General features: G+C 42.6%; 1 protein-coding gene across 1 annotated transcript; it reads right to left on the bottom strand.

Annotated features, from left to right (window-relative positions):
• Window positions 1–20,570: 20,570 nt before the first annotated feature.
• ube4b (ubiquitination factor E4B, UFD2 homolog (S. cerevisiae)) lies at window positions 20,571–101,954 on the bottom strand. The gene is made up of 29 exons (XM_078238684.1): window positions 101,688–101,954; window positions 85,894–86,074; window positions 76,277–76,412; window positions 75,678–75,765; window positions 73,033–73,177; window positions 70,060–70,285; window positions 67,380–67,796; window positions 62,034–62,159; window positions 58,948–59,083; window positions 55,874–55,974; window positions 52,940–53,054; window positions 49,410–49,493; window positions 48,148–48,204; window positions 47,242–47,358; window positions 45,161–45,259; window positions 43,284–43,397; window positions 42,190–42,388; window positions 41,782–41,917; window positions 41,102–41,201; window positions 38,203–38,330; window positions 36,338–36,436; window positions 34,823–35,058; window positions 32,830–32,956; window positions 32,443–32,587; window positions 31,264–31,398; window positions 28,666–28,857; window positions 26,739–26,913; window positions 23,672–23,818; window positions 20,571–22,481 (listed from the first exon to the last, which is right to left on the bottom strand). The coding sequence occupies exons 1-29, from the start codon at window positions 101,709–101,711 to the stop codon at window positions 22,411–22,413; spliced, it is 4,056 nt and encodes a 1,351-aa protein (XP_078094810.1). The 5' UTR covers window positions 101,712–101,954; the 3' UTR covers window positions 20,571–22,410.
• Between the last annotated feature and the right edge of the window lie 23,652 nt (window positions 101,955–125,606).

Raw genomic sequence — 125,606 nt, forward strand, 5'->3', positions numbered from 1 at the left:
TATATACAGGGTCATAGTTGTTAGTTTAGTGGCCAACTCATGCTCAACTTCTTCCGACGAAACCCAGTGTGGTCTGGATGGGTGTGAATCATGTGGGGATGGAACACTACTTAACTGTGACTCATTTTCAAACACACTCATTTATCAACTGCTGCTAAATTTCCCCTACCTTTCAAACACAGAGTCAAATCAGTCACCATCTGCAATGAATGGTAGAGAACTAAGGAAAGGTCTACATCTGAAATATTATCTGTCCTCTCTCCCTAGGAGACCTGATGAGTGCCACCAGCACTTTCTGTATTTGCTTCAATTCACAAAGCATCCTCAACATTAAACATAAAAAACTTGAAAATTTCCATATTACTTTCAAAAGAATATTTCAGTACTTCACGGAAAGTCACTATAAAATAGAAATAGTCCATCATAGAATAGAAATTCCCTCAATGTCAACAGAACGAAGGAGATTGTCACCGACTTCAGGAAGCGTAGTGGAGAACATACCCCGTCTACATCAACGGGGACGAAGTAGAAATGGTCGAGAGCTTCAAGCTTTTAGGTGTCCAAATCACCAACAACCTGTTCTGGTTTGCTCCACGCTGACGCTATAGTTAAGAAAGCCCACCAACGCCTCTACTTTCTCAGGAGGCTAAGGAAGTTTGGCATGTCAGCTACGACTCTCACCAACATTTACAGATGCACCATAGAAAGCATTCTTTCTGGTTGTATCACAGCTTGGTATGGCTCCTGCTCTGCCCAAGATCGCAAGAAACTACAAACGGTCATGAATGTAGCCCAATCCATCAGGCAAACCAGCCTCCCATCCATTGACTCTATCTACACTTCCCGCTGCCTCGGCAAAGCAGCCAGCATAATTAAGGACCCCCACGCACCCCGATGTTCTCTCTGCCACCTTCTTCCGTCGGTAAAGATACAAAAGTCTGAGGTCACGTACCAACCGACTCAAGAACAGCTTCTCCCCTGCTGCTGTCAGACTTTTGAATGGACCTACCTTGCATTAAGTTGATCTTTCTCTACACCCTAGCTATGACTGTAACACTACATTCTGCACTCTCTCCTTTCCTTCTCTATGAAAGGTATCCTTTGTCTGTATAGCGCGCAAGAAACAATACTTTTCACTGTATGTTAATACATGTGACAATAATAAATCAAATCAAATCAAATCAAATAGTCCCATAAGGACCTTTCTCACCGCACCCATGTTTAAGTTTGTATTTATTACAGAATCTGCACACTGGAATTTCAAGGCTCTTATGAATAAATAAAAATATTTGTTGTTTGATGTTTTAGCAACTTGGAAAGAATTGTGGAAGAGCAGGATTTCATCCATTACAAAAAGTGTTACAAACAGAACAACTGTTAATCTTAGAAACAAAGAAAGATTTACAGCACTGAAGGTCAGTCAGCCCTTTGATTTGATTTATTATTGTCACATGTATTTACAGTGAAAAGTATTGTTTCTTGCGCGCTATACGGACAAAGCATACCGTTCATAGAGAAGGAAAGGAGAGAGTGCAGAATGTAGTGTTACAGTCATAACTAGGGTGCAGAGAAAAATCAGCTTAATGCGAGGTAGGTCCATTCAAAAGTTTGGTGGCAGCAGGGAAGAAGCTGTTCTCGAATCAGTTGCTGCTTGATCTCAGACTTTCGTATCTTTTTCCCGAAGGAAGAAGGTGGAAGAGAGAATGTCCGGGGTGCATGGGGTCCTTGATTATGCTGGCTGCTTTTCCGAGGCAGCGGGGCGGCACGGCGGCACAGTGGTTAGCACTGCTGCCTCACAGCACCAGAGACCTGAGTTCGATTCCCAGCTTGGGTCACTGTCTGTGTGCAGTTTGCACGTTCTCCCCATGTCTGCATGGGTTTCCTCCCACAGTCCAAAAGATGTGCTGGTTAGGCGCATTGGCTATGCTAAATTCTCCCTCAGTGTACCCGAACAGGCACCGGAGTGTGGCGACTCAGGGGATTTTCACAGTAACTTCATTGCAGTGTTAATGTAAGCCTACTTGTAACACTAATAAATAAACTTTCATTGTAGACAGAGTCAATGGATGGGAGGCTGGTTTGAGTGATGGACTGGGCTTCGTTCACACAACCCTTCGTAGTTTCTTGCGGTCTTGGACAGAGCAGGAGCCGTACCAAGCTGTGATAGAACCAGAACAAATGCTTTCTATGGTACATCTGTAAATGTTGGTGAGAGTCGTAGCTGACATGCCAAATTTCCTTAGTCTTCTGCGAAAGTAGAGGCATTGGTGGGCTTTCTTTGTGTTTGCTAAGTAAAGCTGTACGCCACCTTCCAGCAGCCTATCATCCTGCAATCTATGAAACCTCGAGTGCATGTCCAAGTGTTTTTTTTAAATGGGATCAGGGGTTTCTATCTCATTTGTCCTTTAAGAAAGGAAGCTCCAGCTTCCCACCATCTCAAGTCATTGAACTCTGCAAAGTTGAATCATCAAAAAAAATATACCTTCCCAAAGGTGTTGGGTCAACTGGTGGAAGCAACCGTGAGATGGTTAGAGATGATGAACAACATTTTAACAACACATATCATTACAGCAGTACTCACTCACTAGCTCTGAAAAATCAGGTATGTCTTCAAAATTATAGAATTCCTTTGGTTGCAAACTTAAATCAACACTTGATAGCAATGTCATTGTTGTTGTTTCTCTTCCCGCACCTTGTGGTGTGCAAGGCATACTCTCACCTGTTCCCATAGTAAGGTTTTCCCAGATCAGGTCACTGGCCTGTTGGAAGAGGGTGTCAGCTTGAGGAGCGCCACTCCTCAATTAAGCATGGCATCAGGAATCGCTCCCACTTTCACCGTCTACCATTGGCGTATGTTGGAAGGATTTTTTAAGATTTCCTCTAGTCAATGATAATGGATAACAATGATAATACATCATAGGAGCAGAAATAGGCCCATAGGCATCTTGAGCCTACTCCACTATTCTATTGCCTTTCTTATTCATTCCTGGGACATGGGCATCGCTGGCTGGCCAGCATTTATTGCCCATCCCTAGTTACCCGAGGGCAGTTTAGAGTCAACCACATTGCTGTGGTTCTGGAGTCACATGTAGGCCAGACCAGGTAAGGACGGCAGATTTCCTTCACTAATGGACATTAGTGACCCAGATGGGTTTTTCCAACAATCGACAATGGTTTCAAATATTCCAGATATTTTTTATTAAATTCAAATTCCACCATCTGCCGTGGCGGGATTCGAATCCAGGTCCCCAGAACATTAGCTGAGTTTCTGGATTAATAGTCTAGCAGTAATACCACTATTAATTAGATGATGTTAGGTCTGTACGTCCACTCCATTTACCTGCAGTCACCAATTTGACATGTCGCTAAACACATGAAGTAAATTTATCTCTGAAATATGGACCAGCATGGTGGTTAGCACTGCTACGTCACAGCGCCAGGGACCTGGGTTGGATTCCAGTCTTGACTGTGTGCAGTTTGCACGCTCTTCCCTTGTCTACGTGGGTTTCCTCCGAGTGCTCCAGTTTCCTCACACAATCCAAAAATGTGCAGGTTAGGTGGATTGGCCATGCTAAATTGCCCCTTGGTGTCTAAAGATGTGTAGGTTAGTTGGATTGGCCATGGGAAATGCATGGGATTATAGGGATAGAGCAGAGGGGAGAGGGCCTGGGTGGGATGCTCTTTTGGAGAGTCGGTGCAGATTTCCTGGGCTGGATGGCCTCTTTCTGCACTGTCGGGATTTTATGATTTGTCTAAGTGTGCTAAACCTTCCTCCAGATGCATCTTATGTTATTTAAGACTTTGCAATAAACTGGAGGAAGTCTCTCATCGTCAGTCCTATTTCTTGGTGATTTCACTGTTTTAGATCACGGTTTAACAATACATGTGGGTCGTGATCAGCAAGTATTACTGCAGGTATATTTGTGCTAATACCTGTATAAGTGTGGCTTATTGCAGTTAAAAAAATGTTTTTGCTTCTTTCATCTATAGAGAACGTCATTGCAACTCTCGCAAACTCGACTATAACATTATGACCTAAACTGTCACCAGAATAACCAACACTCAGCATGAAGGACCCGGTGTAAAATTCTCAGTCTATAGTCTCATTGAACTGTGACACTTGTAGAATCCTGAGAATTTCAAATATGGACACATGGCATCTCGCAGTGGCAGGTGGAATGTAGAATTTCCGTCTGCGATATTATTATGAGATGGATTGACTTTTGCCCACAGATTTCTGGATGTCACACAGCAGAATCAAAAATGCATCTCGCAGAAGGGATTAAAACACAATTCTCTCGACATAAGAGAATGGACAGGTAGCAAGTTTAAAAATTCTGCCATTTCCACTCCCTCACATTACTGGCTCTAAGTATTATAGTATGTTGTAGATTTTTTGTAAAGGAATAAAGCGTGTGGAAAAATATTTTAAATATAGATACTTTTAAAATTTATTCTTTCACAAGATGTGGGCATAGCTGGTATTTTAAAGTTAAAGTTTATTTATTAGACACCAGTAAGCCTCACATTAACTATGCAATGAAGTTACTGTGAAATTCCCCTAGTCGCCACAGTCCGACGCCTGTTCGGGTCAATGCACCTCACCCGCATGTTTTTCAGAATGTGGGAGGAAACCAGAGCACCCGGAGGAAACCCACACAGACACAGGGAGAATGTGCAAATTCCACACAGACAGTGACCCGAGCCGGGAATTGAACCCGGGTCCCTGGCGCTGTGAAGCAGCAGTGCTAACCACTGTGCTACCGTGCCACCCCATTTGTTGCCCATCTCTCAGTGTCCTTGAACCGAGTGGCACATTGGGCTATTTCAGAGGGGCGGTTAAGAGTCAACCACATTGCTGTGGCTCTGGAGTCACATGTAAGCCAGACCGGGTAAGGATGGCAGATTTATTTCCCGAAAGGACATTCGTGAACCAGATGGGTTTTTACAACAATGGCTTCCTGGTCACCATCACAGAAATTAGCTTTTAAATTCCAGATTATTGATTAAATTGAAATTCCACCAGCTGCCGTGGTGGGATTTGAACCCGTGTCCCCAGAGCAACAGCCCAGGTCTCTGGAGTACTCGTTCCGTGACATTACCATGATGTCATCTTCCTCCCCACTGCATTGCATACAGCGATCCGATAGTTTAAAATTCCTATTTGGGTTGGATGCAGAAGATCAAGACCACTGCACCAAATAAAGAAATTAATATCAAGTGTATCACAGTGAGAAAACTAAATTCTCCATGTTAAATATGAAAAAATGCACTTTCCTGGAATTCAGTGTCACATTTCCAAGAGTTGAACCTACACTCCAGTTCAAACCTTCCTTTTAACTTTAACCAGCCTTTCAAACCGCAAGTGATGCCAGGCCTCACCTCTCACCCACATTTTTCTGTCATCTAAATATTTTCCTGGCAAAGCTCAGGGGCTGAAATGGACTAGATATCATGTTTAACCCTGAGACTAGCTTTCAATCACGTCTGTGCTATCACCGAGACTTTCCATTTCCACTTCCATAACATTGCCCGACACTGCCCCCGCCTCAGCTCATCCGCTGCTGAAACCCTCATCCATGGCTTTGATACCCCAAAATCAGACTTTCTCATGGTCAGGCTCCCACCTTCTATCCCCCCCATAAACTTGGTGTCATCCATGACACAGCTGCCCGTATGAAGCTCCATTAACCTATCACAAAAGAGTCATAAACCGGAATTGGAGCAGGCGAGGGGCGGATCATGGAAAGGTCCATTGACCTCGGGTGGGATTTTACGGTTTCGGGACGAGCGAGGCAGTAAAGTCCCGCCCATAGAGTCGTACAGAGCAGAAAAGGCCATTCGGCCCATCGAACCTGCACCAACAATAACTACCATTTGAGTCATGCTAATCCCATTACTGTACGTGCTAACCTACAATGGCTTTCAGCTAAGCAACATCTCCATTGTGAAATTTGCACCCACCACAGCCTTGGCCCTCCCAATTTCTAATTTCCTCTTGCACCACAACCCTCCAGAGTATCTGTGTTCCTGCATTTCTGGCCTCTTGAGCTGTTTAGAGCTCCGAAAGCTTGTGTGGCTTTTGCTACCAAATAAACCTGTTGGACTTTAACCTGGTGTTGTTAAACTTCTTACTGTGTTTACCCCAGTCCAACGCCGGCATCTCCACCTCTTGAGCATACTCAGTCTTAACCACGGTGGCTGCCCTTCAGCTCCCTAAGTTCCAAACTCTGTTTTTTCCTCCTTAAACCACTCAACCTTTCCTTCAAACTTACCCCTTTGACTTGATTTGATTTGATTTATTATTGTCCTATGTATTAATATACAGTGAAAAGTATTGTTTCTTGCGCACTATACAGACAAAGCATACCATACATAGAGAAGGAAAGGAGAGGGTGCAGAATGCAGTGTTACAGTCATAGCTAGGGTGTAGAAAAAGATCAACTTAATGTGAGGTAGGTCCATTCAAAAAATTTTCCTTCTCCTTGGAGAGACGTAGGATGAGAGGAGACCTAATAGAGGTACATAAGATGTTGAGAGGCATAGATCGGGTGGACTCTCAGAGGCTTTTTCCCAGGATGGAAATGGCTGCTATGAGAGGACGCAGGTTTAATGTGCTGGGGGGTAGGTACAGGGGAAATGTTAAGGGGAAGTTTTTCACACAGAGGGTGGTGGGCGAGTGGAATCGGCTGCCGTCAGTGGTGGTGGAGGCAAATTCAATAGAGTCTTTTAAGAGAATCCTGGATGAGTACTTGGGACTTAATAGGATGGAGGGTTATAGGTAGGCCTAAAAGGTAGGGATATGTTCGGCACGACTTGTGGGGCCGAAGGGCCTGTTCTGTGCTGTAGTTTTTCTATGTTTCTAAAAAATCATTTTGAGGTGGTTCAGTATCAAATTTTGCTTCAGAATGCTCCCATGACGTGCGGGGAGGCATTTTATTACACAAAAGGTGCTCTGTAAACTCAATTTGTTGTAATTGTTCTATATATGTTTGGGTTGCAGAAATGCTTTAGATGTGTATATTTTCCTGAAATCTCACAACTAGGATTAAAGACAGCTCTGTTATTCTACAAGTCTTTTAGTGTTACAAAGCTGTTTCATTTATATACCAGCAAAATGCACCTCCAACTCCTGACACTTCTTCAGCTTTCAAATAACAAGCAGCAGGGAAGTTGCCTGAATAAAGATTGAAGAGCAACTGAGAATCGGAGACAGACTTGTTGATAGAGCAGGAAGACCATAGAATAGTACAGCACCCAACAGTGGCAACATCGATAGAAAATCGGCTGAGTGACGCATGGTGGCATAGTGGTTAGCACTGCTGCCTCACAGCGCCAGGGACCCGGGTTTAATTCCAGCCTCAGGTGACTGTCTGTGTGGAGTTTGCACATTCTCCCAGTGTCTACGTGGGTTTCCTCTGGGTGCTCTGGTTTCCTCCCACAGTCCAAAGATGTATAGGTTAGGTAGATTAGCCATGCTAAATTGCCCCTTAGTGTCCCAAGATGTGTAGATTGGGGCGGGGGGGAATGGATTAGCAGGGTAAATGCGTGGCATTACAGGGATAGGGCGGGGGATGGGCCTGGCTAAAATGCTCTGTCAGAGAGTCAGTGCAGGCTCGATAGGCTAAATGGCATCTTTCTGCACTCTAGGGGTTCAATGAAGTTGTTCTTCGCACTGGAGGAAGATTATGGTTGAGTTCCCCACAGGACAGTATTAGGACCCCTGCTTCTCTTGAGATATATTAATGACCTAGACCTTTGTAGACAGGGCACAATTTCAAAGTTTGCAGTTGATACCAAACTTAAAAGTATTCTGAAGAAGGGTCATCCAGACTCGAAGTTTTGGCTCCATTCTCTCCCCACAGATGCTGTCAGACCTGCTGAGAATTTCCAGCATTTTCTGTTTTTATTTCAGATTCTAGCATCCGCAGTAATTTGCTTTTATTTAAATGTTTTCAGCACGGAGGTTGGTGTAGAACTTCAAAAGGACACGGACAAGTTAATGGAGCAGGAAGTCAGGTGGAGATTGAAATTCAATGTGGAGAAATGTGAAGTGATTCATTTTTTTTAGGAAGAACATGGAGAGGCATGTTGTACCTGTTAATTCTCAGATACTTTCGACCAGTTTGCTTACTCCAAGGTTTTACCCCGGTGTCCTTATTTGCAAGATGGTCAAAGGACAAACACAAGTAAAGGTTCAGCAAGTTTATTAATAATAACACTATTAACCCTTAAATTACCCACATAAAACAAGAGGATACCCCAGCAGATTCAAGTATACTACCCGTAAAGATGGTTTGGTTAAACTGTAGGTCCGGTTCTCTGAGTCCCTCTGGTCCGTCGTCACGAAGGTGAGTCTCGATGGCCGCTTCTTCCTTCCTTCCTTCTCTGGTCAGTCTTCCGAATGGTCACGGCCATCTCCCCTGTCGAGTCTTCGCTCCTGTGTGTCTTGAAGTGTGTCCCTTTATCCCCCAGCCTGCTTGCCTTTCCAGAAACTTGTCTGGCTTCCGGCCAATGAGGTCCCAGGAGGGGGTTCCAATACCCAGTGGGTTTCTTGATGTCTGCCTGACAGGACACCAGGGTCCGTCCCCCAGGTGTCCATCACCATGTTGTTGAACTTGTTATCAGATAAGGTATCTACAGGATCTCTTGGTGATAGAAAGTCTGGCTCGATCTGCGCTTCTAGCAATAGGCCGATGAATTTCAATGAGGTGCCATGATCTCCTGCTAAGTCTCAAGTAGAGTGTAACGACCTTTGACGGGTGGTTGATGGGTCAGGCCCAGACACGTTTCTGTATTTGTATAATTGGCCTGAGGTTTGACTGTTCCCCCAGCCACGTTCTGGGGTTCGGGTAGGGCAGAACGGATGGCAGGGCTTAAACATAACAGAATAAGTTTAACCTCTTCTGCCTCGTCCTTGGGGATATATCGGGGTTCTGCGTGGGGCTGACTAGGTCACCCACGATATTGGGTGACCTAGTCAAAGAGAGCATGTGAATCCCCGGAGGGTTCAAATACTCCAATCACTTTAGCTATGTCAGTGAGCAGTGTCATGGTGTATGGAGTTACATAAGTCACATTGTGGTTCTGTCCGTCCTGTCGTTGGGTGGTGATCGGATTCATCGGTACAGGAATCGGATTAGTGACTGGGCTTATTGGGATGGTAAAAGGACTAGGAGCTGAGACTGAGTTTCCCCAGATGGGGGCTGGATTAGGTGGTGCCGTTGGTTCCACTACCGGGAAGGGAGGTGGGGGTCCCCAGTCAGCCGTGATGCTAGCTGTTGCATAATGGCAGGCACCCTCTTCTAAATCCCCCCATTCCATCCCTGGGTCACTATCCCCTGTTTCGGTTGTGTATGCACACATTACATCCCTTTTTATGGCTAGTTGTGCTTTTAAATCTTCAATCTCGCGCAGGCATTTGGAGTGGTCTGTTGCGCGGGCTGTATTTACTTTTACTGCAGCCTGTAGGTCGCTGCATTTACATTTAACTTCCTCTACCTGTCGGGCGAACTTAAATGTGAGGATGGTTAGGTACACTGCCATAAGTAGGATTCCTATTACGGCCAGTTGTGACAGAATTTGGACATTTGAACCTCAATCCCAGAGGTCCTCCCATTCAGCATGACGGGCCATAATTATTTCCTTTTAGGATTCGTCACTTGTGTATAGGTAAGGGATCAGGGTAGGGGTCCGGTTTTCACTAAATTCCCTCCCGTAGATTTTACCCAAATTCCCTGGACTTCTAGTTCTAACTACACAGTTTGTCCACCTTGTGTTACAGACACCGGGTTTATGGCCCAATTTACTGGTTGAATTTGTATTAGTCCTTCACTCACTTAAGACTGGCCGATACGTGGGGCAGCTGCCCTCCTAATTCAGGCTCAGACGGAGTGTTGGGAGAATACCGGGTTGAAGGTTCGACTTCGGAGCAACATATTACTTCTTATCGAAGTCCCACCTGGGGTGCCACTGTTGTACCTGTTAATTCTCAGATACTTTCAACCAGTTTACTTACTCCAAGGTTTTACCCCGGTGTCCTTATTTGCAAGATGGACAAAGGACAAACACAAGTAAAGTTTCAATAAGTTTATTAATAACACTATTAACCCTTAAATTACCCACATAAAACAAGAGGATACCCCAGCAGATTCAAGTATACTACCCGTAAAGGTGGTTTGGTTAAACTGCAGGCCCGATTCTCTGAGTCCCTCTGGTCTGTCGTCACGAAGGTGAGTCTCGATGGCCGCTTCTTCCTTCCTTCCTTCTCTGGTCAGTCTTCCGAATGGTCATGGCCATCTCCCCTGTCGAGTCTTCACTCCTGTGTGTCTTGAAGTGTGTCCCTTTATCTCCCAGCCTGCTTGCCTTTCCAGAAACTTCTCTGGCTTCTGGCCAATGAGGTCCCAGGAGGGGGTTCCAATACCCAGTGGGTTTCTTGATGTCTGCCTGACAGGACACCAGGGTCCGCCCCCCAGGTGTCCATCTCCATGTTGTTAAACTTGTTATCAGGTAAGGTATCTACAGGAACTCTTGGTGACAGGAAGTCTGGCTCGGTCTGCGCTTCTAACAATAGACCGATGCATTTCAATGAGGTGCCATGATCTCCTGCTAAGTCTCAAGTAGAGTGTAACGACCTTTGATAGGTGGTTGATGGGTCAGGCCCAGACACATTTGTGTATTTGTATAATTGGCCTGCCTGAGGTTTGACTGTGTTTGATTTTAATATGCCCAATTCTTTAATTTAGGATATCCAATTTTATCAGCCTTAAAACTAGACCCTGTTTTATATCATCACAAGCAATATGTTATTTATTAGTCTCACAAGTAAGCTTACATTAACACTGCAATGAAGTTACTGTGAAAATCCCCTAATCCCCACACTCCGGCGCCTGTTCGGGAGAATTTAGCACGGCCAACGCACCTAACCAGCATGTCTTTCAGACTGTGGGAGGAAACCAGAGCACCCGGAGGAAACCCACGCAGACACAGGGAGAATGTGCAAACTCCTCATAGACAGTGACCCAAGGCCAGAATTAAACCCAAGTCCCTGGCGCTGTGAGGCAGCAGTGCTAACCACTGTGCCACCCATGTATTTCCTCCTTTTGTACCCCGTATCTTTAGAAGTGTAACACAATCAAATACCTAAAGATGTGGCAGCTATATAAATGATGCACAAAATCCAGGCATGAATTTTTCAGTAAGACACCTTTACATCAGATGTATCAGCTTGGTCGTAAGCAGAAAGCTACACCCACCACACATGTTGCAGGAAGCAGCTGATTCATGCTTTGATTGTGTTTTGTTGTATTGCTGCTAACGTCTGCTGTGAGTCAGTGACTTTCTTCAGTCATCAGCGAGAGTGACGTCTTTCAGCCAGTAGCATTTTGAACACAAACAACAATCAGAAATTGCCTGTAACATGTAGACTGACTGAGGAATGCTAAGTGGCCACCAGTGGCTTAACTATTAATTGATGCAAGTCCTTAACAAAAAGAGCAAGATTTTCAGCATGAGAGAGTCTGCTGTGACCCATTGTACCAGCATTGATACTCGAATGCTTAATTTCAGCTTAACACTCTTTTCTGACCACTGAAAATCATATCAGCAGTGAGGTGGTGAGTAAGCAGGTACTGACAACATACTTGGGTCCATCTGCGGATGCCTCTCTTTTCCAATATCAGAATGATGCAAGCATTGGAAATGCAACCAATGACTTACTTATCTCAGAAATTTACAAAATCCTAACAGGATTAGACAGGGTAGATGTTCCCGATGGTGGGGGAGTCCAGAACTAGGACGTCATAATTTGAAGATAAGGGGTAAACCTTTTAGGACTGAGGTGAGGAGAAATTTCTTCACCCAGAGGCTGGTGAATCTGTGGAATTCACTACCACAGAATGTTGTCTGATTTTAAGAAGAAATTAGATATAGCTCTTAGGGCTAAAGGGATTATCAGGATATTGAATTCTATGATCAGTCATGATCAAAATGAATGCAGAGTAGGCTCAAAGGGCCTCCTCCTGCTTCTAGTTTCTCTACTACACCACTGTAGAACATAGTCTAAATGCTGCACACATCAGTGCAGTAAAAAGGATTATTTTTCTGCTTTTCATCATCTCTCATTGCAACAAATCAATTCTGAAAACTCATGGTCTAAAGCGGCTCTTCAGTGAAAGTTGTATCGAAGTCAATTTGCTACAAAATTCTTGGCATTGTTTATCAGTGGAATGTTACATTGCTTCCAGGTGTTGCTGGGAGCTTAGGGCAATAGTTGGCCATGAAAGGATTTGGGAAAAAAAAGTTGAGAAGAATTTGCCGGAAAAAGGAGGAATGGATTTAATTGTTGCTGTAAAAGAGTGTCAGTCAGGACATGTGTGACAACCATGTGCTTAGATGCAAGATCTCCTCTGACTGCATCTGAATGAAAGTTAAGAGTGAGGATGTGTTCTTCCGCACTCACTGAAGCTAGATAAATTCATTTAGTTATATCATGTGGGAGGAGGAATAAAAGTGTACGTAACACACCATCATTACATAAACAAATGGTAGGAAGGAAATGGTAATGCTTAAAAATGGAAAACCCAACATTCAATTACATGAAAGGCTCGAGAAAGAGGCTATCTGGCCTATCAAGTCTGCAGCAACTCCCCGAAAGGACATCCCCACCCAGGCCCTCCCCTTCCCTCCTCCCTATCCCCATAGTCTTAATTCACTGAACCCGAACATCTTTGGACCATGCACCATGACAGAGAGTAATCGGACAACCTCCTCGTAGTAATTGTGATGTTAAACAAGCATCTGAAGATGGACAAGAGTGGCTCAGGTGGATTCTTCTGCTGACATTTCTTCTTTACTGGTAGCGAGTGTCTAGCTTCCACCTGACTACCTGTGGACAATAGCACATGAAACTAACTCTTCACAATGCCATATCTTGCACTGCTGTGCCATTATACCACCTTGCTTGGAGAATTTTGAAAAAAAGTCTTCAGTTTTTGAAAATGTTGTGTGAAAATTTACATTGCTGTAAAAAATAAGATTCCCTCTTACATTTCCTCCTTTTAACTGGACTTCTGAGAATAATTATAAAATGTGGAATAGTCAATATTCCACAAGAAGATTCAGCAAAGTGTGTCTCATGAGAAGCTTTGGGTTCAGCATCACTCCAGTGCCTAATGAGTCAATGCTGAATCGGATTCCATCTAAAAGCAATGTCGAGTTTTCCAACAACAGAAAGTGATGACATTTCTTGTGAGTTTCAAATCAAGCCCATTTTCTTTGAAAGTTTACACACTTGCCCTGGCACATTCTCAGGAGGAACGACCATTAACCACTTGTCCAAATGGGAAGAACCATGCTTACTGAAAACCATTTGGTAAAAAGTGATAGGTGGTCAAAATTAGCACGGTGCAATGTTCTCCTTGCATATTGAACCTCAACTTTCATCATCGTTTACACTTGAATTATTTTCAGGGGAACAAAACTTGCAGACAAAAAGATGATATCATTCACTAAGATTTAACATTCAAGAATTACATAAATGATTTAATTTGTGACAAATTAACCAGGCCAAAGAAAATAGACCAGGAAAACTTTTCTGGAAATAGGCAGCAATTGTTGGGACTTTTGTCAAGGGCCCCTTGTTGGCAGAACTTGGAGGAAGGTACTTTCATTAATTTATGCAAGATAATGTACTTGAAATAGGAAATGTGGAACATCGCTGTACAATGAGCGAGTATTCAATGATGGTCACCGACTAGTGACTTACCATATCTTAAATTATTAACTTGACTCACTAAGCACCGGGGGTGGATTCTTTGCAGGGTCTAATCTCAGTGCACAATGGCTGGAGGGCACTAAAGGGAGACAATAGAGGCCCGTAGTTAATTGTTCATTGAAGGATCTCAATAGGCCCAAGGGGGGCAGACTGCCTGACATCTCCTGTGGCCTAGTCGTATAGGTCACTGAACTGGTAAACTGATGTTCTGGGGTTCCAGGCTCGAATCTCACCACAGTAGATGGTTGTATTTGAACTCAAATAAATCTGACATCTTATCGGCATCCCTCCCTGCTCCATCCCCCCATATGATGGGGGCACATAAAATAAAAGTAGGCACCACTGTGGGGTGAGTGTGGTACCTACTTTATTTTATGTGCCCACCATCTTCAAATACACGGGTCGTGGGTGGTAAGAGCTGCAAAATTCACACCTAGGATGTACCCAGATGGATTTCTACTTTGACAATGCAAATGTTATTGACACACTTGGGAACTATAACCACCATTCCTTCTCTGTAGCTGGATCAAGATCCTGGCACTCCCTTCCTAAACAGCAATGTGGGTACACCTACACCACATGGATCGCAGCAGCTCAAGGTGGCGGCAATTATAGATGGGCAATAAATGCTGATCTAGTCAGTGATGCCCACATCCCATAAAAACATAATAAAAAGTATTACATTAAGAACAGAGTGTAAACTTTGAACATGTCACCTCCAAAAAAGGCATGTACAACAGGAAAAGGTTTGATTGAGATTCAAAGTGTGCACATTCATAAATGAGGCCATTAAGATTAGAATAGACCATCAACCTTCCACACATTCATGCCATTGGCACAACTCTTCAGAAAGACATAGCCAATTCAGGAATCTGTCAAAAGATCCCTCACTCTTCAAAGATGAACAGCTGGATTCCAGGATGCCAAAGTAGAAACTTTTTGACAATCAAAACGCATTTGATCAACCTCAAAAGAAAAAACTTCCAACATGGATGTCGAATCTAATGATAAAAGTTAATCATAAAACAAAAGCACAAGAATAACCCTCAAAAGGATTTTAAAGTTTATTTATTTACTGTCACAAGTAGGCTTACATTAACACTGCAATGAAGTTACTGTGAAAATCCCCATGTCACCACACTCTGGCACCTGTTCGGGTACGCCGAGGGAGAATTTAGCATGGCCAATGCACCTAACCAGCACGTCTTTCAGACTGTGGGAAGAAACCCACGCAGACATGGGGAGAATGTGCAGACTCCACACAGATATAGTGACCCGAGGCTGGAATTGAACCCTGGCGCTGTGAGGCCGCAGTGCTAACCACTGTGCCACCGTGCTGCGTTGCCAATCCTCATTTCATTCTCCCAATGGCTACGTGGAGCAGATTCCTAACAAGAGGGCTTAATCCTGTTATGATAAATTCCTCTGTGGTGGAGATCTTCATTGTATGTCCATTTGCACTAATGTGTTGTGTATTACAAGAATAAATCTTACTGATAAATAAACAAAAAGTTCATGATCCGGGCGATGGGTGATGGCAATCAATTGGGAAACATTGTGTAGAACATTGATCTTTTCAAAAGATCACTCATTAAAAATAAACAACACTTCAAGGAAACCATGAATCAGTTAATTCTCCATCTGGTTTCAGTTAGGTAGAAAACTGAGTATTTTTTGCCATTTATGTAATCTGTTCCATTTTAAACCGATGAATCTCCATCCTGGGCCATTGATACAATTTACTGCTAAGGGAATCTTTAGGGCATGGGTCTAAATTACTTTATGCACAACCACACTATATAGTTAACTCTGGCATCAGTATTTCTCTTTTGTGAACTCAAATGTTATCTAAAAATTACACCTTGCCAAGAAGGGAAAATGTTTTCTCAAATATAGCTCAAGAATAAGCGGTCATTTGTTTTAAATTAGGGGAGACAAAAATAAGTTCAGAATTGAGACAAACGTTTTGGCAATAGGTTGATACACGTGTAAACGAGCAACGGAAAGCTGCAGCAGGGTGAAGACGTGATTCAGTTACCAGATTTACAAATGCATCAAGGCTGTTGTATAGGAAGTTGGATAGATAGGCAAGGTGAACTATTCCGGATTTGATCTGATTTATTGATTTGATTTATTGTCACATGCATTAGCATAGTGAAAAATATTGTTTCCTGCGTGCTATACAAAGCATACCATTCATAGAGAAGGAAACGAGAATCAGAATGTAGGGTCACAGTGATAGCTAGGGCGTAGAGAAAAAGCAACTTAATGGGAGGTAGGTCCATTCAAAAGTTTAACAGCAGCAGGGAAGAAGCTGTTCTTGAGTCAGTTGGTTCGTGACCTCAAACTTTTATGTATTTTTCCCGATGGAAGAAGGTGGAAGAGAGAAATGTCCGGGCTGTGTGGGGTCCTTAATTATGCTGGCTGCTTTGCTGAGGCAGCGGGAAGTGTAGACAGAGTCAATGGATGGGAGGCTGGTTTGCATGATGGATTAGGCTACATTCATGACCTTTTGTCGTTCCTTGCGGTCTTGGGCAGAGCAGGAGCCATACCAAGCTGTGATACAATCAGAAAGAATACTTTCTATTGTGCATCTGTAAATGTTGGAGAGAGTCGTAGCTGACATGCCAAATTCCTGCCTGAAATGGCTGTTTTTGCCATGATGTGGAGATGCCGGTGTTGGACTGGGGTGGGCACAGTAAGAAGTCTCACAACATCAGGTTAAAGTCCAACAGGTCTATTTGGTAGCACAAGCTTTTGGAGCGCTGCTCCTTCATCAGGTGAGTGTTTTTGCTATAATATTTTAGAACTTTTCTCCCCCCCCCCCCCCATAAAATCATAAACAAGTGACTGTTGGTCGTACCGTACCAGTATATTTATCGCAATTTAGAATTAAACTCCTTGTGGTGCAAAGTGCTTGTTCAACGTTCACTGTAGATCATTGCTTTCACAATGCCCTGTGAAGGTAATAGATGGAAACTTACTAGCATCTACAAACATCAAATTCCCTTGTGACAGTAAAAAAAAAGCAACTACCTTGTGTCTTCCATGACCTCGGGACTTCCCAAAGCATTTTGCTGCCCACAAGATATTTTTGAGTGTAGTCATCACTTTTATACTGTAGAGAAATGTGGCAGCCCGTTGGCACACAGCAAGGTCCCACACCAGGTTTTGGTTGACAGTACAGCACTCTCAGTACTGCAGGGGAGTGTCAACCTAGAATTTGTGTTTAAATCTTTAGAGTGGGACTTGCACCCACAACTTTCTGAATTGAAGAGATGTGAATTCAAGAGTGCTACCCACTGAGCCACTGCAGACATGTTGTGTCAAAGCTCGATTCACATCATCCAGGTAATTCTTAATGAACCATCTTGGACAAAACTACTTAAACAGCTAGAATACCATTAACAATATATAAAGGATCATTAATGCAGATAGGTAGGGATTGATCAGGTATAATTCCTAAAGATTCACAGATGATACAAAAAATTTCAAAAATTAGGATGAGACAGGATAATTGGGTCACCCGCAATCCTGTTCTTTATATTTTCCCCTTTGTCTTTTGAAGTTATACTAAACTTTTTTTTGCCAGGGTTTGGTCACTCAATCCCATGATTTAACTGGCTTAATGACGGTGGCACAGTGGTTAGCACTGCTGCCTCTCAGCACCAGGGACCCAGGTTCAATTCCCAGCCTGGGTCACTGTCTGTGTGGAGCTTGCACGTTTTCCCTGTGGGTTTCCTCCGGGTGCTCTGGTTTCCTCCCACACTCCAAAGATGTGCGGGTTAGGTTGATTGGCCATGTTAAATTGACCCTTACTGCCAGTGGGGACTAGCAGGGTAAATATGTGATGTTACGAGGATGGGGACTGGGTGGGATTGCAGTCAGTGCAGACTCGATGGGCTGAATAGCCTCCTTTGGCACTGTAGGGATTCTCTGAACTAGTTTTAGTTATTGATGGCTGAAACCTTGTGCACAGAAGTTCACCTGGCTACTTAACAGGTACTTTTCAAAGTAATATCTGGAATCTTTGGCTTCCAATGTGCACTACACACCATTTCTTTAATCCAAACGTTATGCGGCAAATATTCAGATACATCAACAGCTGCGTAATATCTGAATATGCTGCATGATTGAGCATCCTTTAAACAATCATGAATTATCATCTCTGCCAGGAAGGGAGTTGGGCAACAAGTATCACATCTCTTATGCAAGAACTGTTAAGTAACCATGCGTAAGAATCAGTTGTGGACATGTTTCATGAATAACTTAAGGCATCTTTTTCTGGCTTGAACTCAAATTTGATCAGGTCTGTGAAATGGAGGCAATTTTACAAAGCAAGATTAAAAACCCAAAGATTCAAATGAGCAGAACCCCAAAAATGAGGCATGTGACTTAAGCAGATTCTGGTAGCTTCGAGAGTGAAGATTCTGTCATGTGTCTCATTTTCGGGGTTCGGCATCATTGATCACAGTAAGAAGTCTCACAACACCAGTCCACTCACCCGGTGAAGAAGCAGTGCTCCGAAAGCTTGTGATATCAAATAAACCTGTTGGACTTTAACCTGGTGTTGAGAGACTTCTTACTGTGCCCCACCCCAGTCCAACGCCGGCATCTCCACATCATTGTTGATCACTGAGTGGAATCCAGCCTGGAGTAAAAGTCACTCAATTGTGTGTCACGTTTGGTGTTTAAAAAGCAAGCGGAGAACCTCCAACCCACTCAAATAGCAGAAGACAATGATACCATTTTGTTATTTGAGATGTGTACCACCATTTATTGGAATTCAAAGGTTGGGAGCAATCAGAACAGTCTGTAGGAATCACCATTCTGAGCATGTTTATCATTAAAAACAGTTCTCTGATTCTGACAGCATTTATTAGAAAAAAACAAAGAAAACAAAAATAATTTCCAGCTTTTCAAAAAAAAAAATTAGAAATTCAAGTACCTGTAGCAAGAGATAGTATAACATTACCAAAAATGCAAACTTTACTTGGACAATGTTGCTCTTCATTCCCTCCTTTATCTTGCTGCAGTGCTAGAATTTCCACTTCAACAATACTGGGGTAAGAAGGATACATCTGTATGATCACACTATCAAGGTGTCATTATAATTGTCTAAAGACTTTCAAATTACCTTACGCAACAGATTTGACAATCTTAAATTTAACAAAGTTTTCATCCTTTCTAGTCCAGGAAAGCCTCAATTGTCCTTTATGCAAGAAAGTACAGCATTAAAATAATTCAGGGTCTGAAAGGGGGGGCAGGCGGGGGGAAGACACCGAACGGTGTTGGTCTGGAGTCCGAGAGCCTCGGCATCTGGTCAAAATGCCAATACTGTGAAGTTAGACACTACGGGTGACTGTCAATTTGAATTGCTGTAGCTTTGTCTTGAGAAGGGTTCTGGATTAGATAGAGTCATCATCCATTTGCTCATCATATATATATATATATATTTTTTAAAAAAGTAACAAAAATGAACTTCAAAGGTTAGGTCAAATTATCAACAGATTGATGTGTGTGTGTGTTACATGTCTGTTTGAACTGGGAAGGGGTAGACTACGCCTCACATAATGCTCACAATTGCATTACAATCAGTGGCAGTTTTATTGACGATGTGACTGTACAAATTGCACACAGAGGCGCCTTAGGTGTTCTTTTTCTGCATAGCACCTTCCCTGTGCAGTAAAGAGAAAAAAAACCCAACAATATCCGACCATAGCAATTAACGTTGGCTCAAAAGATTAAACAGAAGGGATTCTGAGAAGGATAGAAATGAAGGAAAATGAAAACAAAATGCACAAGATTCACTTATTAAAATATTTAGTCTGAATTCTTTTATTTAATAATCTAGTCCTTATGTATATAACACTGTTGTAGAAAATTTACACACTCGAGCAATGGCATTTATTTTTAAATATTCTAGTTGTGGACACAACTCTAGCGGCTAATAAAAATTTTACCTTTTAAATTTTTGCCTGTTGGCTAACTCAGTTCTTTATGAAGTAAGACTTGTATACTGCGGGGATAGAGTCAAACTAAACCTAGGCATTCAACATTAAAAAACACAAATGGTTGGAAATACACAGGTCAGTCAGTACCTGTAAAATACAAAACAGGCTCAAGTCCCTGGAGTATTGTACACCTCAAACACTGGCTTGTCTTTTCTCTATACAGATATCCTTAGGGCTACTGTGTATTTCCACCATTTTCTGCTTTTAATTGCAGATTTCCAGTTTCTCTTTTTGTTTAAGTCTGGGTATTTGGTGGACTTTCAAACGTACAGGCTATTTAGTATACTTTTGCCCTCCCCGCTCCCCCCCCCCCCCCCCCCCCCCCCCATCTCCCCCATCAATTTTTATGGTGTATCATCAGCAGATATTAATTGTATAATGCTGAGTTGTCAATATCCAGCATTTAATGCAACAATAAAGTTATTTAATCTAGAATTCGGGCAGGGGTGCTGTAGATGTTAATACAGAAACGGGCTTTGGATCCTCGAATAGCTTGCAGAGGATTAGACAGACTGCTGAATGTTAGGAATTGGACAATGAAAACTACCTCTAATGCTTTTGAACACTTCCTCAATTATCCCTCTTGCTACCTTATTCTATGTTACTGGAGTACATTGCATAAAAAGAACACACAGCTATAGAGAGAGAGTTAAGGCTCAGTACAATTTGAAAAAAAAAAATTACGTAAAAACCAATTTTGAAACTAGGAACATTGTAAATTATGTTACTAACAATTTACGTTCGAAACACCTGATATGTGAATTTGAAGCAACGAGCTGCATGCATCCAAACCGAGATGGAGAGGAAAGATTTACTAGAATACAAGGGGTTAATTACACATAGAATTGTAGGGATAAGAGCTAGATCTTGACAATCCATGTAAAACTGGAATAAAAATTCCAAATGCCTTTGACACTTTCATACTGTGGATTCCACTTATTGCTGTTTCTGTAATGATTTTGTACAATTATATACTTTACTCCAAATAAAATACAATTTCAAGGTGGAGGCATTATGTAGCAATCTCATAATCTTAACAGTTATAGCAACAGCTTGCAATTGGTTTAACGCCAGCACGACACTGGTCACGGCATGACTGAGCAACATGTCCAAATACACAAACCTGGCAACTGGATTTGCTTTTCCTGTTACACAATTGTTGCTACACTGAAGGGTGACTAGGCCCCATTTCGTTACTGCAACGGGAATCACGCAGCAGAATTGCACAGGTCACAGCACTGCAGCCTACAAAACATCCAGATATTCCAGCCGATAGTGGATGATTTCTAATCTACGAGAAGCAGAGTGGCAGAGTCAGTTCTCCTCAAGTCGAAGTATTGTTGTGGAATCGAGAGCAATTCGTCTATCTGAAAATCACTAATTTGGGATTTTTTTCTTGCATACTTTATTTAACTTGCAAAGAAGATTTTCCATTACGCAAAATAACTTTCATTTACTTCAATTTGCTGCAATTCAGGACTGTTGAAATAACAAGCTCTGCAGCAAATTACAAAGAATGTAAATGTGCTAAAATGTACTCAAAAAATGTAGTCAACTTACAAGAATTAAAAGCTCAAATTAATGTAACAGGAGTGAATACAACAGGGCAGATAGAAAAACGCTTTGGATTTTTATTCACTTGTCAAGTACTCACTGAAGTGGCACCAACTATATAATATTTAAAACATCGGTATAAGGCTGAAGGAACTCCTGACAAACAAGAGTCGCCTCTAGTGTGCAGTAACAATAAAAAGGTCCTCTGGGAGAGGAAGACAATCCAACAGTTGCTGGAATGAAATCATTTCTTGGAGGAAATGTCGCTTTTTAAAAAAATCCTTATTGCAATCAAAATATTCCAATAATGCAGATCATACTGTGGAAAAACAACAATGGCCCTGGAACATGGTTCGGCAAAAAAATGGAGGAAATTCATAACCTCTCTTGCCAGCTATAGAGTTTGCTTGAAAGCCTATGCGTCGGTGTCAGTACCCGGGGCGGGGGTGGGAAACGGGAGAAGGATAAGCTAGAAACGAAATATAAATTAATGGTAAACAAATAGAATTCAATAGTCTCACCTTTAATCCTGTGAGCCAACTGTGTATGCCTCATAATTAAAACATCAGCTTTTAGGGAAAGGGCCTGTGCATTACTTTGGTTTTGAGGAACATTTAGTGCAGCAAACAAAACAGTCCCTTTAGCAGCGACTGGTCGCAAGATACAGTAATAACTTCAACCTAAAATACAGACCATCTTCTGTTAATACAGTCATTTAAAAAACATGGTTGCTCAGACCCTTTACGTTTTGAAATTGCTGCAAGGCCTTGAGTGCAGCGCCTTAAACTTGCACTGGTCACGTGTAGCTGTACTGAAAAGGTATTCTAAATTGTACCCAACACCTCTGAACCTTTCTCCTATTACTTGCTTTTGTTCTTTAAATTAGATCTATTTACAGAGACATTAACATTTTTCTAATCTGTTCAGTTCACCCTTTTTAATATCAGTGCAGCAAACGTAGCCTACAAAGCCTCACTGTCAAGCAGATTTGCTTTTGGGTCTTAATAATCTGGTGGTCTACGTTCAGAACTACAAACGTTTCTCATTGTATCCCTCTCATGTCACACTTCACTGCGATGAACGATTTGCATGTTGCTTCTCTTTCATCCAGGCGTGGATCTTTTCCTTCAGTTCGGGCACTGTAATAGAAATAAATTAGTACAGTCTGAGAATAGAATGGAACTGATCTAGCAAGCACCTTCCTTCATTGTCTTATAAGGCAGTCACATATCTAAATCTTAGTCTTTCAGCAGTTTTAGATTATCTTCCCCTTTATAAGGGAAAAGAGACAAAATAAATACTCCAGCAAAGTTAATCTAAAATAAATAGTACTTTGTTTTGTCCATCCTTGCAATGTGGGAAGGCCAGTATTTATTGGCCATCTTTAGCTGCCCTGGAGAAGGAGGTGGGCCATCTGCTTGAGCCATTGGAGTGCGTGTCTACAATGTTGTCCGGGTTGTGTATCCACGATTTTTATTCAGCAGTGAATGAATGACCAATGTTTTACATCAGGACGGCATGAGACTCAAAAGAGTAGAATTTCAGAGTGTTGGTGTTTCCGTTCACTGGCTGCCCTGAGTGTATCTAGGACCCCGTTTGGGAGGTACTAAAGCCTTGGCAACTTGTGCAGTGTATCTTGTAGATCAGATGCACTACAGCCATGGCACATTCGCGGTGAAGGGAGAGGATGTTTAAACGAGTGGATAGTGTGCCGGTCCAGCAGACTTATTTGCCCTAGAAAGTGTAAAGCTTCCACTGATGTTGCAGTTCCACCTACACAGTTAAAAGAAGAGTAATCCATCACACTCATGTGCCCTGTACGTAGTGGAAAAAAACTTTGTGGAGATACTGATTTTTCTTTCAGCTCTGATTTCTGCCAATTAAGGTGATAGCTAAGATCAGACAATTGGTACAGTGTAAGCTCTTGCCCCAAGAATTGCAGCAAAGTGCTGCACTTTTCCTGAAACAAACCTTAGAGGCAGTGACTTATGTTGATAGAATGTCAGTTGCCAGCCGCCCTCTGCTTGGTTGCCCAAATGGCTGATCCTCTGTGATGCTAAGCTTAAGAGTCCATTCCTGTCCTTATCGGACATCCTCAGACTCTTTTCCAATCAGGGTTATTGCTTGCTGTTTAAAAGTGGTAACTCTGGTTGATTTTGTACCCATTTGTAGTATGTAGTCAATCCTACTGGCCCATTGACATTCCTACAGATAACTGACCACAGATTAAACCTCAAACTTTCCTGGCCTGTAGCACTCAGCATTGACCCAGCTTGTCGTTGGAAGCAGCTACTAATTGGTGCAGTAGGTGTAAAGTAACATCCTTTACCTGGCTCCAGCATATTCTCTGTCAGGTGCTGGCGGTTAAATGGATCTGTTGGTGAATTCAATAGGTGTCTTAAAATAATGGAGCGGTCCATTATGGTCCCAGAGGGCAGCTTCACAGGATCATTCATCAGAGTGTCCATCAGTGGATCTGCAACAATGAGACTTTATAGTTCAACAAACTCTAATAGCTATTACAATGCTGTAATCAAAATTATATTATATACTTGGAACCCCACTGGTGGCATTTCTATTTGGGAGAATCTCGGTGTGCTATGGAATCCATGGTATTGGCAGCAGCAGGAAAAAAAAACGATGGGGAAGATTCACAAGGCAGATTTGGAGACCACCAGGTAGGTTGAGCTCGTAACCTATCCACGGACAGCGTGATTGCAACATCTGTCACAAGCAACATTAATACTTGAAGAGGCTGAGAAAATCACCTAGTGCTTGTTCACTTGGCAGGACTACAGCCACTGGCATTGTTCAAAGACCAGGCTAACAGCACCAGTAAAGCAGGCTTAAACTGAGCCATTTTTATACCATCACAGTTTGTTTAGATTGGTTTGGGACTGGATATCTAAAAATCAGTTCCCAGGATTTACAGCATTAAATCCAATTTCCTTATCTTGGCAGCAGTGTTGCAGTCTCAAATGTAGATTTTCCCTAGTTTTTCATTGGTTTTCTGGCTTCCATATATTTTAGTTCCACCTACTTAACCAAGTGCTGATGACATTAGAATACTGGCATGAAGGAATTACTTAGTAATTCAATCCCTACCATAGTTCGCAATGGACAAGTTGCTCCAGGGATAAGATGACCATTTCTTCAGTGCCAAAAATCATCTTTAAGCCTATACTCGGCATACAAGTAAATAGAAATCATAGAAACCCTACAGTACAGAAAGAGGCCATTCGGCCCATCGAGTCTGCACTGACCACAATCCCACCCAGGCCCTACCCCCATATTTACCCGCTAATCCCTCTAATCTACGCATCCCAGGACACTAAGGGGCAATTTTAGCATGGCCAATCAACCTAACCCGCACATCTTTGGACTGTGGGAGGAAACCCACGCAGACACGAGGAGAATGTGCAAACTCCACACAGACAGTGACCCAAGCCGGGAATCGAACCCGGGACCCTGGAGCTGTGAAGCAGCAGTGCTAACCACTGTGCTACCATGCCACCCTCTTCTGCTAAGAAATGCTATGCTCACGTTAGGAGTTGCCCTCAGTCTTACACCTCAGAAATGCACGTTTAGCTCACCTTATAAGCCAGCACATGGGATCAAGCAGGTGATAAGGGCTGTGTTGCCAAGTAGACGCGCACAAGTTTTAAGACATGTCCACAAGAAGGCAAATGAAGAACAGAGATGGGTTTGGCAAAAATAGAAGTGCAAAGCTGGTTTCAAGCTAGAAATCAGAACGTGCTAACTCGTCAAATCACTTGTGCTGCAGCAAGGGAACTTGGTGCTAGTGAAAAACTGGTACAAGGAATAGGAACCTGCCCAAGGTGAGGCACGAGAGCAGGGACCAGCCATTGGCCTAACCTTGAGCAGCATGCACCGGAATGGGTCCTCGAAAACCGTCAGAATGGTTGCATCATCACCAGGAATGCAACGCGTACATACACAGTTAATCCAAGATTTCAGAGCTAGCTGGGGTGGCCGTTTTATGGGACAAAAATGCCACAAGACCAAGATTTCTCAAAGCCTACCAATAGACCTCAGTTCCAAAATTACTTGGCGTCAGGTTAAGACGATGAATTTGCCTATTTCTAAAGTGTTTCGATTGTCATTAAGGGATCTTGCAGAATTAATTCACTCAATAAACATGGCACACTGATTTAATTTGAATTACCAGTGTTATGTTTTTCTCATTTCAAAGTGGCAGCCACCGACAGTTCATACTTGGAGCACAAGTCAATTCGTGTTTTTGGAAAGATTTTGAGGCTTCAAAAGTCAAATTATATGCCACAATCTACTGTAGTTAAAAGGAAGGTTTGAATTAATAAAGATTAAAGGGTGAATTACTATTGGTACTCATAGTCATCAACCCAGGAATCTTTCAACATTAACTGCTCATGTCAATACCATTCACACTCACTCGGTAATTAAAGTGCCACTTACAGCACAGGAAGCCATTCGGCTCATCAAGCCCATGCTCGCTCTCTGTAGAATAAACCAGTCAGTCCCACAGCCCACTCATTCCCTATAGCCCTTTAAGTGCCATCTAATTTCCTTTTGAAATCATTGATCACTCCCACACCCATCACCGTCTTGGGCAGCAAGTTTCAGGGCATTACCAGCCCTGCATGGAAACTTTCTTCCTCTCGTTCCCTTTGCATCTCTTGCCCAAATCAGTAATCAAGTGCTTCAGAACTCCTGTATTCATTTTAAAAAAAACAGAATAAAGGGGTCTGATTGTAAAAAGATTAATATCCAGCCAGTGTTCCTTCAGTTTAAAGTCCAATCAGACAACGCACCAGATTACTCCACTGGAATGTCGGGTGTAGTTTCTCTGCTCAGCTCCTGGTATATAACTGCATACAAGTTTCTCATGATGTGGACTGAAACGCCTAACCCTACCAACTGAGCTGCACTAACAACTCTTTGAAACTATGAAGAATAGCTCCCAAAGGAGACTATGGTAGTGAAGTTGTAAACAAACCAAAAAAAACCCATCATTTTAGAACATTGCAACGTGCCATAATTAGCATGGATGTGCCATTTAATTAGATTTGTAAATATTGGATCAGACACTAAAAGTATATGAATTAATTTGTAACAAGTGTTGCTCACGACTATGTATTGTGTTCAGTTATTGATGCTTTAAAGAAATCTCTCCATATTAGAGTAACTTTTCTAATATCTGCTAGCTTAAAGGACAAGATGTTTCAAATAAATATATTGCGTCAGCTTGAATAAATGCTTAAACCCTTTCCCAGTTTGCACTATACCAGATTTGGCACACGTACTGGCAAGAATTCCACAGCACAAGGTTCTGGAGTTAGTCGTTCTGAGTATTTTCCATTCTGATCCAGCATTAGAATTTTTCCAAACTCACTCACCTCGGAATTCATCTGGTGCGTCTCCGTAGTCAATTTCGGCACGGGCATTCTTTGTGACAATTTCTTCCACCTTTTCTGCCAGGAGTCTAAATTTTTCAATAGCTATTGTCGATTTAATTCCTGCCTTTCTCATTTTTGAAATGACTTCATCAAACAATTCTTTACTGTATGATCGCTGTTCCAAAAGAAAAACTATTAGGATATCGAAGATAAAAAAGGGCATGACTTGAGTTGATTATCTGGTAATTTATTACACAAAATATGTACACACTAGCAGGTGAAAATATGGATTTAGTTATGATCATATCCAAATACGAGTGATTTTATTACAAGGCAAAGTGATGGTTAATGGGAGGTTAGAATGGAAGTTTAAACTCGTTAATTTGAACACAGCATATTGTCAGGATGAACATAGGCCAGGTTTTAAAAAAGCAAGCACTCCCCAGGCTGCTTCAACATACTTTCTGGTGAATACCTTAGCTTTGGCAGAGCACAAAAGGATTTGGTTCCAAGTCACTCTCGAGTAAGCAGATCATGATGGATACAGCAATGGGGTGGATTAGGGCTGAAGGTGTGCAAGAAAGGGCAGGGAGGGTTTGAAAGAACTCATTCTATGCTCAAAATGCAAAATATAATTCTAGTGGTTTTGGCGGCGAGTTTGCCTCCTGTATAGCCCTCGATTTGCAAGACCCCAAAAATCTTCCTAACCCAGCCTTAAATATATTCACAAACAGAGCATCCACAACCCTTTTGGGGTAGATAATTTCAAATTCATAGCCCTTTGAACGAAGAAGCTTCGCCCCATCATAATCCTAAAAAATTGTCCCTTTTATCTCGAGTCCGTGCCCTCTGTGTTTCAGATTCCTCACCCTGGGGAAACAACCTCTTAGTGCCCACCCTGTCAAGCCCCTTCAGAATCTTGTACACTCGAATTAGGCTTTTAAATACAAATCTCTTTGCTACCATGATCAGCTAACGTCCAGAGAATTATAGACCCAATTTACATAGACCCTCATCATAGGACAACTCTCTCATCCCAGAGTATAATCTAGTGAACCACAGCTTCCAATGCAATCATTCCTTAAATATGGGGGTCCAAACAACACAGTATTCCAGGTGTGATCTCATCAAAACCCTATCCAAATGTAAAATTATTCTTGTACTCCAATCCCCTTGCAATGACATACTATTTTGCCTTCCTAATTGCTTGCTGCACCTACCTGCTAGTATTGAGTTTCTTGTCTAAGCACACCCAAGACTTTGAACGTCAACCTTGACACCTTTCATGTATTTTTCAAAAATACACTGCTTTCCTATTCTTATGACCAAGGTGACTAAACTCCACAATCCGCAAACCAGTTCTTGCCACAGAAATTATCAATCGTCTTTGGAAAGTTCCCATGGAATCGGATTCTACCACCTTTTCAGGTAGTGCACTCCAGATCCAAGCAGACCCTCTCTGTGACCCAGAAGGTGTGTGCTGGAAGACAGCAGGTTCTCTCTCCCTCTCTGAGGGGCTTTTTAAAATCAGTCACTGACCTGCCTGGTTTACCTGAAGTTGGAGCTGCAGATTCCCTCCCAGCTTGGGCCGAGACTCATTATTCACAGTGACACAAATACTTTCAAGAAGGTGTCACATTTAGAGATTCTCCCAGGTAACAGAGATAAATATTGTACCCACAATGTTAGCAACTTCAGTACGAGAAATAGCTACAGAATTCTACACACTGAAAGCTGCAGGTAGGACGTGAAACCATGTGCATTCATTCAATTATCCTTTAAAATTGCACTTTCATGCGACACACAATGCACTCGAAGGGAGAGTTACATGGTGAAAACACAAAATCAGTTACACAGTTTCATTTGGAGGCTTGCAGTCAGCGCGTGTTAGAAGCTACTCAATGGATGTAAAAAGTAAAGCACAAACCTGGTCATCAGCAATGGCTTTTGCAAACCGGGGACAGTCTAAATGCAGGTAAATATCAGTCAGCTGATCCAGGAGTTTCTTTGGTTCGAAACCATATTTCTCTGGGTTCTCTACCTTTAGGTCACGGCACTTGGGTCCACACAGTTGCTGTAGGTTGAAGTTTAACATGGCAGCTAAGCGGGGGCCAAGTTCCTGCAACAAACAAGGGAGAGATTAAATAGCACGTTACTGAAATGTTGCTTCTTAAAGCTTCATCAATAGGCTCCAATTAAAGTCTTGCGGAGATTTTCTGAATATATTCCAGTCAAGAGCAAGAGAAACAGCAGACATGAGAGAAAGAACTCACTGCTGAGAAAGACACGACAACAATTCTCTAAAGTACATTATAATCACCATGCACAGCAAATCAAATCTTGGTGAAGATTGCTGCTTCTTCTCACTCTTAAATACAAATCTCTTTGCTACCATGATTAGCTACTCTAATCTTTATAACTTTATCCTTCCAAAAGCAGATGGAGTAAACTGCTTTACAATGTTTAGTCAACCAGGAAAGCAGTTACTGTGGATGGAATTTTCCATTCTGGACAGGGGCAAGAACTGGGAATGTTTCCTGCTGCAGACAGGTCAGTGGGGATTGGTGCCAAATCACACGATACTGGCCTAATTAATGATGCAGTCAGGGGTTTTCCAATGTATTACATGGCAGGGCACGGCACGCACCATGCCATCGTATTCAGGTTCCATTATTAAAAGGCACCCGGACATAAATTTCTTCCATCCCCACCGATGGAGGAGACAGCCTGTTGATCCATCTAACCAACTCATCTTGGGATACCAAGGTCAATATAGCATGGCCAATCAACCTAATCTGCACATCTTTGGAGTGTGGGAGGAAACCAGAGCCCCTGGAGGAAACCCACGCAGACACGAGGAGAACGTGCAGACTCCACACAGACAGTGACCCGAGGCTGGAACTGAACCCGGGTCCCTGGCGCTGTGAGGCAGCAGTCCTCCAACTCATGCAGGTCAATGTGCACGTTTCCCATCTGCCCAAGGAGCGCCAGTCCCCATCCCCACCACATGCCCACCCCGAGAAACCGCTTTTACTTCTGTATCCCATCCAATAACCCTCAGCGCTCCTTCAATTGTCTTCTTTATTCCTTTCCTCCTCTCAAATCTCCCCCCCCCCCCACAAACAGACCTTCATGCACCCACCCACCTGCAGCCAGATGATCCATCTTCTGGAAGTTTCTGTGGTGAGAAGGTACCCCCACCCACTGCAACATGTGGGGAGCTATTCTCCCATCCCATTGCACTAAAAAATCAGCACAACAGGCCAGGAGATTCAAACAGTGCCTGATTCGCACAATCCACGCTGGGCGTCCAGGCCTGAGCATGTCTGCCAGTGCCGGATATCTGTCACCATCAGTTCCGTGCCGGAAGTCGGTGTGGAGCTACATAATGAATGCAGCCACTAATTTGCATATCTCACGCCATTAGCAGGCCAGCGACTGAATTCTCCAGGCTACCCCCCCTCCCACCAGGGGTGTTTCATTCCAGCAGGGTTTACAGTAGCTCTCCACCTCCGGGGAGCTGGCGGCCCAAACCCACTGGAGTGAAGGGGGAACAATTGAGGCCCCCCCAGAGGGTCGGATGCCCCCTAGGCATTGGCACCTTGGCAGAACCAGACTGGCCTCCTGGCACTGCCCAAGGGGCAAAGTGCCAATGCCCAGGGGGCAGCTTGGCACTGCCTCCCAGCAGCCGCCCTGCTGCCACTCTTCAGTTGGGATCGATGGGGGAGGGAGGGGGGAGGAGTGCTGATGCGCAGGACCGGCGTTGCGTGGCTGGCCAGCAAACGAGGGAGGCCGGATCTCCATGCTGACAGATTGGCGCATGCGCAGTGGCGCACTCAGCACTATGCTGTCGGCTTCTCCAGCAGGGGATAGGCCCCACCCACTGATTTTTCACGTGATTCGCGCTAGGGCGCTCTGCAGTGCACAGAGTGTGGGAGATTCTTTTTTTTAGAACTTCCGCTGAAAAAAAAAATGCAGCGTGATTTACTCCAGTATTTAAACGCAAATTCGACACTCAAGTTTTTGGGAGAATCGTCCCCGTGGTGTTCCGGGGGTAGGGAGGGCACAAATCTGGTTCGGCCCCTCATCTGCATCACCCTAGGCTCCAGCGGGAATGTCAGTCTGCGATGACAGGAGCAAGCGGATGCTCCCGCCATCATTTCACACTGGCAGGAAATTGAATTTTCATCTCCCGCTGCCTTGTCTTCCCTCCGCCCCTGACTGTACCATTAAAGCCCACTGCTCTTGGAACTGGAAAATCCCACCCTACGGAACCATGAGTAATTCCAAGCCAATTGTTCTATTTCACTCCACAGCCTCTCCCACATTAGGGTGACCGGGTTTGGCATCTAGTAACACGCGCACACTAAAACAGAGCTTCACACACTGGCCAATCATTTGCCTCAAGCAAAATAAATCTTCACTACCATACACAGTGAGATACAATAAGTATATTGAACTACTATGTTTATGGACAATCAATGATAAGGTCAAGGGGAAAAGAATTAGTCAATCATTTACTCACAGGTCTAAGGAAAGGTTTTTGCACTTGTTTGGTGAGGTAATGGAACATGTCCACTGTTTCCGCACCGAGAGCTAGGTATGAGCGGGAGACACGCTCGTCCTGGGTCAGCTGCGATTGCCGACTCTGCTGTTGATCCTTTTAAAATAAAAGACAACAATGTCTGAGAGATCTGCTGAACGTGGGCTGCAAAATTGTTTTATATCAAGCACAGAATCTGTATTTCAAAAGTCTCAAGTTGAAGGGGGAAGACAAGAATGGGCCGTTATTAGCTCCTGGGGAAATAAGCCATGCAAATGGTGGGGAGACACAATCTTACTGCCCAAATATTTAGCCTATTATAGAATCATAGAATCCTACAGTGCAGAAGGAAGCCATTCGGCCCATCGAGTCTGCACCGACTACAATCCCATCCAGACCCTATCCCCATAACCCCATGCATTTACCCTAGCTAGTTCCCCTGACACTAAGGGGCAATTTAGCATGGCCAATCCAACGAACCCGCACATCTTTGGACAGGAGGAAACCGGAGCACCTGGAAGAAACCCATGCAGACACGGGGAGAACAGTCACTCAAGCCGAGAATTGAATGTGGGTCCCTGGCGCTGTGAGGCAGCAGTGCTAACCACTGTGCCGCTCTGCATAGATGCCTCGTGCCAAGGCATAGCAATCTTACAGGATCAAAGATCTTGCATTACGTTGATCTTTCTCTACACCCTAGCTATGACTGTAATACTACATTCTGCACTCTCTCCTTTCCTTCTCTATGAATGGTATTGTTTTGTCTGTATAGCACACTTTTCACTGTATGTTAATACATGTGACAATAATAAATCAAATTAAATCCAATTTAGCTCCCAAAGGCATTTCAGAGTTAATAAATATTTAGAACCATATGTCTTATACACGCATGCTGGGACATTTTATCACCCAAGTATTTTTGGTTCTCTCCAAGTATCCAAAGAGAAAAAAAATGAATGGTTTTTTTTTAGAAATGGGTGACAAATTTCAATAGGCAACCAGATGTTTGAATGTAAAATGAAGAACAATATTCCCTCATTCCAAAATACTACTTTCGAGCAACCCAGAATTAAATACGGCTTTTATTTCATTTTTGTCTGGCCAGTCTCGATCTAATAACATTTATTCTATAAAAAGGCAAACCAAAAGGTACACACTTACCCTGGGCAATGAGTCCCAGCGTTCTTTGTTCTTCATTTCTTCTTGTACCTCATGGATGCGTTTGAGAGAATCCAGACTTTCATCCAACAGGTACGTGGTGTCATTTATTAACATATTGATGTAACGGACAAATTGCTTTCCCGAACTACGAAAATAAAACACACTCAGTGTAACTGTAGGATAAAGCAGACCGCCAGAGTTGCAAGCTGCCAAAGTAAATCCAATCTAACAAACAGGTTTTGTGAATGCAACCACAAATAATTGGCCATATGCTGTGACAGCTGGTGGTCACCATGAACCCATGGTTCTCATCTCTTCGCCCCCTCACTCTCCCACCTACCAACAAAACCAGGTTTTTTTTCTGTTAATTAAATTGCATCGACTTACTTAAACTCTTCCATAAAGGTGCCTTGATGAGCCACGTTCTGCCAAAGGCTTTTAAAGATTGTGCTGATGTGGTAACGGATGGTGAATTTATCGTAGAATTCACTGGTTGCTCCAGTATGTTCAACATCTGGGAAACAAATTAATAGCGCATTTTTGTTGCTGCTTCGAAAATGCTGAAACCCAGCATCAGACTTAATATCTTAAACAAAGATGTTGTCTGTCCCATTCATGTTATCAGAGCCCTAATGACCACCAATCGCTCCACTTTACTCAGGTTATGTTAAAACGGCATTAGCAGTTGTCCGAACTTCAAAGAAAATAATCAAGAATATTGGCTAAAATGTTGTGCTACTTTCCTGAGGGCAGCACTGAGATGGTACAACTGGCTTCCATTGGCTTCTCTACCCAGGGGAAATGCTGACATGTGGCTATTGTGTGGGGATAGATGTCCCTTTCAGCCAAAGAGACCCACAACACAGCACCAGAATTCACAAAAGGTGGTCATTTGGTTGAGGTACTAGCAGTTAGTCAACACCTGAGGAACTAGATCACAGTACAAGCCCATGTCTTCAGGAAAGGAATTGAGGGAGATATTAAAAAATCAAATTAACTTCCACAGTGGTTAGCACTGCCGCCTCACAGCGGCAGAGACCCGGGTTCAATTCCAGCCTTGGGCTGTGTGGAGTTTGCACGTTTTCCCCGTGTCTGTGTGGGTTTCCTGGTGGGTGCTCCCGTTTTCTCCCACAGTCCAAAGATGTGCAGCTTAGGTGAATTGGCCATGGGAAATGTTGGGGGGTACAGGGATTGGGCAGGAGGGGGGGCCTGGGTGAGATACTCTCTGTTGGAGTTGGTGCAGGCATGATGGGCCAAATGGCCCCTTCTGCACAGTAGGGATTCTATAATTCTAACTCCTTCACGATGGATCAGTCCTTGTGCTATCGAGTTGGGAGTTCTCCATTAATTTTCCAGTACACAGTTATTAAACCTTTGGCCTTGGCATCCAATTCCTCTTCACAAAGAAGCCTCAGGTCCTGCAATCTATTTTAGTAATTTGGGGGGAAAAAACCAATCTTCTGCTTGAAGTGAAATGCTGACCAACATGTTTATCTCCTGACCCAAGACTAATGAATCATAGAAATCATAGAAACCCTACAGTACAGAAAGAGGCCATTCGGCCCATCGAGTCTGCACCGACCACAATCCCACCCAGGCCCTACCCCCATATCCCTACATATTTTACCCACTAATCCCTCTAACCTACGCATCTCAGGACACTAAGGGGCAATTTTAGCATGGCCGGTCAACCTAACCCGCACATCTTTGGACTGTGGGAGGAAACCGGAGCACCCGGAGGAAACCCACGCAGACACGAGGAGAATGTGCAAACTCCACACAGACAGTGACCCGAGCCGGGATTCGAACCCAGGTCCCTGGAGCTGTGAAGCAGCAGTGCTAACCACTGTGCTACCGTGCCGCCCTAATGGTTCTACTTCCCCAATAAACAAAGCAATGAGCATTTACAGAACCACGAGGCTAAATATTTTTAAAAAGTATCTTAGAGCAGTCTCCCATGTAACTCGCAAGAGCCTTTTTCTTAGCTAATTTATCCAGATAAATGAGGCACGGCATGGTGGCACAGTGGTTAGCACTGCTGCCTCTCAGCACCAGGGACCTGGGTTCGATTCCCGGCTTGGGTCACTGTCTGTGTGGAGTTTGCACGTTCTCCCCGTGTCTGCGTGGGTTTCCTCTGGGTGCTCCAGATTCCTCCCACAGTCTGAAAGACATGCTGGTTAGGGCGTATTGATTCGAACAGACACCGGAGTGTGACAACTAGGGGAATTTCACAGTAGCTTCATTGCAGTGTTAATGTAAGCCTTACTTGTGACTAATAAATAAACTTTACAGGTCTATCCAAAGTAACCCCTTTGTACATCTACAAAATGATAAGATTGCCATCTTGATAAGTCAAGTTAAATGGGGGAAAGCAGCATACCTGTGTAAAATTTCATTAACGCAGGCACCAGTTGTTTAGTAGCCAGTGGGTGATTCTCCATTATTTCATAGAATTTCTGTGTTCGAGGCTGAACTGCTGGATTCGTCACAAACATGACTTCCACCAGCTTGGCAATCAAGTAAGGATTTCGGATATAGTTCTGACTACAGATAAATACAACAAGGAAGGTGACAACTTCCTGAGTACAAGGCTCATATAAAACCTGAGGGGAATATCTGCAGAAGAACAAATTGTAATTAATTAAAAGGAAAAGCTATCACTTGTATAAGCTGACTCTTATAAAATGAGACAAAATAGCTGTAATTTAATAGTATTCTACAAGAGGTTCAACTTTAAACGTGCTCTTAGTACATGCCAAGCGTTAAATTTTAAACAAAAAAAACTTCACCCTGCAGCACGAAGCAAGTATCCAAAGTGCAGAGAGTGGGACATGGATGTCACTGTTGTTCAGACACTCGTTTATTCACATACACAGTACACCAATAAAGCAGTTAAAGCACAGTGGTTCAATGGGCAAACGTCAGTGCTATGTTGTATAGCAGTTAACCATACAAGTAAAGATAGTTCCAGAAAGATCTTGCTGCCAGGGTGGCAGCAAGCACGACAAATTGCCCTGGGTTGTGAGTGGACTTGTAACCTGAAAGAATGTTGGCAGGTGGGTGCTCCGAATCTTGATTACTATCTAGTGTTACAATACACTGTCAGCACAACAAGTTACATTAAGACTTTATGATAAATTGATCACACTTGTGTCAGTGCTGGTTATCACAGCAAATATATATATATTTGCAAACTGTTTTCTGTACCATATACAGTGCAATCATCTAATTATGATAACGGTTATATGAAGCAGTATTTGGGGATGAATGCTCTTTCCTCACTAGCTTTGGGGTTTTAAAAAAAAGGGCAGCATGGACAAGTTGGGCCGAAGGCACTGTTTCCATGCTGTAAACCTCTATGGCTCATCACAGACTACTCTCAATGGATTATTCTGTAACAACATTTACTACCCATAGCTGAAATCAAGCAGCAATGTTCATGGGTAGGTGGGGGAAGCATGATTGAAATGCTTAGCTGCTAAAAATTGAACGGTGCATGAGCTGCGTTGTCCCTTTAAGATCACTGCTCTCGGACATCCTGTTGGCAAGTCGGGTTGATAGATAAGCCCCAGAGTCAATTAACAGACAATTCCACCTTGTGGTGAGGGAGCAGCCCGGACTATCAAGATCCGAAAAAACAGCAGGAAATAAGTGGCTTTCCTACCATCTTGTGACAACGATGTTTACTCGACCCAAGATTTTGACTTGTACAGTGACAACCATATGAACTCCAATTAAGTTCAGAAGCCAAATTCTCCTACAGCGATCGCGATTCTACTTTAAGTTGACAAATCTTGTTGGAAAGAGAACTTGTTTTGATGAATGCACTGGTGACTCAGTCTCCCCTACGTACTGACCCCATATTACATTCTCTGTCGAAATTATATTTACTTACTGTACAATAAACAGCAAAAATTCAGCAATATCTTCTAAATAGAATTCAGGGAGTGCTGCAAACACTTTGGGGATCTCTGGGTGAAGGGGCAGTGCCATGCTGCAAAGAGGAAAAGAAAAAGCATTCAGTACATCTGGTTATCAACACAGATTTGATTTATTGGAATAAGAGTTTCTGGAGTTTTCATGATTATTAAAAAGACTCAAGCAACGTTGGTCCGTTTGTTGAATTCATCGCTGATAATGGTGCAATTTTAGAGTATGTGAAACAGAGAGTTAGAACATGGCCTACCTAGATTTAAATTCAAAGAATGAAAGCCACTACCCCTAGTTCTAACCGGAAATAAAGCTGGCCGTCTCAATCAATTCTTTAATGGCCATGAATCTACTAGAACTCAATACAAATTTGACAATAAACAGCAAGGGAAAAAGAATAGCTGGGTGGCTAGTGTAGCAAAGCTCACTGTGATCTCCTGGACTCATTGTGATCTCCTGGACTCATTGTGATCTCCTGGACTCATTTCGATCGCCTCAGGGGGTCGGAGAGGAATTTCCCAGATTTTTTTTCCCCATATTGGCCCTGGGGCTTTTCACTCTGGGTTTTCGCCTCTCCCTGGAGATCACATGGTCTGGAATGGGGGGGTGGGGGTAAGTTAATAGGTTGTAATGAACAAAGCATCGTAGCTGTGAGGGACAGCTCGGTGGATAGGATATTGGTATGTAGATAGGCTGGAAAATTGGGCGGGGATCCTGGATTCAGGATTCAATCCTGGACCGGGGAGCGGCGCGGGCTTGGAGGGCCGAAGGGCCTGTTCCTGTGCTGTATTGTTCATTGTTCTTTGTTCAAACAGTTAACAAATTCCCACATCAATCTACTTAGAACTAAGAGTCTTGTGTTGCTACTTTGTGTAAACTGCTCTCCATATTTAGAGTTACTAGCGTATATATAATTTTAAACCATCTTGGAAGAAACCTTTAAATAACTGAACTAAGTAGTCTGCTGACACAACGGTTAGTGCACTTTAAAAGCAATTTGCTGGTTTGACAGGCTTTGCAATGCCTTAAAGTAAAGAGATACATATAAACGCACATTTCCTGCTACTACATAGAAAGACATAGAAACCCTACAGTGCAGAAGGAGGCCATTCAGCCCATCGAGTCTGCACCAACAACAATCCCACCCAGGCCCTACCCCCACATATTTTACCCGCTAACCTACGCATCTCAGGACTCTAAGGGGAAATTTTTAATCTGGCCAATCAACCTAATCCGCACATCTTTGGACTGTGGGAGGAAACCGGAGCACCCGGAGGAAACCCACGCAGACACGAGGAGAATGTGCAAACTCCACACAGACAGTGACCCGAGCCGGGAATCGAACCCGGGACCCTGGAGCTGTGAAGCAGCAGTGCTAACCGCTGTGCTACCGTGCCGCCCTTACACTTGCAACTAAAACGAGTAACTTCAGTCCGAGCGGGAAAGAAAATTCAGCGAGTCCTCCTGCTGAAGATCGCAATTCAGAAACCCCTATTTCTTTGTGTATTAGGCTGACTCAAAAGGTCCTTCACTTGTTTTCATCATTTAAACCCGTAAATGGGCACACTTGTATTCCAGCACAAGTCTACACCTTCGAAAAGTGATGGGAGAAAACTGGAAAAACGTTGGGAATAATATTGGAATCAGGAATGGATTATTGGTTTCTTCTTCTATTTGAAAACAACAAGCCTGTACGCAAGTTTTTGGGAAGAGGGTACACAGGAACAAATTACTGTATCTTTCGTGAATCGAAACCAAGGGAATCACTCAAGACAGAAAAATGATTGCAATTACTGTGAGGATCTTGTGCACAAAGAGCAGAACACTTACTCTGGGTAGCGTGGATCAACCAGACGAAAGATCAATTGAATTAATGTGCCGTAAAACTGGAGGCACCTCCTTAACAGATTCTCATCCAATAAGCCAGCATCAGCACATGCCTTGCTCCGCACCAATTTCTGAATGCAAAATACAAAGCACATCCATACAGTGAACAAATACAAAATCCTCAAATTAGATGTCTTTTACCAGAAAACAGACAATGTTTTTAAACACTGGAGTCAGCACATACCTTCTACACTATAGCTGCAGCTACATAACCTATTGCTACCAAATTGTTATTTGCATGGGACTGATAGTTAATTATTATGGTCTAGTAATTCACTGGGTGGAACAGTGTGGAAGAGCCACATAATCCTGACGGCCCAAAGAATGGAAACCAACATCTCTTAACAGAAGTCGTGCAATAAGAGTCAAAAGAATCTGGGTTTTGAATCTGGGTGTGCATTTAACCTTCTGGTACTGAACGCAGTTCACATTTCAGCAAAATACCAAGGCTATGATGTAAGACAGGACATGTTAACTTTGGCACAAGACCTGAAAATGAAGTCCCACATTCCTCCTCAGCTGGGGTATAAAGGATTCCAAAACACTGTTTGAAAAAGAGCTGGGGGATTCTCCTAGTGTGTTGGCAAACATTTGTCTGTCCATTAACATTAGCTTAAAGTCACAGGTTATCTGGTCATTTATCACATTGGGGCACAGCAAGATCCCACAAACAAAAGGCATTTCCCTTACATTATAACAGTGATTATACTTCAAATGTACCGATTTTACTGTGCAGCATTTTGGGAACCCTGAGATTGCAGAAGATCCTATATAAACTGCAAGTCTTTCCTTATTTGGAGATAATCAGTAACTGAAGATTTCAAGTTTATGAATACAGACCAATGATGGTTCAAAAATTCCTTTTACACCAAAAATTAATTAATCCAATGTTTTAAATGTTTTAAATTTATTCATTTTTACAGGACGTGGGCATCGCTGGCTGGGTCAGCATTTATTGCCCATCCCTAACTGCCCTCCATTTCAGAGGGCATTAGTGAGTCAACCACATTGCTGGGGGGTCTGAAGTCGCATGTAGGCCAGACCAGGTAAAGGCAGAAGATTTCCTTCCCTAAGGGACATTAGTGAACCAGATGAATTTTTACGACATAGTTTCATGGTCAAGATTTTTATTGAATTCAAATTTCACCATCTGCCATGGTGGGATTCGAACCGAGGTCCCCAGTGCATTATCCTGGGTCTCTGGAATACTAGTCCAGTGATAAATCCACTGCGTCACTGTCTCCCCAACAACACGAACAGTAAAATGGGAATCTACTATTAAACCACTGAACTGTCAAATAATTTGAACCATGTAACTTTGAATTTAAACGGGCATATTTTATTTTTGGAAGCAAAATGCAGAATCCCAGTATGTATTGGTTTCAGGTTTGACGCACGTTGCATTTATATGGTCGAAATGCTGTCCTCATTACTGCACTATGGACAGAGATGCTTACATAATCTTTATATGCAGATATCTATCAAAGAGTTTTCAAATCAATTTTAATGGCCCCCAACCCCAAGTTTGTTTCTAACATCAGACTGTAGGAGAAAATTATAATAAAAAGTTAGAGCCCAAGGAAACGGCATAAATGTATATTGCCTCTTGCTGAACTGCATTGCTATTCAGCATTCCGTAGCTCAACACCACTTACGCTCAAAGACAACCAATAATTACTTTCACAAGGCACCACTTAAGGATTTCTTCACTGGAAGTTCCAGAAATTAAAATAGGTTTTACGGTCATTAAAACGGTCAAAGCTATTTTAGCTTCCAAAATACAGTAGCTATGAATGGACTGAGCACCACAAAACGACAACTATCAACATGAAATGCTTCAACTATCAGACCATTGAATTTAACACCAAATGCCATCAATGGTACATTCTGTCAATAGCAAATTACGTGCAGTGTATCCTTTTTTTCAAAGCTGTAGTCAGTATTAATACCCTTCAAAGTGCCTCTCGACAGTGCGGGTGCAATGGACATGCACCTCACGAGCTGATTTTTGGAAAATAAATTAAAGTAGTTCAGGATTGGCGTTGGTTCATGGTTTCAAATTCTAGAAGATCAGTTTTTAATTAATTCATCACCAAAAAACTCCAGAAATGCATCACTGGAAGTTTGTAAAACTGTTTTTTTAAAAAAAGGTCTCTATCATAGAATCCCTACAGTGCAGAAGAGGCCATTCAGTCCATTGAGTCTGTACCAACTCTCTGACAGAGTATCTCACCCAGGCCCTCTCCCCTGTCCCATCCCCATAACCCCAAACATTTCCCATGCCTAACCCATCTAACCTACACATCTTGTGACACTAAGGGGCAATTTAGCATGACCAATCCACCTAATCTGTGCATCTTTGGAGTGTGGGAGGAAACTGGAGAAAACCCACGCAGACGTAGGGAAAACGTGCAAACTCCACACAGCCAACGCCGGAATCGAACTTGGCTCCCTGGAGCGTAAGGCAGAATTGCTAACCACTGTCACCATGCCTCTAGTTATAATCCTTGGCTTGTTGTCTGCTGATGCTTTGTGCTGAGCAGTTTCTGTCAGTGGGAGTTTGCCATTATCTTCTACTGTCAGGGCAGGGTGAGGAGGGATATCCCAAGTCTACTGCAGCTGGATCGGGCATCAAACATGCGCTGGTGGTGTTATTCAAAACCACCTAGTAGCCACGTAGACAACTAAGATAATCGGCCCCCATAGCGATGAGAATGGACAAAGGGTAGATGGATGGTATATCTCGGTCATCTCCTTCGGTGGAATCTAAAGAGGCTAAATAACACCACCATTTATGATAACTTTGAATCATTACCTGAAATAATATTTTTTTTATACACACCTTTAATTGAGTTTTGCATCGTTTTAACATCTCCCTGTGTCTGTTTGCCAATGGGGAATCCTTCCACTGACTTTCACTATTTTTCAGTTCCTCAACAGTCCTACAAAGTAGCAAAAAAAATATACAACTTAGAATCATACAGTGCATAAAAGGTCCTTCGGCCCATTGAGACTTCACCGACATGCGAGAAAGATCTGAACCCCACCTAATCCTAAGTGAAAGAAAGCTCCTTTAAGCTTTCTGGATCAAAATATGGATCCGTAAAACAGGTTATAAATGTACTTATCATATTTATGGTTTCGGTTGCCTGCTGCGGTCTCAGTACATGGGAACTACGCTATATGATGTACTTCTGCTGACCTCTTAAATCACTTACTAATAGACTGTATATTCCTCTACAAAGTTTTTTCGGAGGTCCATGAAAGGCACTGCATAAATGCGTATCTAAATTTACAATCATAGAATCATAGAGTGCAGAAGAGGCCCTTCAGCCCATCGAGTCTGCACCGACACACGAGAAGCACCCAAATTCCCATCTAATCCTATTTACCAGCACTGGGCCCATAGCCTTGAATGTTACCAAGTGTCAAGTGCTCATCCAGATACTTTTTAAAGGGCGAGAGGCAACCCGCTTCTACCACCCTCGCAGGCAGCACATCCCAGACCGAATTCCCTCCTACCTGTTGAGATCTCGAATAGCTCGTAGTCTCCTTATATATCGGCGGCAACTTGGCAAGATAGCAAGATGGTGCGCATGTAACGTCAGGAAAAAGCATTCTGTGGGGAACTTTGGCTCAGCAAACTTGGACTGATCATCTATTTAGATGGAAAAAACAGGATTAGGCTGTTGAGTTGGAAGATCAGCTATGATCACAATGAATGGCGGAGCAGGCTCGAAGGGCCAAACACCCTCCCCCTGCTCCTATCTTCTATGTTTCTAAAACAATAATATATAAATTTAATAAAACTGCTTAACTAAAAAGGAACACACTTCTACAGTTGGGTAACAATGCACACCTTCCTAAGGCAAGACAGCTGCAGGAAAAATAGATGCACATCGTTTCAGCAAATCTTTCTGTAATACTTACTGAGCTCAGAAAGCCAGCTTTTAATGTCCTCCATGGAAGCTTTCACGCGTGTCTCATCAGCGGGTATGTTGATGCGACACTTGGGGTGGAAAATGTACATTGGGTCAACCGTTTCCAGCTTGATCTTCGTGCTCAGTTGCTGCAGCACCCACAGAAAATTCAACATGAACCCATCTGTTGATACCAGTCGGTCATCTGTCTGTAAAAATGAATTTTCACATTAAAAAAAATGTCCTACACACTTGAGTTTTGATTTCCAGTTGTAGTTATGAAACCGGGCACTGTTCTTTGGCAAAACACTCCAAGGGTTGTGAATAAAGTCCAGTCCATCTCGCAAACCAGCCTCCCATCCAATGACTGTCTTCACTTCCCGCTGCCTCGGCAAAGCAGTCGGCATAATCAAGGACCCCACGCACCCTGGACATCCTCTCTTCCACCTTCTTCCGTCGGGAAAAAGATACAAAAGCAACCGACTCAAGAACAGCTTCTTCCCTGCTGCTGTCAGACTTTTGAATGGACCTACCTCGCACTAAGTTGATCTTTCTCTACACCCTAGCTATGACTGTAACACTACATTCTGCACCCTCTCCTTTCTTTCTCCATGAATGGTATGCTTCGTCTGTATCACGCGCAAGAAACAGTATTAGTGTACAGTGAAAAGTAAAACAAAATCAAAATCATTTCTAACATGGCTGCGCTGATGTGAGCATCGCTGGCAAGGTCAGCATTCATTGCTCATTCCCAATTACCATTCAGAAAACAATTTTTAAAATCTGCTTCAAATACTGCACTTCGACTTCCTAAAACTCTTGACATTCTGTTTGAGATGCAAACCACAATATAAAATTGTCCCAACAAAGCCAACTACAAAAAAAAAAATTGGGATTTGTAGACTCTCCTGCTACCACTTCAATGGGAAGGTCTGTGGAAATCCCAGGGAAACCACAATAGTCAGTCAAATCTCAGGCATCTAAAGAGAGAGAGACAGCATCACAGCAATAACACACTTACATCCACCGCCGAGAAAGAGTTCTCACGTCAACACGTCAATGAAGCAACAATGAGATAGCCTGACAGGCGTCATGTCCACTTACTTGCATTTGTGCCTTTTTCATGTTGCGGTTTACCACTGCCGCCATGTAATTTAAAGCTGACTCGCGGGTCTCACCGTTCAGTAAAATATTGTGCAAAACTTTGAAGAGATCAGTCTGTTAAAAAAAACCCAGAGGATCACAAGCTGGAAGGTGGTTATCCACTCCACTCGGTGGTTCAACAGAAAAAAAAATGCACGGGCAAAGGGCCTACTTACCATTAGTCTAAAACGTCAGCAGAAAACCTAGATTCAAAGCTGCAGGTATATATAGACTGCACACACTAAATGTTAGTTATGGGGCTACACCTGAAAGTATCCTTCTCACACCCAACAACAGCTCATGACAGACTGGATGATATTGATTTACGGAACTGAAACTGTAGCCCTGGAGACACCATTAATGTTAATGAGCGTCAAATAGTTGCCAGAATCAATCATCCTTTCTCTCCCAGTGCAACATTTAGAATAAGGTAAACTTAACCATAGAATCCTACAATGTAGAGAGAAGCCATCCAGCCCATCGAGTCTGCACCTACTCTCCGAAAGAACATCCCACCAAGACACATCCACTTCCCTATCCCCGTAACCCTGCGCATTTACCATGGCCAATCCACCTAACCTATATACCTTTGGAATGTGGGAGGAAACCCACGCAGACAAGGGGGGGAGAGAGAGAGAGAGAGAGAGAACGTGCAAACTCCACACAGACTGTGACCCAAGGCCAGAATTGAACCCAGGCCCCTGGTGCTGAGAGGCAACAGTGTTAACCGCTGTGCCACCATGCCACCCTAATAGACGTTATTAAACTGGTCATTCCAAACATTAGAAATTAAAACAGGAAATTCTGAAAACAGTGTGGTATATTGCAAGATAAATGTGAGCATTTGGTCACATTGCCCTCTTTGCTGCCATCTCTGATGGAGGCGTGTAAATACACTTTGCTTCCCCTTTCTCTCAATTTTACCTCTCCCCACACCCATTCCCCCTCTGATTTCAGCTTCTCTGCCCTTTGGCCATTCACACCTTCTATTCTCTCTATGGACTGCCATTAGCAGCCTTTCCCCTTGTTTTTCTGGCTATGACTCATCTTTCATTCCCTCCCCCTGCAGTATAAATATCTCCCACTTTCTGTGCCTTTTAGCTTTGACAAAGGGTCAGCTGGACTCGAAACGTCAGCTCTTTTCTCTCCTTACAGATGCTGCCAGACCTGCTGAGATTTTTCAGCATTATCTCTTTTGGTGTAAATACACTTAGTTCAATAATGGCTGCCTGCAGTTTAGTGGGTGCAGGCTGGTCTTACTCAGTGTGCAATACACAACATTCAGGAGATCAGGCAGCATCTGTGGACAGGTTAGACCAAGGTGGCTGCTCTCTAAGGCAAGTGCAAAAGATTCCAAGAAGAACAGGGGAGCTATCCCTAGTGACCTGACCAAGATTTATCCCTCAATCAACATCACAAAAGGTCATCATCACATTGCTGCGCAAAAACTAGCTACCGCATTTCCTACACTGCACTTAAAATACTTCATCAGCTACAAAGTACTTCGAGGCATCCAGTGGCCGTGAAAGATGTTATGTAAATGCAAGCTTTGTAAAATTATTTTGCAAACTTTAACAATTTCATGTTGAAGCCTTGTGAGGAGCAAATACACATCTCACTATGACTTCCCTGCTATTTTGTGGCCAAATAGCGATGCTTAAATCCATACTTTTAAGACCATAAAACTTGTTGTGATATTAATTACCAATGCAATTTAATGGTGACATCTTGTGGCAGCACAAGAAAACAACATGGGAAGATAAAACGCCCAAGCAGAGGGAGGAAATCAAGAATCGTTTGCAATTATTATTGAGCTGTGCTTTCAGTCCGTTACTTACCCTGGCTGATTCCAGGTGATGCTGCAAGGACTGACTGACAACTCTAGTATTTTCAAGTGTAAGCGTAGGTCCAGAGAAATATTTCTCGACAACCCTGGTCTAAAGCAAGACAGGCGTTTAATATAAACAAAATAGTACACTCTTAAAAGGGAACAAAGCTAAACATTTTTAATTTAAAATTAGATTACATCCTATGCTTCAAGAACTAATTTTTTCACATTTTCAAACTTCATTTGAACAAGACATCCATTATACAACTTCACGTTTATGAAAGCTGACAATTAAAAAGGTCAGTCACCTGTCTATCATAAATGATTTTTTTTTAGGACTCAAAGAGAAGGATGATTATTTATCATCATCATAGAAATCATAGAAACCCTACAGTACAGAAAGAGGCCATTTGGCCCATCGAGTCTGCACCGACCACAATCCCATAATTTACTCCATAATGTTTTAGACTAAAAATAAAGCAATAATATTTTGGGAAGGGAATGAATGGGATTTGGATCTACAAAGATTTAAAATGCATGTTTAACTTTTTCTCCCCAAACATTATTAAAATTTCAGACTGGGCTTTAGCTCCACAAGAAACAGCACTTCCACCACCCCAAAAGGCAGCTTCCTAAAGCTTGGGCTACAGCGTAATGAGGAAACAGGACAGCCAGTTCATCAAAATTAATCACCAGCACTTCAATGCTTCCTAACAGGGCACATTGAAAATATGTTCTGGTCACCCTATTATAGAAAAGATATTATTAAACTAGAAAGAGTACAGAAGAGATTTACTAAGATGCTACCGGGACTTGATGGTTTGAGTTATAAGGAGAGGCTGGATAGACTGGGACTTTTTTCTCTGGAGCGTAGAAGGCTGAGGGGTGATCTTATAGAGGTCTATAAAATAATGAGGGGCATAGATCAGCTAGATAGTCAATATCTTTTCCCAAAGGTAGGGGAGTCTAAAACTAGAGGGCATAGGTTTAAGGTGAGAAGGGAGATACACAAAAATGCCCAGAGGGGCAATTTTTTCACAGAGGGTGGTGAGCGTCTGAAACAAGCTGCCAGAGGCAGTATTAGAGGCAGGTACAATTTTGTCTTTTAAAAAGCATTTAGACAGTTACATGGGTAAGATGTGTATAGAGGGATATGGGCCAAATGCGGGCAATTGGGATTAGCTTAGGGGTTTAAAAAAAGAGTGGCATGGACAAGTTTGGCCGAAGGGCCTGTTTCCATGCTGTAAACCTCTATGACTATGTAAGTAGGCATTGCTTGTTGCTATGCCTCTCAGCACCATCCCAATTCATCCGTGCTTTCCACCTCACTGGCCAATGACCTAGACTGAAATAGTCACAAGACTTGCACTTTATTTTCCCTGAAAAGTTCTTTTTAATTGAGGCTTGGTGAAGTGAGCTAGGGAGGTGATAAATCATTCAATTATAGAAACACTCACTTCATGAAATATAAAGGAATGTTATACCATTCATCAGTGGGCAAAATTAACAGACAATATAAAAATAGGAGGTGCAGGCCCTTCGAGCCTGCCCTACCGTTCAACATGATCATGGCTAATCCTCTATCTCAACGCCACACTCCAGTGCTCTCCCCATATCCCTTGACAACCTTAAAGTCTAGAAATCTACTTCCTTCTTAAATATATTCAGTGATTTGGCCTCCGCAGTCTTCTGTGGTAGAGAATTCCACAGATTCACCACCGTGTGAAGAGATCTCTCTTCAGATCAGTCTTAAATGGCCTCCCCTGTATCCCGAGACTGAGATTCCTTGTTCTAGACCCCCCCAGTCAGAGGAAACAACATCCCTGCATCCAGTCTGTCCAGACTGTTCAAAGAGGGTAAATTCTTTTAGTGATGTAAATGGGACACAACGGTATTTATTTATTAATAAAAACCAGTTCCATGTGCAGTTTTTCAGACAGATACAAGACAGAAGTTATTACATCTGTTACTCTTCAATTCTCCCAGACAGCAGCTTCCTCTCACTGCAGCTATCATCACGGCCGGTCATGTTGGTCCTTCTGAATTACTTTAGAGACACAAATGGGTAATTAAATATTGGATGGTACTTACATCATCCTCTGCAAACACAGACAGACTGAAGAAAGAGCCAAGAACTGAAAGCCTTTGCAACTCTCTGCCTGTGCCTTGACTTAAAGGATCAGGCAAAAACAAAGGAAGTGAGATCACCTGGGAAGGCAAGGGAATGCACAGTTAAACAATGGATTCATTCTTCGAACATCAATAAATGCAGTTCCATCCCCACCATGCTCCAGTCTCCCCTTAATGAGTTGTTCCTATTTCTGTCTCTCCCAAAAGCATTGATTATTTGCTTCTTTACAGCTGCACAGTGACCGATTGCTACCTGCACCTTGCATAGGATATCGCAGCCAAGTCTAACCCTACCATATCTGAAATCCACACTTGCCAGCTTCTGGTGGGGTTGCTGGATAACCATCAGAATGAGAACCTTGGCTGAAGGCACTCCTGAGTTAGAATGGGAGCAAAGTAATATCCAAAACACTGCTCTAGCTAAAACCAGCTATGAAGTGGAGATGCTGGTGTTGGACTGGGATGGGCTCAGTAAGAAGTCTCAACACCAAGGAGAAATGCTCCGAAAGCTCGTGATTCCAAATAAACTGTTGGACTTTAACCTGGAGTTGAGACTTCTTACTAAGACCAACTAATTCAACCCAGATCAGGGATTGCACGGCAAGAGTTTATCATCAACATGAGAGTCAGCCACTCATTGTATAAACTCCTCAAGTCACCATGATAGCCAGCAAATAAACTTAAAGCTTCAAATGAATTTTATATATAAAAAATACAGATAACCCATTTGCTGGTCATCATAAAATTTTACACAGGAAAGAATATTATTCTGTCCTTTTTATTTTTGATCAATTGTTGTATCTTAAAGAAACTATTTAATGTCAAAAACTGTAGAGCAGTGTCAATACAAAAAGAAATTAACCTCACCAAAGTACACACAGGATGTGTCTTCCCAAACTTAATTTCACACAATTCTTGTAATGCCTGAAATAAAAGAAGTGTTTTATTCAGTTTAACTAAAAGAAACCGAACAAATTCGCAACACTGACTAAATTCAATTTGGTTTTGATAAGTTAAAATTTTTGTCAAACTATATTGCCACCTATTGTTGTGTAGGAAGATTCTTCAGAAGTTAAATAATCCTGATGATCCGCTGAATTTATCATCAAGACAGCTATATTTCAATATGGAGTAGCATACTAATAGAAGACATGTTGTGCTTTTTTTTCTGGTTTTACTTTACGAAGACAATCAGTACCATCTTTATACACCCACTTCCCAGCTCACATCCTCCACAGCAAAACATATTTTAGTTCGTGTCCAGCAGATTTTAGTTTTTTTTTTCCAGTATGGGGGCATATTCTGAATTCCTTCTATAAAGATAATAAAGCCCTTATAATGGAAAAGGCCCTTCTACCCTCACTGTCTTCCAATGCACATTTTTATTCAATCAAGTCCTGGCCCCAACCACACTTCTTGGCAAACTGATGAGAAAAAGGTGCACTCCCACAACCCAGGGCATGAAGACGGCTTATTGACGTTTAATCTAAAGTTCTCCTAGTGCAGTCATACAGTTAACTCACAGCTACTCAAAGCAAAGCAGTTTGTAAAAGCAAGTGACAGTGATGGCTTTGGCCCAGTATTAGCAAGAAAGCAAAAGGTCTCTTTCTAAAATATCCAATAAATGCCATTATTGGATGGCATCATTTGCTATGGCTAATACTCTGATTGTGCACAGAGCATTAGTTCCCTGAATCCATGTCTTGCGATTGCCCCTCTGGGCAACCTGCATGATGCAAATTAACTTAATTCTCAATTGGTTTGGTTTCATGATTTGCACTGACGGGTTTAAACCAAACAAGGTGCTCACCTTTTTAACATGAATATCCAAAATAATATTGCACACGAGAATGAGGTGCTTAAACAAGAACACTTGTTAAATATAAAGAATTCTAAAGGAAATACCATGTTCATTTGTATCTAGTATTTTTGCATAATCATAGGTCAGAATAACAGTAGTCACAACAGACCAGAGATTTTATACAACAAAAGAAAAGTTTAATTTGTAGCACATGAACCACACTCAACACCATCTTGAAAGAATTCATGCAATGAACTCTGCAAATAAATTAGAACCGTGAACATTCGGTCCAGAACATAGGAAACATTACGTTTCTCCCCCTCCTTACCACAAGTGGATACTTGAAGTTATCACCATCCAAAGAGCATTCTTTCACAGCCAATGCTAGACCTTGTACAATTGGAATAAAGATCTGTTGGACAGAGGATGAAAATTTCAAACTCAGAACCTTATCGCAATTAATTTTTCCAAGTACCCAAAAAAGTGAAATTTTATGGCAAAATTTCATCTCAGAACAGTCCAAGAAATATATGGGTATGAAAGTACATGACATGGGAGAGTGTATACTATTCCCAATTGTCCAGACTTTAGCTTAGCCAGCTGTGGTTAATGGTACTTTTGTTTACCTGTAAGGTGTAAATAAATATTCAAAATCTATGTGGCATTCCTAATCTTTTGTGTCCACATTTGCAATGGATTACCGAGGTAAATTTAATTAAACAGAAATTGCAATTTTTAAAATACTTTTCCAATTCAATCAAATCAAGTCCAATTCAGAGTCTCAACAAGTTGAGACATTTCCGATCCAGGCTGGCACGACAGGGCGAGGGACCAAATTACCCTGTCCTGGGCCTGATCTACATGAGCCAAGCTGATTGGAGGATGGAAAGCAATTCCACCTCCAAGACTTGAGCTCATTTGCATCTTAGCCAAAAGGCCGAGATACCGCTTTTAAAAATTACTTCATATGAAACTTCAATGTAACCTAATGACCTCAACCAAGTGCAGCATCCGCATAACTACACTTGATCTTAGCCAAAAGGCTGCCAAGCTCGAAGAATTAATTTTTAAAAAAAATATACTTTTCCAATTCAATCAAATCAAATCCAATTCAGAGTCTCAACAAGTTGAGACATTTCAGATCCAGGCTGACAAGACAGGGCGAGCGACCAAACCAACCTGTCCTGGGCCTGATCTACACGAGCCAAGCTGATTGGAGAAGGGGGAGGTTCCTCCTCCAAGACTTGAGCTCATTTGCATCTTAGCCAAAAGGCCGAGATGCCGCTTTTAAAAATTGCTTCATATGAAACATATGAAGCTTCAGTGTAACCTAATGACCTTGACCAAGTGCGGCCGACCATGGGCTGCCGACCATACTACACTTGATCTTAGCCAAAAGGCCGAGAAGCTGCCAAGCTCGAAGAATTAATTACAACAACTCAATGCATTGCCAACCCATCATTTACACTCTCCCCTTGAAATCACCAATGCTTTCACCTCCCAGTGTCATTTCATAGTCATCCTGCAGTCTGTTCACTTTCCAGAATAGTTGTGTTTGCACACAGCTAGAAACAGGCAGTCTGTTGTACAGGTTAAATAAAATTAAAATCTTGTACTAAAAAAAAAAAATCACCAAACAGTTCTAAGATGTAGTGAAACCCCACTGCACATTAATTTAAAATCCATAGCAAGTAGAAACATCAACTAAACAACCAATCCAATTTAGTAAGCGGAACAGGACAGAGAAGTACTTGCAATTTCCAGCACTAAACTTCCAGCTTGCTATGCTATCTAACCATAGGGTAATTCAATTTGCTGGTGCAAAACGCAAATGTTCAAGGATACTTCGATGCTACTAATAGGACCTTGCTTGATGTTAGAACTTGAAAACCTTTTAGATTGCAAGGGAAACAAATAAACTTGTATTTATCTAGTTTCATTCATAACCACAAGACAAACCAAAACATGTCTCAGCCAATAAAGCAAATAGAAACAGGTAACCAATTTCTGTAGAGCAACATCCCACAATAATAAATGAAAATGACCAATGAGTCTATTATTGTTATGTTGGTTGGTCAAGGAATGTTGGTCGGTCAAGGAATGTTGGTCAAGAGACAAGGAAACCTCCCCCGCCCCAACCTCCTTTTGAATACTGCCACATGAACTGTGCATCCACTGGAGACAGGCAAGCCACAGTTTACAGTCTCACCCAAAAGACTGCAGTTAGTATTAGCCTCAGAAAAGATATACTGGCCTTGGAGGGAGTGCAGGCTAGAGTTACCAGAATCATGGAATCCTTACAGTGCAGGAGGCCATTCGGCCCATCAAGTCTGCACCACTTCTGACAGAGCATCTTACCCAATACCCATAACCCCACAATTTACTCCACTCAGAATCCCTACAGTGAAGCGGCGGCCATTCAGCCCATTGAGTCTCCACCGACCACAATCCCACCCAGGCCCTCTCCCCGTAACCCCACATATTTACTCCGCTAATCCCCTGACACTAAGGAGCAATTTATCATGGCCAATCAACCTAACCCACACATCTTTGGACTGTGGGAGGAAACCGGAGCACTCGGAAGAAACCCATGCAGACACAGGGAGAATGTGCAAACCCCACACAGACAGTGACCCAAAGCTGGAATTGAACCCAGGTTCTCTGGGGCTGTGAGGCAGCAATGCTAACCACTGTGCCACCGTGCCACATTCATCCCCCTAACATACACATTCTGGGTCACTAAGGGACAATTTAGCCTGGCCAATCCACCTATTCTGCACATCTTTGGACTGCGGGAGGAAACCAGAGCACCCAGAGGAAAACCTGGGAGAAAGTGCAAACTCCACACAGTCACCCAAGGCTAGAATCAAACCCAGGTCCTTGCGCTGTGAGGCAGCATGCCGCAAGAGGATCAAAACTGTTCACAGCATTCCAAGTGTGGTCTAACTAGTACCTTGTATAGTTTTAGTAAGACTTCCCAATTTTTATACTCCATTCCCTTTGAAATAAAGGAAATAAGCAGATTCCATTTGTCTGCCCAGTTACCAGCTGAACTTGCATGCTCGCTTTTGTGATTCATGCATGAGGACCCCCAAATCCCTGTGCTGCAGCTTTCTCCATTTAAATATTCAGCTCCTTTATTTTTCCCAGCAAAGTGCATAACTTCACATTTTCCTACATCATATTTGATCTGCCAAGATTTTGCCCATGCACTTAACCTGTCCATATCCCTCTGTAGACTCTGCACCATCCTCACCACTTGCCATCCCACCAATTTTTGAGTCACCTGCAAACTCAGCAATAGTACATTTACTTCCCTCACCCAAGTCATCAATATATTTTGTAAGTAATTGTGGTCCCAACACTGATCCCTGTGGCACTCCACTAGTTACAGGTTGTCATCCTGAAAACACCCCTCTTATCCCAACTCTGTCTTTTATTAGTTAGCCAATCCTCTATCCGTGCTAATCTACTGCCCCCAACCTCATGGGCTTTTATCTTAAGTAGCCTTTCGTGCAGTACCCTTTTGGAAATCCAAGTATATTACATCGATTGGTTCCCCTTTATCTATTCTGCTTGTTACCACCTCCTAGAATTCTAAGAAATTTGTCAGGCATGATTTTCCCTTCATGAAGCCATGCTAACTCTGTTTGATTATCTTATGTATTTCTAAATGCTCTGCTACGGACTCTAACATTTTTCCAATGACAGAAATTAAGTTAATTGACCTATAGTTACTTTTTTTTGTCTCCTGCCCTTCCAGTCTTTGGACTCAATCTCACAAACCAGTGAACCAAAGCTCACATTTTTAATAAGACATGGATGAATGAATCCAGAAATATCTTCAAAACTTCTCACCTGTTTGAATACCTCTGTGTCCTGGTGAGTCATTCTAACCAGCTCTTGAATGAAGCCATAAGGAAGATTCCGACACAACATATACGGTACTAGCAATGACTGCTGCAATAACGACCTGTGCAATATAAATATATTTTTTGTCTCATTAGCTTCGTTGCAATATTCCAATTCCAAGACAGAGTTCACTTGCGGCTGCCCAGATTGACAATTAGCCTAGGAGATGTTCCCTGGTAACAACAGCTCGTCTAAAATGTTGATAGCATGAAAGATGTCTGCAATGTTGTATTTTAATTTTCAGGGAAAGATGAATGTTTGCATTATTTCATCTTCAGAAGGAACCTGGTCTTTAAAACAGTACTGCAATGCCAGCTTATCCAAATCTGAGCATGCAAAAAGGAAGTGCACTGCATCAAAAATATTGCTTTTATTCTTTCACAGGTTGTGGGCATCACTGGCTAGGCCAGCATTGGTTGCCTATCTCGAGGGGGCGGTGGAGAATCATTATCTTGAAACAACGCAGCGCAAGTGGGGTAAGGACATCCACACTACTATTAGGGAGGGAGTTCCAGGATTTTGACCCAGCAACAGTAAAGATATAGCGATATATTCCCAAGTCAGGATGGGGTGGAGCTTGGAGGGGAACTTGCAGGTGGTGTTCCCTTACATCTGCTGTATTTGCCTTTCTGGTGATAGAGGTTGAGGGTTTGGGAGTTGCTGTTGAAAGAGCCCTGGCACGTTGCTGCAGTGCACCCTTCGGATGATACACACTGCTCGCCACTGTGCATCAGTGAAGGGAATAAATGTTTGAAGGTGGTAGATAGGATGCCATTCAAGCAGGCTGCTTTATCCTGGATGGTACCGGGTTTCTTGAGTGTTGTTGGAGCTGCACTCATGCAGATAAGTGGGGAGTATTCCATCACACTCCTGACTTGTGTTGTGACATGTTACATGCATTCACACAAAGCAAAAGAACCCAAAAGACTTGTTGGGTATTTTCCTTGGGCTGCTGCTTCTCCCTGTCATAAATATTTCAAAATGGACACCTCCACCTTTTATGGACTGCTTCTAGGTCTTTATGGGTAATTGTGTTACGCAGAGCTTCACTGACACCTCTTTCCATTGATCTTCTATACAAACACAAATTAAATTGGTAACTTAATCCTCTATAAAGTCAATTTAGCCTTGGATATTTCTGCCTTGTGGAGACGCGATGGAAATCCTATTCAACTCCCTGTGTGTAATATGACTGTTAAATAGACAAGGGATGGAAAATGCAGCTTCCAGATTTACTGAGCCAGTATCAATATAGACACATTAGATCCTTGCATTTGACAATGGAGTTGAGACAAGGGCAGAAAGATGGCGGTTGGAAGAAATATGCAGTGGCTGAGAAGGGTCTTCCATTGTCATTATCCTTCAGCATGCTCCTGGAGTAGTGCAAACATTTGATCATGGGAGGGGTGAGGAAATATCATGATCAATTCAGACAACAAGGCAAACTGTCCACCAAGTAGATCTGTGGGCATCATGTGGCAAGGATAAGAGGGTAAACTTGGATGTGTCAAGATGCCCTCTGGGCCCAGGTGGCACTGGCACTGCCAAAGGGCCAATGCCTAGGAGGCATCCTCCATCCCCCGACCCTCTGGGGAGCCCCGATTTGTCCCCCCCCCCCCCCCCACTCCAGCGGGGTCAGCCCACTAGCTCCCACATGGGGATCTACTGTAAACCCCACTGGAGTGACATACTCCTGGCAGATTTGGGGGGGGGGGGGCAGCGGGATGGGAGAATTGCCTCCTTAATTTTTTTCCTCGAATAACAAAGAAACCCTTCTAACCTATAAATCTTTGGACACTAAGGCGCAATTTAGCATAGCCAATCCACCTAACCTGCACATCTTTGTACTGTGGGAGGAAACCAGAGCACCCGGAGGAAACCCACGCAGACACGGGGAGAATGTACAAACTCCACACGGTCACCCAAGGCCGGAATTGAACTCGGGTCCCTGGCACTGTGAGGCAACAGTGCTAACCATTGTGCCTCCGTGCCACCCTTGGTAACGTTCAATCAAAAGGCTCGTGAGAGAAGGAAAATCGACCACTAACGGATTTGAAAATCTTTTTAAAACTAATGAACAAACAGATACAGTGAAATATATTTTAGTCCCGAGATGTAACATTTAAGGTTATGGGCCAAGTGCTGGCGAGTGGGATTAGGTGGGCAGGTCAGGGCATTTCATGCGTCGGTGCAGACTCGATGGGCCGAACGGCCTCTTCTGCACTGTAGTATTCTGAGATTCTGCAAATTCTGGAGAAGAGAGAATTTATATTGTTTGTGTTCTAATTGATTGATCTTCTCCATTGATATGATGCAATTAAACTAAAAGCTGCAGCCTGTAGAGTCAGCTATTATTTACAAGATTCCACAAAATTACATCGAAACTATAATTGGTTTCAAATCACTGTCAAATACCTATACCCAAGGGTATAAAAAAAATCAATACACATGACTCCAGTAGAAGAAATAGGATGTTGATTAGAAGCCAACTTTTTTTTTTGAAACAAATTTTTCATTTCCTCGTCTGGAAAGGCAAGGACACAACCAATAGCAAATTGGACTCGTCAAATACTGGCTTTAAGGTTTGTCTATCCCTGCTCCAATGGAAAGATTAGCGATCCAGCGTGTTCTGTTTAATGTTGAGATTTGAACCAGTGAGTACAATAGTAGAAAAGCAAGCAGCTTCACTGCTGTTCTACCAAGATTTTAATGGCGTTTTATCACAAAAGACTTATTTTGCAAAAGTTAAAACCAGGAATGAGACGAAAATCGGGTTAAATCAGCAGAGAAAGTTTTGATTTGGTGTCGATGTTCCTCCCAAAAATTCCATGAATCAGTAAGTAAACTGAATTACACTTACATTTTAACAAATAAACTAACCTTGGCTGTGTGAGGGCCCCCTGCAATACAAGAGCTGTATGGGAGATACACTGAGATCGGATGTTGCTGAGCAGCTGACTAACAGATGGTTGACTGCACATCTGAAAACATTTGAGACATTTTTGGTTACACTTAACATTCTGTGGTCATTCAGCATTCATTTAACATTTCAAAAGGTAACATAAAATATTCTCCAAAGATGACTGAGATACAAGGACTCCCTCCCTTCAGGGTAAAGTTCACTCCCCTTACCCCCGCACCAAAAACACTTAAATAGTACACTCATCATGCCTTTAGTTATTCTGTTAGCAGATTAATTGAGCAGTTAATTTCTCGTTAGTTTCAGTCAGTGCTACTCAATATCATGGTGAAACAGATTTATATTTTCTTAAGGGGTGGGGGTGGGGAGACTCTGCCTTCCACCTCAAAACATCATGTGGCATTGTGCAACTACCCTGCATTTCTATCCAAATGTGAAATGGCGACACGCTGGACACTGTCAACATGTTTACTGATTTGAAATATTTTTAGCAACCAGTTGCCCTTTGAAGTCACTTGCAGTGTTCCAGCGCTTGAAGTATCGACTGCCATCAGCAGTACATTGAAATGGATGTTAAGGCTTGCAAGTATCCAAAGTATAACGTACAGGGTAAATGGTAGGACTCTGAAGAGTGCAGTTGAACAGAGGGATCTGGGAATACAGGTACAGAATTCCCTAAAAGTGACATCACAGGTGGATAGGGTCGTAAAGAATGCCTTTGGTACATTGGCCTTTATAAATCGGAGCATCGAGTATAAAAGTTCGAGTGTTATGGTAAGGTTATATAAGGCATTGGTGAGGCCGAATTTAGAGTACTGTGTACAGTTGGTCACCTAGTTACAGGAAGGATGTAAATAAGGTTGAAAGAGTACAGAGAAGGTTCACAAGGATGTTGCCGGGACTTGAGAAGCTGAGTTACAGAGAGAGATTGAATAGGTTGGGACTTTATTCCCTGGAGCGTAGAAGAATGAGGGGAGATTTGATAGAGGTGTATAAGATTTTGATGGGTATAGATAGAGTGAATGCAAGCAGGCTTTTTCCACTGAGGCTAGGGGAGAAAAAAATCAGAGGGCATGGGTTAAGGGTGAAAGGAGAAAAGTTTAAAGGGAATATTAGGGGGGGCTTCTTCACGCAGAGAGTGGTGGGAGTGTGGAATGAACTGCCGGATAAAGTGGTAAATGCAGGGTCACTTTTAACATTTAAGAAAAACTTGGACGGGTTCATGGGTGAGAGGGGTGTGGAGGGATATGGTCCAAGTGCAGGTCAGTGGGACTAGGCAAAAAATGGTTCGGCACAGACAAGAAGGGCCAAAAGGCCTGTTTCTGAGCTGTAATTTTCTATGGTTCTAAGTATCGTGGTGACACTATGATCAAATGGTACACAAATATAAACACCTTTTTAAAAATGGCTTTTCTGATCTTAGTACATCTGGCAGGTTTACCATGTGTATGCTGCCTGCGAGGCCCAGGCACCAAACTGGAGATGTTGGTTTTAGAACTTGGCACAAACAAGAACAACTTCAGCTGACAAAATGCAACATGTCTCTTGGCCTCATAGAATCATAGAAACCCTACAGTGCAGAAAGAGGCCATTTGGCCCATCGAGTCTGCACTGACCACGATCCCACCCAGGCCCTATCCCCATATCCCTACATATTTACCCGCTAATCCCTCTAACCTAAGCATCCCGGGACACTAAGGGGCAATTTAGCATGGCCAATTAACCTAACCCGCACATCTTTGGACTGTGGGAGGAAACTGGAGCACCTGGAGGGGGAAACCCACGCAGACACAAGGAGAATGTGCAAACTCCACACAGACAGTGACCCAAGCCGGGAATTGAACCCGGGTCCCTGAGGCAGCAGTGCTAACCACTGTGCCAGCCCACTTTGTTAACTAGATATACTGTTTTGAACGAATGAATGGATGTCAATAATAAACCAGCTAATTGTGAAAACAATGCACAGTCTGAAAAAAATATTCAGTCTGAAATTTTAAACAGCTTTGCAATTTGTATTCGTGTATTTTATTGGAATATATATTATGGGAAAAATGTTTGTCAATTTAACCAGCAGTAGTTCAATTTCAGTCAACATTTCCACTAGCTGTTTTGAGCAGTTTACTTTTGCTCCCGCTCCGAGCGAATGCATTGGCCCATGGTTCCATTAATTAAAGTAATACATTAATTAGATCAGCCTAACCGATTTGGAAGCTTCAATAATTTCACATGAGCCGCTTTTAGATTACACAAGACCTGTAACAGTACTACCTGCTCCAGACTTTTTTAAATCTAGCTGCAGGAGCAAAAAGGTACATCTACAGTGGGGTTTTAGGGTTGATGGGATCATATGCTTTGGTCAGACCAACTCTGGTGATAAATCTTAATGAGCCCAGTAGGTTTATTTTTGGGTTGCAGCCAGTAGCGAGAGGCCCATCTGCTGGTGCTAACATGGGTGTCACATAACACAAACGCAACTTTACGAGAGAATACATAACTTCAGTCCCCCCCCTCCTCCCTCCTCCCTCCCCCTCCACCATACACAAAAATGGATGAATGAAAAGACTCCCCCATCAAACAGGGAGGTTACTTTATCAAGGAAATGGATAAATATTTGAGTTGGGTACTGAACCAGAGGAATAAAGCAAAGGGCATCAAATGTGTCATGATCCACGAATTGTACTGTATTCCTTCAGGAAAGGAGGGGAAAATAAATAAATTACTTGTTTGATGTGGTCAGCAGGTCAGGATTGGACAGTGGAGATGCAATTACGGATGAGCATTTTGATTTGGCTCAATTACCTTTCGAGCATGGGTGTAAAGTTCCTCAGCAGATTAATTGGTTAGGATAGAATCCATTACGAGATAGGTTCCACATGGTCTGTAAATGGGGGTAGGCTTGACATGCTAAACAGCCTCACTTCATACTTTACATTCTTATGGTCAAAGTAACTGAGCATTGGTGCTAGTTGGACACCAAGATCGCAAATTAATTTTTTGCTAGACTGATTTTTAAAAAACTGTTTTATTATTTTACCTTTGGAGCTTTTCTCTCTTCTATTCCAACTCTGTCAAAGCACTCTATGAGGTAGTTCAACATCTCTGTCTCCTTACAAGCTTCGATTGTAAAACGATCACTGCCGGACTCTGTGCAAGCGCCAAGCGTGCCCAAACTGTGATGGGGCAAAGGGGAATGGAAAATAAATAAATATCAAGCATTTCTAAGCAACAAGTATGACACACGTGGTGCTGGGAGCATTCATGCCTTGTGTATAATGATATGGATAATATTAAAGAGTCAATGTTGAATATTTACCTCATGTAGTAAGTTATATCTGTACTTTGTGCAAATAATTACAAGTTACAATTAGCTGTCATTATCAAAATGGTGCTCATTAGAGCTTTGGATTAGAGTCTTGAATAAGCTACAATAAAGCAACTGACTTATGAAATGTTCATTCAGGTGCTAAACAACTGTTGCCATTTAAAAAGGAGGACAACTAAAGTGGAACAGTCTGAAGTCCAGTTAGTAAAGATTCCACACTTATTTACTTGAACGAGCTTCATTTTTGTCCTGCGATGAGATGGCAAAGATGTGTTCCCAACATTCTCAAATCAATTTACACTCCTATCTACCAATTCACAAAATAAAAAGCACAGAGTTGGCATGTAGGAAAAAGGGAGAAAGAAGAAGCACTGAGAAAGGGGAAGACAGAACAACTTTTTGGTTCCTGCGGCAAAAGAACTTAACAGATACCTCCTGATCATATGAAAAACACTTTATAAGCCAGTCAAATTGCCATTCAGAGAGGACATATGGACATACATGTCAGTAGCAGTGAGGTTTCCTGGATCAAATTACATAATTTGCTTGAAGGAATAAAGTTAGTGAACGTGCATTAATCCAGGTATACAAGGTCACACTTTTCAATGCATGCTGTCCAAAGGTACAAGAATATCTAAATAGCAAAGTTTAACAGACAAATAATAAATAGACTATGCCCTACAGAAACACGATAGATAACAGCTAGTTTCTCAGCCAAACTCAGTTATTTTAGTATCACCACTTTAAAATAATTACCATCCATACCACTTTGCAGTGTCTGAAGAATACGAAACAAGATCAAGCATATTGGAGTCTAAAACAAGCTTGAAAGTCAAATTTTAATTCACTGAAATTCATCTCACATTTTGAATAAAGATGCTTCTCATCCAAGATTAGACAGCAGCGCGTCTTTAACTTCAGAACAACACAATACCATCTCCTACATCAGAATGTCACAAACTCCTCAAGTTGGTCAATTAGTACAAAGTTCGGAGCAATTTTGGATCGTCATGAATGGATCAAACTTGCTACATGCAGGACCTTTACAGCGGAGAAAGAACGGACTTTCATTTAATCAAAGTCTAGAGGTAGAAGGGTAGTGTTCAAATACACTACGGACAGCCCTCCACATTTTCCTGAAGTAGTGGATTACGTGCATCATGGTTTAAAAAAAAACTTAATTTCAACGGCATTAGTGGACAATAATGGATCAAAAATTTCATGGGACATGGGTGTTACTGGCTGGCCAGCATTTATGCCCATCCATAATTGCCCTCGAGAAGGTGGTGGTGAGCCACCTTCTTGAACCGCTGCAGTCCATGTTGTGTAGGTACACCCAGTGCTGTTAGGGAGGGAGTTACAGTATTTTAACCCAGTGATAGTGAAGGAATCTAGCTCATTTACAGCCTCCAGTGCCAGGGAGCATGATGTGAGGCTCTATGGTCTGAATGGCCTGCTCCTATTTTCTACGTTACAGCACCAAAAAAAAGACTTCCAACCATAGGAAACCACACAACTCCATTCCCAGAAGTTATTTCTCCAATGTCCTTTCCCACCATTTGTCAACATAACAGATATGCTGAAAAACACGAGGTCAAGCAAGCAATATACTCTTAAACCTCAATCATTTAAGACTGCACCATAAACAGTTACTGAAAAAAAAATCATTAAGACTAAGCCTTTCAAAACTAGGACATGGATCTCCCCCTTTTCATATTAATTTCCATTAAGCGCAACTAAAATTGGGAAATCTCAAATGAAGTCATGGGTGTAAAAGCATGCCTTATTACATACAAGGAACAGCTCTTTGGGGTACCCTTCCATTTCCTCCCAAATCCAAAGCAGCTGGTAAGGGTACAACAAATCAAACCATTTTCAGCTTGCCCTGCGCACAAGAGTACTTCCCAATTTTGTTTCCAAGGGAATATAATGATTCAAATATGTCCTACTGCATCGAACATGTAGTCTAAACACATTCATTAGCAATCTGTTTCACCAACTTTTTAAAACCACATTGCATTTCAATACAACGTATATTCACATTCAGTACCACTGGGCTTCAAGTTTTTAAGAAAAACCATCCAACCCTAGCAATTAATTGAATTTGTAGCTTCACACAGGTACTGTTGATCCATTCAGAAAACACAACTTGACTGTTTTAGTCGGTGAAATCAAATGGTGAAGACATTCATATCTGTGGCTTCCGGTTTGTGCCTCTATTGCTGCATTACTTCCAATTTGCTTCTATCTGGCAAACATTATATTTGGCAAGCATTATATTTGTTTTAAAGGATAAATACCAGCACAGTACATTACAGCACCAATGTTCAAGATCATGAATGAAGCATCAAAGGGTTGCAATCAATCCACACCATTGAGCACTCAATATTTTTTTTACAAGACAAAAGGAGAGTGTGTGTTATTCGGGACTGCGTTTCACACTTCTTTGCATCTGGTCTAAGGTCTAAGAATAGAGGGAAGGAACTTCACAGTTTACTGACAAATATATTTATATATTTTCAGTTGCACTATACAAACAGGGCTGGCTCACTCCCAAGTTATTATTCCCCAACACAGCATTTACAGCTCAAATCAAAAGCTCAAAACTCAAACAAAGCAGACTAGAGGTGAGCAAAGTGAAAGAGAGTGTGTGATAAGAAATGGGTCGAGGTAATATAAAGGACCTACTGTAGCTAAATGCAGAGAGAGGAAAAAGAAAATCACACTGTTAGTTGCACATTCAAATGTTTAACCCATGCCTGTTATAACAAAAGCTACCAGCCTTGTACAACCAATACCTGGAACCAAACTGCACACTAGACAAATCAACATCCTCTTCCTCATCATCGTCATCATCATCACTGCTGTCCTCAGGTAAATCAGAAAGAGCGAAGAGGAGGAGGGAAAAAGGGTTGTTGTAGATACTACCAGAGGGAAGATTGAGAGATTTAGCATAAAACTAAGCCAGGGAGGGGAAAAAAAAAGACATTGAATCAAAATATGAACTTTAATGAATTGGTTTTCCCTTGTGTATTGTGTTTAAATGTAATGTACTTTGAGTGTGTTAAACTGTTAAAGGAGCCCATTGTTTAAGAAACTACTTCATTTAGAAAGAACTCTACACGCTGAAACTTTCATGAGTGCTGCAGACGTCTGGACTTATGCTCTGTATAGCCAAACCCAACATGACAAATTTGATTGAGAGAAATTTAATCCTAAAGGAAGAAAAGAATAAATTGGAATTGGTATAATTTTGTACTTCTGCAAATAGCCTGGTTACAATTGTAACTGGTTTGATTCACTCTAATCTTTAATTCAGTAATATAGCACAAACTACCATGGAGAAATTCAGCGCACACTCAATTTTAAAAGTACTAATACCATTGAGAAAATACAAGAGGATTCTAGTAGCTAAATAAACACTTTATCCGCAACATAAAAAGCAAATCAAATTCTACTGGGGCCATTTTTAAGGCCCAGCAAGGTAGGTTCCTTTTACTAAAATTGCAACCAGTAGTAACCTAAAGAATGCTAACGCAATAAACTAGTGGGGACAATGGTGTCAGGTTACGATGCAGCCTTCAAAGTCCATGCAACCATAAGGCGTCAGCAAATAAAATGTTAAATAGGATCAATTAAAAGATATGCAACTTGGAAAGTGTTCAGGATCAGCTATTAGCCAAACATAGACTCTCGGCCCAGTATTAATGGAGTAGTCCACATCACAAACTGGGAGTCTCTTTCAGAAGGGCTATTATGGCCATCGATGCAAGGAATTCAAAAATATAATACTGATGCATCAAAGGATTTCTTCTCAGCCTCGAGTTAAGGCACATTATTTGAACAGGATAAATGGAGTTTCACTCTGCACTATCCATATTTAAGCTTACCGAGCAAAGTTTACCGTAGGTGCTGAATGGCCAAGTGTTTCCTTCCTCTGCAATGGCGTCTCTCATTACATGAGAAAATTGTACATAAACCTCACAAAAATGATTTTACAAGCCAAATCTTGCAGAACAAAGTCATTTTGAATTGAAATTTCAGAAGTTTTACAAAATTCAAGTGATTTCCATCATTCAGAAGGGAATGAGAATGTTTGTTGGCTATAACAACTTTGATGACAATATTATCAACATACCACAGGTGAAACTACTTCACAATTTTTGGTGGTAATATCAAAACAAGTGCAAACTAAAAGGGAGATAAAGATTCCAGTGAATAAGTGAACTGTGGAAAAGCTTCTTTAGGTACGACAGAATGTGTACTTCACCTGGTGTTTAGTAATCACCCTTAAGCACAGTCTTAATAGGGGGATAACATGACAATATTGACCCAAAGTCAAACGTGGCAACAAAAAAAAAAGGAATCAAGCACCACTCAAACCTAATTACCAAATATGGAAGACAGAAAAGATGGAACAAAGAACAGTACAGCACTGGAACAGGCCCTTGGGCCCACCAAGCCTGCGCCGATCATGATGTCTGCCTAAACTAAAACTGTATGCACTTAGAGTCCATATCCTTCCATTCTCATCCTATTCATGTATTCATCTAGATACCCCTTAAATGCCACTATCGTACCCGCTCCCACCACCTCCCCGGGCAGTGCGTTCCAGACATTCACCACCCTCTGTAAAAAAAAAACTTGACTGAAATAAAAACAGAAAATGCTGGAAATGTTCAGCAGGTCAGACGGCACCCGTGGAGAGAAACAGAGTTAACGCTTCAGGTCGACGACCCTTCATCACAAGCCGAGTAATTCCAGCATTTTCTGCTTTTATTCCATTTTTCTGGCACCTACAGTATTTTGCCTGTACCTCAATACATCTTCCAGCTCCACACCCAGGTTACCTAACGGGCAACTGATTCCTAACCTACCAACCTACTCTTTTCCTGATTACTCTCTTGCCCTTAAAATATTTATAAAACATCGTGATTTTTTTCTTTCATTCTAATCTTTTCTTTCCTTCTCTGCCACCGCCCTGCCTCATCAATAAGACATTGGGGCTCAGAGGGTTGATGCAGTTTGATGGACAAGTTGACTCCATTCTGAACCATGAGGAAACAAGCCCCTCCCACTTTGACAATTTGCCCCTTACAAAGATGGCGGTCACCCATCCGCACTGCCGCACATTTTTCAGTAACAAATTCTGAAGTTTCACAAGGATAGAATGAGTACCTTTAAACATGGGATAAATAGTGATGAGCTGAATTTCTCCAGGAGTGCCTTTACGATTAACAGTTATTAAAATGTCTATAACAGCAGATTAACAGATGACCACCTGCAGTACTCAATCATTCAAATAGCTTGAGCAACTGTTTCAGCATTTTATTCCTAGCCTGACTCGCCAGATGTATATTCAACTTTCTGCAGCAATGCCAGTTTTTGGAATGTGCCATTTATATTCACTGGGATGTGGGTCTATGATTATCTAGAACTCAGCAGAAAACAGAGCAGCATGAACATAAACTGCAATATTGGAAATGGGCATCCTGAGCAAATAAATAAGCTGACATGACTGGAAAAGACCATGGTAACAACTGGTTCAAATTCAAGACTGTACACTACTCACTATTTCTTAAATCAATTCTTCCAGAAAAAAAATATTCACCTCCTTTTGAATGGGTCAAAATAACTGGCTTTAATTAGTTTCTCCCCGAGCTGTTTGCTCCTCATCTTCAACATCATGTGAAATAGTTAAATCATATCATAAAATCTCAGAATACCCACAGTGCAGGAGGCCATTCGGCCCATTGAGACTGCACTGACTCTCCAACAGAGCAACCCACTCCTGCCCTAACCCCATAACCCCACGTATTTACTTCACTAATTCCCCTAACTTGCACATCTTTGGACTATGGGAGGAAACCAGAACACTCAGACAAAACCCACGCAAATATGTGGAGAACGTTCAAACTCCACAGTCACTCAAGGCCGGAACTGAACCCAGGTCCCTGGCGCTGATTCAGCTGTGCCACTCCCAATATAAGCTCTGTTCACCTTTCCTTTTCTAAGCTTGCACCTGCGGCCACTGTTTTTGCTTATGCAAACTGGAGCTCAGTTTAATTATGCTTAGAAGTTTCAAAGTTTTGACAAGGTCTCCCAAGCTTCATTTCTCCAATGTACACATTTACTGCTTCTTCTCTGAACCTAAGTGCCTAGTCTTGAATATCACAGAATCCCTACAGTGCAGAAGGAGGCCCTTCAGCCCATCGAGTCTGCACAGACAATCCACCCAGGCCCTTTCCCCATAACTCCACATATTTACCCCACTAATCCCTCTAACCGACGCACCCCGGGACACTAAGGGGCAATTTAGCATGGCCAATCAACTAACTCGTACATCTTTGGACTGTGGGAGGAAATCGAAGCACCCGGAGGGAACCCACGCAGACACGGGGAGAACATGCAGACTTCGCACAGACAGTGACCCAAGCTGGGAATTGAACCCAGGTCCTGGGAGCTGTGAGGCGGCCACTGTGCCACCATGCTGCCCTTTTATCAGTTTAGCTGCCCTCCTTTTCAGCCTCTCTTAAGCCAGGATGCCCTCATTGTGCTATAAAGTTACTCATAGCTCCAGCTGATTTCCACCCATAAAGCCATAACAATTCCCTCTTATTTGTCCAATTTTTCCTCAGCGCTTCATTATTTTCTACTTTCATTTGTTGCTTTCATGCTTTACCTACTCCATCGCTAGACCAATTTTATAACTGCCATTACATTTTGATCTTTCCAATCTTTAAGCATCACACCCGTTTTGAATGAATTCCTTCGCAATGCCTGCCAGGATATGTACGACCACTTTCATTTGCAACTTTCCTCGGACCATCGCAAATTGATCCAGGTCAGCTGATGACTCTTGTTTTAAAGCTCTCAGCCTAATTATTTCATCATAATTCCTAATATTTAATACTTTCTTCATCCCAGGAAATTCCACTATAGACTGGGAAGAGAGCCTGCAGCTTCTTCAGTCAACATGGATATCAAAAACGTGTTTAAGATATTGCTTAGCCATTTATTAGAAGCATGCTTGGAATGCTAGCATTTCCCTGGCCTCCATTATTCCCTGACTATATATATATATATATACACACATCTATAAAAACCTTTTATACTGCACTTACTATTCCCCATAATCTTAAATTTTGTTTCCTAATAAAGCTCTCAACTAGTTTCTTAACCTTGTTCTACTATCTGTCCCCATTTTATCTGCAGGTTTATACTGGAGTACTTCTCCCTTTCCCCCACATTACTTCACTTGCTTCCCCCATCATTCTTCTCATTACACTTCTTTCACAATGGAACATGGTTGCTTTGAATTCTCTAACCCATTTTTAAAAAGGCATCCCAACCATCTTGTGTACGGTCGAATATCTTCATTATGGTGTGTGCTAAAATCAAAATGTTCTAATGGATAGGCTTGAGGGGTTACAAAATTATTCAACCTTGCCGTTAGTAGAAGCTGGATTCTGTGGAATACACTGAGGAATATCCCTGGCCTGCTCTCACCTTAAGAAGTCTCACAACACCAGGTTAAAGTCCAACAGGTTTATTTGGTAGCAAATACCATAAGCTTTCGGAGCACAGCTCCTTCGTCAGATGGAGTGGTTATCTGTTCTCCAACAGTGCACAGACACAGAAATCAAGTTACAGAATATTCTGTAACTTGATTTCTGTGTCTGTGCACTGTTGGAGAACAGATAACCACTCCATCTGACGAAGGAGCAGCACGCTCCGAAAGCTTATGGTATTTGCTACCAAATAAACCTGTTGGACTTTAACCTGGTGTTGTTAGACTTCTTACTGTGCTTACCCCAGTCCAACGCCGGCATCTCCACATCATGACTGCTCTCACCCCTCAGGTTTACTACATTCTCTTTATTTCCTAAAAGGTGGCAAATCTCATGCGCCGAGGGGATTCAACTGGGAAGCTGCCAAAACTCAGGCCCTCAATAAAAAGGCCTGAAAACAAAACAAGATCTACCCTTTCTTTGCTAAAATAAAGTCCAAGTGTGTTGAAAACTTAATTGGCAAACTTGTGACTTTTATGGTAATTCAAATCTGTATGTTTTACACACAAAGTAGAATAAATATTCTAAAAGAGGTCATAATAGGATTTTTTTTCACAACTTGATGTACAATACCTAGGTGGTAGCTGGTTCAGTGAAGAGGAGCGGGAAGCTGCTGGAGGAGTGAATGGAAATAATGGTGGACCCATTACAGAACGTCGTTGTCTTGGTGAACTCATTGGGATTGATGAAGGGCTACTGGCCATGGCTTGTGGGCTGGAAGACACAGGTGTGATTGGCAATGGATTTGTAGCAACATTTCTTAGCCTGGGAGAAGTTGAGAATAAGGGTGGGTAGCTCGTGCTCAATGACGGTTGTCCTGAAGAACTGGCCTGTGTTGAGGATGAACTAGTTGCCATAGTACTTTGACATGGAGAACTGGGCGTCAATGAAACAGGGCTTGCAAACTTAGGCTGTTGGTTTGCACTGCCAGCAATCTTGGAAGAGTGGCTGGTAACGAAGGATCGAGAACTTGGGCTGCTTCCATACAGACTAGAATATTGAGATAGAAAGAAGTTAGAAAGCAGGAAGAGAGAAAAATGAAAAGAACATGCAAAAGATCAACAGGGTTGTAACACTAGGAAAGCCTGCTTTTATGCTTCCACATATATTAGCATTCATATACACAATGGAAGCATGTAATCCCAATTTGTTCTGCAAATAATGACCATATGAATTAAATATTCTTACAATACCCAACACAATCACAATGAGTGGTCAAGAGCTTAGTCACATTAAATACCACAGCAGCTTAAAATTCAGTTCTACATCATTACTGGGACACGAGCACTGGTAAATAGATTTTATGATCATAGACATTGGCATAGACATAAATTGCTTGTTTTTCATCCCCTCACTACTTCAATTATTACAGCAAGTAACTTAGAGCAAGATTTTCCTGATTATATTAAATTGCAGTAGTGAGATTAAGAGAACAAACAATATTTTGCACTGAAATGAGTCCGCCCCAATCAAAAGCTCCAGATATTCTTGTCCACATCGTCAGACAATTGGTTGAAAGCACCTCATCACTGCCTCAAGTAATTCCTAAGGCAAAAATATGTCCTGGCCTGAACTTGGAAGGTCGAGGAATTGATTAGCATGGAGAATTTATTCAAAGATTCAATTAAAGTTAATGGAAAATAAGCACAATCAAAATAAAAGTTTTATAATTTACACCAATGGAACACTAATTGAGAATATCATTCTACATTAGCCTCCAATCGTGAGCATATGGAGAAAATAACTTGCTTTAGTTTAGTACAATGAGAATTAAACAATAATATGGTATTCATACCACACAAAATTTGATTTACAGCAGTGAATTATGCTTGTGGGTTTTACAAATCGTGACCCAAATGATTTAGTGCCGTGTCAGCGCTAGATTTTATTCAGTCTTATGCCGAACTTCTCTTCGATCACAAGTCTTAATTCTCATCGTACTAGCGCAAGTTATGCTCTAGTCTCTATGCTCTTATTCTCCATATGCTCACACTTGGAGACTAATGTAGAGTTGGATATTTTCAATTAGTGTTCCATTGGTGTTAATTATAAAACTTTTATTTTGATTGTGCTTATTTTCCACTAACTTTAAACCTCTTTGAATAAATTCTTCTTGCTAATCAATTCCTCGACCTCCCAAGTTCAGGCCAGGACATATTTTTGCCTTAGGAATTACTTGAGGCAGTGATGAGGTGCTTTCAACCAATTGTCTGATAATGTGGACAAGAATACCTGGAGCTTTTGAATGGGGCGGATTCATTTCAGTGCAAAACATTGTTGGTCATAGGCTCCCTTCCTCAGTACGTATCACATGACAGGATGACAAGTCCAATCTGCAGGGGGGAAAAAATCTTCCTCCCTTCCAATCCGAAACAGAACTGAAGTGATTTTTTTTAAAAAAAACAAATTCTGAAAAATAAAGCACCACAACGCGGTTCACTTGTTATCCAGTGGTTTACTCATCAATATCCAGCTTCATCTAAAATATATACAATACATATCCCCATCATAAATCTATACTTGCCAGACAATTAGCAATGCGAAATGTGAACTAAATGCTTTGCAAATTATTTTTTAGATTAAAATCAAATGGCGTACATTATTTTTATAGTAATTCTAACCAATTGCTGAAGTCAACTGGTACAAATGTTGCATCTTTATTCTTCATGCAATGAGGGACATGAACACGATTGCATTCCTACACTCGGCAAAAGAAAAAAGTTGAGCTGAGCTGAGCATTCTCGTCAATGAAGTGCACTGATACGTGGGAAATGATAATCCGGAGGGGAAAAAAGGTCCAGCAGTGAGGCGATAGATGTTGCTTCAATTAATAATTATTAACCGCACTTACATCTTCAGCTATCAGAAAAAAAGTAGAATTACATGGCAAGATCAAAAAAACGTGAGGATAAAATGTTAAAGACAAGGAAAGAATCAAAGGCAGAATCTCTGCATTTAATCAAAGAAAAGATAAACAAAACAGATTATAGTAACACACCAGCCTTCTTTTTCAAAAAACACTCAAAATATTCTAGTTTCAAATTATGAGAATGTCCCATTTCATGACTTGTAGAGAGCAAGTATACCACAACAGTGAACATGGTGAATGATTTCACCAAGCCGCTCCCATGCTTTTTTTGTCACCAATATTTTCATTCTAATTATGAAAAAAAGCACTCCTTGTTACAAGTCCTCAACTTACTTGTAAATATTTGAACTGAGCAGAAAACATCTGGACTCTTATCACACTTACCTGGACAAAGAACTGGCACCAAAAGAACCCGGGCTGCAAAACATTGGACTTGTTCCATGACTTGAAGGGTTTAGGGGCAAATTCCTGTCAGGTGACCTTGCAGCTGCTGCAATAGGTTGAGAGGTGGCGGTCAAACTGGCAAATGGGTTGTCTTCTGGCATTTGAGTGGACAGCATCAGAACCTCCATTAGAATCTGGCCAATCAAGTCTTTCCAGTCTGAGAAAACTAGTCAAGCAAAGAAAATACTTCAACCGGTAATCTTCAACTTGATTCCTAGAGTGTAGCAGACATATTCATAGCGAATTTATTTGCTTCATGACTTTGTGCCTCTCAGAATAAAGATAGGATTACCATTGATTAATCCTACTGGACAAACAGACAATTTCCTCTCATCAAATGTACATTACAATTAATTTTATTAGCCAGCTGAAGATCCACTTACAAGTCAATATTTACCCTGAACACAATGTTCAATGCAGAGCAATCTAATGTCAGTACATGGACTTGAGGGGGGACATTTTCTATTACAAATGTATGAACAACAAAAGCTGTCCCTAGATGTTAAATACTTAATCATTTTAAGAGAATGCAGAACAGAATGACTCAGAAATAAAATGTGACAAACAGGAACCTGACATGAGAACAAAATTAGTATGAGAGCCAAGATACAAACAAAAAGAACATAAGAACTAGGAGCAGGAGTAGGCCATCTGGCCCCTCGAGCCTGCCCCGCCAATCAATAAGATCATGGTTGATCTTTTCATCGACTCAGCTCCACTTACCCGCCCGCTCACCATAACCCTTAATTCCTTTACTGTTCAAAAATGTATCTATCCTTGCCTCAAAATCATTCAATGAGGTAGCCTCAACTGCTTCACTGGGCAGGGAATTCCAGATTCACAATCCTTTGTGTGAAGAAGTTACTCCTCAACTCAGTCCTAACTCTGCTCCCCCTTATTTTGAGGCCATGCCCCCTAGTTCTAATTTCACCTGCCAGTGGAAACAACCTCCCTGCTTCTATCTTATCTATTCCCTTCATAATCTTACATGTTTCTGTAAGATCTCCCCTCATTCTTCTGAATTCCAATGAGTACAGTCCCAGTCTACTCAGTCTCTCCTCATAAGCCAACCCTCTCAACTCCAGAATCAACCTAGTGAATCTCCTCTGCACCCCCTCCAGTGCCAGTGTATCCTTTCTCAGAGACCAAAACTGTGCAGTACTCCGGTGTGGCCTCACCAGCACCTTATACAGCTGCAACATAACCTCCCTGTTTTTAAACTCCACCCCTCTCGCAATGAAGGACAAAATTCCATTTGCCTTCTTGATTACCTGTTGCACCTGCAAACCAATTCCTTGTAATTCATGCACAAGGACACCCAGGTCCCTCTGCACAGCAGCTTACTGCAATTTTTTACCATTTAAATAATAGTCCATTTTGCTGTTATTCCAACCAAAATGGATGACCTCATATTTACCAACATTGTACTCCATCTGCCAGACCCTCGCCCACTCACTTAGACTATCTATATCCCTTTGCAGACTTTCAGCATCCTCTGCACACTTTGCTCAGCCTCCCGGCTTAGTGTCATCTGCAAATTTTGACACACTACACTTGGTCCCCAACTCCAAATCATCTATATAAATCGTAAACAATTGCGGTCCCAACACTGATCCCCGAGGCACACCACTAGTCACTGATCGCCAACCAGAAAAACACCCATTTACCCCCATCTTTTCGTTTTCTTAGTTAACCAATCCTCTATCCATGCTAATAAATTATCCATAACACCGTGCACCTTTATCTTATGCAGCAGCCTTTGGTGCGGCACCTTGCCAAAAGCCTTCTGGAAATCCAGATACATCACATCCACAGGTTCTCCATTGTCCAACACACATGTAATGTTCTCAAAGAATTCCACCAAATTAGTCAAACGTGACCTACCCTTCATGAAACCATGCTGCGTCTTCCCAATGGGACAACTGATATCCAGATGTCTCGCTATTTCTTCCTTGATGATAGATTCAAGAGAGCAACTTTCCAAATCTCACTTTATGGGCAGGATTTTACGGCCTCGAATTCCCGCCCAAAGTCAACAGACTTATCCGTCTGCCCCTCGCCCACTCAGATTCCATGGCAGGTGAACAAAGAACAGTACAGCACAGGAACAGGCCCTTCGGCCCTCCAAGCCCGTGCCGCTCCCTGGTCCAAACTAGACCATTCTTTTGTACCCCTCCATTCCCATTCCGTTCATGTGGCTATCTAGATAAGTCTTAAACGTTCCCAGTATGTCCGCCTCCACCACCTTGCCTGGCAGCGCATTCCAGGCCCCCACCACCCTCTGTGTAAAATATGTCCTTCTGATATCTGTGTTAAACCTCCCTCCCTTCACCTTGAACCTATGACCCCTCGTGAACGTCACCACCGACCTGGGGAAAAGCTTCCCACCGTTCACCCTATCTATGCCTTTCATAATTTTATACACCTCTATTAAGTCTCCCCTCATCCTCCGTCTTTCCAGGGAGAACAACCCCAGTTTACCCAATCTCTCCTCATAACTAAGCCCCTCCATACCAGGCAACATCCTGGTAAACCTCCTCTGTACTCTCTCCAAAGCCTCCATGTCCTTCTGGTAGTGTGGCGACCAGAACTGGACGCAGTATTCCAAATGCGGCCGAACCAATGTTCTATACATCTGCAACATCAGACCCCAACTTTTATACTCTATGCCCCGTCCTATAAAGGCAAGCAGGCCATAAGCCTTCTTCACCACCTTCTCCACCTGTGACGTCACCTTCAAGGATCTGTGGACTTGCACACCCAGGTCCCTCTGCGTATCTACACCCTTTATGGTTCTGCCATTTATCGTATAGATAATATGGGGCAGTAGCATTCCAGCATATGCGTGCCCTTAGCTAAAAAAGTTTGGGGAAAGGCTATTCTAGATTATCCATTATTGTTGTTAGTCCGCACCTTCTTTCGCATTCTGTTTAAACTCTGCAGCCAGACCGGGTAAGAAAATCACATCCTGATCACGTTCCTTCCAGGAGACCCGGAAGATTTTACATATAAGCGAAAGTGCTTGTTCTTCTGACACATCTGACCCCAAGGAAGGTTCCTAGAAACAAAAGCAGTTGTCATTGATTGATTGGTGCAGATACCAGATATCCATAACAGCAACAGTTGCACATTGAAAAGTGGCGAGGTCATTAGATAAAAAAAGAGCAAGAACTCGAGCAACATTTGCCCTCCTTACTCCAAGAACAATGATGCCGATTGTAGGTCCCATCTGCCACCTCAGCCAGAAACATTTAACTTAACCATAATCGGGTGCAGGAACCGTCATCATCTATAGGACTCAACAATATGCTAAATTCTGAATTTATCCAATCTATCCAGTGAGCCTTCAAGGCATCTTAATATTTCAGAGTTTAATCATATCAATCTAATGAACGAATAATGAGATTATTCCATCAATATTTCATTGTAACATACATGCTGTGCGTTAAGTCTAGTTACAATGGTCAATGGTAAATATCCACAGAATCAGAGTGCAGAAGCAGCCCTTTAGCCATCGAGTCAGCACCGACACATGGGAAACACCTGACCTACCTAATCTCCTTTACCAACACTTGGCCCATAGCCTTGAATGTCATGACATGCCAAGTGCTCATCCAGGTACTTTTTAAAGGATGTGAGGCAACCCCGCCTCTACCACCCTTCCAGGCAGTGCATCTCAGACTGTCATCACCCTCTGGGTAAAATGGCTTTTCCTCTCATCCCCCCCCCACTAAACCTCGTGCCCCTCATCTTGAACTTGTGACTGACCCTTCAACCAAGAGGAACAGCTGCTCCCTATCCACACCCCTCAATCTCATTGGGGCAGCATGGTGGCACTGCTGCCTCACAGCGCCAGGGTCCTGGGTTCAATTTCTGGCTTGGGTCACTGTCCATGTAGAGTTTGCACGTTCTCCTCCGGGTGCTCTGGTTTCCTCCCACAGTCTGAAAGGCATGCTGATTAGTTGCATTGGCCCTGCTCAATTCTCCCTCAGTGTACCCGAACAAGCGCTGGAGTGGGGCAACTAGGCGATTTTCACAGTAACTTCATTGCAGTGTTAATGTAAGCCTACTTGTGACACTAATGAATAAACTTTATAATCTTGGAACACCTCAATCAGGTCACCCCTCAGTCTTCTCTGCTCCATCAAAAACAACCCAAGTCTATTCAACCCATCTATAACACAAATGTTGCATCCCAGGCAGCATCCTGGTGAACCTCCTCTGCACCCTCTCCAATGCAATCACATCCTTCCTATAATATGGCGACCAGAACTGCACACAGTACTCCAGCTGTGGCCTCACTAAAGTTCTATACAACTCCAACACCTCCCTGCCTTTGTAATCTATGCCTTGATTACTAAAGGCAAATGTCTTTTTCACCAACCCACTAACATGTCTTTCCACCTTCAGAGATCTATGGATAAACACGCCAAGGTCCCTTTGTTCCTCAGAATCTTCTAGTGTCATGATGTTCATTGACTACTACTTTGTCAGATTACTCTGTCCAAATTGCATCATCTCACACTTTCATGGTTAAATTCTATATTTACCTGTAGCCCAAGACACAGCCTCAATGCCCCCCCCTCATCCCCCAACATAGTCATCTATGTTGTTTATATAAACTACGAATAATATAATAGGGAACCCAGCACAGATCTTGTGGTATGCCACGGGACAATGGCTTCCAGTCACCTAAGCAGCCTTCCGTCATCACCCTTTGCCTCCTGCAACTAAGCCAAATTTGTTAGGCATGACCTCCCTCTGTCAAAGCCTTGCTGACTATCCCTGATCAAACCTTGCCTCTCCAAGTGAAGATAGATTCTCTCCAATAGTTTCCCTATCACTGACGTGAGACTCACAGGTCTGTAGTTCCCTGGCTTATCTCTACAACCTTTCTGAAATAATGGAACCATATTAATGTTCTACAGTTTTCTGGCACCTCCCGCCGTGGCCAGAGGGGAATTAAAAATTTGGGTCAGAGCTCCTGCAATCTTCCCCCTTGCCTCTCACAGTAGCCTGGGACACAATTCATCCGGACTTCATCTGTCCCCTTTAAAGGCTGCCAACACCACCAATACCTTGTACCAGAATTTATATGGAAAATTCAGCAAACTGACATGGGAAGGACAAGTGTATTTATTCAAGGTAGGCGCTGCCTCAAAACACCAAACAGTGCAAGTTGTAGACATAAAAGCAGAAACTCATTCTCTCTCCCACATCCAAGTGACATGAACCTCATTTCATATGCTGTTACACTCAGCAGGACAGTTAAGCTCCCACCAAACTCTTCACAAACCGCTGAAACTTGAAAATACGACCTTAAATTTAAACTCCAGTGCCCCAACTAAATGATATAGCAACAACACATCAGCGATCTGCAAGACAAAAATAACTTGTCACTTTTTCCCCAGATCCTATTCAAATTCCAGTCTCGGGAAAGGAAATGGGAAAAGCAGAATCTGATATCACAGCCTTTTCCACACAAACACTTGGTCATTAATGTGGACTTCCTGTGCAAAACTACTCAGCAAAATCTACACAATCATCAGTCGCTGTACCTTATCAGTCAGACTCCTTTTTTCCCGGCGATCACCCTCATCGACTTCCATATTTTCAATTCCTGAGTCTACGTCCACTTGGGACATGCTGTTTGGAAGAGAAACACATTACTTAATCCATACAGTAATTAACCATTAATCTGCTGCACATTTTGTCTGAAAAATCATCGGCGGCACCGTGTGCGGATCAGTTTTCCCTTCTTTGTTTTAGTCATTTAGCAAATCAATTGCAGGTAATGTTAAAATGCTCCAATGACTGCAACAGCCATTTGTTCCAGTATTACCATATATATTACACACATTTTTACATGATTTCAAATCATAGATTTATGTAGCTATTGAAAATAGAACACTCAGCTATCTCTGTTCTATTCCACCAATCAACGCATTCGAACAATTTGCATTCATGTTAGTTAACTGGAATTACAAATTTATTCCGGAGATAAAAAGCTAAACTTTGGCTTCTTAAGAATGCAGCCTTTAGTTTGCCTAATCCTCCTGTTCAAAAATTGTTTTCTTTAAATAAAGTTTACGATTACCAGGCAGGAAGGCCATATATAGATACGTAGGTTGCTGATTCACAGCTGTGGATTAATTACCTTTTCTCACAGGACACACTATCGATATCCATACTCTGAGATCTGGACAGACTTTGAGACTGGTTTTCTAGGCTATTTGATGGAGAACTGCTGAGGGAGCTCACACCTTCACTGCTCTGGCTTCTATGTGCAACACCTGAGAGAACAGATGATATTCAGTCACACAGACATATTTAACATTGGAAGAGAAACAGCAAAAGTTTATTATTGAAAGAAGTTTTTAAAAAATCTTTTATCAGGAGATCAGGATACTGCACGAAGACAATATGACATACTGAAGTGGATAGGAAGTAGATGAGATTACCTTTCCTTTCATTATAAAGGTACATCCAGCAGTACAGCTGAATTTAAATTTCATTTGAACAGAAGATGTTGATTTATCTGCTGCATGTAACCAAACACTCTGGAAAAACTGCTCAAGCTTTAGGGCATTTGAAAACAGGAAATCACTGCACAGAACTCCTGGTTTATCCATCTTTGACTTGCTGTGGTTTAACTAGACATTTGCCTGCATAGGGAAATGAGGGAGAGTGTCTCAGGGAAGACGTCATTGTGTAACATTTCCCAAAGGAACTACAAGAAAACCTTCCATGTCAGCAAAATTGCTAATCCTCCAAGACCCATAAATCACAGAGAATGGTAAAAGGAGAGACAGCGGTGGACAAATATAAATTTGTCAACCCTTAACCTCAAAGGGCCCAAAATTATTTTATTCATTCCTGGGAAGTGCAAATTGATGGCAAGGCCAGCATTTATTACCCATCCCCAATTGCTGTCAATGAGCCACCTTCTTGAACCTCTGCTTGGTACGCCCAGTGTGTTCGAAAGGGAGTTCCAGGACTTTGACCCAGTGACATTGAACATATTCCTAATGAGAATGCGAGACTTGGAGGGGAACTTGCAGGTCCTGGTGGTCATCTGCTGCCCTTCTTCTAGATTGTAAAAAAAAAGGAAGATGTTGTCACAGAAGACAACTGCAGTGCATCATGCCACTATGCGGTGACGGAGGGAGTCAATGTTTAAGTGGTGGATGCGTGTGAGTCAAATGAGCTGGACTTTGTCTTGGACGGTATTAACCAAGTGTTCTTGGAGCTACAATTGTGCAAGTGGGTGGGCTTTGAATGGGTTGAAAATTAGGCCCATGGTTATGCATCCCGGTGGCAGTTTAATCTGAGGTTTTAAAAATGTAACCGCACCTCTAAACCACGTAGTCGAAAACTCAGATTCTCACTCCCCTACCCTGTCTTCATGCGACCAAATGGTTCTGTTCCACGGTTTCCAACTCCTAGATATGCGCTAGGACTTCCTTTAACCCATTTGCAAGACCCGGGACCAAGTTGAGATGGACTGGTTGGGAGAAAACGGTTGCAGGGAGGGGGGAGGGAGGGCCTTCTCTACACTGACCTGTCACTTAGCAGTCTTGTGGCAGGCACACCCCTACCAAACATCTGGAGTAGCTTCACATGCAGCAATGTACTTGGATGTTTAGACACTAAGATGCCTGGTGCATGACAAGGACTCCTGCATGGCCCTTCCATCATGCTAAACGTAAACATCCATTATTCAGCAGAGGTGGCGGCGGCTCGGTGCAACAGCTGCTTCAATATTCTACTTGAGGGCTGGAAATGAAACTGTGTCCACAGGATTCAGTGGTGACTCGGATTAGATTTCATGGAGGCAAACAGCTCATTCTGAAGACTTTGTGCCCCTGGTGTGTGTCCCCATGTCGTGGAGTTGTGTACTCACAACGCAGATCCACGTATCTGGTGTTCACCCAGCCAGGGCCCAAACTTACATTTGTCACTTTTCTAATGACTATCCTACCTGGATGGAATGGTTAGCAGTAGTCAAGTTGGCTTTGAATGTCATGCCTGGCATTAGAAGGTTAGAACGGAGTCAATCCTTTGTGACAGCCTCAGTAATCTAATACCAGAATCAGTGAGACCTGCAGTGTTCTAGGGCACAACCGATGGCTGAATAGCCAACTCCTGCCCATTAATGAGATCGGGAGTTGGTATGCTCAATATATTAACTTTCAAATGAGCTAGCAAGCCTAATAAAGTTGATTAATGTGAGCTGGATAAGCAGCAGGAACCTTGCTCAGGCTCCATAATGGAATGTCGTGTACGCCTGTAAATACTAAGGTGCTCCCTCGGCCTCGTTTCCCATTACTCTCGACCCTCTGAATTCTGATCCATCGGGTTGATGTTCACTTCCTTGGAGACAAACTGTGGATTTCAGGAGCACAGCTGGCGATATTTCACCCTGGGTTTGTTCCCCAAAACAAACTACAAATCGATTCGGAGTGGGGCAAATACGATGCAGTCAAAAAAAGGAGGAGGAAAAATGCAGACACTTGCTGCACATCCAACGAAAACCAAGTATCTTTTGTGAGGACAGGCACTGCAGCATGCTATATGAATTAGGGAAAAACATCACTGATGGCGCACAGGATAAGAGCAAATTACTGTGGATGCTGGAATCTGAAACAAAAACAGAAAATTCTGGAAATATCTCAGCAGGTCTGACAGCAGCTGTGGAGAGAGAATAGAGCTAACGTTTCGAGTCTGGATGACCCTACATCAAGCATTTTTGCTGAACCAGTTAGATTGCATACTTAGTTTAACAAAATCCCCTTCTACTGATCACAGACTGCATGTCCTGCAACATACCAAACACAACATACTTCATTTCTCGGTGGAAAATTCGGCAAAGCTTCTCCCGGGTTCTTCATAGGTAACAAAGCAACATTTTGAACATCTGATCTTAAATGACATGCCAGTTAATCTCCCATGGCATTGCTCATAACATCCAACATGTCGTTATATGCAAACAGTGGTTTTGACCACATCCCAGATACACACTTTTCTCAGTTTCAGAAATGTTATTGCTGGGAGACACATTTCTCTTTCATTTATTCTTGGATCGTGGATGTCACTAGCAGGGCTTGTATCGATTGTTTGCCCATAGCTGCCCTGAGGTGGTGGTGGGCTTTCAGAGGGCAGTTACCAGTCAATCACCATGTAGGACCAGAGTGTCTCAACCCAGGCGAAGCAAGGACAGTGGGTTTCCTTGTCCAAGAGGACAAGAGTGAACAAATTGCTTTATAACAATCTGACTGCTGCATATTCTCTGTTACTAATACTGCTTAGCAAGTACAAATAGTTGTGGAAGGCGGGTTTGCACTTTCATTCTCTGTACTATTAGTCCAGGTCGCTGATTACTAGCTCAGTAACATAACCATACAAGTAAGCTTCAATGAATCCATGGGTTCATCCATGATCAATACCATAATGTACCCCAAATTCATACAAGTTTTTAAAACATTTGATAGAGTTTATTAAGGATAATGGTAAAGTTGCACATTGTAATGTAGAAATACTTTTTTGAAAATGGTGCAAACATTAATCCCATTGTTATACAAGTCAGTTCAAACTGTCTGTTTACAGCATGTTAGAATCCCACAGTGCAGGAGGAGGCCATTCGACCCATCGAGCCTGCACCGACCACAGTCCCACCCCAGGCCCTACCCCTTTAACTCCATGTATTTACCCTAACTAGTCCCCCTGGCACTAAGGGGCAATTTAGCATGGCCAATCCACCTAACCAGTACATCTTTGGACTGTGGGAGGAAACTGGAACACCTGGAGGAAACCCACGCAGACACGGGGAGAATGTACAGACTCCACACAGACAGTGACCCAAGCCAGGGACTGAATGGCACTGTGAGGCAGCAGTGCTAACCACTGTGCCACCAAACAAGGTTTCAAAAAACAAACTTCCAAGCTTGGTTCGGATAATGTCACCCAAGTAAAGGAGTTAAAAGAATTTACAGCATCAAAAGACAATTCTTTACACTGGGTCCCATCCTTCAGATCGATAGCTCTAATCCCCTACCCACATTGTAAAGTCAAAAGAATAATTACTATAAAATTCAAATAGCAGAACATCTCAAAAGGATTACTGTACTCATTTTTTGCCAGACTTTCATAATAGGAGTAGTAATCTGACACCTTGGGGCTCAAGTTTAGGAAGGTAACTTCTATATTTTAAACATGTTTAGGTACAGAGGTCATGTATGCCAATGCATTTATTATTCTATCTCTGTTGTCTCAGTATAAACAAAGAAATTAGTGACCTCGCCCTGTACCACTTATTTGATTCAATTTCCAAAGAACACTTTGTCATAATTAGGGTACTGAACATATTACCCAGACCCAACACCTCTGCCCCAATTCTCGTACCCCCATGCATTTAGCATGGCTAATCCCCCCCCCCAAACCTAGACATCTTCGGGCACACCAAGGGGCAATTTAGCATGGCCAAACCACCTAGCCTGCGCATCTTTGGATTGTGGGAGGAAACCGGAGCACCCAGAGGTAACCCATGAATAAACACGGGGAGAATGTGCAAACTCCACATAGACAGTCAGCAAAGGGGGAATCGAACCGGGTCCCTGGAGCTGAGACACAATAGTGTTAACCACTGTGCTACCCCTTAAGTAGTGGTGGGAAATATTAAGGTGGTGATAAGTTAAAAGTAACACACAACCATGTTGAAGTAGCAACACAGCTATGGATTAGAAAGGCTGTTTCCATCATATTACTGGAAAGCCAAAACTCCACTGCACAGTAGTGTGACAAAATGGATCAGGAAAGTAGAATGTTGAAGGGGAAAATAAGATAAAAACATACAGGATGAAGCAAGGATCGGTGGCTTTGACAAACTGTTTCACATATTTGAAACAAATTTTTATACCAGACCTTAGCAATATTTGCACAGTACAGTTCCTTTAGTGAACTGTAAAAGGAACAGTAACAAGAATAAAGTCTTCAGTATCTATCTGGTTAAAATATACTTTATATTATATACTGGGGTTTTAAAACACTATACAGGTGGTTAGAAGCTGCTTATTTATGTTTTAGAGAATTATAAAATTTGAGGCGCCCATCTATGTCTTGAACCAAGATATTCTGCAATTAACCGAGTTTTTTCTCTTGTTCTTTATGCTAAGAGCAAAATCATAGAATCCCTACAATACAGAAGGCAGCCATTTGGCCCATCAAGTCTGTACCAAACACAATCCTACCCAGGCCCTATCTCCATAACCCCATGCATTTACCCTGCTAATCCCCCTGACACAAGGGTCAATTTAGCATGGCCAATCAACCTAACCAGCACATCTTTGGACTGTGGGAGGAAACCGGAGCACCCGGAGGAAACCCACAGGGACACGGAGAGAAAGTGCAGACTCTGCACAGATAGTGACTCTGTCCTGGTCCCCCCATGCTGACACTACAGTTAAGAAAGCCCACCAACACCTCTACTTTCTCAGAAGACTAAGGAAATTTGGCATGTCAGCTACGACTCTCACCAACTTTTACAGATGCACCATAGAAAGCATTCTTTCTGGTTGTATCACAGCTTGGTATGGCTCCTGCTCTGCCCGAGGCTGGAAGGAACTACAAAAGGTCGTGAATGTAGCCCAATCCATCACACAAACCAGCCTCCCATCCATTGACTCTGTCTACACTTCCCGCTGCCTCGGAAAAGCAGCCAGCATAATTAAGGACCCCACGCACCCCGGACACACTCTCTTCCACCTTCTTCAGTCAGGAAAAAGATACAAAAGTCCAAGGTCACGTACCAACCGACTCAAGAACAGCTTCTTCCCTGCTGCCATCAGACTTTTGAATGGACCTACCTTGCACTAAGTTGATTTTTCTCTACACCCTAGCTATGACTGTAACTCTACATTCTGCACTCTCTCCTTTCCTTCTCTATGAATGGTATGCTTTGTCTGTATAGCTCGCAAGAAACAATACTTTCACTGTATACTAATACATGCATGGTGGCACTGGGGTTAGTACTGCTGCCTCACTGCACCAGGGACCCGGGTTTAATTCCCAGCTCGGGTCACTGTGTGGAGTTTGCTCATTCTCCCCATGTCTGCGTGGGTTTCCTCCGGGTGCTCCGGTTTCCTCCCACAGTCCAAACATGTGCAGGTTAGGTTGATTGGCCATGTTAAATTGACCCTGAAAACAGACTACTACCATCCCAAACAGATGCTTCAATACTGGAATTCCATGTCAAGTACTGGAAATTTGATATTAAACTGTTCAAAATATAGTGGAAGCACTTGCCCACAATTCACAGCACAGAAGAAACATCAATCAGAAAACCCATCTTCAAGCGGTAGAGACTTGTTTCTCTAAACCAGGGTACCCAGAGACAAGTAATTAGTCAAAACAATAGCACAACATCTCCAAAAGCTAAGACTACCCAAAATCAAGCTGGGGCATTTTGCCAAAACTAAATTAGATGGAATGGAAAGGCAACCAAGTTTGTTTTTTCCTCCCAGGTTTGTCTTTATAGGGGCAAATATTCAATACCCACCCAAAACCATCAGACATAGAACCTGCCATGCAAGCATCACAAACTTAGTAGTAAGTCGGAGCACCTCGTGGTTTAATATAGGAATACTATATTAAAGAACTAAACAAGACTGCAAGCAGATTAAATCTAAATCAAGGGCTTACACCTCTTCTCATGGTCCCATGATAGCTCATCTTAATGACAAATTCTATTGGTTCACAGAACCATAGAATCCCTATAGTGCAGAAGGAGGCCATTCAGCCCACCGAGCCTGCATCGACAACAATCCCCCCCGGGCCGTACCCCTGTAACCCCACACACTGACCCTACAAATCCCCCTGATACTAAGGATCAATGTAGCATGGTGAATCAACCTAACCCGCACGCCTTTGAACTAGGGGAGGAAACCAGAGGACCCGGAGGAAACCCACGCAGATAAGGGGAGAACGTGCAAACTCCACACAGACAGTGATCCAAGCTGGGAATTGAACCCAGGTCCCTGGCACTGTGAGGCAGCAGTGCCACCTTTCCATGCCATGCCTTGATCAATAATTTTTCCATCCAAATTCATGAAAACAATTTTAGCCATTGTCAACAGTTGCTTCGACTTGGAAAGACGCACCAGCTGTAAAAGAACAGAACTGTAATGGTTGGGTGGCAGGGCAATCTGAACAACCAGAATGATTCAAGTCTCAGCTACAACACATCAAGATTGGCTCCACAGTACTGATTTGGCCACCGCACTCTGACAGAAATGATAACATTGCACAACAAACACATTTGGACTCTATTTCATCATGAATTGTGCATTTTAACAAATACTTTTAAATTTGTTTGCAGGCATTAAATCAATCAAGCAATCCACTGATAAATCACAGTAATTTCAATATCAGGTTGCAGTCAGCCATGCAAGTCCTACATGCCAGATACCAAAGTCACCAATACAGGTCCTGCACGATACAAAACCAACTTAGATCATGGTATTTTCACCAACAATCCACTGATTGTAGTTCACGTACCAATTTGTTTCAAGTTCCCAGCCTGAAGAAAACATTCTTCATCCACCTTTGCTTAACTAGTACAATAAAGGTAGCCATACTGTCATTGAAAACTCAGTAAGAAGTCTAACAACATCAGGTTAAAATCCAACAGGTTTATTTGGTAGCAAAAGCCACTAGCTTTCGGAACAGGCTGTCCCTTCGTCAGATGGTGGGAGTTCTGATTACAAACAGGGCATAAAGTTTGTAATCAGAACTCCCACCCGCCTGACGAAGGGACAGCCTGTTCCGAAAGCTAGTGGCTTTTGCTATCAAATAAACCTGTTGGATTTTAACCTGGTGTTGTTAGACTTCTTACTGTGTTTTTATCCCAGTCCAACGCCGGCATCTCCACATCATTGAAAACTCATCCAGTGTTTGGATTCAAAAATCCAAAGGGATAGAGAAAGGATTGGGTGTACAGATACACAGGTCACCGAAAGTGGCAACGCAGATGGAGAAGGTAGTCAAGAAGGCATACAGCATGCTTGCCTCCATCAGCCGGGGCAACGAGTTTAAAAATTGGCAAGTCATGTTGCAGCTTTATAGAACCTTAGTTAGGCCCCACTTGGAATATAGTGTTCAATCCTGGTCGCCACACTACCAGAAGGATGTGGAGGCTTTGGAGAGGGTACAGGAAATATTTACCAGGATGTTGCCTGGTATAGAAGGCATTAGCTATGAGGAGAGGTTGGAGAAACTTGGTTTGTTCTCACTGGAACGACAGAGGTTAAGGGGCAACCTGGGATAGAAGTCTACAAGATTATGAGGGGCATGGACAAAGTGGATAGTCAGAATCTTTTTCCCAGGATGGAAGCGTCAATTACTAGGGGGCATTGGTTTAAGGTGCGGGGGGCAAGGTTTAAAAGAGATGTACAAGGCAAGTTTTTTTTTAAACACAGAGGGTGGTGGGTGCCTGGAACTGACTGCCGGGGAGGTAGTGGAAGGTACGATAGTGAGTGTTAAGGGGCGTCTGGACAAATACATGAATAGGATGGGAATGGAGGGATATGGTCCCCGGAAGGGTAGGAGGTTTTAGTTCAGTCGGGCATCATGGTCGGTGCAGGCTTGGAGGGCCGAAGGGCCTGTTCCTGTGCTGTAATTTTCTTTGTTCTTTGGTTAAGATCAAATGAATTAAGATACAATGAAAGCTGTAAGTTGTAGACATCCAAGAACAGCTCACCACAATGCCTTTTTTTTTGCAGATGCGCCTTTTAAAAAAATAGCCACTGTACCTATTGACAACAGCTGCGGGGGGGGTGGGTGTATACAAACACTGCTATCAGCAGGGACAGCAGTTACAAGAAGAGTTGGGGTGGTTGGTGAATTGCTGGCATTGAGAGTGCAAGAGTGTGTACACGTGCGCGGGTACATAGAAAATGCTGCGGGGGCAGAGGGAATTCAAAGCCTGGATACCAAGACAGGGAAGAAAGGAATCCAGCAGCCTCCAGTGATCAGCATGTCAGAGTCCATCTTACAAAATTCAAATTGTGAATGCCGGGCCCATGTCCTGGATTTTAAGTTGTAGTGTAAAGTTCGGCTGTAAAGTGCTTTGGGGTATCCGGTGGTGGCAAAAAAAAAAGCACAATGTAAATGTAGGTTTCTTTTTGTAAAAAGGGTTTGCTTCAGGGACTGTTCTCTGCAGTTTGGAATTTGCGAGTCTCCGTGGCCTCTGTGCCACTTGTAAAATTTACAATGCAAGTTATTTGGGACTGTCAATAAGTTCTTGTGCTTCTGGAAGTGCCTATTTGCATAGGTTTCACTGTATGTACAGAAAACTATTTTAACGAAAAACAAGGAATGAAAGGAGGGCCAACACAAAAGTAGAACATTTAAGAAAACACATCTGGTGCGAAGGAAAGCCTATATACAACTTCAATTGACTACAGGTTTTCTGTAATCCATTTTTGAAACTCTCCTGTTTCTCCTATAAACACACTATAATGCAGAAACATAACTAAACGTGACATTGTTTTCAGACATAGCTCCTGGATCAATTTGGATTAGATGGGAAAGCTTACAATTTAACTACAAAATCTACACTTCGTCGTCACAGTAAACCTTCTGCTTACAACCATTAAATCCTTAAAAATCTCCATCTCACTGCTGCTTTTAAATAATCATAGAGGTAAAACACTGCAAGCCAAATGTGGTTCTGTTAGCAATTTAGCTCAAATCAGTCGCAGCTATCTCACTCTCCCATACCTGTTGCTCCAATAGGAGAGGTGGCCGGAGTCACGCTCTGTACACTTAGGGCCATATTTTGAGATATGCCAGGCGTCGCTGCAGATACTCCTGGTGGGTTTTCTCGTTGCGGGGAGGTAAGCGGAGTGGTGGGTTGTGAAGTCAGTCCACCAGCAAGCCGTGCAAGGCGTCTTCTGCGAATCTGTATTCAAAGGAGAAGAAAACGTTACTGTTCAAAGCCATGATGTGGAGTTGCTGGCGTTGTACTGGGGTGGGCACAGTAAGCAGTCTCAACACCAGGTTAAAGTCCAACAGGTTTATTTGGTAGCACGAGCTTTCAGAGGGCTGCTCCTTCATCAGGTGACTCATCTGATGAAGGGGCAGCGCTCCGAAAGCTCGCACTACCAAATAAACCTGCTGGACTTTAACCTGGCGTTGAGAGACTACTTACTGTTCAAAGCGACACTGGCTCAGCCACTAGCTTTGAAATACGACAGGACTTGCTGAAAGTTCAGCCACATTGGCAAAATGAGTTATACCCCCAGATACAGAGTTCCAAGAAATCAAAAGCAGATTATTTGTTAAGACTGCAGTAATGACATCTTGGATAATAAATCCCCTTCTGTGAATTTCACCTATAGCGTCCAGCAAACAATTAATATTCATACCACAACAACCACTACATTTGGTATATAGCACCTTTAATAGCTTCACAAGAATGTTATTAATAAAATTTGACACCAAGACAAAAAAAGAGAGATTAGAGTAGATGACCAAGCATTTAGTCAAAGAATTAGGTTTTAAGGACATTTTAAAAGGAAGGAGGGGGAGGCGGAGGGGTTTTAGGGAAAGATATTTCAGAGGTTAGGGCCTCAGCAGCTGGAGGCAAGGCCAGCAATGGTGGAACAATGAAAATTGGCAAAGCTCAAGAGGCCAGAATTGGATGAGCAGAGATCTATGGTCAGGCGGGAGGGGGTTACAGACTTAGGGAGGGGTGAGATCCTAAGAGGGATTTGAAAACAGGGTGAAAATTTCAAAAATGGAGATATAGCCAGACCAGAAGCCAATGCAGGTTAGGGATCAGAGATGATGGATAAACTGGACTTGGTGCAAATTAGGACATGGTTGGCAGAGTTTTGAATGAGCGCAGAGGGTAGAAAGTGAGAGACTGACAAGAAGAATACTGGGGTGGTTGAGTCTATTGATTGTCTAGGCAATGAGCATTTCATCAGTTGGGTTGAAGCAGACAATGTTACAGAAGTGGAAGTTGATAGCTTTGGTGACTAAAGAGATACAGATTTGGAACTAAGCTCAGGGTCTAATTGGATACCTTTTTGGCAAGTGTCAGAGTGGCATGGTGGCACAGCAGTTAGCACTGCTACCTCAGCACCAGGGACCCGGGTTCAATTTTAGCCTCGGGTACCTGTCTGTGTGGCGTTTGCTCATTTCCCCAGTGTTTATGTGGGTTTCCTCCGGGTGCTCCGGTTTCCTCCCACGACCAAAGACCTGCAGGTTAGATGGATTGACCATGCTAAATTGCCCCTCAGTGTCCAAAGATGTCTAGGTTAGATGGATTAGCCATGGCAAATGTGCAGGGTTATGAGGATAGGGCGCAGGAGAGGTCCTGGGCAAGATACTCTGTCAGAGAGTCAGTGCAGACTCGATGGGCCTAAAGGCCTCCTTCTGCACTGTGGGGATGCTTTGATTCTAAGTGGTTTGGTTCAGCTCAGGCAACCATCAGAAAGAAGGAAGGAGGCAATGGGTAGGAAAGGAACCAAGGACAATGGCTTCAATCTCAATAATTAACTGTGGTCAGCTCAAAGTGCAGGATAAAAGTGTTCACAAAGTAATAAAGAACAATTTCAAGGCTTTATAAAGAGGAATTTCAAGGCTTTAATTTAATCTCAGCATGCAAATGATGCTATACACTACAAGCTTGCTGCTACTCATTATTATTGCAGTGCAAAATTACTTTCTTCTGTCTAATTTCAAAGAGGCAGTATTCCATTTCTTGTTCTACATTGGTGAAATAAACCTATTCTACCATGACACATCTACTCATGCCATGACGGATGCAAACTCATCTTTATTGCATTCCCTCACAGCACTCACTAATAAGTCTTTCCACAAGCAGCACACTTTTTAAGAAAACAATAAATCAATTCTAAATTCAGCCTTTTAAGTTTTGGGATGCTGCTGTGTGTGGACAGTGTCATTTCTACACTGTGGAATCTCATACCATTGGACGAGTTTAAACATGATCAAAAATATTACATAACTTCTCCCATTTCAGTATTCCCTAAAAAGACATATCGATGCATTAAGCTGACAGACATAACTTGGGACATATCTCAGGATAAACAGGAAAGGAGCTAAAGAGAAGGAAATCAAAGGAAATAACAAAGAAAAAACAAATTTGAGGAATATAAGTGGATCAGAAGTGCAATGGTCAAAATGTGAAATGGGCAAAGATTTAGAAATAGAACATTAGGAGCAAGAGACTCTAAAATGGAGGGAGAGTTTCTGAAGAAAGGCTTGCATCTCTATGTGGCACTGGATAGAACAACAGTAAATCCCCCCAAAGCACTTTATAGTCAATGAAGTATTTCTGAAGTGTGATCATTGCAATGTAGGAAATGGTCCCACAAATAGTAATGTGATATCAACCAGATATTCTGTTTTGTGATGTTCTAATTAAAAGGAAGAATATTTTTGCAATATAGGTAGTGCTTGGGACGACAAAGTAGTGGCAAAGAAATCAATTATGATTTGAATGCAAATTATATCTAGGCAACTTGCTATTGCAGTAGTAATAATGGGGACCTTAACTATTTAAGACAGGTTGTCTTGTAACAAAAGTTAGTAATTAATTTCCCTCATATACATCCAGGACTGTTTTCTTATTCAGCATGTTGCATTGTCAGCATGGAGGATGCAGCACTGAATTTGCTTCTGTGCAATGAAGGACAAGTAAATGACCTGAATGCAAGCAAACACTGACACATCTTAGATTTACAAGGATGTTGCCAGGACTCAACGGACTGAGTTATAGGGAGAGATTGGATAGGCCTAGGATTTTTTTCTTTGGAGCGTAGGAGACTGAGGGGTGATCTTATAGAGGTGTACAAGATCATGAGAGGCATGGATTGGGTGAATGCACTCAGTCTTTTCCCCAGAGTTGGAGAATTGAGAATTAGAGGGCATAGAATCCTACAGTGCAGAAGGAGGCCATTCGGCCCATAGAGTCTGCACCGACCACAATCCCACCCAGGCCCTATCCCCACAACTCCATGCATTTCCCCTAGCTAGTCCCCCTGACAGTAAGGGGCAATTTAGCACGGCCAATCCACTTAACCCGCACATCTTTGGGCTGTGGGAGGAAACCGGAGCACCCGGAGGAAACCCACGCAGACACGGGGAGAACGTACAAACTCCACACAGACAGTGGCCCAAGCCGGGAATCGAACCCGGGTCCCTGGCACTGTGAGGCAGCAGTGCTAACCACTGTGCCACCATAGGTTTAAGTTAAGAGGGAAAGAGTTAATGGGAAACTGGGGAGCAACTATTTTACACAGAGGGTGGTATGTGTGTAGAATGAGCTGCCGGAAGAAGTAGTTGAGGCAGGGACATTGACAATATTTAAAAGGCATTTGGAGATATACATGAATAGGAAAGGTTTAGAGGGACATGGCCTAAATGCAGGCAATGTCAGCATGGACCAGCTTGGGCCAAAAGACCTGGCTCCATGCCGTAGATTCTATAATAGTGGATTGGAAATCAGCTAATTCCTGAAGGGGCCTCAGGGAATTGTTTGGACTTTTTTTTCCCCATTTATCATAAATTATGCGGGAACAGGCACAGAAAAAACACAATAGGAGTATGAGTAGAGCACATGGATCTTTGAGCCTGCTCCACCATTAATGACCTTCATGGCTGCTCTTGGGTTTCAAGTCTACTTTATCACCTGCCCCCATTTCCCTAGAGACACCAAAAATCTGTCTATCCCAGCTTTAAATATAGTGAATGAAAGAGCATCCATAGCCCTCTGAGGGAGAGAATTTCAAAGATTCACAACGCTTTGGGTAAAGTAATTGCTCCTTATCTCAGTCCAATTGGCCCAATTTGCCCAGCCTCTCATCACAGGACAACCCTACCCATAGGAAAGCCATCCCCCCCCCCCCCAGTACAAACATGGCAAACTGTGAGAAAGTAGACAGAAGGACATAACCCAAAAAGTGTCAATGATACATATCAAAAGTGCATAAAATATTGGTCACTCCACAGATGGAATAGTCCCATCATTATGCAAAGTACATTACAGCCATGGAAAGAACAATGCAATGATTTACAAAAAAATGATTGAGATTCAAGGCGGCTTTCAAAATTAGACTTATAAAAAAGCCAAAAACGTTGGTTGACAAATTAAGAATTACCATTGTAAGGAAAGTCAAGAAGTTAGTAGAACATGTGAAATATTTTAATCATAAGTGGACATTGAGACAGATTATAATTTAAAATTAAGTTGGATAGGCATTTGAAAAATAAAGTTGGATTAGAGTGGATGCTCCAGTTAATAGGCTAGCACGAGCACAAGGGGCTGAAAGGTCTTCTGAAATTTCAATCATACTGTGAAATGTACATCACATGAAACAGGTTTAAGAATATCTTTGCCACAACATCTCTCAGTGTAATGAGAAACAAACCAGTAACAGTGAAATTTCAGCAAACACTTCAATGCTGTCCTAAATACTTATACCCTAACTAAAAATAGCAGCGTGGTAGAAAGGTATATAGATGTCAACAGCAGTATTCTCTCCATTTCCTGACAGTTTTAACATCCAGTTACATCAGCCATCAAAGTCATGTGCTCAAAATTTCAAACATTAATATTTTAGATATGTTTCCTGTTTAATTTATTCCTAGTTCAGGGAACATCTAGCTCAGGAAAATTGCACTCCCATTGGAGACTATAAGACCATAAGACATAGGAGCAGAATTAGGCCACTCGGCCCATCGAGTCTGCTCCGCCATTCAATCATGGCTGATATTTTTCTTATCCCCGTTCTCCTGTCTTTTCCCCATAATTAATCAAGAACTTCTCTATCTCTGTCTTAAAGACACTCAATGACCTGTCCTCCACAGCCTTCTGCAGCAAAGGGTGCCACAGATTCACCACTCTCTGGCTGAAGAAATTCCCCCTCATCTCTGTTTTAAAGAATCGTCCCTTAGCCTGAGGTTGTGTCCTCTGGTTCTAGTTTTTCCTACTAGTGGAAGCATCCTCTCCACGTCCACTCTATCCAGGCCTCACAGTATCCTGTGAGTTTCAATAAGATCCCCCCCGCCCCCATCTTTCTAAACTCCCAACGAGTACAGACCCAGAGTCCTCAACCATCCCTCATACGACAAGCATGGGAGAGGGAACCAATGCTGATCATAGTTTGGAATGTTAGTGCTGGATTCCTCTCAGTGAGGTGTTGCACCTTCATTGTGACGTGGTGGTCTATGGCAGTGGCAACCCTGGTGAAACTGCTTCAGAAGTACAACAGTTGTGAAAAGCAAGATGATTGTATTTCCTGACAGCCCAAAGCGTTAGAATTTTATGAACTATCAAATTTGAAGCATGGATTTTGGAACTTATTCCCCATGAGAAACCCAACTTGCCAGGGGCTCCTTGAAGGATGGGGGTGAGCACTCCTGCTCTCGTACTATAAAGAGTTTTAAAGAAAAGAGTATTTTTGACATTTATCTTGGTCTCTCCTGGGCAGTTGGCTCCTTCCCAGTGTAGCGCTAGGAAGCAGACAGTGCAATGGTCCCTCAGCTTGCCACTAACATCATGTTGGGCAACATCAGCCCATAACTTTTCCATCTTGGGTAAACCCCGTGCTCCAGGTGGGACAGGGGGCTGGCGGCAGGATTTCATTTTCAAGATTTTAACATCTCTTGGTCTGTGGGAGAGGGTGGGGGCAGAGGATTAAATAAAACAGAAACATAGAAGATAGGAGCAGGAGGAGGCCATTTGGCTCTTCGAGCCTGCTCCGCCATTCATTACGATCATGGCTGATCATCCAACTCAATAGCCTAATCCTGCTTTTTCCCCATAACCGATAAAAACACAGAAGATAGGAGCAGGAAGAAGCAAGGAGTAAAGGAGTATTAAAATAATCATGTTAAAGTAAAGTTTATTTATTAGTCACAAGTAAGGCTTACGTTAGCACTGCAATGAAGTTACTGTGAAATTCCCCCAGTTGCCACACTCCGGTACCTATTCGGGTCAATGCACCTAACCAGCACGTCTTTCAGACTGTGGGGGAGGAAACTGGAGCACCCGGAGGAAACCCACGCAGACACGGGGAGAATGTGCAAACTCCACACAGACAGGGACCCAAGCCGGGAATTAAACCCAGGCCCCTGGTGCTGTGAGGCAGCAGTGCTAACCACTGTGCCACCCATCATGCGTCATTCTTATCGTAGAGAATTTTCCTGCACCATATAGTTGTTAACCCATTTGCTGGTGTCTAAAAGCAGCCTACTAAAGATGTACAGGTCACAATTACAGTACAAGGTTCAAATTCAAAATATGTTGGGGAAAGAACACTGATTACTGTCCCACAGCAGAGAGGCAAGGCAAAAGCGAGCACCTTACTTTATAAAAAGGATTCATCTATTTTCAGACATCAGTATTCAAGATTCAGTTTATTGGAGCTAAATTTAGCTTCCACTCAAAAGTGAGAGATTACCAAAGCTGTTGCTGGGTCTAACAATTAGCTCCCAAGCTTTCAGTAACAGATGCCCAGTAATCTGTAATCATTACATCAAAGTTAAAAGGCAGTGCCATGTCCTAGAACATTCAAACAGGTTACACTGGCAGGGATACCAGGTAACACAATACATTTTGGACATTTGCAATAACCAACATAGCTGTACATGAGGAAGTAGTAAATGCAACCTAAAGCTGACAAAAATCAGTAGAGTGCAAACCTAAATTCATTGCTGGAAGAAACGCCAATGCAATTAACAGTTGCCACTACCTGGCAAAACCCCATTACATTTATTCAGAAGATTCATCTCAAATGTGTATTCCCTTCTAATCCTACTGCAATAGAAATAAAAAATTGTATTGATGCAGTATTGTGTTATTTTAGAACACATACACAAACTTCACCATGGGAGGTCAACAACTATTCAATGCTTAGCTGAAGTTCCAAGGATCTGAACTATAAATATTCAGTCTAGCCAGGTTCCAATCCTTCTCAGCTGTATGGTAACATTTTTCTTTAAACAACTGGGGCGGCACGGTGGCAGCGGTTAGCACTGCTGCCTCACAGCGTCAGGGACCCGGGTTCAATCACCGTGGGTTTCCTCCGAGTGCTCCGGTTTCCTCCCACATTCTGAAATTCTGAGTATATTCTGCACTCTCTCGTTTCCTTCTCTATGAACGGTATGTTTTGTCTTTATAGCGTGAAAGAAATAATACTTTTCACTGTATGTTAATACATGTGACAATAATAAATCAAATTAAAGAAAGATGTGCTGGTTAGGGTGCATTGACCCGAACAGACACCGGACTGTGGCGACTAGAGGAATTTCACAGTAACTTCACTGCAGTGTTAATGTAAGCCTACTTGTGACAAATAAATCAACTTTAACTTTTCAATTCTGGCCTCGGGTCACTGTCAGTGTGGAGTTTGCACATTCTCCCCGTGTCTGCGTGGCTTTCCTCCGGGTGCTCCGGTTTCCTCCCACAGTCCAAAGATGTACAGGTTAGGTGGATTGGCCATGCTAAATTGACCCTACTGTCAGGGGAACTAGCAGGGTAAATGTGTGGAGTTATGGAAATAGGGCCTGGGTGCGATTGTGGTCAGTGCAGATTCAATGGACCGAATGGCCTCCTTCTGCACTGTAGGGGATTCTATGATTCTACGAACTCCTTGCATTACAATCTCTTTTTTAAGACTTTGAGTGATTAACATTTATAGGTATCAGCAAAATTCTGTGCATCACACTTTAGGAAGGATGAAAGACATTAGAAAGGATTGACGAAAATGGTTCCAGGGTTGAGGGACGTCAGTTAAAGTTAAAGGTTATTTATTAGTCACAAGTAGGCTTACATTAACACTAATTAAGTTACTGTGAAATTCCCCTACGTGGTTAGATTGGAGGTGGTGCGATTGTTCTGCTTAAAGAGGAGAAGGTTCAGAGGAGGTCTGAAACAAGCATTCAAAAATCATCAATGTTCTGGACTGAACTGTTAGAAACTGTTCCCATTGGCAGAAGGGTCAAGAAGCAGAGGTTATAGATTCACAGTGATTGGCAAAAGAACCAAAAGGTGACGTGAGGAAAAATGTTTTCAGACAGGGGTGGCTTTCAAAAAGGGAATTGGCTAAGCACATGAAGGGAAAAACTTGCAGGGCTACGGAGAGAAGACAGGAGAGTGTATTAATAAATTGTTCTTTGGAAGTTGGCTTGGGCTCAGTGGGTCAAATGGTTACAGGGTGCCACTACAATTCCAATGGAGAAGAATTTAGCAGAGTTGATTTTATAACATTACATTTTTTAAAGTTACTTAGCTCAAAGATTCACGAACAAAATAATGCATTTCTGGAGTTTTGCTTTAAAATGAAACTGCCTGTTTAATTGCTGCCTTTACTTCTATGGATGCAGTTCACATGTTCTGGAAGAGAAAATAATGGCTTTGCAAAATTTTTCCCCCCAATTTTCTGTTTCTATGGGGAAGAATCTCAGTTTTTCAAAGTATACCAGCGTTTTCTAATACAAATATTTACTTAGAGTAAAGGTAACCTGTAATAAAATTTCCCATATACAGAAGAGGTTATTTGCCTTGCCCCTATAAGCAAAACTGCATAAAGGGATTTTTATACATTTAACTTTTCAAACATGTTTGAGATTTTCCACAAGCACAAAAAAATAGGACAATTGGTTTCAGATTTTGTTTTGCAATTTTCTCCCTTTCTCTACATCCCGAATCCACACTACCCTTCACCATTAGAAGAACCCACAACCTTAGTCATTCTGCTAACAGACAAGCTTGTGCGGTTAACAACAGATCCTTCCTGTGTATTTCCCCCTCCTCCAAACCTCCAGCCATGGCTAAAAAGCCACACCTACAAAATGGTTAACTGCCCCCCTAAAAAAAAGACAGACAGCAAATTGGTTACTGCAACCAGATAAAGATGGAATAGCATGGAGGTCTTGTCACTAAGCGAACCAGTCAATGTTAAGACAACCAGGAGAGAAAGTTACTAAGAAAAACTGACTAATACTGCTTAGCTACACCCACTTCCACCCACGCACCTGTAACATTTCCAGCCATGAGGAACAATGCCATAGGTGCTGGTCACTCTGCCACATCTCACTTTGCAAATTCTGCCCGAGTATTGGTGTATCACTCAACTGCAGGGGCCTTAGCAACCAAGGATGATTCCAGTCTCACCCAAAGACCACATTCATGCAATTCCATCAGGGTTCAATACACAGCCATCAGCTACTGAAAGCCAGGATGATTGTGTCTTCCTAACTAGATAAACTGTACGCCTAACCACCAGTCACCCAAAAATCAGCTAATTTAACATGAACTAGTAACCAAACCTGCTATCTTACTGGTCTACTCATTGGATGAACTCAGGGCCTTTGGGAGAATCATAGAAACCCTACAGTGCAGAAGGAGGCCATTCGGCCCATCGAGTCTGCACCGACCACAATCCCACCCAGGCCCTACCCCCACATATTTTACCCGCTAATCCCTCTAACCTACACATCCCAGGACTCTAAGGGGCAATTTTTTTTTTTTTAACCTGGCCAATCAACCTAACCCGCACATCTTTGGAGAAGTTAACTACTTTCTTATGTCCCTTGTACACAAGTTTAAAATCACTTGCTCATTAACAGAGGACACCTTACACTGTAAGAAGCCTTTGCACACACAGCAATGGCACAGCATCTGTCCTCATCACAGCTGCGTCAAACTGTGCCTGTTATACTATCCAATAATAAAGTCTCTGAGAAAAGTTACAGTCTCAAACTCAACTCGGAATGAATCTGAGCCCGTTATTATTGGGGTGGGGGAGCGAGAGACCCTGGCTGCAAGAACCCAAGGTCCAATTGTAACTGCAGTGTTGCAAGGGGCTGCACCAGTTCATTCACACAACATGGTCTCCGATAACACTTCCTCCTGAAGGTGTTGCCCCATATGTCAGTTGGAAGTCCTCCAGCAAGTTGCCCAAGTCTCCTTAGTAGCTGGAAATCCGGACAAATAAAATTGCTGCAGGTTGCATGTCTAAAACAGACATCACATGAATGTTCAGCACTATCATTGCCCAATATCCACACAAACACTTTCCAGTTGATGCCTCTAATGATCAGCAATGGGAACCATGCCCAGTCATCCCTCCCTAGCCCAGCAGCACAGATCTAACTGCAATATCCCAATGCTACACCGTACAAGGTCAGCTTACAAAATATCGACCATAGATTCAATTTGGGACCTTCTGGGTTTATGTGGCTCACAGCTGCTTTGTGGTTAGTTTAGCTATTAAAAGCTATTTGAGAAACCCTGTATAACATACTTGTTAACTACATTCAATGCAAGTTTTTCCATATCTCAGCTCTTTTAAAGCAACAGCCCTTTTATTGGTAACTGTACATATGGGTTAATTTCACTTTAAGCTTTAAACAATGACACTTAAGCGTACAGCTGTTTATTTTTATAAAACAAAAGCAACTCTCCAATAACTCAATTGATGCACGTAATATCTGATGTGGGACTGAGCTACAAAGTCTGACTACACTGAGCTAGTGCACCTCAGAATGGCAGTGGGGCCAGTGCAATTGCTCTCAGTGAGTGTAAAAACAGTTGGGCAGGGTTACTGCTCCTGATTGCTTTCTGGTGGCTGGCCCTCACCACGAGGGAAAGTACGTGTAAGCATCAAGTGACAGCAGGACTGGGTTCACTTGTGATATCCTTTGTGAGCAAATTCCCTACCAAAACTATCGAGACATACACAGAGAATGATCAATAGCGAAACTACATCAACATTCACCTTCGAGAAGGGTATCTTGGACATTTTTCTAAGCACTATATAAATGTAAAGTTATTGTCTAGCTCTGCTGATTAAGAAAATAAGCTAAGGCATTAATGAGTTATAAATCATTATGTACAGAATAAATGTATCAAAAATCTCCATCCAGGTCCAAAATCGAGAAGATAAAGAAACTAAGGCTATGAAAAATGCCTAGGTTATTCCACATGGATAAAGATCATTACTTTCCCATTTATCAGTGGTAAACACAAAATAGCACAATTGTTCCTCGAACATACACCAAAGCCAATTTGCTGACTTTTTCCCCTCAGCATTCCTTGTTTCATCTCACTCGCATTGTATTCAATCTTTTCTAATCTAAATGGATAAAGAGAGCATAATTTCAAAGTTTACAGTTGACACAAAGTTTAGCAATATAAAAAAAGTGAGGGCAGCAGCAAACCAAATGGTACATGCAGGAACAAAAGATACCTAGGCGTTCACATACACAAATCTTTGAAGGGGGCAGAACAAAGAGCAAAGTTTCCAGAAGAAGCATACAAGAAACGTCACTTTATCAAGAGAGACGGGAGAACGAAAGCAAAGAAGTGATTGCAAATCACTAGGTACACGTCAGCTAGAGTACGAGCACAATTCTTTGCACTACACTTGCACTTGACGTCAAGCCCTTGGTGTGGTGTAGAGATTTACCAGGGATATGAGATTTCAGTTATGTGGAGAGATAAGAGCAGCTGAGATTGTTCTTGGGGCAAAGGTGGCCAAGAGGAGATTTGATAGATACATTCAAAATGAAATGGGATTTTGCCCAAGAGAAACTTTCCACTAACATGGTGTTTAGTCAACAATGGACACAGATTTAAGGTAATTTGTTTTTAAAAATCCAAAAGGATCCAAAATGCAATAACTGAAAAGGTGATGGAAACGGATGAAATAGCAACTTTCAAAAGGGAGGCAGATATATACTTACAAAGGAAACATTTGCAGGGTGACAGAGAAAAAGAGTGGGACTGATTAGCTCTTCTGAAGAGCTGACCCAGGTATGCCAGCTTCCTTTGATAGTTTCTGATGCATCTTCACGACCTCACTCCTCACCATCACTAACTTTAACCAGTTCTACAGAATAGTGACCTCCCTTCACCCCAGTATTGGCAGCCATGCCATCAGCTTCCTAAGCTGTGCACTCGAGAATTCCACCCCTGAACCCTCTCAGCTTCCCCACCTCCATTTTCCCTTTAAGACTCTCCTTATCACGTAACTCTGACCAATCGCTCAATCCATCGCACCAGATATTTCTTTCCTCAGGAGGTGTCACATTTTGTCTCACTATGCCCTGTTAAGTGCCTTGGGATGTTTTCCTATGTTTAAGGCATTATATAAATGCACGTTATTATTGCATAATTTTTCCTTTTCTACATTTCAGTCCATTTACCTTATTACTTTGTTCTCTTACTTTTCCCTCAATTCTCTTGCGCATGTTGACATGGAGCAGTCTAGTCAGAAGCGAAACATTTTACAAATTGGGAAAAAGACAGGGTTACATGAAGTATAAGTTAGATTCAACTGGCTGTGTGTGGGGAGATCGTTTGTTGCGATGGGTAGCATCCCAACTTCAGGGCCAAAAACTCCAGGTTAAAGTTCCAGTTCAGGACTCGATAGACCATGGAAAGATCTGTTCATAGCATGGAGACAGGTTGATTATCAGGCTGCAAATCCTTCCTATATGCCTGATGGTTGATGGTAAGACCGGCTGAGTTTCCTGATTGGCATACTGCAGAAGGCAAGTCACTGTAGTACTTTGTCAACCATTATCATGGACCAAACCAATGGACATTCATAGTCCCCAACACCCTCTTAGGGCATGGTACCAGCAGATGGAAGAGTTGTGCGTGTATATTTCTTGCATTTCTTTCAAGAGGCAGCTAGCTATAGCACTTGGGGCGAATGGAATCAAAGGTTATGGGGAGAAACAGGATTAGGCTATTGAGTTGAACGATCAGCCATGATCGTAATGAATGGCGTAGCAGGCTCCAAGGGCCAAATGGCCTCCTCCTGCTCCTACCTTCTATGTTTTGATATTTCTATACCTGCAATTGTACTAATTACAGAGGACAGGTTTAGGTTGCTAGCTTAAACCACTCCTTCTCAAAAAGCATAGAAAATAATTTATTCAATACATGCTGCTGACTAAAATGCCCCCACGTTCAACTCTACACAATTACCCATTTCACCTCTAACTTGATTTGTCACATATGTTAGTATACAGTGAAAAGTATTGTTTCTTGCATGCTATACAAAGCATACAGTACATAGAGAAGGAAAGGAGAGGGTGCAGAATGTAGTGTTACTGTCATAGCTGGGGTGTAGAGAAAGGTCAACTTAATATGAGGTAGGTCCATTCAAAAGTCTGATGGCAGTAGGGAAGAAGCTGTTCGCGAGTTGGTTGGTACGTGACCTCACTTCTGTATCTTTTTTGTGATGGAAGAATTTGGGAGAGAGAATGTAGCGTAATGTCATTGACAACTGAACCAATTGGCTCCTGTTTAGTCAATTGAATAGTTGGGTGAAATGTGAACCAAAGTCAATTCAGTCAACAACAACCAAAACAGTCCCAGCATGCAGCAGAAATCTGAACAAGTTACTTTCCCAATGAATGAGACAGACATGATGGGAGTTGTGCATTTCCTATGGAACTATAATCACCTGCAGCACACTTTGACCCAGGCAGAAAATTTACAAATAACTGAAGTCTGAGAAACAAAAAAAAAACTACTTTTATACACTTCTACAGGTTAAGCCAACATTTCTGAAGTAATTGTGCTACTCAAAATAAGAATCGCAGCCAAATCAATTCAGCCAACCTGGCCTTGTGAAAAATCGTTTGTGGCTCAATGAAGATTGAATAGTGGAAGAGATTTCTTGGGCAATAACAGCAAAAACTAAGTCCATGGTGGGCAGCAAAACCAGGATGGGTGGGGTGAACAACTCAAAAAGGAGAGGGAAAAAACTTGAATCTGAAAATAAGTTTGCAAATTCGCCAAAAGTGCAATGCTAGATATCAATTTAAATAATTTACATTGTAAATAACCGGATACAAGAGATTGAGGGGAGTGGTTGGGAAATACAACATTATTCATACCTCAATAGGTTTAAGATAGTAAATAAATAGAATTGCCATTTAATCTGAGACCCCCATATATTTTAGCATCAATAAGGTATGCAAGAGTCAGAGTTATGATATTTTTGAGTAAAGGGCTGCAATAAACTCAAAACATGCAAAGCAGGCCAATAAGTTTTCTATCCCAAATAATTTTAAGAGTGGTATTAGGAAAAGGATTCCAATATGGCTGAATGAGACAATAGAATTGCTGGCAGGTGATGTAAACTGGAGAAGTAAAAGGTTTAACCTATTTTCCATGGCAAGAACATCAAGTATTTGAAATCAGTAACTGTTGCTTTAACAGGAGACAGTGATAAACACGTGTGAATGAGAGAGTAGCAGTCACAGCCCATGGCATAAACAGGGAAGAGAATCAGAAAGAAAGCTTAAGAGAAAACAGACAACAGCATCTTGTACAGATATAGGGTGGAATGCTGTTAGCAATTCAAAAATCAGCTGCTCTCAGGATGGTGCAAAATGTTTGTCACCAACAATAAAACTATTCCTACTGCTTGAACTGATATCCTTCTCAGCCAGTTCAGTTTTATACTTAACAATTTCAAAACTTCTCGTGAAGATTCACCACAGGTTAGAAACAAATGCTGAGAGATGGATGCAAGTTATCTCCTTCAAAAAAAAATGTTAGGTCCTTTAAACAAAAAATAGTTTCTAAAACAAAAAAAAGCTGTGAAAGCTGTTAAAACTGCATATTATCAAATACAGGAACATAAATTAGCCCTACTTGTGGTCAAGTATGGCAATTATAAATTGTGATAATCACAAATTAATACTTCTCACTTTTATAAAATAAAAATCCAAAAACTTTTAATGTGCCAATCCATTGGCAAATTAAAACCAATTTAATATTTGCTAATAATTTGATGCTGATATTTTGAAATTTGAATAATCAACTAGCAAATGTTCACTCATAATATATCATGATTTTCACAAAAACATTAGGGCTCACTTATCAAAATCAGGCGATCATTTATATATACTGTACTTTCACATATAACCAATTCTTAATTGATAAAAGATCTCTTTTGTGCTCGTTTCTCCTCCTCCCCACACTTCTACTCCCTGAAAGAAATGTAGAGGCCTACAGCTTCAGGCTAAAAGTCAAAAAGTGCAATTAGCTTTCAAAAAAACCCCCAAATAATTCGTTTGGAAAGCTGGTTTCAGGGAGTGTTTCTTAGAATTAGATTTTAAAGAAAACTACACATATACACAGAGAACCAGAAATCAGTTATTTACATTCAAAAAAAACATATATCATCCACTTTGAGAGAGCACTTACTTTTGCAGTTTCCCTGCTGACAAGCAAGTCATTGCACAAATTACTGAACAGAAAGCTGCAAAGCGACATTGAAAAAAAAAGGGGGAGATCTTTACAAACCTTTAAAATCATTTTCTTTTAAAAAAAGCCAGGAATGGCCTACAGATATCGACTACTGCTGGCTCTCAGCAACAAAAGGACATGCAATGAGTTATTCTTTTTCTTTTAAAAAAACGCTTAAATCAAAGACCAAGCTTTAAAATAATCAACACGTTAAAGCAGATGAGAAACAGGACACTGCTGAAAACACAAGGTCTCTCCTCACCTCATCAGCACTAAGTTCTTCCATTCTTTCAGCCTATTTTTTTTCCCCCTCTTAAAAAAATCTTACTATTTCAGCAAAAGTGCATAGTTTGTCTCAAACTCTTTCGGTGGACATAAATAAAGGTTGTTTCCAGTCAGAGGTTGGGGGGGTGGGGGTGAGATTGCCCTCCTTTCTCCAGCCTGCTCCTTTTCCCTCTATCACAGAAAGCCCAGCCTCTGACACAAAGTCTCTTATTCATCAAAACAACACCGGCGCCATTTTGAAAGGGTCAGCTGACGCGGCGCAGACTCGCCGGCAACAGCCAATCGGCGGGCGTCGCTGACCCGGGCCAATCCGCGGGCGTCGCCGCCCCGAGCCAATCAGCGGGCGTCGCTGTCCGGGCCAATCAGCGGTGGGGGCGCTGCTACCCCCGAGCCAATCAGCGGGGGGCGCGCTGCTGCCCTCCCCCCCCGAGCCAATCAGCGGGGGGCGTCGCCGGCAACGCGCTCCGATTGGCCCAGCAGTGTGCTAAAACGGGGGAGCCAGGCGGCAGGTGGCCAGAGTCCCCGGAGAGGGACGCCGAGTGCGGGAGGTGGGGTAACGCTGCGCCGCCGCGGGGCACGGGAGAGAGTTATAGGGCTCTTTCTCGTGAGGGTCATGAACAGGAAATTTTTAAAACACTCTAGTTTGTAATGCCGTTCATTCCAAATCAGAGCATGGGCGACCTCCCAGCCTGAATAGAGTTCAGCTGCCTGCCCACCTTCCAAGTTGCCCCGCATTGTTAAACAATGATTTATGTTGAATTCAAGTTGCGGTGATATTCGAATCTGGGTCCCCCAGAGCATTGCCCTGGGTCTCTGGATTACTAGTCCAGTGACAATACCACAATGTCACTGCCTCCCCTTCAGCCCTTCATGTGTACATGGCTCAGAATGAGTCAGAAAGATGTGGCTTTGTGGCCATCTCCCTTGCAGTTCACTGCAATCACCCTACTGCAGTACTTACAAACTTATCAATGTGTTCCATTGTGACACCATCCACTTCAAGCTTCACTCTGGCTTCTAATGTATCCGTAGAATCCCTAGATTCCATGATTCATTTATAGAATGACTAACACTACATTCTATGCTCCTTTATGTTTGGTATACTTTGTCTGTAGTGTGCAAGAAACAATACTTTTCACTGAATACTAATGTGACAATAATAAATCAAATCAAAGTACAGTGCAGAAGGATGCCATTTGGCCTATTGAGCCTGCACTGACAACAATCCCAACCAGGCCCTTTCTTGCCCCCCCCCCCCCCCCCCAAAGAGTTCACCCTCTGACATTAAGGGGCAATTGAACAAGGCCAATGCACATAACCCACACATCTTTGGGGCGTGGGAGGAAACTGGAGCACCCAGAGGAAACCCACACAGACATGGGGAGAATGTGCAAACCTCCACACAGATAGTCACCCAAGGCCGGAATTGAAGCTGGGTCCCAAGCAATAGTGCTAGCTGCTGTGCTGCTTCTAGCTAACCGCTACATGAATGCAATTTTTTTTTGTAAAATAGGTGAAGGATAATATTTATTTCCATTTATAAGATCTCATTTTCAGGATGACAATCTCAGGCCATGTGAGGTTAACTTGTGCTACCTTTGATTGTTATGGGGAAAAGGTGGGAGAATGGGGTTGAGAAACTTATGAGCCATGATTGGATGGTGGAGCAGACTTGAAGGGCTGAACTCATTACCTAATCCTGCTCCTATATCATATGGTCTAGTACTGAGGGAGTGCTGTACTGTTGGAGGTGCTGCCTTTCAGATGAGAGGTCTGTTCTGCCCTCTCTGGTGGACAGAAAGAGATTACAGTTTTGAAGAAGTGCAGGTTTCCCAGCTGGTATTTATCCCTCAATTGCCATCACTGACAACGGATTATCTGGACTATTTTTCACATTGCTGTGTGTGGGAGCTTGCTGTACCCAAATTGGCCACTGTATTTCTCCAGCGACTGTGCCTCACGAGTATTTAATTGGCTGTAAAATGCTCTTTGAGAAGCCCTGTGGTGATTCTGCAGCCTGTAGCTACCTGTACCAAGAGATCTGCTGTCATGGCATGTCACGCTGACCTGACCTGTCTTGTGCCACCCTCACATTCCCACCGTAGCTCATTTGATTTGATTTATTATTGTCACATGTATTAAATACAGTGAAAAGTATTGTTTCGTGCGCGCTATACAGACAAAGCATACCGTTCATAGAGAAGGAAACAAGAAAGTGCAGAATGTAGTGTGACAGACATAGCGAGGATGTAGAGAAAGATCAACTTAATGCGAGGTAAGTCCATTCAAAAGTCTGACAGCAGAGGGAAGAAGCTGCTCTTGAGTCAGTTGGTATGTGACTTCAGACTTTTGTATCTTTTCCCAAAGGAAGAAGGTGGAAGAGAGAATGTCTGGAGTGCGTGGAGTCCTTGATTATGCTGGCTGCTTTGCAGGTTTGTGTGATGGATTGGGTTATATTCACGACCCTTTGTAGTTCCTTGCGGTCTTGGGGAAAGTAGGAGCCATACCAAGCTGTGATACAACCAGAAATAATGCTTTCTATAGTGCATCTGTAAAGGTTGGTGAGAGTCGTAGATGATATGCCAAATTTCCTTAGTCCTCTGAGAAAATAGAAGCGTTGGTGGGCTTTCTTAACTATAGTGTTGGCGTGGAGGGACTAGGACAGGTTGTTGGTGATCTGGACACTTAAAAACTTGAAGCTCTCGACCCTGCAGCCACCCTGATGTCTGTCATCCACCTATGCCTAGGTTAACCCCTGTTTCCCTTCACTTTTCCCAATAGAAAAGATCTCTAGCTTTTCAGCTGTGATAAATGACTGAAATACTGACATTTTCTTCTCAAGATGTCACTTTTTACTGTTCTTCATATTTTGCAAATCCAACCACCTCTTCATGTGTCTTATGGTGTGTATTGGGAATTTTTAGCATTCACTTATCAAAGGTCTCTATTTTTATCCACAGATCTTTGCTTATTGTCCAGGTTTAAGGTGGACAGTAACGTGGAGAGAATGGAGCATCTTATGAGTTTATTTCTTTGTTACAAGCTTGCGTTTTCTTCTTGTCAAAACATCCTTCAAAATTATTTCTGGCTTTCTCTGTCCTGTTAACGTCTGCATCGCATCTGCCAGCTTCTGTTATCACTGCCCAAATAAACAAACCTATAAATGTGTTCCATCCACTTCAAGCTTCACTCTGGTTTCCTCTCACCGAATCATAGAACCCCTACTGTGCAGAAGGAGGCTATTCAGCCCATCAAGTCTGCACCGACTTTCTGACAGAACATCCCTGTAACCCCATGTATTTACCCTGCTAATCACCCTAACCTGCACATCTTGAGACACTAAAGGACAATTTAGTATGGCCAATCAACCTAACCTGCACAAGCTAACTGTGGAAGGAAACCGGATCACCCAGAAGAAACCCACGCAGAAACAGGGAGAACATGCAGACTCCACACAGACAGTATTTCTTCTAATTAACTGCTATATGAATGCAAGTCTTTTTTGTAGAATAAATTTTATTTATAAGATTTCATTATCAGGTCTACAATCTCAGCAGGTTATGTCAGGTAAACCTGTGCTACCAATAGGACTGTAGGCAGAAGGTGGATATTAGTCTGTGCTGCCAACACAATTAAAAGTCCAACGATGACCATTGTCGTAAAAACCCATCTGTTTCACTAATGTCCTTTAGGGAAGGAAATCTGCCGTCCTTACTTGGTCTGGCCTACATGTGACTCCAGAGCCACAGCAATGTGGTTGACTCATGAATTCCCTCTGAAATGGCTGAGTGAGCCACTCAGTTGAAGGGGCAATTAGGGATGGGCAATAAGTTGTGACTCAGCCAGCGACACCCACATGCCAAGAATTAATTTTTTTAAAACAACTAAAGCAGAAACAGAAGGTGCTTGATAGACACTGGGAGGATGTTCTCCCCTGGCTGGGAGGGGGTCACAGTCATAGAATAAAGGGTCAGCCTTTTAAGGCTGAGGTGAAGATAGCTTTCTTCACTCAAAAAATTGTGAATCTTTTGGAATTCTCTACCCCAGTGAGGTGTGTATGCTCAGTCACTGCGTATGTTCAAGGAAGGGATTAATAGATTTTTGAATACTAATGGATATGAGGATAGTGTGGGAAGGTGAAGTAGAATCATAGAATCCGTACAGTGCAGAAGGAGGCCTTTCAGCCCATTGAGTCTGCACCAACTTTCCATCAGAGCATCCCATCCAGGCCCTATCCACTCAACCCATGTATTTACCCCACTAAACCCCCCTAACCTACACATCTTGGGACATTAAGGCACAATTTACTATGGCCAATCCACCTAACCCGCACATCTTTGGACTGGGAGGAAACCGGAGCACCCGGAGGAAACCCATGCAGACACGGGGAGAATGTGCAAACTCCACAGACTGTCACCCAAGGCTGGAATCAAACTTGGGTCCCTGGTGCTGTGAGTGCTAACTACTGTGCCACCATGCCACTCACCCAAGCGAAGTAAAATATTAGTTTAAATCTTATTGAATGACAGAGCAGGCTTGTAGTCTCAGCAGTCTACTCCTGCTCTTATTTCTTATGTTAACTAGTTTTTATTTACTAACCAGAATGCAATTAGCTACATCTAGATTCCAAATTAGCCACATATGATGAGTAAGTAACATTGTGGAAAACACTGGGTTTGAAAGAACTTTCATTTATTTGGTACCTTCTTATGTCCTTAGGACATTCTAGAGCATTTCCAAAGGATTACATTTGAAATATAATCACTTATTATGTAGGCAAATCCAATGGGAAGTATGCAAAGGAAGATCCCATGAACATTAAATAGAATGAATGATCAGTTACTGTAATCTTTTATTGGAAGAGGGATAAATATTGTCCAGATGTGTCCAGTATCTATACATGACAGCTGCTTTTACCCATCAAATGTTTAGAGACTGGAATCGCCATGTATGTTCCCAGTATTATGATCCCAGTTGATGTTATACTGGACGGGATGATCTCGAAAGCAATCCTGGCTCCAAAGACTGTAGCTTTTACTTTGTTTGGATGAACAGAGTCACACGCTTGCCAATTAACTTTAAGAACAAAAAAAAATGGTTAAATATAAAACGTTTGACTATAATGCAATACTCCTTCAATCCCACCTTCCTTCACAAATATTCACAGATTTTTAAGGATAAAACCAGTTGGTTGGTAAACTGATGGAGAAGATCCTGAGGGACAAGATTTATGAGCATTTAGAGAGGTTTAGTATGCTCAAGAATACTCAGCATGGCTTTGTCAAAGGCAGATCGTGCCTTACGAGCCTGGTGGAGTTCTTCGAAAATGTGACTAAACTCATTGACGAAGGGAAAGCGGTAGATGTGGTTTATATGGATTTTAGCAAGGCGTTCGATAAGGTCCCCCATGCAAGGCTTCTAGAAAAAGTGAGAGGGCATGGGATCCAAGGGGCTGCTGCCCTGTGGATCCAGAACTGGCTTGCCCAAAGGAGGCAGAGAGTGGGTATAGATGGGTCTTTTTCTAAATGGAGGTCGGTCACCAGTGGTGTGCCCCAGGGATCTGTTCTGGGACCCTTGCTGTTTGTCATTTTCATAAATGACCTGGATGAGGAAGTGGAGGGATGGGTTGGTAAGTTTGCCGACAACACAAAGGTTGGTGGGGTTGTGGATAGTCTGGAGGGATGTCAGAAATTACAGAGGGACATAGATAGGATGCAAGACTGGGCGGAGAAGTGGCAGATGGACTTCAACCCAGATAAATGCGTAGTGGTCCATTTTGGCAGGTCAAATGGGACGTAGGAGTACAATATAAAGGGAAAGACTCTTAGTACTGTAGAGGATCAGAAGGACCTTGGGGTCCGGGTCCATAGGACTCTAAAATCGGCCCCACAGGTGAAGGAGGTGGTTAAGAAGGCGTATGGTGTGCTGGCCTTTATCAATCGAGGGATTGAGTTTAGGAGTCCAGGGATAATGATGCAGCTATAGTCCAAAGATGTGCGGGTTAGGTTGATTGGCCATGCTAAAAATTGCCCTTAGTGTCCTGAGATGCGTAGGTTAGAGGGATTAGTGGGTAAATATGTAGGGATATGGGGGTAGGGCCTGGGTGGGATTGTGGTCGGTGCAGACTCAATGGGCCGAATGGCCTCTTTCTGTACTGAAGGGTTTCTATGATTTCTATGATATATAAGAACTTTGTCAGATCCCACTTGGAGGACTGTGCTCAGTTCTGGTCGCCTCATTACAGGAAGAATGTGAAAATGATTGAAAGGTCGCAGAGGAGATTTACAAGGATGTTGCCTGGATTGAGTGGCATGCCTTATGAGGATAGGTTGAGGGAGCTCGGTCTTTTCTCCTTGGAGAGATGTAGGATGAAAGGAGACCTAATAGAGGTATATAAGATATTGAGAGGCATAGATCGGATGGACTCTCAGAGGCTTTTTCCCAGGGTGGAAATGGCTGCTACGAGAGGACACAGGTTTAAGGTGCTGGGAAATGTTAAGGGGAAGTTTTTCACACAGAGGGTGGTGGGCGAGTGGAATCGGTTGCCGTCAGTGGTGGTGGAGGCAAACTCAATAGGGTCTTTTAAGAGACTCCTGGATGAGTACATGGGACTTAATAGGATGGAGGGTTATAGGTAGGCCTAAAAGGTAGGGATATGTTCGGCACAACTTGTGGGGCCAAAGGGCCTGTTTTGTGCTGTAGTTTTTCTATGTTTCTATGTTTCTAAAATATACCATATGCTATAATGGTCTCAGTAAACACACAGTCCCTTTAAGCCCACAGACCGACTGTGGTCAGACACACTCCACTCTAAAACTAAGTGAATTTCTGTGCATTTCTTCTCAAATCCATCCATCCCCCTGCCCCCCCCCCCCCCCCCATGATTCTTTATCCATGAATCAACTTTCCTCACTGGACTCTAGCTTCCACATGCGAGATTCCAAACCCCACTCTCAAGAAGGCATGCTTTACAATCTTCTTTCAAACAAAGCTTTCTCTCAGCTATTCCCAAAAAGTATCCACTTCCAGATTTTGCAACTCTCCTTTCAGTATTCCTTTGTTTTGAATGCTTTCAAGCTTTTACACAAACTCTGGGATCCAGCTACTAATTAATAGCTTCACAATTGCTTCAACTATCGATTCACAGGCTGTAGTAAAATATCAGAAACCTTAGGATCACTTCAGATACAATCTCTATCTTCTCACTTCACCAATTGCTTCACTTTTCAGCTCTGTCTTTAATTTCAATGAACAATGCCTGTCCTAGTTCCTGTATTACTTTAACTTCAGACTTCCTAGAAACTTCTCTTTATTCTCAGTTTGCTTAACTGGCTGTTCTTTAGATTTCTGGAACTTACCTGTTTGCCCCTTACTCCATTGTATGGCTTTTCTTCCAGCAAAGCTGTTAGAGATGTACCCTCTCTCACTGTGAAGCCCCTTCTGCTTCTGGCAGAGCGGAGAGAGAGTCATTCTCTCTCTAGCTCCCTAGTTCCATCTGCTAGGAATTCAGCTAAAACCAAAAATACAACAAGATATTTTCCCTAAAAGTGGCCCCTGGTTGCTAAGCAACATCTTATTCTTTCTCCAAGCTCTTATTTACTTCACATGTCATAAAGTCTCTCAGCACAAAGCAGCACAAAGCAGCCACAGTTTGAACTGAAACCAAAACCCCCATTCATGCAAACACCTTTGTTTAACATGAATCTAACTAGAGTTTTACCCTTCCCTACGCAGAAACAATAAATTAAACTCACTTAAATCTACACATTATTACTAACATCCAACAAAACAAACATAGATCACTTAAAACTATCTCTGCTTCCTGACACCAATAATATGTTAATTTAAATTGCTTAATTCCTTTGTGAAAACATCAGATAAAGGAATTTCAAATGTATAATGAATGCATTTGTTGCTGATATCATACCGTGCATTTTCAATCCATTTGACATTGCAGCAAAATGCCTGGAAAGAATTTCAGTAAACCAATAGCAGGTCGCACAACCCAACATGTCAATACCTGCCCTGCCTGGAATGTTACTGAATCAGTTCATTGTGGACTTAAATCCACCAAGACATTATTAGAAGAAGAAAATACTTTCAAATGAAGCACATAGATAAACTTCCATTTAGCCCAAGTAACGGAATATGTCAGAGCATTTAATATCAGTGTAATGTGTAATTGAAAGACGTGCTGGTTAGGGTGCATTGGCCATGCTAAATTCTCCCTCAGTGTACCCGCTCAGGTGCTGGAGTGTGGCGACTAGGGGACTTTCACAGTAACTTCATTGCAGTGTTAATGTAAACCTACTTGTGACCAATAAATGAACTTTAACTTTAATGTAACTATTCAGCTGAGCTTCGTTGGTAATACTCCTGTCTCTGAATTGGAAAATTATTGGGTCAAAGCCCATTCCAGGACTTGAGCGCATAAGCTAGGCTGACACCTCTGTGCAGTACTGAAGGAATGCTGCACTGCCAAGGGTGCCTCTGAAATGAAATGTTAACGCATCTATCTGTCCTGGTGGTTTCTATTGATGTTAAAAGATCTCATGAAATGAGAAACTGTGCGATTGAAGTGATTTGCACTCTGACAGCTCAAACAACGGAAACAATTAATCAGGCATTTTCCTCCCAACCAAACGAATGCCAATATTGAATGTTTAGTGTTCCAGCATTCTCCCTCAACCTGGACCCCACCCTCTGGCCTCCTAGCTGCTCTTGCCCCATCATTGAAAACTGTCGTCTCAATCTCTCTGCCCCTCTCACCCACTCGAACCTGTCTCCCTCTGCACTCTGTTCTCTTAGCTCCAACACTTACCTTGTGATCAAACCTGTTGACAAGGCAAGGGCCATTTTGTTGTCTGACATACTGACCTCCACCTCGCAGAGGCTGAGCACCAACTCACAGCCACTTCCTCTTAACTCCCCCTGCACCATGACTCCACCACCAAACATCAAGCCATTGCTTCCAGACTGTCACTGACCTCATCACCTCTGAAGATCTTCCCGTCACAGCTTCCAACCTCATTGTCCCCCACTCCCACAGCCAAATCCACAAAGGGGCTGCCCTGGTGGACCCATCATATCAGCCTGTTCCTGTCTCATGGAACTCATTTCTTCCTATCTTGACTCCATCCCTTCTCTCCTTGTCCAGTCTCTTCCTACCTGCATTTATGCTTCTTCTGATGCCCGAAGTCACATCAGGAATTTCCAGTTCCCTGATCCTAACCGCCTCCTCTTCACTATGGATGTCCATTTCCTCTACACCTCCATTGTCCATCAGGTCTGAGGCCTCTCCATTTCTTCCTCAAACAGAGGCCTGAACAATCCTCGTCCACCACCCTCTCCTCTGCTTGGCAGAACCTATTCTCTCACTCAACAATTTCTCCTTTAACTTGTCCCACTTCCTGTAAATAAAAGGTATTGCCATGGGGACCCAGATGGGCCCCAGTTATGCCTGTCTTTTTATGGGGTATGTGGAGCATTCCTTGTTCCCGTCCTGCTCAGGCCCTTCCCACAACTCTTTTTCCTTTACATTGATGTATCAATGTTGCTTCATACTTTTATCTAGACTTAGAAAAACTTATCAATTTTGCCTCCAATTTCCATCCCTCTCTCTCCGTCACATGGTCCATCTCTGATACTTCCCTTCCCTTCCCTTCCTTGACCTCCCTGTCTCCATTTCCGGTGATAAACTGACCACCAATATTCTATTGATTACAAACTCACCGACTTCCATAGCTACCTTAACGACAGCCCCTCACACCCTGTTTCCTGTAAGGACTGCACCCGTTCTCTCAGTTTCTCTGCCTCCTTTGCATCTGTTCTGGATGCCACCTTCAAAAATGGCGCCACTGACAAGTCTGCTTTTTCACACCTCTCCCCCCCCCGCTCCACTGTGGCTGACCGATCTCCTGCACCCAATTCCCACTGGAGAAGTCTCACAACACCATGTTAAAGTCCAACAGCTTTATTTGGTATCACGAGCTTTCGGAACATTGCTCCTTCATCCGGTGAGTCACCTCCACATCATTCCCCACTGGAATATCTGTCACTTGTTCCTAAGTTTTGCTAAATCATTGTTGCAATCTTTCCCAGCTCCCACTATCCACTGTTCCTGCTATTCCACTCCCTCTTAGATATAATCACAATTTTCCCCCTCTTTAGTTCTGAAGAAGCGTCACATAGACTTGAAGTGTTAACTCTGTTTTCTCTCCCTATGGATGCTGCCAGACCTGGAGGATTATAAAGAGGAAAAAAATATAAACCTCTACAAATTTTTCTTTTTAGTCTTTCTCAGGAGATTAAGGAAATTTGGCATGTCAGCTACGACTCTCACCAACTTTTACAGATGCACCATAGAAAGCAGTCTTTCTGGTTGTATCACAGCTTGGTATGGCTCCTGCTCTGCCCACGACCGCAAGGAACTACAAAAGGTCGTGAATGTAGCCCAATCCATCACACGAACCAGCCCCCCATCCAAGTGTTGACTCTGTCTACACTTCCCGCTGCCTCGGCAAAGCAGCCAGTATAATTAACGACCCCACGCACACCAGACATTCTCTCTTCCACCTTCTACCTTCGGGAAAAAGATACAAAAGTCTGAGGTCACGTACCAACCGACTCAAGAACAGTTTCTTCCCTGCCACTGTCAGACTTTTGAATGGACTTACCTTGCATTAAGTTGATCTTTCTCTACACTCTAGCTATAACTGTAACACTACATTCTGCACTCTCTCCTTTCCTTCTCTATGAATGGTATGCTTTGTCTGGATAGCACGCAAGAAACAATCCTTTTCAGTATGTTAATACATGAGACAATAATAAATCAAATCAACTCAAAATCAAACAGTTTGCAAGATGAATGAAGATTCAAATCATTTTCTACTTAAATTTAGGTTCATAGGATCATCGAATCCCTACAGTACAGAAAGAGGCCATATGGCTATTCAAGGCTGTACTGACCACAATGCCACCCAGGCCCTATCCCCGTAACCCTACACATTTACCCTTGCTAGTCCCCCTGACACTAGGGTCAATTTAGCATGGTCAATCAACCTAACCCGCACATCTTTGGACTGTGGGAGGAAACCGGAACACCTGGAGGTTAAATGAACATTAGGCACCATGTTCCTTCAGTTAGTCCAACTTGGTTGTTTAATGAAGGGTTCAGCAGATTCGCACAATCCCAGTTTGTACAATTTTCCTGAATTCTTAATCCCCTTACCTGGGGGGAAATCTATTTTCCTCATTTGTGACCACGACTTGTGTTCAACTTTGATTTTTGATTTGATTTGATTTATTATTGTCACATAAGAACGTAAGAACTAGGAGCAGGAGTAGACCATCTGGCCCCTTAAGCCTGCTCCGCCATTCAATAAGATAATAGCTGATATTTTCATGGACTCAGCTCCACTTACCCACCCGCTCACCATAACCCTTAATCCCTTTACTGTTCAAAAACTTATCTATCCATGCCTTAAAAACATTCAATGAGGTAGCCTCAACTGCTTCACTGGGCAGGGAATTCCACAGATTCACAACCCTTTTGGTTAAGAAGTTGAAAAGTATTGTTTCTTGTGCGCTACACAGACAAAGTTCATATAATACATGGGGGAGAAGGAAGGGAGAGGGTGCAGAATGTAGTGTTACAGTCATAGCCACGGTGTAGAGAAAGATCAACTTAATATAAGGTAGGTCCATTCGAACGTCTGACGGCAGCAGGGAAGAAGCTGTTCTTGAGTTGGTTGGTACAAGAATCTTTTTCCCGACGGAAGAAGGTGGAAGAGAGTATGGGGGTGCATGACTTCAGGAAATTGCATGAGTTTACAAAAAGGAACTTGATTGATTTTGAGCAGCTGAACACTGTTGCGTGTTACACAAATGAGCAAAGTAATCCCTTGTTCAACACTTCAATAAGTGGAATTGCACGGTGACACATTAATGGCTTATATTGTGATGAATCAGGTCGATAATGACAGACTTCGGCATGTGACGGACAAGAAAAGTCCCAACTCACTCGATGCTAAAAACAGAATAAAACAAATTCTACTTGTACCAGGAGCAAGAACAAGTTGTTGCATGTGTTGAGAACATGACATCACTTAGGTCTGTATAACATTACTGGGTAAGTTCACTGATCATTGTTCTCAGGATTGCACTCCTCAAGTACTGACGGGTTACAGTATTACAAATTCGCAGCCAGTGCTGGATTTACCCTGCTTGAGAAATTAGATTCATGCTGCAGGAATTATTATTACCTTCAGAGTAAATTGCTCCTTCCCTGAGCAAAGCCTGACTGTCTTTCTCTGCTCACACTGAATTGCACAATAAGCATGTGATGTATCAGGAGAAATAGATCACCTCACAGTTTTAGCTCTAGCTGGAGCCTTGCGCAACCAAGTTAGTAGAGGCAGGTACAATTTTGTCTTTTAAAAGGCATTTAGACAATTACATGGGTAAGATTGGTATAGAGAGATTTGGGCCAAACGCGGGCAATTGGGACTAGCTTAATTGTAAAAACTGGACAAGTTGGGCCAAAGGGCCTGTTTCCACGCTGTAACCCTCTACGATTCAAAGTTAAATTGCATCTTGCTTAGTTAGAGGGCCAGCAGGAGTAGATAGTGAAGCAACCAGAAATTGACCCAGTTATCAAAGGGGAAGGGATTCTCCAGGATTGACTATGTTCCCATGTTTGTTCTGGGAATAAGATTACATTCTGAGTGGCACCAGAACAAACCCGAGAACACTTAGTACTCTTATGGTCATTAAATGTTTACATGCAAAGCCCAGTTATGTCCTTTTGTGCAATGATTTTGCAGATACGATCTCTGTAACAGATCCACACATGGTTATGGCCATATAACCAATAGGTGCAAATTCATAATAACAGCAATGTCAAGTTAATTTTATGCCCTGGATTAGATCCATATCAAACATTCAGGTATCTTACCAATAGGAATACAGAAAGCTAAGCTCTTCTCTCAGTGAAGTGTTGTTACTGAATAACTTTAAGTCCATTGGCTCTAAACTGTGCATCTCTTGATATCTTCATTGAAGAAAGACAACCCTAAATCAATAGGAAATGCCCTTGGTGCTTGTAATAACCATATCGAGGCCAGTCCTCCAGTTCAATGGTGCTTTCTTGAAAGAAAAGGGCTACGTCCACAGTTTACAATAACTCAAACCAGTGCCCCAGACCTATATAATTTATGGGTGGCACGGTGACACAGTGGTTAGCGCTGCTACCACAGCGCCAAGGACCTGGGTTCGATTCCCGGCTTGGGTCACTGTCTGTGCGGAGTCTGCACGTTCTCCCCGTGTCTGCATGGGTTTCCTCCGGCTGCTCCGGTTTCCTCCCACAGTCCAAAGATGTGCGGATTAGGTGGATTGGCTAGGCTAAATTGCCACTTAGCGTCAGGGGGACTAGCTAGGATAAGTGCATGGTGTTATGGGGATGGGGCCTGGGTGGGATTGTGGTCAATGTAGACTCGATGGGCCGACTGGCCTCCTTCTGCACTGTAGGGATTCTATGATAACCCTCGGTCCCGGATGTGAGCGTTGGTTTTAAACATCCAGCGCTTGTCTCTCATTTTATGTCTCTCACTGCAAGCCCGCACTCACTCAATAAGGAAACTTGTACTCCATAAAGCTCAGTTAATGATGCCCCGTGTCCTTTATGGCCACCTTATGGCCTCTTTATGCCTTGTGGCCTTGAAACCTTTCTATAAACTCATTTGCTAAGTTGGTTTCCACAGTGAAACTCCTGAGAAGAAAGGGGAAAAAAATGTGAGCTACCAGCCAAACATTTTTCAATGCATTCTCAGCTATCTAGAATGCAGCTATATTAATATCATTATAGCAGCTGCAGCCAATGTGGTAAGTTCACAGAAACTTTATTTTCTTTCCTATTCAGTAAATCAGCTTAACTGGACAAACTTGATTTTTCTTAAGCAAACTTCAGTGATGAAATTTAGTTCCTCTACCAAACCCTCAAATACCTTAGTATCCTCCAAAGGTTATATTCAGAGGAGCGTTTACACAGCCTGGGTTGCAATCCCTGGAATTTAGGAAGTTGAGGAGTGATTTGATTGGAGTTTTCAAGAAATTAAAGGGAACAGATAGGGTTATTTTTAAAATTTATTCCTGGGACATGGGCGTTGCTCGCTGGCCAGCATTTATTGCCCATCCTTCGTTGTCCTTGAAACTGAATGGCTTGCTGGCCATTTTAAAGGGCAGTTGAGAGTGAACCACATTGCTGTGGCTCTGGAGTCACATGTAAGCCAGACCAGCTAAGGATGGCCGATTTCCTTCCCTAAAGGACATTAAAGTTTATTTATCAGTGGCACAAGTAGGCTTACATTATCACTGTAATGAAGTTACTGTGAAAATCCCCTAGTCACTACACTCCGTCGCCTGTTCGGATACACTGAGGGAGAATTTAGCACGGCCAATGCATCTAACCAGCACGTCTTTCAGACTGTGGGAGGAAACTGGAGCACTCGGAGGAAACCCACAGACACAGAGGAGAATGTGCAAACTCCAGACAGACAGTGACCCCCAAGCTGGGAATCGAACCCGGGTCCCTGGCGCTGTGAGGCAGCAGTGCTAACCACTGTGCCACCGTGCCGCCCATCATGCCACCAATTGGCTGCAACTGCTACAATGATATTAGTGAACCAGATGGGTTTTTTCTGACAATGGTTTCATGGTCATCAGTAGATTTTTAATTCCAGCTATTTTTTATTGAATTCAAATTTCACCATCTGCTGTGGCGGGATTCAAACCCAGGTCCCCAGAACATTAGCTGAGTTTCTGGATTAATAGTTTAGTGATAATACCACTAGGCCATCACCTCCCCACTAGAAGTAATCATATTCCACTATTGGGTGGCTCAGCAATTGGGGACATGATCTAAAAATTTGAAGCAGACCTTTCAGCTGTGAAACAAGTAAATATCTCTTCATGCAAAGGGTGATAGAAGTTTGCAACTTTCTTACCAAATAACAACTGATGCTGGATCAGTTAAACGTTCTACTCCGGCATCTGCTCTGAGGAAGAATTTAGCATGGCCAATGCACCTAACCAGCACATCTTTCGGACTGTAGGAGGAAACTGAGGCACCGGGAGGAAACCCACGCAAACATGGGAAGAACATGCAGACTCCACACAGACAGTGACCCAAGCCGGGAATCGAACACACGTCCCTGGTGCTGTGAGGCAGCAGTGCTAACCACTGTGCCACTGACTGGGTAAAGTGACACAAAATGGAGGACAGTGTTCTTTTTAAGTCAACAGTCAAATGATTTGCTAGTGCACAAACATTCACAAGTATCAATGACTATACATACTAATGGTACACACTAATGGTACACGCTAACAGTATATACTAATGGTACACACTAATGGTACACGCTAACAGTATATACTAATGGTACACACTAATGGTACACACTAATGGTACACGCTAACAGTATATACTAATGGTACACACTAATGGTACACGCTAACAGTATATACTAATGGTACACACTAATGGTACACACTAATGGTACACGCTAACAGTATATACTAATGGTACACACTAATGGTACACACTAATGGTACACGCTAACAGTATATACTAATGGTACACACTAATGGTACACGCTAACAGTATATACTAATGGTACACACTAATGGTACACGCTAACAGTATATACTAATGGTACACACTGCTGCCCCAGTGTTGGTGGAGAGAGTGAGTATTTAAGGCGGTGAAAACTGCCTGCTGTATTAATAGTTGCAACAACTGGACATTGTCGGAATTAAGTCTACCACCACTCCCAAACCTTTTTTAGTTCCTCATCTAGTTCAACTGCATTCAATAAATAATTCCTTCCCATGACCATGAGCTTTCTTTCAGCTAGTTGATATCCTCTGACATTGCAAACAATCAGAATGGTCTGGTTTGCTACTTCGCTTATCTTCTATATCCGTCCATCTCCTCTCTTCTCTTTCCTCTTCAGGTTGAGATGGATGGGTGGATGTGGAAGGGAAGTGGGGGGTATCTTGTGGTCCAAGTGTCTGTTATTCTATCCACTTCTCTATCACATGTACTGCCTCCACTCCAAATGGCTCCTCTACCCCTTTCCCACTCTCCCTTCTCCTTCAAATGAGCCCTGGCCACAACTTCCGCCTTACACTTTCTCATTTGAAGTATCCCATCAACCCCTGGTCTCTGCAAATAATTCCCTCTGGTTAGAAACTCTGTTTCTCTCTCTGCAGAAAATAAAGGATGCTTGTTAGGGGAGTATGTGGTGAGAAGGATGTTCTGTGTGATGAGCCGCCCCAGGGCTCAGTGCTGTGACTAGTGTTTCTAATTAACAACACTGGATTCAGGCAACTCAGAGCAAAGTAATGAAAATCACAGATGATGCCAAGCTACGGAGGCGACGGAATCAAAAAGAATTGCTGAAGGAATTACAAGTACAAAGACAGATGAAAATTAATGTTGACTATTGTGTGGTATTGACAACAGAAGCAAAAATGGTCATTGCGTGGCACTCCATGATTGATATGGAACCAACTAAAAAGAAAAGTTGAAAGTCTTCATAACTCTTGAGGTTGATTTTACATCTCTGGTGAGGAGGTGGCTTCATGGGTTAAGGCCCATCTGGAAGCAGAGAAGCCCAACTAATTTTAACAGTCAAACCTCATTAATATGCTCCGTAGCTAAAAAGTTAAAGTTTATTTAATAGTCACAAGTAAGACTTACATTAACACTGCAATGAAGTTACTGTAAAATTCCCCTAGTCGCCACACTCCAGCACTTGTTCGGGTCAATGCACCCTAACCAGCACGTCTTTCAGACTGTGGGAGGAAACTGGAGCACCCGGAGGAAACCCACGCAGACACGGGGAGAACGTGCACACTCCACACAGACAGTGACCCAAACCGGGAATCGAACCCAGTACCCTGGTGCTGTGAGGCAGCAGTTCTAACCACTGATTTCCAGCTAATTTCCAACACAGCAGCACAGTAGTTAGCACTGCTGCCTCACAGCGCCACAGAAATCATGGCCATTAAAATCATGGGGCAGGAAATATTCATGGGCAACCTGTGAAAACAGCTTCCAGCGTTGAAGTGAGTCTTCGGGAAGGGAACCCGACAGGGATTGAAGTTGGGGAGGGAGAGGGAAATCCAGGGTGGTGGAGACCCAAGGTTTCCTTGTAAGGCATAGAAGAGCCCTCCTGATCATCTAAGCCCACACAAACTTTAAGGAACTTTAAAATAATACCTTTTGGTTTCTGGATGCATTTTAATATTGTTAAATGTTAAGATTTTTCATTATTAGCTTGCCAACCAATCAGTACCCTCATCTATAGAGTATGATGCTGTAAATATTGTTGTGCCCTTTGAGATTTGGTATCTTGGCAAATCTGTCCTGATGAGTGTAAGTCGAAAAGCTTCAACAGGATGTCTCTTTTTTTGGCATTGCTTAATTTTGGTTTTGAAATGTGCAGAGCATACAAGTTACCACGTGTCTGTGGGATCGGTTCACGGGTGTTTTCTTTCTCAATTTCTGTTACATATTTACACACAGCATCGCTTTTTAAAGATTCGCATTGCAAACTTGGCTTGATTAATAGATGGGAAACTTGTCCTCTCCCGTCACCTCAAATGAATTTGAAAAGCAACTGAGCAGAAACAGCTAAGAGCTCATGAAAAAAAAATGGCTGCAGTCCAAGTCACCAGTGGGTACTGATTTACCCGAGGTAACTCCTTCAGGCTGCACAATCCAAGCTCAATCACAGCACCTGGGCAAGAATATCAACTCAAAGACCAGGCTTCTGGGGGAGGTTCAGGCCTTGAAGTCAACGTTTTTATGGAGGTCAAAAGAGAAAATGCTGGAACATCTCAGCGCGTCTGGCAGCATCTGTAAGGAGAGAAAAGAGCTGACGTTTCGAGTCCAGATGTCCCTTTGTCCAAGAGTCATCCGGACTCGAAACGTCAGCTCTTTTCTCTCCTTACAGATGCTGCCAGAGCTGCTGAGATTTTCCAGCGTTTTCTCTTTTGGTTTCAGATTCCAGCATCCGCAGTAATTTGCTTTTATCTTAATGGAGGTGTTTAAAAACACAAAGGTCAGCTGAATGGATACATTTAATTGTGTTATTGAGAAATATTTTTTTTAAAATTAACTATTTTAAATCCTTCTTTTAAAACATTCTAAATTCATGTTACTGGAAAGAAAGCTGAGGTTTTTTTTTTTAAAAAGTGGAGGAATGTTTCAAGTGATTTGTGGGGAATTCAGTTATTAGCTGAGGTCCACAGTCACAAACTTTAAGAGTTCATTGCGATTTCTCAATGGCAGGGTGACAGGAAAACACCATTTTGATTTGCAAAGACTTACCGGGATGGGATTTTAGCTTTGATTTGATTTATTATTGTCACATGTATTATCATACAGTGAAAAGTATTGTTTCTTGCGCGCTATGCAGACAAAGCATACCGTTCATAGAGAAGGAAACGAGAGAGTGCAGAATGTGGTGTTACAGTCATAGCTAGGGTGTAGAAGAAATTGCATTAAAGCATTGTTAGAGAGTTTAAAAGAGTTTGAACGAAGTTTTAGGAGCATAGAACGAGAGTAAAAGATAGAATTAGAAGGTATGCTGGGCACAGCTTGCAAGAAGTTGCCTCACTCCGACGCCATCTTGGAAATATCTGGGAGCTACCGTGGTTCTATCCACTGGCAAATATTGTCTCTCCGATTTTGATTTGATTTGATTTTTTATTGTCACATGTATTAACATACAGTGAAAAGTATTGCTCCTTGCGCACTATACAGACAAAGCATACTGTTCATAGAGAAGGAAAGGAGAGAGTGCAGAATGTAGTGTTACAGTCATAGCTAGGGTGTAGAGACTTAATGCGAGGTAGGTCCATTCAAAATTCTGACAGCAGCAGGGAAGAAGCTGTTCTTGAGTCGGTTGGTACGTGTTCTCAGACTTTTGTATCTTTTTCCCGACGGAAGAAGGTGGAAAAGAGAATGTCCGGGATGAGTGGGGTCCTTTATTATGCTGGCTGCTTTTCTGAGGCAGCGGGAAGTGTAGGCAGATTCAATGGATGGGAGGCTGGTTCGCATGATGGACTGGGCTTTGTTCACAACCCTTTGTAGTTTCTTGTGGTCTTGGACAGAGCAGGAGCCATACCAAACTGTGATACAACCAGAAAGAATGCTTTCTATGGTGCATCTGTAAATGTTGGTGATAGTCATTGTGGCCATGCCAAATTGCCTTAGCCTCCTGAGAAAGTAGAGGCGTTGGTGGGCTTTCTTAACTATAGTGTCGGCGTGGAAGGACCAGGAACTTCCTAGAAACTTGAAGCTCTCGACCATTTCTACTTCATCCCTGTTGATGTAGACGGGGTATGTCCTCCACTACGCTTCCTGAAGTCGATGACAATCTCCTTCGTTTTGCTGACATTGAGGGAGAGATTATTGTCATCACACCAGTTCATCAGATTCTCTCTCTCTCTTTCCTGTACTCTGTCTCGTCATTGTTTGAGATCCGACCCACTATGGTGGTGTCATCAGCAAACTTGAAAATCAAATTGGAGGGGAATTTGGCCACACAGTCATTGGAGTATAAGGAGTATACTAAAGGACTGAGGACACAGCCTTGTGAGGCATCGGTGTTGAGGATGATCGTGGAGGAGGTGTTGTTGCCTATCCTTACTGATTGTGGTCTGTGCGTTAGGAAGTCTAGGATCCAGTTGCAGAGGAAGGAGTCTCAACCTTTGTGCAAACTCTATAACAGCAACTTGCATATATTATATATCTAATGCTTTAGCAAAATGCTCCATCGTCATGTAAACTGTGTAGAAAACAGTGTCAAGTTGATGGAGTGGGCATATTGCTGGCAGATGAAGTTCAATGCACAGAAATGTGAGATGATGCATTTTGACAGGAAGAACATGAAATAACAATATAAAATAAGAGGTAAAATTCAATAAGGGGGTGCAGGAACAGAGGGACCTGGGGGTGAATGTGCATAGGTCATTGATGGTGGCGGGATAGGTGGAGAGAGCAGTTAATAAAGCATACAGTATCCTGGGCTTTCTTAATAGCCATGATGTGGAGATGCCGGCGTTGGACTGGGGTAAACACAGTAAGAAGTCTCACAACACCAGGTTAAAGTCCAACAGGTTTATTTGGTAGCACAAGCCACAAGCTTTTGGAGCGCTGCCCCTTCATCAGGTGAGTGGAAGTTCTGTTCACAAACAGGGCATATAAAGACACAAACTCAATTTACAAAATAATGGTTGGAATGCGAGTCTTTACAGGTAATCAAGTCTTAAAGATATAGACAATGTGAGTGGAGAGAGGGTTAAGCACAGGTTAAAGAGATGTGTATTGTCTCCAGCCAGGACAGTTAGTAAGATTTTGCAAGCCCAAGCAAGTCGTGGGGGTTACAGATAGTGTGACATGAACCCAAGATCCTGGTCGAGGCCGTCCTCATGTGTGTGGAACTTGGCTATCAGTCTCTGCTCAGCGACTCTGCGCTGTCGTGTGTCGTGAAGGCCGCCTTGGAGAATGCTTACCCGAAGATCAGAGGCCGAATGCCCGTGACCGCTGAAGTGTTCCCCAACAGGAAGAGAACACTCTTGCTTGGTGATTGTCGAGCAGTGTTCATTCATCCGTTGTCGTAGCGTCTGCATGGTCTCCCCAATGTACCATGCCTCAGGACATCCTTTCCTGCAGCGCATCAGGTAGACAACGTTGTAGACAACGGATGAATGAACACCGCTCGACAATCACCAGGCAAGAGTGTTCTCTTCCTGTTGGGGAACACTTCAGTGGTCACGGGCATTCGGCCTCTGATCTTCAGGTAAGCGTTCTCCAAGGCGGCCTTCACGACACACGACAACGCAGAGTGGCTGAGCAGAGACTGATAGCCAAGTTCCACACACATGAGGACGGCCTAAACCGGGATCTTGGGTTCATGTCACACTATCTGTAACCCCCACGACTTGCCTGGATTTGCAAAATCTCACTAACTGTCCTGTCTGGAGACAATACACATCTCTTTAACCTGTGCTTAACGCTCTCTCCACTCACATTGTCTGTACCTTTAAGACTTGATTACCTGTAAAGACTCGTATTCCAACCATTATTTTGTAAATTGAGTTTGTGTCTTTATATGCCCTGTTTGCGAACAGAACTCCTACTCACCTGATGAAGGAGCAGCGCTCCGAAAGCTTGTGGCTTGTGCTACCAAATAAACCTGTTGGACTTTGACCTGGTGTTGTGAGACTCCTTACTTTCTTAATAGGAGTATAGAGTACATGAGCAAGGAGGTTATGCTAAACTTATACAAGACACGAGTTACACCTCAGCTGGAATATTGTGTACAGTTCTGGGCAGCACATTATGGGAAGGACGTTGGAGAGAGAGCAGAAGTGGATTGCAAGAATGGTTCCAGGGTTGAGAAACTTCAGTTATGAGGATAGATTTAAGAGGTTGGGACTGTTCTCCTTGGAAAGAAGAAGACTAGGATGTTCAAAATTATGAAGGGACTGGACAGAGTAGATGTGGAGAAACTGTTCTCACTCATAAAAAGATTGAGAACAAATAGGCACCGCTTTAAAATTATTTGCAAAAGAAGCAAATGTGATTTGAGAAAACGCTTTTTCACACAGTGAGTGTCTGAGGTCTGGAATGCGCTGCCTAGAAGTGTGGTGGAGGCAGGTTCAATTGAGGCATTCAAGAGGACATTAGATGGTAGCTTGAATAGAAACAATGTGCAGGGGTACGGGCAAAAGGCAGGGAAATGGCACTAAGCCATGATGTTCATTTGGAGGGCCGGTGAAGACATGATGGGCCAAATGGCCTCCTGCTGCACTGTAACAATTCTGTGATTCCGAGCCTCAGTAAAATAGTTCAAGGTGTTTCATGAAAGTGTTACCAAATTAAAATGAACACTGAGCTGTACATAAAGACAGAAAGTGATCATGATCTTGGTCAAAGAGACAGAAGAAAAAAGTTCAAAGCGATATTCCATAGGATGGGGCTTTTTATTATCCATATATAGGGATGTTAGTGTCACTGGCATGGCCAGGATTTATTGCCCATCCATTGCCCTCGAGGCGGGGGGGTGGGGGGGAGGTGGTGAGCTATCTTCTTGAAAGACAACTATATTACTGGACCATTAAGAGTCAACCACATTGGTCTCGATGTTAAGTCACACACAGGTCAAACTTGGTAATTTCACAGATTTCTTGCTGTGGAATTTTCCTGTCCCGCCCACCACGGAAATCGTCACGGGCGGGACAGGACCATGCAAAGTCTATTGACCTCGGACGGGAATTTCCAGTCTTGGGGTGAGCGGGCCAGAAAATCCCCTCTTAATGTTGAAGAACGTTACTGAACCAGATGGGTTTCTACAATTAATTGTTATGGTCATTGACCCCGTTACTGATACAAACTTACATCCCCTATCTGCTATGGAGGGATTTGAATTTATATCTCCTGATTAATAGTCTGGTAACCCCTATGCTGCCAAATCCCTTGAATTGCAGAGCATGGAGTTGGCTGCATCTTGTATTATGATGGGTTGACATCAGATGTCACATCTGTAGCAGCATTTTTAAAATTCATTTGTGGGACATGGGCGTCACTGGCGAGGCCAGCATTTATTGCCCATCCCTAGTTGCCCCTTGAGAAGGTGGTGGTGAGCTGCCTTCTTGAATCGCTGCAGTTCATGTTCTGTGGGTTGACCCACAATGCCGTTAGGGAGGGAATTCCAGGATTTTGACTGCGAAGGAACAGCGATATATTTCCAAGTCAGAATGGTGAACAACAGCAAGCATACTTTGCAGGCATTTCCTGCACTGGATTAGCCACTGCTCACATAGCCTGACTGCATTGCCCCCTCGAAGTATTTTCAGCTCCATAGAGATTATTTGGAGCAGTTACCATCGAGTGATTTGTCAGGTTAAGTGTGCTAAAGGGCCTGGGGAAGCACTAAGCATTAACCAGCCATTGCCCTGTGGCTACTGATGACTACTGAATGATTAAAGTGTTGGCAGACTCCAGGATTTGCTTTGGCTTAAGTTAATCATGGGGCCACAGAATCCAGCCTTTGTCCAACCATCTTAGCCAAAGGGGAAAGAGAACGGATGACAAAAAGTGGATTGATTTCCTGAGATAAAACATAGAACATAGAACATAGAACATAGAACAGTACAGCACAGCACAGAACAGGCCCTTCGGCCCACGATGTTGTGCCGAGCTTTATCTAAAAGGCGCAGATAAGTCTGTCCTTCAAGACAAGATGTAAGAATCAAAATTGCACGAGTCATCTGGAAAGGGTTTGAGAAGCTCAGTGCCAACATACCAACTTCAGCCTCAACTATATTGAAAATTAATTCTCATAACCAGATGTGTTCTGATTAATTCACCACTTAAGAATGTAAAAGATAAATTCAGAATGGTGCTCTGGGTTAACACTATCCTTTCACCATTCTGTTAATGCATAGTTTCCCACTGCATTGTACCTCATACAACTGGGAATCTCAATAACTATGTTTATTAATAATGGAATTTGCTTCCTTGGTCAAATCCCTGGTTCAATTGTTGAGTTTTGATGATGTTCCAAATACATACTGATTTTCAAATTTATTTGGGGTTTTTTTTGCCCAAATTTTTCTTGCTTTTTAAATTCTGAAAGTAAATCTTTGACAAGTACTTGAAAACTCCTGACCTTTTTATATCAGTGTCAATAGAAAGCTTTCAATGATCTCACACACCGTACTGGAAATAGAAAAATCTCCACCGGTTTGTTACTTGTGACATTCAATAGGTCAAGTTGGATTAGAATCATGGAATCCCTAGTGCAGAAGGAGGCTATTTGGC

Source organism: Mustelus asterias, chromosome 22 (genome assembly GCF_964213995.1).
Source record: "Mustelus asterias chromosome 22, sMusAst1.hap1.1, whole genome shotgun sequence".
Lineage (NCBI taxonomy): Eukaryota > Metazoa > Chordata > Chondrichthyes > Carcharhiniformes > Triakidae > Mustelus > Mustelus asterias.

Coding starts and splice junctions, on each gene's coding strand:
- ube4b (XM_078238684.1), bottom strand. CDS start 101,711: ATGGAAGAACTTAGTGCTGATGAG. Junction 70,286..73,032: donor TAAACAGAATGCGAAAGAAG/GTGCGGACTAAC, acceptor TTGCTTGACTAG/TTTTCTCAGACTGGAAAGAC. Junction 62,160..67,379: donor CTGAACCAGCTACCACCTAG/GTATTGTACATC, acceptor TCCCTCTGGTAG/TATCTACAACAACCCTTTTT.